Here is a 105,742-nt window from a genome sequence, read left to right on the forward strand (position 1 = left end):
TACATTTCAGGGGTAAATATTATACTTTTGGCTCTACAATATTTTACAAAATAATAATGTTATATTGGCTTTAAAATATTTTTCAAACTTTTATTTTTGCTTTGTAATAGTAGCCGAGTACTAAAACTCAGATCTGGTTGGAGCCATTCAATTTTACACATTTTAAACAAATCCATGAAACTCTGTACGTGCTCATTGGCGATCCGTCTTAGCTTCCCAGTGGACAAACTGTTGTCTTGTTTTGTACAAACCATCAGGTGTTCATGAAATGACACACTATGATCAAGGAAACTTTGTTCAAAATGTTGCTGACAGTAAACGCTTGACTGAGTTTCCTGCATAGTCTAGATTCTGCATGTGTTGACTTTAGTGATAAACAAGTATCTCATTTCATGTTAGAGGCTGAAAACAATGCTTCATTTCATTCACTGCTGGGAGTGATGAGGAACAAAAGTGGGTGAAACTGATTGCACTGGTTGTACTGTTGTCTTGTTTTGCTTTTATTTTGGTTTAAGTATATAACTTATCATGCTGGAACTGAAATTAATTGTTCAATGGATGTTAAATTGTTTTAATTATATTTATATGTTTAGAAGTTAATTGTGGTTCTTGGTATTTATATGAAGGTATTACATGTGTTGTTACAAGTACTACAGTACTGATGACTTCTAGTGTTTCAAACAATATCGTGACTCTGACATATGTTGTAAATACATTTGATGACACAGATACAAGTTGCCTACATCAAAATTTTATCTAAATAGTTCACAAGGTTTTTGAGAGATGACATCGAAACCTTAAAAAAGATAAAATTTTCCCTGGTCTCTCCTACTTGCAAGATTTGCTTCAGAGTATTTTCACATTGTGGCAGTTTAAGTAACATTTACTCAAGTACTGCACATTTTTGAGGGACTAAACATTTATCTGCATTAAATTTGCAAGAAAAATATTTTCACTTTGCTACTTTTTCCTGAAAGCTATAATTACTGACTTTGCAGAATAAGACTTATACTGTATAAAGCATGAATATGTTGCACTGTTAATGATGAAAGTGTGTTAAGTAGTTAGTGCTGTTCAAACATCATTTCATCAATAACAGGCCTAATAACATTAATTAAATCATAACTAAAAATAGTAGAATATTGCAACGCACATTTATTAGTCATTGCTATAGGATAAATCAAACTGTAGATATGAAAAATATGTTTTTATGTTTTTATTTACGGAGCACATCTCAAATGAATGTGTGGATAACATTGCTCTCCTCACCTTAATTGCAGTGATGCAGTCGATGGTGTTCGCTTTCTTCACGCAGGAGAAAGCGGGAGCTTTGGCTGCGAGGGCCACACATTTGTCATGTTCTTTGTCCGACTTGACGCACCACCTCACCCTGGTAGCGGGGGTCGCGAACACGATGGCTGCAAACGCACATAGATTAATAATAATGTTGAGCATTTGGTGATTGAAAATGTCTGTGCAAAAAAAATAACAGATGTCTTTACCGAAGCTCCCGAGCAGCGCCACAAGGAGGAGAGTCTGCATGTTGGCCGGCGGGTTGTCCAGGTCAGCAGAGTAGAGAGTCCTGCAGGCAGCTCGAGCTTTTATAGCAAACCTCTGAGTGAGCACGGAAAAAAAGTTTGCCCAGGTTTCCTAATGTGTGCGTGCGTGGGCGCGCGTGTGCATTAGTGTGCTGGTACACGGGATGGCAAGAAAACAGATTGCACACCCGACATTTCCACATACTGGAATGTCACAGACTCTGAAACTATTCAACCATTGTTTGAACTGTGTGAAATCATTCAGAGGACCAGAGAGATCAACATTTACTCAGTCTAAACGTAAATATGCCTGCTTTTATAGGCCAATTTGTACTCGAAGTTTAACTTATTTTATTAGTGGTATTTAATCAATATTAGAATATTTAAGTATTAATGCCACACTGTGAAAATACTTTATTAAAAGTAAAAGTCATGCATTAAAAATGTTACTTCAGGAAAAGTAAGTGACTATAATCAGGAAAATGCACTTAAAGTATGAAAAGACAATGCAGAAAAAGAACTCAAAATGGTATCAAGTAAATACAAAAAATATTATTATTATTATTATTTATTAAATGCTCATCAAAATACTTGCCAATATTTCTGTCAATCAATCATAATTGATTAATCAACAAATTGTTTCAGCTGTTCTTGTATAAACTGTTGGGTAGATTCATTTCTAACAAAACATCATTTTCTATCACGTTTTTTAATGCAAAAATCTTAATTAGTGAAGTAACTAAAGCTGTCAGATAGCTGCAGTAAAGGAAAATATATATGTCCCTCTGAATTATAATGGAGTAAAAGTACAAAGAGGCATGAAAAGAAAATACTTAAGTAAAGTACAAGTACCTCAAATTTGTATGTAAGTGCAATACTTGAGTAAATGCACACCATTACATTCCACCACTGTAATTCATTTTGCCCACTGTGGACAAAAAAGTGACTGATTGTTTGAAGATGAATTGATTGAAGCACTCAGAGTTCATCAGGAGATGGCATTATATTGAATTTCTGCTCTGAAAACTGTGAAATACGTGTTACTTTTCAATGCAGATCCACTCTGTTGCTCCGAGCAGCATTATGGAAGAAGTATTCTGATTAGTGAAAGTAGCAACAATTTGAAGAAAATACTTGGTATTTTGGTAAATGCAGTATTTTATGCAAAATGTATGGCAAGAACCAAAAATTAAGTATGTCAGCGAAAGTGTTATTATAGTATATATAATAAGTATATTATTATTATTACATAATATTACCAATGCTGTAACTGATAAGGTGTTTTAGTAGGTAAATTGGTGGGTTATCGAGCAGGAAGTGGGTGTACTCTCCAATTTATAGTTTGACTCTTTATTCCAGAAATTTCAAACTGGCTCCTTAAAAGGCTTCTTATCTTAAGTAAAAGAAAGAAAAAAGGAGGGAAGGAAAAGAAAGAGGCTAACATCTTTACAATATATTTTGGATCTTCCAGAGTTGGGACACCAAAGACCCCTTGTGATGGTAGATGGGAACAAAGAAGGAGGTGATATTGGTTTAATTTAGAAATCAACAGGAACCTTTGCTCTTGTGTTGGGCAACACTGACTCTGTCAACAAGACGAGTTTGTAGGTCGCAAGGCAGCTTTTCTGAGTAAAATGTTTTAATAATTGCAATTTTCCACAAGCTTTTGTCTTTTTCTTCTGATGGAAACAAATGTAAGCGGGTCATTCACCCTTCTGTGGAAGTGGAGGCATAATTTCTTACAAATATAGTATAGACAGACAGACAGACAGACAGACAGACAGATAGATAGATAGATAGATAGATAGACAGATAGACAGATAGACAGACAGACAGATTCCCATATAGTCTAGAAAGAAAATAGTCCCTACATGTAACTGCTCACAACAAAGTCTGTAGATTATTTAGAAAAATCGCATCATGATTTTTGGAAAGAGACATTGCTGTTCTCTCCAATGTAATTCCATTACATTGGAGAGAAGACAGCAAGTAGTATTAAAACAATGATAAATAGCTCTAAAGGTAAGATGAAAAATATTAATTTTGGATGTTTGGAGTGAACTGTCCCTTTAAGTCAACACCTTTAATGAGTTAGATTTCAAAAGAGATATTTTCTAAAGGGAAAACTATTCAGGTTTTTGTAAGATTACTGGTCAGCACTCTAAGAAATAGTTCAGGGGCTCTATCACCTCCACCTAATTAAATACACGGTTGCAGGATAAAAATTTCAATTTACTGAGTTACATTTGAATGTTCCTTAAAACTTGAACTTTCCTGTTGATGTTCATTTAAAAAATGAAACAAACAAAATTTTTTGGGCATAAATATTAGGACATTGATAAAAAAAGTTATTTTGCCTGTCCATAACAGCTATTTGAAATTAAAAGAAAAATAATTCTGATTTTAATTATTAATTTAATAGAATTTGAGGGATTTTAAACATAAGGTGACTATGGAATTGCAGAGATTTTATGTTTGCCTTCCAGATGGACGGTGTAAAAATGCTGCAATTACAACGGGTTTACAGTTGAATTACAACAGCTTAAAACTGCAAAATTTACAGGTTGTCCTGTAAAGTTGTTTATATCTTCATTGTTTTTTACATAATTATTCTGGCAACCACAGATGCCTTTTTCCCCCATTTTTTTTTACAGTGAAGCTGGTAAAAAGCATATGTTGATGGATATGCCTTATCAAGCTGTTGTTAACTGCACAATAAACATTATAGTTGTAATAATTCAAGATGTCCTCAGGTGCGGCTAGAAACAGAAGAAATATCTGATTTAAAGGCAGAAAAATCCTTCACCAGCCAAATCAAATTGTTTGAAAAGCGGGAAATCGGCATATTACACAACATTTTATTTGGACAGTTGAATGTTGATCAGGTGCCCATGAAGATGATGTTCCACAAGATGCCCTTTATGCTGAATCATTGCAGACTGCGTAACCCTGACCTCAGTCTCCACCTACAGTGACTAAATCACCATTTTTCCTGTCCCCTTAGATGAACCTGACAGAGTTTACGGAAACATTTTGCCACATTTTTGTATGACCTAAGTCATTTTATTGCCAAAGGCTCAGTGTACAAACCATCAGGTGTTCATGAAATGACACACAATGATCAAGGAAACTTTGTTCAAAATGTTGCTGACAGTAAACCTTTGACTGAGTTTCCTGCATAGTCTAGATTCTGCATGTGTTGACTTTAGTGATAAACAAGTATCTCATTTCATGTTAGAGGCTGAAAACAATACTTCATTTCATTCACTGCTGGGAGTGATGAGGAACAAAAGTGGGTGAAACTGATTGCACTGGTTGTACTGTGTTTTCCCGTAGCTCATCACATGACCGCTCTCCTGCTATTGCACCTGTTTCTGTTTACAGTCGTCAGTCTTTACTGCCCCTCAGCCAGCATTTACCTTTTCACCAGATTATCTGTGCATTTAATTTCTGCCCCAGTTTTCAACCTACCTTCCGGTGTGTTTGGGATCTTTTGCAGTGTTTGCCATGTGAGGAGTGGGGACAAGATTTACTTGAGTACTGTACTTAAGTACAGTTTTTGTGTATCTGTACTTTAGTTGAGTATTATTTTTTGGAAATGAAGTTAAGTTATTAATTTAGGTTTGGGTGCAGGAGCACACCTCTAATTACCTGTCTACATACTTAAAACCTGGTCAACCAATCCAATCTTGGTGTGATCCTTGCTGGTGAAATTACTTTCACTCCACTAAATTTTGGCTCTCGTTACTTGTTACATTTGATTTGAAGTCAGTAGATGATTTTTTTTTCTTTTCTAAAATACAGTGAAAAAAGAACATCCGCACACTCATGCAAAAATCATGTTATGATGCTAGCTTTCATCATAAACATGATTTTTGCATGGATTTGAGTGTGCAGATGTGTTTTTTTTTTTACTGTTGATAATGATTCAGCTCAAGCAACTCACCTAAGTCCAAATACAGGGTGTGCTGTGTTTTTCCAGGAGATGATCCTTTCTAAAATACAAAAGTCCTTAAACTGCTTGGTTTACCGTGCACAAACTTCTTTATGACCCACAAAAATCACCAGTCATATTCAACAAGTTTATCATTCTACAGGTTCTACCAGTCAGTCAGTGCATTCAGAAGAGATTTTAAAAAGTACTTTGAATACTAAAGTATGTTTATTAGTAATTAATCCAGTACTGTAATTCAAGTAATAATTTGATTTAGCAACTTTCACTCATATTAGAGTAATATTTCATGCAGAGTATTTATACTTTGACTCAAGTAATAGAGTTGTGTACTTTGTGCACCACTCAGTGTTGCCAGATTTGCAATGTTAGACTATCGTACCAGAGGCTCAAAATTATTGTACACTACTCACAATCATGAGAACGAATAGATTAAATTTATAACTTAAGTAAACAAGTAATCGACTTTTTAACACTAGCGCGACCACACAAGCACAAAATGGCGCTGTCAGCTGAGCGTTTACCAAAACAAATGACAGCATTGAGTGCTCGAAGAATGTGACGAGTCATCACGTTCAGGTCATGTTCATGTCATCATGTCCGACTCCAAACGCTGTTAGGAGATCATGTGAGAAGTGATGCCTAAACACAGATGTAGGGGCCAGCAAATTAGTTAAAATGAGACGTGTAAACTAAACTAAACTTATTTTAAGTGTCACAGTGGTTAAATTATCGTATATTACGGCAATTGGGGAATATTTGATCATAGATCGTACAGAGAGCAAAATTATCATTCAAATGCAATAATTATCAAATTTACACTGCCACCACTGCTTTTGTTTTTACTATAGGTTGCATATCACCACTCGTCTCACTCCATTGGCTGCCTGTCAACCTCAGAATTGATTTTAAGATGCTCTTCATTAACTTTTAAGACTCAACATTGTTTAGCCCCAAGTTACATAACTGAGCTTCTGACTCGCTACACTGTGGGTCATGATCCTCCGGTCTACCCTCACTAGTATTGCCGAGGTCAGGGCGGATAACTACAGGTGACCGGGCTTTTGCCATCACGGCCTCCTTTGGAATTCTTTGCCTGAGGAGATTAGGCCTGCTGGCAAATTACCTGTTTTGAAAGAAGTGAATAATAATAACTGAAAGATCTGGGTCGACATCTGCTTTCCTGTGCTGCGTTCAGATGCTTTTCACAAGCATTTAAACCTTTAAAATCTGAGCAGATGGGTTTGCTTTCTTTTGAAAACATGAAGAAAAGGCAACAAGCAAGAAATGGGTAAAATGTCAAAAGGACCTGAAAATTTGTCTTTAAAAAGAGGGATTAGAAGAGAGGTTTTTTTTTTTAAATGAGGAAAGAATGCTGCATGTATGATTATTATCAAACCTCTATTTATGATTATTCATCATTATCTATATGAAATTGTTAAATTGTTAAAATATATGTATGATATTATTTTTTTTTGTATTTTTTTCAGATCATTTCCTTTGTTGTTGTGGTTTTCTTTAATTGCTAATTTTTCAGTATTTTTTGGGGGGTAATTTCTTGTTTAGTCGCTTCTTCCCATGTTTCTGAAAGAAATCAAACCAATTTGCTAAAATTTCAAAGGGTTTAAAAAATCAGTGTTGTTATTCTATGTATTGTTCCTGATTACATGAGTAGGATTTGTGCTTGAGATACGTCAGTAACAGTAAACATTAATATTTGCTACTAATCAGTAACCACTAATATTTCTTTAAGATCAATATTATCTGAAGAATTTAGTAAACCAGGCTTCCTGACATACCTCTGGGACTCTTGTGACTGACTGCGCGTTTGCCAGTGATTACAGTCCACAAGGCCACCCTGACTGTGCTAAATCAGAGCGGATAAGCTTATTATCAATGATTATTCCCTGGAAACCTGCAGAGCAAGGGGTTAACAAGCGGTATAGGTTGGACATTGCAACATAGACTGTGTGAGCCTCGAGAGCATAAATAAAAAGTTATGCAATGTTGTTTTTTTTCATGGTGAGCTTTGCGTTTACAGCTCTGGTACATCGTATAAGCAAATGCCTGCAAATGTGCTGCTACATTTGAGAGGAAGGAGAAGGCTGTATTTAGCGCTTCCCTAAGATGTAAAAGTCAATTCTAAGTGCAGGAGTGAGTTGTGACATAATGCTGAGCTGCTGATGATTCATCTTCATGCCCACACATGAAGATGACACACTTGATCTGCATCTTTGAAAGGACTTTTTGAGAAAAACACATCTGGCTGGTTAATCACAAAATACAGACACGGCTGGTCCCAGATGTTGGTGATGTTAGGATGTTATTGACAGTGACAGGAATTGTGAGCTTTTGCAGTTGTGGAAAAAGTACTCAGATACTGTCCGAAAGTTAACCCTTTAAAACCTGGATTGACATCACTTGTCTTGTGCTGCGTTTATACACCTTTCACAAGCTATTTGACCCAAATTGGTTTGAGGTCCTTCAAAAAATTGGGGAAATAAAGGCAATGATCAAGCAATTAAAGGTGACAAAATTTACGTAAGCAATAGTTTTTAAAAATAGGGGAGGATTTTTAGAAGATGATCCCAAAAAAATCAATGAAAAAGAATGTCCAAAAATCATAATTTTTCAGCAGGGCTCATTTTCTAGGTTTTTATTTTCTTCATTTTTTTAGTTTATATTTAGGTAATTCTTGTAAATCTTGTATTTTTTCCCTTTTTTTAGTTAACTTTTAGGTCATGTTTTGGTCATGTTGCTTCTCAAAGAACTCAAAACAATTTTCTCAGGTTTCAAAGGGATAAAGTAAAAATCAGCATTTTTCAACCTGGAGCTTTTTTTTCCATGTTTTTGTGACTAATGGAAACTTAAAGAAATAAACAAGAGCACATTTGGAGTTTGTCAAAAGGTGTGTGGGACACTCACCAAAGCTGGTAAATTAGGTACTCTTGTCATTTAAGGCTAAAATGTACCTTTCTGGTCATTCTTTCATAAAGCCCGGCTCGGTGGGCAGTTCAGAGTAAAGTGGTCCTATGGACAGACACTCCAGTCCTCAGGGTTGTCTTTGGTGGGCAGCCCTTGCTTGGCAGGTTTGTCATGTTGCTGTATTCTCAACATTTTGTATCAGTGCAGTGTTTCCCAAACTTCTGCTCAAGTACTCCTCCTGCATGTTTTAGACCTCTCTGCTCCAACACAGCTGATCCAAATCTTCAAGCTGCTTGATAAGGAGCTGATCATTTAATGCAGCTGTTGCAGCAGAGAGACATCTAGAACTTGCAGGACATGCAGTACTCGAGGAGAGGTTTGGGAAACGCTGTATTTAGTTTTCTCAATCGCTTTGGCTCATTATCAGAGCTTCAGGTGCATTTGCCAAAATAGCCTATTTAGTTCACCACAACACCACAGTTCACCTGCAAAAGATCAAATCTCACGCAAAGCAGTCAACTCAGGCTTCAAAAATTATTTTCTCGTGGAAAAAAACAACGCACCCACAGTTTAAAGTTCCTCTGGCATTGTGTAAACACAGCCACTCAAAATAATTAACCAATTTTGACCATTTTATGAAGTTCGAGTTTGATTTTGAGTTTGATCATATTTTATTTGACGTTGCATCCTTCTTTCTTGTGTCCTTCATCCTTCATCCTTTCTGTTCTTGTGATTCAAATCTTCTATCTACAGATGCTTTATAAAGTGCCAGCTCCAGTCTTTGCATTATCAGAGGTACTCCGGTGATGCAGTCTTGCACATAAAGGGAGGACTAACAAGAAAAAGATGGATCAAAATTGATGTGGCAGAGGCCGAAATATCCTGATCAGAAACACTGGATCCCATATTTTCTGTGATGCTTTTGTGTCTTTTATTAGACCCTCTCCTCTTAAATGCCCTCTTTTTTCAAACTATATACCTCCAGTTTGTGATGCAGATTTCTGTAAAAAAAATTAAATAAAATAAATAATAAAACATTAGAAAGCTCCTCCAGAGCCACAGAAGACATGACACAACTCTATGACTCCTTATGACGAGTCAACTGGACTTTGTATGTAAAATCAGTGGAGTGCCCCTTTAAACTGGGCCCACACATGGTTCACCGATCACACATTAACTTCCATTGATTTCCTTCTGAGAACTAGCTGACTGATCTTTGGATGACTGGGGTCAACATCCCTCTGATGTAACAGACAAAACTTCAAACAAGGCGGTCATCAGGTCTGCCATCCAAGTTACCTCATTCACCTGGAAGGACTGATGGGTGAATTTAGGTTTTACGTGATAATAATGCAGTTTATTGCTAGAAAAATGTAACATTTAACCTTTGAAATCTGAGCAAACTGGCTTGATTTCTTTCAAAATCATCGGAAAAAGACAATAAGCAACTGAAGAAGAAATGATCCAAAAATTAGCAAAAAAAAAAGTTTAATAAACAGTCAAACAAAGAAACAAATAAATAAAAAAGGAAATCACCTGGGGAAAAAGTGTTTCAAAATTCTAAAATTCTGTAGCATAATTTTAAACATGAAATAGTTTTCCCCTGGATGTTTCCCTATCTTAGTAAAATTTTTCTAAATCTACTAATTTCTTACAATTTGTGGAACAATTCTAATGAAGTTGCTCATTGCCTTTTATCCCTTTGTTTCTGAAAGAAACTGCACCAATTTGTTCAGAGTTCGAAGGTCTAAATACTTGTGAAAGGCAGCTGAAAGCAGCACAAGAAAAGTGATGTCACTCCAGGTTTCAAAGGGTCAACATCAACATCCAAATTTTACAGGAAAATTAATTTTTTTAGCTTGTTGGTATTTCTCTGGCTGTATTTTGAAATGTTTTTATGACCTGAGAGCTCCAAAATCAGCAAAACATCAAAACAGGTTTCACTTTCCAAAGTAATGTTGATAGTTCACTGATTTAAAGATGACATTTTGACTTAGGAGATGGAATCATGTAAAAATAAAAAACCAACCTAAATATCTCTGTATCTGAGGCGGCTGATCAGGGCAAACGCAGCATTTCTGCTTTAAAAGATAAAGTGAAACAGGGTTCAGCAGTGCCCTTAGCCAGCACATATCCCCTCACCCTCCTTTTGTCCAAAAAATGAGGTAAAGGCATGCCCTTCACACACTGTAGTATCCACACAGTGAGGAGAGTGACACAGAGTCAGTGTCCTCATCTGTTTGTGCAGCTGCGAATCCTTTTCTTTCACCTCTGACCGTTGCCCCATACAGACACTGTTTGCATTATCAGCTGGGGCCCTCATTCAAAGGGGAATATGACAGAAAAAAAATGATTTTAGGATGCTAACCAATGAGTTGTTTATTTTTTATACAGTCTTATCAAGACTAAATGTGATATACAGTATGAATCACAGTGATATACTGTGAAAACTAGAGATAGGGAACTGAATTTGTTTCTAAATAATTTAGCACAATTTACATCTTCCTATTTTTTTCAATGTGGATTTTCAATATTTATCCTGTAATTAGGGGTTTAAGTCAGAAGCGCTGAAACACTAATGTTTTGGTGTTGATCAGTTATTATTGTTTCATTTCAGAGATGCTTTTGCAAATTCCAATGAGATAGTCGATCGCAGAAACACGGGAAATTGGAAGTTGTGTAGAAATGCTGCTTTAAAAAAAAAAATTATATATATATATATATATATATATATATATATATTTCCATAAAAATGCAATTTGACCTGATTGTGCCACTATAATTAAGGCCCAAAAATGCAATTTTGGCAAGGTCACGCTTCACCCACAATAGGGCGGACTGTCTTGGAATTGGACATACAAGTGTGTGGAGCGCTGACTGTAAAGTCGTGCACTCTGAAAGTAACAGCAAGATTTCGCCAAATTTAGCTCTAAAACATAATAAAAAAGAGGTGTGAATTTTTTATATGACTTTTTAATCACATTTTGAGCAATATTTACAAACTTTGTCAGATTTATTCTTTCCCAAGATAATGTCACTGTCAAATAAAAATGTTTAAAATTAAATCTAAATGTTAACGGGTTTTTTTGACAGTGACATTATCTTTAACATATTTTTCACAAAAGAGTAATTCTGAAAGTTTGAAAGTATTGCTCTAAATGTGATTAGAAGTTTCTTTGAAAAATTTAAGTTTTACCTTTTAAATTTAAAATTTACACCTCTTTTTAATGATGTTTTAGAGCTTAATGTGGAGAAATGTTACTTTTAGAGTGCACGACTTTACAATCGGAGCACCATACAATTGCAGCTCAACGCGCTCTACAAAAAAGCCTCAAGGTCCATGGAGGTCCAGACTGTGTTGGCTTGAACCCGAGGATGCGGCTTACTGCTATATCTAAATTATTAGCATCACTATCAATAGTCACATCTCAGCTTATATTCATCATATCTAAATAAACAGTTGAAAATGTTTAAATGGCCTGTGAACTTCTGTTATCAAAAATGTATTTGAACAGGTTCACGCTGATATTTTACCACATACAGTAGCTGGTTCTGATATTAGTAAACTGACAAGACAGCACACATCATCTCCTCTTTAAGGCCTGGAGTGCTTGGTTGAAAACAAAAAAATTATACACAGAAAATTTGAATTAAAAAAAAGGAAAACAGCTGTTCTCCAGGACCAACTGCAACAAACATTTTTGCTTATATTCAAAGGTTGTCACTGAGAACATCCTTAAGGAAGAGCAAGCCTGCTGATTCATGTACTTCTTGATAAAACATTTGCAAAGTCTCATTTTAATATTTTTAAACCTTCATTATTTACACTGGACAGCGGCCTTCTTCTTCACCATATTTGTTGTAGAAATGCTCCTATTCAGGGCACATTACTGCCACCACCTGTCCTCCCTGTAATACAGCCGTGAGCTCCTGCCATCGTCACTCCAGATCCTGTTGGCTTCAACTATGAAGTGTTTCTCTCATTTTTATGATGCTCTAGCTCATAACTAACAAGAAAATAAAAAAAATGTTGCTAAAAATGCCTTACTAAAACAATTTGATTCTTCATTAAGATTAAAGAGGCCAATTAAAAGTGAGCGTCTTTTCAGTCTCCTCTGAAAACACACCTTTATCAAAAAGCACATCCTCATTCTGTCGGAGCTGCTGTTTATTCTGTAAGTATCTTTTTGATTTTCATTTCTTGTTCCTCGTTATTTTTATCATTGACTCTTGATATTTTATCTAATTTTCCCCCTGAATTTTAGTTTATTTTACTGTTTTATTGTGTTAAGGTTTTTCGATTAATTATCATTGTTTTAAATGTCTTTGGTTTTTTTTGTATAGCAATTTGTGACTTTGTTTTGAAAGGTTCTACTAACTAATATTTATTATTATCATTACAAGGGGTGTTCCATATCATATTTGTCACAATAATACCAGAATAATTTTTAATATGATAAGAAAAAATCTTATGATATTGGCAATATTTTTGACTCTACATGTAAATTTAGAGTTTCAGTTATGGATTCAAGGGTGCTTTTTGTATTTAGCATCAGTTTGTTACTGTTGTTTAAAAACAAAAGAGTTGAGAGATCATTTTTGTTAAATTTTAACTGAGTATTTAAAGGCAAATTGTTACATTTGTGGCGGCACATATAACACTTATTTTGTTGCAATTGTATGCTCTTGAAATTAATAATATTTTTTTCAGTATTTTATCATATCATCAAGAATACTGTCAAGAAGAAATAACTCTGAAATATTGTGATACTATTTTAGGGCTTCACCGCCGATCTCTAAATATTAAGACACATTTACTTTCTAAGTTTTTGGAGTTGATTCTCAAGAGCTGCTGCTTTTCCCTTTTTATGATGCTTCTTCTATGTTTGTTTTGATTTTTTGGGGGGTGGGTGGGGGGTATAACCTTTGACATTTATCACATCATGCCCTCATTTCAAATGTGACAAAAGAGACCAAGCAGAATCTCTTGGTTTTGGTGATTATATTTCAACATCAGCATATTTTCTTGGCAGCATATAAAAAAGAAAGGAAACAATGACTACAGCTAAATATCAGTCTCTCTAAGCCATCTCTGTACAGTGTCGGTCCGACTGATGAGATGTACCACCCTTCATTCATTCCCTTCTGTATCAAAAGTTGAAATCCAAAAACAATCTACTAGTCTCTAATTTAACCAATAGAAACTGGAGTAAAAATGTGCGGCTCAATCCAAATCCTCTCAGATCTACACACGTGCCTCACAGATGTCCGACACATTTTTCTTGACTTGCAATTTCCGGACCTTTTCTCTTAGTGCCTTCCATATAATTACAATTGTTCAAACAATGACCGCGTGAGAGACCAAATCTGGGTCAAAATAAACAAGAATGAACCTCCCTTTACCTGTCCCCAGGTACGGAAAATAACAAGAAGAGCAAGAAAATAAACTCTGACATTTAACAATCCTTTCTGGGAGGTAAAAGTCTTTTTTGTACAAGTCCCTGGTGCCTCGTGCCTGATCCACTATTTGGGCTTTTTTTGAATCTGTTTATGATAGAATTAGAATATATATATGTGTATATATATATATATATATATATATATATATATATATATATATATATATATATGTGTATATATATTCTATCCTGATGAGCCTCAGAAAAAAAATGAAGCCTGCATCAGAAAAGAATAAATTGCATTATAAAATTAAAGAGTGCCAACATCTGTAACACCTTACTGGCCAATTGTAGAGCACTACAAAGGGATTAGGCTGTCAGTAGAGACGTCAGTATTCAGACTAATGGAGTGGCGGTGAAAGATGTCCATCCACTAAGAGTTGTCTTGGCAAAAACGGGGCCTAATTCCAAGAAGACAGAAGGTTATGGGATCGAGGCCGTCCCAGATCATTGGTGAAAGGGTGAGGTCTACCAGAGAGATACACAAGCAAAAAGTGAGTGTTTCTGACAAGGCTAGTTCCTCTCCTGCACAAATACAGTCTCCTGTGGACAAAGGCCTGCCTCCTGCAGCGTGATGTCATAGTCCAAGTGGGCCAGCTTCCTTCTGGGAAAGTTGGTGACAAGTTCGAAGCGTTCGTTCGGGTAACCTTTCGACTGGACGTGTCTTACCAGGGCCTTGACGAGAGAGAGAGAAAGATGATACCAGAGGTGAGACATTTTACTTAACAATCAAAATTCATGTGATTATTTTACTTAAAGCATTAGTTTGACATTTTGGGAAATGTGCTTATCCCCTTTGTTGCCATTAGCCTTTTCTGTGCTTTTTCAACCTGACTGGTGTTGTGTGATGACCAAGATAGGTTCTCAGTGATGGTAAATCTAAGGTAATTCACCTGCTCCACTGATGTAGACAGGGGTGTGTGTCTTCCCCTCCTTCTTTCTAAAACCAACAATCAGCTCCCTGGCTTTACTGGCGTTGAGCAGTAGGTTGAGCACTCTGCAAGATTGCTGATTTCCTCCCGGTATGAACTCTCATCGTTGTTTATAATACGGCCGATGATGGTGGTGTCGTCCGCATACTTCACAATAGAGTTCTCCTGATGTCTGGGAGACAGTCATGGGTGTAATTTGAGGGGGCTGAGCACACAGCCCTGGGGGGCTCCGGTGTTGAGCACTAATGTAGAGGAGGTGTGACTGCCAATACAAAGTCTCTGGGGTCTGCATGTGAGGGAGTCCAGTATCTAGTTGCAAAGTGTTGTACTGAAGCCCAGAGTGTTAAGTTTTCCAATCAGGTTCATGGGAGAGATCGTGTTGAATGCTGAGCTGAAGTCAACAAACAGCATCCTGATGTAGCTGTTCTTATTCTCCAGGTGAGTGAAGACTGAGTGAAGAGCAGAAGATATGGCGTCCTCTGTGGATCTGTTGGTTCTGAAAGCATACTAATGAGAGTCCAGGCTGGCAGGGATGTTGTCTTTGATGTGCTGGAGAACCAGTTTCTCAAAGCACTTCATCAGGATGGAGGTAAGAGCCACAGGGCGGTAGTTATTAAGACTAGATACAGCAGACTTTTTAGGTACAGCGATGATGATGGCTGTCTTGAGGCAGGAAAGAACAGAATCTTTTGAGAGTGAGAAAATAAAAATGTCAGTTATAACATCAACTAACTGATCAGCTGATGGGTTGGTTTTTTGCTCTCATAGTTCACTCACATAGTTTCATTTGACCATAGTGTTGGAGTGTAATAAACATACGATGCATTATTATTTATTAAACAAACTATCCAGCATTATATAAGAATTAAAAGCTCCATCTTAAACAAACTTTTGCTATTCATCGCTTTACTTGTGGCATTTTTTTTTAGTAGACCTACGTCTTCTATAGCTGCCAACAGCCTGCAAACATTCCCAGTTAGAGAAAGGTTGAAAATAAGGCAGGCCCCCAAAACACTACATCTGCTGCCCCTGGTAGTAATAATGAGAGCTCAGCACAAGCAACTGGATGAGACACGGAGTGATGCGTCCTGGTGTTTCTAAATAGTCCAAATAATCCAAAGTCTGACAGAACCTGGAGCTAAAACAAAGTAGTCTGTAGAAGTCTAAAGAAGTCACTTTCCACCGCTGAATATTTGTCTGTTTGTTCATTCAGACACTTTGATGCTGTGAGGAGAAGCTCCATCATGTTTGTCTGTCTCTCGCTGCACTGCGGTCAGACCATCAACTGTTTGATCAGTGATAATGAAACGCCGTGGAAGCACATGAGTATTTGACTCGGTTGTCAAATACTCAACTGTAATCTAGAGTCCAAGTCATTCACTGCATTACATGATTGTTAAACACTTCTGTTTTAGCGTGAGATTTGCCTCTCTGCCGTGAAACCGTGAGACAGAGCCCAACAGAGTCCAACATAGTGTGAGACACACACCGCAGATGCGTGAGGGTTGGCAACCCCAGTGAGGTAACGATTAACAGAATTTAAAAAAACAAAACAAAATAACCGACATAAGGAAGATTACGTCGGTTAGAGGTTCTGAATGTCGGTTTTGATTATTTTTCAATTAACTGCCCAGCCATATGATCAGCACGTTTTTAGTACACGGCCAGGTATATTATCTGAACGAGCAGCCTTATTTATGTTCACTCTCAGCAGGATTTTTCTTACATCTGCTGTGGTCACTGAGAGTGGCCTGTCCTCTGAAGGCGGAGTAGTCCTTACAGCTGAGTCTTTGTTGAGGACATCAAAGTGAGCATACAATGTGCTCAGCTCGTCCGGCAGCGTGGCCTCTCACATGATGGCGGGGGCTCCTGCTTTTGTAGCCTGTGACATTTTGTCTACCACATATCTTTAGTGCTGCTGCTGTTAAGGTCTCTCCCCAGTCTCAGCTAATGTCTCCTCTTTGCCTCCTTGATGCCAGCTCTCAGTCTTGCTCTGGCGGTGATGTAGGCCTCCTTCGCACCTGACGGAAAGCAAGCTTTTTTGGCTCTGAAAAGAGCCCTCACCTCATTCATCCAGGCCCTCTGGTTGGGGAATATTCTTATTGTCTTTGTGATCACCACATCATCCACACATTTGTTGGTATATGATGTCACTGAAGATGCATATTATTCAAGACTGATGTTTTTAACCTGAGTGGCAGTATCTCTGAACATTTGCCAGTCTGTGCACTCAAAACGATCCCATAGTGCTGATGTAGCTTCATCTGTCCACACTTCAACAGTTTTACCTGATGGTTTGATGCTTTTTATCAGCTGGCAATATGTCGGCAGAAGGAGCAGAGAAATATGATCTGACAGGTCAAAGTGAGGATGTTGGAGGGCTTTGTAGCCGGCAGGAATATTTGTGTACACATGATCCAGGATATTTCTTCCTCGGTTGGGGATCTGGACACGCTGGTGGAATTTTGGTAAGACAGATTTGTGTTTGTTTGATTAAAATCACCAGCTACAATGAGTCCTATGTGTCCTGTTGGTTCTGAACAAGGTCTGCCCATCGAGTGAAATAGCTTGATCCAGGATGTCAGGGGTTGACCATGTCCCTCTGAAGACGTGTGCAGAGCAGTTTATGATTTCCTGTTGCTGAGTCAGCCTCAATGACTCAGCATCCTTCCTCTGCGATATCCAGCATGTCTCCTTATTGTCCGAACCACCTCAATCCCACCCCTCTCTCTCCAGCTCTCCTCAACCTGCTCCCTACTTTGACGATCACAATATCCTCTGCACAAATCAGAATCCACTGAGACTCCTGCCTGATCTTATCCATTACCAATGGAAACAAGAAGGGGCTCGGAGCAGATCCTTCACATTATCCCACCTCCACCTTAAACCCATCTGTCACTCCTACCACACACCTCACCATTGTCACACTACCCTCATACACATCCTGCACTATTGTTTGCACATGTCTCTGTAGGGCTGGACGATATCACTTTAAAATAATATTGCAATATTTTAAGGCTATATTGCGATACACAATATATATTGCGGTATTTTAAATGTCCTTTAAAATAATGTTAACTACTAAAATAATATTGAATGAACTGCAGTTACGATAAAGTTAAATAAAGTAGCTACTGTCATATATAATAATAATAATATAATAAAGTTGAATACAATACTATTGTAATATTTCTTAAATAAGGCTATAAGAGAGTAAGACAATAAAATTCTTTTATCATGACATTTAAAATGTCTTGTTATAATTAAATAAGGACCTATAGTGATTTCATTTTGAAGGACCTGGCTCATCTCTTATTCTGTGCACTTGAAGCTTCTAGTCAACAATTGGATGTTAGTGTTACCTGAAACTTAAACAGATGCTGCACCACACTGGTGCTCTGTGGTCGCAAAATGTGACTAAATAGTGGCGTTCGGAGTGCTGCAAATATACATGCCTCACCTGCATACACTACCGTCACAACTACTCATTAAGTTCACTGTAAGCTGGAAACAAACTAACAGTTCTCCAGATAATACATAAATAGTAGTTGCTCCAAAATGTGAGTGGAGCCCTGCAGAAACCCTGCTCTATGTCTGCATGTGTTTGTATGAGAGGCAGAGAGTTGCAGGAGAGAGCAAGAGAACCAAAATGCAGGTGGCTTAAAAAAAAAAGTGACAATTTATAATCAATGATCGCGATAGTCATTTATTCTGTGAAAAGCCATGATACATTGAGTATATTGCATCGCCCATCCCTACCTCTCTGCTACTCCTGACTTCCAATACCAGATCTTGTCTCTGGGCACTCTGTCATATGTTTTTTAATCACCCTTGTTCCTTAAAATCGGTACCAGTATGCTTCTTTTCCTCTCTTCAGGTCTCCCCCTCACTTTCTTGCATGTGTTAAAAAATCTAGTTAAAAATTGCACTGCCATCTCTCCTAAACATCTCCATGCCTCCCCAGGTATGTTATCTGGGCCAACGGCCTTTCCACTCTTCATAATCTTCATAGCCGCCCTCACTTCACTGATTAATCCACTGCAATTCCTGATTCACTTTCAGGATAGATACATTTGAGTGAATGTGAAGCTGGAGTCAGCAGCCAGTTAGCTTAATTTTGCATAAAAACTGGATAAATGAGGAAAGAGCTGACCTTGCTCTGTCCAAAATCAATCTTTAAATCTGACTCGGCAACAAAGCAAAGAAGCATATTACCAAAAATGTTTGTTTTTTTTAAATATTGTTAGTGTGTTGTGTTCTCACCAAAAGTTTTGCTTGAGAAGACAAGGAAATTTGCTCTCTCTGTCCATCTGGGTAACGGAGCATCAACCTGGCTTTAGGACCTATGTGGAAAAAAACAAAAAACATGCTGGTAAATATCTCCCCATACCTTAACCATAATCATAACGGTTCCCAATGACACATTTATGTACCGTTGTCATCAGGACAGTCCAGGTGACAGGTTTTGGTGGAGCTAGTCTTAGAGGGTCCAGCACTTTCGGCCGCTGGAGGACAGTGGTTACCTCCAGAATCAGCGTCAGGCTGAGGATGACGAGCAGCCGAGGGCTCCAAATGATTCTTTTTGCTCTCCTCTTTCTTGTGACTGTGGTTGTTTTCTTTGTATGGAGACTTTCTATAAGAAGCAGTAGAGCTATCAGGATGCAGACGTTGCTGGGCCGCAGTGGCCGGAGGGAGCTGGGTGTGTTTGCTGGTAGAACTTTTCTCTTCGTGGGGTGCTGGCGTTTCGCTGTCTGAGCCATCGACAGAGATGGGACCTTCGCTGTCAGAGAAAGGCTCTGCGTCTGATTCGTCATCTGATCGAGGAGAATCGGGGGCTTCTGGAGCATTTGAGGACTCGTAGTGGGTCTCCTGTAGGGAGGCTCGGATCGCTGCCTCCAGCTGACTGTCTTCACTGGCATCAATAAGACTCTCCTAGAAAAGAAAACAAAGTGTGCAGCTGTAAAAAAAACACATCAAAGAGCTGGGCAGAGACAGACATCGGTAAATCTTTGTACACTAGCAGTGGCTGTGTATTAGTCAAAATTGGCAATAAAGTAACAATCTTTAGGGGTGACTAAAGATGCTTTTAAGGATAAGATGCATTCAAATTTTGCAAAATGTCCAAACTACCAAGCAGATGGAAATATTCACATTTCATGCAGAAACTATGGTATAATAAGTTCCCAAAAATGTTATCTTTTACATGTAATGCAGCCTTGAGGGCAAGGAAGAAAACAATGAAGTCCAACGGAGAGAGAAGTAGAGGAAAGCTCTTATTAGAGCGCTAAAAAGAGTTAGAATTAGAGGTGACACATGAGATGAGGGACCCACAGAGCGAGCTCGTTTGGCAGGGGGTGCGTGACAGGATGGCCCATCGAGCTGCCCATGCTCTGCCAGGAATCCAGTCGTCTGCTCCAGAAACGATGTCACGTCCAGCTGATTCCACTCCACCATTTTTTGACCTGAAGTGATCATGTTTTAAACAGCACAGGTCAGTAAGGAAATAAATTAAACATTTCAGAAGCAAAAACAGATGTGTTCAGATGCTCTGAGTTAGAGCTACTCTAAACAGCGAGGAAGAGACATCTGCTCACTGTAATGTAATATGCTGTTTAAATGGCTACACAATGGACAATGCAGTTCAGTTAACGTCATGGCTAAGTATATCCAGTGCATTGATCACTTAATCATACAAGCATCTTGAGCTCAGCCATGCACCATTATGCTTTTAAATTACTTCCAATGCTGTTGTGTTGTCCTCTAAATGGTATGTATGAAGGAGAGACCCCCAACAGCGTCAATAAAGATAGTGCTTAATCTAACAGTTTGAATCTTCATCCATGACATTGATGAATAAATCTAAATCAACATTCAGTTACTATGCAGCTATTTTCTGATTTTGCATTTCTATATTATTCTATTTGTAGAATTAGATTCCAGTGGCAACTGACTTGTGCGATACAAACATTTCAAATTTTGTTTCCCACGTTACAGCCTTGTGCTTTGCAGAATAAGTGAGTGTTTTCCAGACTGAACATCTGAACCTAATTGTTCGGATTTTGTGTTAAACCGCCCCCCAACAAAAGTAAACAATTTAATTTTGAAATTTTCCATTTCTGTCATAGCATAAAGTTGCGATAAGCCTAAGGATGCGATTATTATTCCATCATTATTTTATACTGTTATTGTATTAACTTGCTGCCTATAGGTATGTATGCTGACAAAACAGACTAGTTATATTAACTGAATACAGTCTTTTGTTTTTTTAACAAATTTAATATAATAAATCCCCTCATTCAAATTGAGGATTAACGATCAGCATAGATCAAGCATCGGAATGATTACGGCAGATAATGCTGCGACTAACTTCCCATGAACACTCACCTGTGCGGGGATCAAGGATGGAAATATAGGGAAACTTGTTCAGCTTATAGAACTGGATGTATCTTTGTCCCTCTTCACTGTCATGATACACCTGTAAAGAGAGAAAATGCACAACACAGACATGAAGTTCACAGCATATTAACCTCAACTGAGTATCATGAATGCAAATGTTAAGACTATGAGTGTTGGGCTTTAGGACAAAGTGAGATTTCATGTGCTGATTAAGGGACTTTTTTTTTTTTTTTTACAGCAGAACAAAAAGTGAGTACAACAGCATCTGTAGGCGGGCTTCCATTACAGATTTGTGCAAAACTTAAGTGATATTTTCAAATTTTCAAACTGCAAGATGACTACGTCTCCATTGAGTGATGTTGTGCGACTTCTCCTCTTGCGATAACACTCCACAAAGCATGGCGATGGTGGCTCAAAACATTAGCAGGTTTATTTCTATTGTAGCCACCGCACTAGCCATCATTATTTCCAATCCAAGGCGATGCAGGCGTGTTATGCGAGTGATAATGGAAAGGCAAGCCTCTTCAACGTGGGAGCGGACACGTATGAGGGATTTCTGGAAGGTGATAGTTCACGATTTCACAGAGGAATTGTGGATTCAAAACTTCTGCATGATCTGCTTAACTTTTGAAGAGTTATGTGATGCAATAGCACCTCTTGTAGCGCCTGCTGCATCAGGGATCCAGTTACTACTGACAAGAGCTGCCTATAAAAGCTATTTTAGAATAACTGGGAGTACTTTCAAAATTGACACATTTCCAAGAGTCATTTTTTATATTCATAATTTGCACAATTTGAGGGTTAATGGAAACCCACCTACTGTGTGCCTGAAACACTTTGGCCATACACAATTATTCACAACTTCACCTATCAATACTGCCAGTGGTCTTTGTTTTTGCATCACTGACAAAATGAATTTCTCACAGGAATAACAGCGTTCAACTCGACCTTTCCATCAAAAGAGTTAAGCAGCTGTACTCTTGCAAAGACGTCAATGCAGAGTTTGCACAAACACGAAAACATCACAGACCACTGATGACCCTGGGATTTGAAACGACATACCTGCCAGAATATGAAGTGCTCTCTGATGATGGTCTTCACTGCATCGTTACTCCAAACATCCCTGTTCAGGCACTGGCAGGCAAAGTCCTGAACATTTTGAATGTTGATCATCAGCCACTTGTTCTCTAGTTGTCCGCAGTCTTTTGCCTGGAAGCACAAGAGATGGACTTAGTTTGGGTGAGGACCAAAGAGGCATATGTGGTTAAGGATATACTATAAAGCAAATTCCAGACCTTAAGCCACATGTATCCAAGAGACACAGTACAGGGGGGGAAAAAAAATACATAGTGAGGCGAAACGCAAAACGAAAGTAAATCTGGGGTTTGCTTTTACTATCGGATTACTGGCGAGTGGATTTACAAAAACTAACAATCCTGCATAGTATACCTTTAACCCTCTATGGTACCTTGGTGACTGTAGGTAACATACCCATTTTTTGCTGTTTACACTCATACAACATATTATCAATTACACTGCAACACTTTAAAAAAAGGTCAGGGCCCTGAGGAAGCAAGCAGCACTATATCTAATGTAATATGACTCCCTGGAGGTCATTTTGAGTCCCTTTTTCAGCCCCATTAACTCTCGACAAAAATGGTATCTTGTTCTGTCATTTTAAAAACAAGGGAGAAAAAAATATATTAACAATAATAGGTGAGTAAAGTTTACGTTTTAATTGTTTAATGTAGTAAATTTGAAAATTAATTGACAGAAATTTTCTAAAATGCATATGTTGCCTTGAGACATTGTACCATTGTGGAATTCCACCATTACAGTTTTGTGTATTGTGTACTTCGGTTTATAGCATAACTCTCATCATAATTTCCTCTTTATCTCTACAAATTAACCCACATGTTTAATCATTTTGAATATTTTCCATACAGTATGGTATAAAATTTCAAGAAAAAAAGATTTCAACATTACTCCCTTTTTTTCATTTCTTACCATTATGGTACAATGTTGGTTTAGGATAATGCAACCAAAAGTGTACACCAAAAAAATATATATTTTTGGAACTGTCTTTAAATTATGTTTACTTATTCTATTTTATGAAAACAAAAAAAAAACATTACAAACACTTTATCACCAGCTGGCATCATAATGTGTACCACAGAGGGTTAAGCTGCAGCTTGATGGGAGACAAAAAACTAAATACACTAAGTAAACACAGTGTTTTAATGACAGCTTAGATTAAAAACAAAAAGAAGCAAACTAAATGTTCTGCATGTTGCTTCAACAGATCCACTCTCCGTTTTTTAATGTAAGCTGTCAATAAAATAGTGTCAATGCTAGTATCCTAGTGCTCTGACATCCTTTTGTTTCACGTGGATATACCCGGCACCAGCTGGCACCCAGAGGAGAAGTACGGCTGTGCACTGAATATTTTCAGCTCTTTTCTTTTCAAATAACCACTTGTTTCAAGAGTATGCCTTCACATGCATTTGACCACTATACCGGCTGATTTCATGAATACTGTTAGTGCATATTCATCCAGAGAGGAAGAATGCATGCTTTAAAAATGACAACCTGCCCTTCCGTACATGGCACACCAGGTTTCCCACCTGTGACCCACACAGTCACCATCTGAAACTTTGCTGAAAGTTCACACAGTGAATAAAGACGTGCGGTTTAAAATGTCCATTGATAGACTCCTCACCGTCTCAAAGCTGCCTTTGTGCATGAGCTCAATGGGGGGACGGAAAAGGTCTGCCAGGGTGCTCAGTTTCTTATCCACTGTTCCACCGTTACGCAGCTCCTGTTCCTGACGAACTAGGAAAAGAAAAAACATTCTTAGTCATTAGAGAAAGTAAAAAGGTCGGGACAGAGAGAAAAGTGACAGGCTGCTTTACCACATTCACTACCAACCAGATTCTTTAAAGCTCGCACAACTTGAATGTACTCACTTGTTTCTGTTTGGAAGTCTCGGAAACCATCAAATATTGATCGAGCAGGTCTTCTTCGCTTTGGCACTGCATGTGTAACATACACATCACATGTCACATTTAGCAGATGACTGCAACAACACAGCCAGTAAAAAGATTTGAGTTTGTCTGAAGTCGAATAAGAAGAGTGTAATACCTCCAAACAACGGTTCAGGTTCCACCAATATGTCCTGTTTCTGGGGAATGGGTGCTCGTACTTCACTGAGACACAAGGAAATATAAACAGTATTATTCTAAGAAGCAAAGCAATCTGGTATCACACAAATTTTAAAGATACACTCTCTTATTTTGCTGTACAACCAAGATGCAACACAAATCACAGCAGCAGCATCAATCTGAGCCCCTAAACTCTCGCTCCAGCTTACTGCCAACAACAACTCAAACTAGGAGAGAAATTATGGAGCACTATAAAAAAAAAATCAGAGAGTGCATCTTTAAGATAGCAAAGTGTAAAGACCTTATTTTACTTTTATTTGACACAAGTAAAAGTAGGAGTTTACTCTGAAGGGGGAGCTCTGCTGCTTGAAGCTGCTGAACTGGAGCTGGTGCTGGGCTCCTCTGCAATCCCGCCTCCGTCCAGAAACATGGTCACTGCCATCTCCAGGTTGTTGTTGCATGCTTCCAACATATGTTTTCCTACACTCTCTGTGGCTCCTAAAACAGTATCCGACAAAGGCATAGTGATGTTTAGAGAACATTATGGATAAAACTGTGATACACAGCTACATACATGTGAAAACTCACACTATCAGTGTTAGTCCTGAAATAGTTTATCATCAGTAAAATATCTGTTTTGAATTTTAATAACATATTAAAGGAAATATATAGCTTTTTGCATGTTGTAGGTTGGTTACTGCACACTTTACTTTTACAAAGCATCATCTTTTTTTTTTTAACTTGCATTTAAAAGGGGGACTTCATGTCATCTCACTGTGTTTTTAAAATTATCCATTTATTAATACCTATTGATTCTGAATATTTGAAGGCATTTAAATACCTGTTTTACCAGCACGCTTTCTCGCATTCTCTCATTGCTTATGTTTATTACAGTCATTCATTCTGCTGATCTCACTGTTGTCATGTTTTAGCCTTGTTAAATGTATCTTTTAATTAAAAAAAAACATTTAATGCCCTCAGTGTCAATGTTTTCTAAATATTGTGCCAAAATTAGAAATGTCAGTATTGTGACAATATGTATTACTGTGTTGTGACTACAGTACGATCAAATATATTTCATATTTTCAAAATAATATCAATATTTGAAAGGTTTTTTTAAGTGCTGACGCAAATAATTTTTAACATTATTCAAAAATATTTTATACAGATCCTGAAATTTGGTTATTAAAGAATTGTGACCAAGCTATATATTATTCATACACTTAAGTATATTTATATATTTGTCATTTTTGTGCTGCAATTTCTTGGTACTTATCGGCATATGTCTACAGCTATAATGCATCTGTAAATCTGTAGCCTGCAAAATATATAGTAACATTTAAGTGTGCCGCAAGGTAATACTGTTGGCATACTACATACAAAACATCAGTCATCATTTGATGTCCGCAGCTTCAGTCGTATATTGAAACTAATCTAATTGATTTGGTTGATATCTTTTCTAAACATGTAAAACAAACAAAACAAAATAACAGTAATTGAAATGAATGATAACCTATATAACAAACTTAATGAACCGATTCTCATAAAGAACAAACTGAAATCTTAAAAATCTGAAAAAGAGTAAGAGAAGAATAAATTTTCCACTACTCAGCAATTACTTCATGAACTTTATCTCTAACAACATTTAGAGTACCATACGCATTTTTTAACCTGTTTTCTACATATTACGTAAACAAACTGCTAACAAGTTTTTGGAAGTGTGATTACTTTCTTGTTGGGGGGCCTCTAGTATTTTTCATTCATGTTAATTTCTTGTGACAATGCATACTTACAATTTAAACAGGCTTTCCAATTCCAATGTGAACATCCTACAACAACAGTGTAACTTCATAAAGGCAGAGTTGCTGTTCCCTGTGCTGCATTACTAACAAGTCTTTGCAAGTTGACTGCAACACTGTACTGAAATGAATGAAAGCCAACTGTCTGAAGACAGAAAAAAAATGCATCCGGTTTAAACAAAGGCTTTGGGAAATAGTAAGCACATATGTTGCTCAACTACGCTACGTGATTTTGCAGGCTACAAACAGTCTGCAAATACGCCAGAATCTACTTTAAATGTCCAAAGATCATGAACCGACACAATAAGTAAAACTATGAAAATGCTCTGCATGTGAGATAACATTAGATGGGAGGGTTAACTTTATCTTACTAAGTGAACAGCACCGTTTGGCTGCACTGATCTCTCTGCGTGTACTGCGCATGTCTGTTTCACTTTCCAAGTCCAACAGCAGCCCTGGGTCTCCTCTCTTTTCCGTTAAATAACTTAAAACTGAAACACTGTCCATCGTGTTAAAGCACACATAAACTATTGAGGAACTCTGAACGAGTGGTCGGAGACAAACAGCGAGCTTATCGGAGTGTGGTTTGGCGTCAGAGTGAAGACTAACGTGCAGTAACACAACATGAAGCCTGGCTGGTGATGAAGAAGGGAAATGTTGCTCAGCCGACGTCCATTCCCCACTATCAAACAACATGCGATGGGAAAAAACGAGCAGAAAATCAGCTCCGGGCTAGCGGGATAGTGTCTGTAACGAGCACCACAAATACTATGTGATGTTTTGAAGTGGCCGTGGCGGATAATATTCAAATCGGATGGTTAAATGGTCCCTTTTCTGTGTCTTTCACATGAGTTAAGCAGATATCTGGCTGTGCTTTTTCCCTCTGCAAAGCATTGACAGCGTAGGGGCCAGGGGAAGACTTAACGTCCGTTTTCTTGTCCACGCGCTAATTTCGTGGTTTGTTTGACAAGGTAGCCATTCCTGTTGGATGACCAGAACCTACTTAATAGATTAAACGTAAAATAAAATGTTATTTTTACCTGTTATTGCTGTGAATTGTTGTATTAACCCATTCACCCCCGGAGCTGAGGTGTCTCCGAGCGCCGCCATCTTACCGCCACAAACAACAACATAAATGTGGCGCATGCGCTACGCCGTCCTTTTCCCTCCGCCTGGCGCGGCGCGGGCCCCCTACGTCACCAAGGGATTGTGCTGCATTCTGGGTTATGTAGTTCAGTGAACATGAATGGGGCGTTAGTGGCATATTTGTGAGTTATTTTTTTAAAGTTGTGGGTTTTTCATGTATTTGTACGCAGTTTCCGTATGCCTCCTTCAGTTTTCAAAGGAGCTCGACATGACTTTCAGAGCATTTGTGGTTCAGGGATTGTCTGCACACGGCTCTCAACATGGAGGTCGATGAGCCAGCAGCTAACAGATTACTGTACTAAGACTGGGACCAGAGTGTATACTACTACAGCAGTCACAGGGGGCATTTTACTGCAAAAGGAGTTAATTTACCTTTGATAATTTAACTACAACATACCGATAATACTTCTTACTTTTACCAAAGGAGGGTTTTGAATGCACATATTGGCTTGACCCTTTAAAATCTGGAGCAACATCTTGTGCGGCTTTCAGATGTCTTTTACAGGAACTTAAACCTTTGAATTTTGAGCATATTAGTACAATTTCTTTCAAAAACATAGGAAAGAGGCAAATAGCAACATGGTAAGAAATGCTCCACAAATTGCAAATGGAAAAGCTAGGAAAACTATATTTGCATTTATCATAATTACATATATAAAATTATGTTGCAGAGTTATTATATTTTCATGAACTTTTTCAAAGTTCCTTTCTTTGTTTTATTAAAATTGTCCTTAAAAAAAATCTTTACCCCCCCTAATTTTCGGGAAATCTTCTTGTACTGTTTCAATCAATCAATCACTACTGATTACTAATTTCATGCTAATTTTGGGGTCATTTCTTCTATAGTTGATTATTGCCTACTTCCCGTTTACTAAAAGAAATCAAACCAAATTGTTCGAATTTTTAAATGGTTAAGACAAGCCTCCTGGTCAAAACTGCATTGTCGCTAGTCAGAAAGTTAATTATAGATATCAGTAATTCACTCTTACGTATAGAAATTGTGTTTCAAGAAATCTAAAACTTAATCATTAATCATTAAAAAGTATAAGTGGCCATTCTAACATTTGATAGGTAGACTGGATATGTATTACAGATATCCGCAATTAAATTCTTCCTGGTCAAAATGAACATTTCAGATATAGACAAAGTAATAACAATTGTAGATATCTAAAATAGGCATTTTTCCCAGTAAGAATTAAATTGCAGATATCCAGAATGAACATTCTGAATATCTAAAATGATGTTGTGGATATCTAAACTTAAAAGCCCAATACACATGAATAGCAAAAGTGACAGAATTTGTCCAAAGAACAATGACGCAGTGAATATCTGAAATGACAATTGTGGATGGGAGAACTGTTGGGAGAGAGAGGGGGTGACATGAAGTTACAAAATTGAAATATTTTAGTCATGACAAATATTTAAATTAAAACTTCATACATTTTTTTCCTTAAGTAGTGTAATTTTATTGTTTGCATAATACATTCAGTTTGAAAACAGCATCAACCAAGTCCCGAACCTGAAGACTCAGTTCTAACAACAATCGGCTACGAGTAATCTGAACAATTTCTCATTCAGAGACCAATCAAGGTCAAGTAATCTTAATTACGGTATCTCACACAAATCTGCTGTGCTGCCTGGCATTAACAAAACAAAAAAAACTTTACAAAGGGAAGGTGTGATGGCACTGACTTTCTACATCATGAGATGTCCAAACTGTATTTACAAATACACAAAGTGACACTTGCAATCCCACTGGCCAATTTTAAAGTAATTATAGTTAAAGCTAATAGAAAATAACATTCATTTCAATAATGTATAATGTCCTTCAGTTTTGCTGATAGTCTGATAATGGGCTCAGAAATGCTCTACAGTCGACTTATGGTCAAAATCACTACAAATAATCTGATTTATGATGACTCCGTTCCTCTCAAAGAGAGCAAATTGTCATCTAAAGACACCTACAATAGAAACCAGCATATGGTGCTGTTATTTTCTTGCCTACAAAAGGGAGATAAAGTATTAACTCAGGCCTCTTTAACAGTTTGAGGGCGTACTTTGGACCCAGATAAAAGGAATTAGGTGATAATGGTCAGTATCTTATGTTGCACCGAAAGCACTTAGTTTAGCGCTCTCCATGTAAACTCAGCAGTGCATTGTAATCTGATGCGCCTGTGCTGCATCCAAATGTGACCTTTTAGTCCTGAGGTGGAAGGAAATTACCCTCATATAAAAGATGCATCACTTTTTAAATTGTAACCCGGGAGTAAATCAAGTGCATTCAAGCATTATATACAGAGGAGCATAAGAATCGGTCCCTCGGTGTTTGTTCGTATTAGTGCTTGATATAAGAAATCCTATGGCAAACATAAATACACAGGATTATCTATTTTTAAGCGACACTGAAGGCCAAATAAAAATATTACAGAATGTGTCACTGGAGTGTCTTTACACATCTGAAAATTTTAAACCTCAAAATATGTTTAAAAATTGTTAACAGCATTAAGTACGTTATCTTACATTAGTTAACAACACTTACATGAGACCAGTCCTGCCATTATTAAGTAAATTCATTTAAAAAAAAATCCACATTTAACTGTAATTAGATCAAATAAAATGTATCGACAGTTTTTACCAAAGTAAAAAGAGAACTAAAGCTGTAATCAGTGACGTACCACTGATTACAAAACCATCTTTATGGACACATTAAATTATTTTCACATTCTCATGAGCTTTTTTTTTTTTTAACTGCAGATGTCACTCCTATTAATCAGAAAATAAGCTGTAAAATATCTAGACAAGGCATAGACAAGGCTGCTGGACATCAGGATTTGCCCCTCATCAGTAATGATACCAGTTTATTAAAATTATTCAGCAGTTTCTGCTGTTTTCCTTAAAAAGACAGAAGTGAGCAGGTTCACTGAACTGACTGTAATCTGCATGGTGTCACTGTGGTGCCTGCCATTATTATGACAGCCAAAAATTACAAAGCCCCGTTAGTGCGAAAAATGTCCCATTGTACTGAAAGCCCATTTCTCCAACAGCCCATTATCCTAAAAACAAACACCTTTCGCTCTGAAGTCCTGTTTTTTCTGAAAATACACACTCCCTGCAGCTAGTTCCAGTTCCCAGCAGCATGTGAGCCACACTGATCACAAGTGTTTTGACAGACCCCTTGCGAGGTTTCTCAGTGGCGTTTCAGCCCCCAAACCCAGGTGTTTTTCACCAAGCTTTTATGCCACCAAGGGTGGGTGTTTAACCAAAGGATGATCTTTTCCTAACCATAATTAAGTGGTTTTTGTGCCTAAATCTAGCCACACAATCACCACAATAATGCATCTGTGGTTTTACAGAAATGTACAATGCAAACATTTTTTCTGGCTGTGAGTTTTCTCACTGCAGAAGGTATTTTTGAAGAAGCCTGGAGGGACTCCAGAGCAATGAGTGTTTGTTTAGGGGATAACAGGCTGTCGGAAAAATGGGCTTTTGGTAAACTGGGACCTTTTTTGGACCAACAGGGCTTCAGAATATTGGTCTGTCGCAACAATGTGCACATCTTCGTGTTAAGACGTTTCTGTGGCTGTTAAGTTTGGCATCTTATTCAGGACAGTTTTTAAATGTGGGAAAACCAAATGAGAAGCTATTCTGAAGATTAAGATACGTAAATTGTTTTTTATTACGGACTTTCCCTTCATATTTGATGTTCGGTTATTCTTTTACCCTCTGTGTACCCCGTGAGAACAGTCTCATCCTATCCAACCATAAGGAATAATAAAAATGCTTCAAATAGTAAGAATGCCACCCTCTCCACTCATATGATAGCAGTGCAACTTCAACAACGTGATAAATAAGACTGATATCTTATTTTCCTGACTGGCACTGAATGATTGAGGAAAGAGCCTCCATTCTGTATCCAACATGCAAAACAATAAAAGAAAAATAAGTGCAGAAGAAAAATGAGGAAATGGGTGCAGGGTACTTTTTTAAAATCCTTCACAGTTCATATCCAGCTTAATAAATACATAAGCTTCCACACAGTAGCATAGATCAAGGTGTGAATGAGTGCATACATGCATACATGTATGTTGAGTGAGAGATGGGTGAGAGTTTATGTTGGAATGTGTCTCTGTGTACGGAGTGACTATATGATCCAGTGGCGCCAATGTGTTTCAAAATGAAGTTTGTTCTGTGAGTTGGGCCGGCAGGGCGGTGAGGGAGAACACTGTGAAGTCGGCAGGTGAATTTTTACACTGCAGTTTAGAAGCGGATGAAGGTAGCGTCGATCTGGCGTACGCTGGGCAGCGCCAGCATGATCTTTCGCCGGTACTGTGGATCCTTCTGTAGAGGGTTTCTTTCAAGGTAGACCGTCTCCAGAGACTTGGCATTCTTCAACTCATCGAGATCTGACCAGTTATCTATCTGGTTATCATTCATCTGCAGAGAGATTGAAAGACAAATAAGCCAATAAGATGACAGACTTCGTTTTGCTCAGATAGTTCAGTCACAAACTTGGAGATTGTAGAGACAAATAAAAAAGAATTAACAAGACTTTACAAACTACTTAAGGTTTGTACACTAAAATGTAGTTTTAGACTGTGCTAAGGTTGTTTAAGATATCAATACTTCATTACATTTTTGATACGTGTTTAAAACAGTACAATCTTCATTAATAATACATTCAACAGTATGTTAAGTACCAAGGATATTAAAAAAAAAAAACAAGTTAAGAAAAAACAGATCTACGATCAGATTTTAAATCCCAAGGCTGCACAGATAAAACACCTGGGAAGGGTAACGCTTCTTAGCACAAATAGGGGGATTCAAGGTAAAGTGTTTCTGTTGAATTTGTATTTCAACTAAACAACGTAGTTTTTCAAATGGGAAAGAAACCTTGAAGCTTTTAAAAAGTCAGAAAACTTTACTTTTGCTGAAACAGGGAAGTAGAGTGCTGTATAACAGCAAAAGAGTCAGTCGGCAAACAGGAAACTGATGAATTAACATGCAAACTTTCCCTTTTCAGACTAAATAATTGTTGTTTTGAGGACCTGCACTGTCATATAGACACGTTCTTCAATCAATCTTGTGTTACTTTCAAAATCTAATAGAAATCTATCAATTGATTTTTTAAAGCTAAAAATAAACTTGAACTATGGTGTAGTTGTTCATCCATTTTTAAGTCTTAAATACTTTTTAGTAACCAATTTATACATATATATATATATATATATATATATATATATATATATATATATATATATCAAGGTATTATTTGCATTTTTATATGTCATAGCAGGATACATACAGGTCTAATTATTTAACTGATGATAGCTGACAGTCCAGGACTCTGCTATTTCCTGCTCGCTTTGGCATGACTGACACTTCATGAAACAGAGACATTGTTTGTGTTATTAGTTATATTTAGTTCATTGTTATTATTATTTTTTCTGCTTTGTCAATTTAAAATGTCTGCTGTATTGGTTTGGCTATAGTGGCCCTAAACAATTTGCATAATACAAAATAAAAAACACCATAAAATTATATTGTAGTTTAACTACACAAACTATTCATACCCAGAACTCCTGCAGGTCCGTCAGATGGCTGATGTTTTCAATTTTCTTTACTCGATTGGCTGCGATGTCCAGGGTTGTGAGCTTTTTCTGCGAGGGAAAACAAATAAGAGTTTGAATGTACTGAACTAACTTTGGTTTTAGTTTGCCCAAATATACATGATGGACAGTTCGGCACATTCAGCCCTTTCAGAAAAAGTTTGTCGAATTTCTGTAACTCACGTTGTTTTCCAAGCCCTCAATGACCTCAATGCCATTGTGGCTCAGATAGAGCTCTTTCAGGTTGACAAGATTCTGTAGACCCTCAATTTTAGTGATGCGGTTACTCTGCAATTAAAAGTACACAAAATTATTTACCAATATTTCCATAAATGCACCTCAATTTGACTCCCTTCACACAGTGCGTTGACAAAGACTTGTGAATTACCTGAATGCTTAAAACAGTCAGATTGTGTAAACCCTCCAGATTCTGAAGCTTAGTTATTTTATTGGTGCCAAGAAACAAACTTTGCAAAGATGACAGTGTATCCAGGTTCTCCATGACCTGTGAAAACAACAAAATGAGACACAAATAAACACAATGCAATGACTTCAGAAATATTTCACTAATGTCCAACAATTTAAAACATTTACACCATCATTTTAATAAATTATGTTTTTCTAAGTGTAGCACTGAAATAAATTTGAACAACATTTCTCGCTGCCTTAGACACCCTTTATGTCGTACCCGGATGCGATTAGAGCCCAGCTCCAACATGTCCAGGTTCGTGAGGTGTTCCAGGTTAGCAATGCTGCTAATTTTGTTGTGAAGCAGAAAAAGTTTCTTCAGCCGAGTCATCTGCTCCAAACCCTCCACCTTCCGCAGCAGATTGAAGGACACGTCGAGCTGCCTGTTGATCAGTCAAACAAGCATGCTCATCGTAATCAGTTATTTTTGAGATAATGCCCCAACAACCACTTGATACAAGTGTGTAGAAACTGGATTTTCCATAAATAACTTGACTTTTGTCCGTTTTTGTTTTGACTTACTCCATCTCTGTGAGGCAGTGCAGGTTCTCCAGCTTGCGGATCTGATTGTCATAAAGATCTAGTTCCCGCAGTGAGCTCAAACTGTCGAGGTTTTCTATCTTTTTGATGAGATTCTGTCGTAAGGAGAGTGTCTATATAAAGAGATACACAAAAGACAGCAATTAATGGAAACAATCAAAAGCTGTATTTTTATTTTAAACTTTAAACACATCTTCTTTTCTCTTAGAAATTATTAACAAAGAAAAAACAACACAAGGTTGCTACAAAAATTCTGTCTGGTTTCTCTTGCAAGGAAAAATAAAGGAATTACTCCAGATTTTGCAAAATGTGCTGCTACCATTACTTCACAATTCACTGATCACCATCCACCATTAACTAAACACTGAGGTTACTTACTTTAGCCTTCTGTAGCACCTCCAATCCTTCAATTTTTCCAATACGACAATGAACAAGATCAACATCCTAGAAAGACAACAGAGAGATTAGGAAGACATCCTTTCTAAATGTATAGTTAGAACATATTTTTTCACATATAACATTACGTTGCAATAAAGAACTTTGTCTCCACTCCCAGGTAGAGGTTTAAATCACAAGTAAACACAATATGATATAACATACTCTTCTACTATATCTTAACTGGGTTTGCAACGGTATGAGAAAGGAAAACAGGGTTTTTCATTTAGTTGAAAAAATGTTTTATCACTTTAACTGAAACGTGGAATCATTTTTTAAATGTTGTTATGTGTAAATATTCTCCCTTTTAAAAACAGCTAAAACGAAGTTAAGATTTTTCATCCACTTGCATTTTTTTTTTACTACTACAGATGACACTGTATGATAACCATTAATTATATACTGCTGCAACGCTAATCTTAACCTAACAAACTGCTGTTTGTGACTTCATTAATGCTCTGAGTGTCTTCCTCAAAGACAGCTAAAGGCTTTGTTTTTTTAATCATCCAACAAAATTGTCATTAGAGATAGACAATTTACTAAAAACCATTAACAGATCAAATTTGTGACAGTTGCCACAGCCAGACGGCAGCAGTGTTTTTAGACCATCCTTTCACCTCTTCCTCTGGATCCAAGGTTATGGTGTCCATGTCAACAGGAGACTCTTCTTTACCTTTAACAAGAGCAAGAATTAATCAGATAAACCACTATGGCCACTGCATCACTCTGTGTCGCACTCTTAATTATTCATGATGACACTGCATTACAGCTGACAGCCTGACTCATGTCCCCTTCTATGTGACTGTGCTGGAGATGTGATGATTTACTTGTGGCAGCAGGCTGATTGGGGTCCACGTCTCCATTGATACTCCTCCTTCTGGTCTCATCATCACCAGACTCCTCAGACTCACCCCTTCGGTCCACTACAGTCAGCAGAAGAGGAGCAGCTTAGTTTCACCACACAGACGCAGAGCTGTTATCTGATTGTGTATCAGTGACATATTTAACTGATGCACATGTAATGTGATGCAAAGGCTCGGCCCTGCTCCACCTCCACCCACTGAAGGAGTCAGGAACTGTCATGAGGAGCATCCAGCTTCTGTTTGACCACCAGAAACCATGACTTTTAACCAGATCATGTTTCAGCATACAATAAACAAGTGTAGCAATCACCTACTACTTAAATACATCGGTTAACTTGGGTTGCTGTGATTTTGATCACTTGTATTTCCAGTCTTAACAGATCAGAAACAACTAACATGCTAAGGTTAGCTTACTCATATTAGGGCCATCAGTACTAGCCATGTTAGCTGGCCGGGTAGCTGATTGAACCACAGCAGACAGGCTAACGAGCTGAAACTGGACACATGTTAAACATAAAATCCACTTTTAGGCTGTTGAAGTAGACAACGCAGCTATATAAACTAAAACAAGACGCTGACTAGCAGGACAATGTGAGTTAACGTTAGCTGAATAACGCTTGCTAACCAGGATTGTTGTTAGCCCGTTAGCTAGCAAGCCAAGAATGAAGGTGTGGTTAGAAACGAGGAAAACAAACCGGCGGATGTTCCCCGATAAAATTTGACACATTTGTCTAAATAAATGCCGGTTCACAAAGATTATACAACCATGACACGGCTATATCTTTGTATTTCGGCTCACCTTCCATCTCCTGAAGCTCTCCAACAGACCGGGAGGCCATGTTTCCTGTAAACAGTCCTGACAACCGCTCAGCCAATCAGGAGCAGAGACGTCATACCGCCGTCAGGCACGAGGGGGCGCTGATGTCACACACTGAGCCCTGCTGAAAACACGCGCTGTGAAACGTACTGACACTGATGAGCTGTCATAGTTTTAATAATTGTAACATCACTTTTGATTATATCCACAAATATATAGTTGGCTATTATTAGTATACAAGTAACAAATATATATATATCTTTTTAAATGGGGAAATTATATATCCACAAGCAAAAAATTTAAGGTTTACACCCGTCTTTCAGTCTTTTCTTGATTGGATTTAATTCAACACTTTGCAGTTTTTTTTTTTTAGATTATTACAAAAACTTATCTGGTGAATGTGAAAATGTATTATGTTGTTACTGTCCTGTCCTGTTACTGTTACATGTCCTTTTTTGCTTTTAAATAATACTTTAAATATTTGTATTGGTTTATGTATTGACATTATGTTTATTTATTATTTCTTCTGTGTAGAATGTTATTTTTTTAGTGATCTCATGTATGTTTGTGTTCTTGATTGTCTGACTTGTTTTGTACATATTTTTTGTTAAATAAAGCTGGGGAAAAAAGCTGTGTTATAATAACAGAGGACACCGATTTATATTTCACACTTGAAATTTAAACATAAAGAAGCAAAAATAAAATAAAACAAAACAAAATAAAAAGCTGTGTAAAATTTTGAAATTAACTTCTTTGACTTTGTTAGGAATATGACATTTGTAAGGTAAAAGCCATGTTCTTTTCCACTTAATCACTTCCAAATGTGAGTTCTAAAAAAAATAAAAAACACAATTCACAACCAATGGAGATGTTTCCCTCACATAAACATAATTGATACAATCTAATAAAATAAATAATAAAAATAAAATCTATCCAGTAAATTCTAAAATTTCCAGGTATGCAGAGGTTGAAAACTCCTGTTCCTTCTGCAGGCAGGCTGATAGAACTTTAATCCATTTATTTTTCAGTGTAAAATAATAATGAATTTTTGGTCTAATTTAAGTTTTCATGTTTTTAATAACTTTAACATCACTCATGATTTTACACTTAAAGATGTAGCAGTGTTGAGCGGAGTAAAGCACACATAGGCCCAGTTAAAAGTCCCAGTGCTGCTGTATTGTATATCTGCACTCGCTGAATGCCTCTCGGCCAATCAAACTACTTAGTTGAAATTGTTTAATCAGCAGTTTATATGCCAAACCTGTCAAATAGAATGGATTTTAACAATTTGTGACAAAAAATTGAGAGAAATACATCTAGTGAGTGCATAAAAATAGATCTTTCAATGTGAAAATTGGGAGCAAAAATAACAGTGTTACCTATTAGGGGCACTGGCAAAACAGTTGGGATCAGTTAGAATATGTCAGTATAAGTTGTAATACTTAACAATAATAAGATGTCCTAATCTCTGTCTATAACAGCATCATTGTGTGTTGAAACAACTAAGTGTCTTTGAAATGTAATAGTTTACTGATTACTACTTACCCTGTTAATTTAATAAGTTACATAGCTATTTTAATTACTTCATTAAAGTAATGAAACATATTACATTTGATTAATTTTGGAGGAGGAGGGCATTCCTGTACGACAAAAAGATGTAAAGCAACAGAATGGATGTTTTATTTAACATATAAACTGTGTACTAAAAATATTTGTTTTCATATGTAACCCATTTTAATCACCAACATTTAGATTCATAAGTGTCATTTAATTACATTTTTTTTTCTCAGTAACTGTAACTAATAACAATTACATTTATTTGTAATTTCATTACTGTAACCTACTCCCAAAACTGGTGTTTAATTAAACCAACACAGACAGTGTGGGTCTTTCTGGAGTTGTCTCCCCTTTAACCCAGTTTATCAAGACTTTATTACTATGCATGTTTTTATCTCTAAGTCTATTGCTGACTATATAACTGGACACATAGACTCATATAAGCATGATGGCAGTCTGTTTTAAATTATTTTTGGATCCTTACAGTGTTTTCTTGATATCACACTGCAGTAAATTTCCACACATAAACCACACGTGCACCCTGCATGCGTCATATTGAGTCTGTTTACCAAATAAATGCGAGACAACTAAGTAAAAATTGAGCTGCAGTGTTTTTGGGGGCCAAAGCTGCAGGTTACTGTATCTTGATCTTGGTTTATTAGGAGGAGGAGGAGGGGGAGATGGGATGTGACACCGCCTTGCGTTGATGACGCTTGCCATCGGGCGACATTTGGACAGCCTATGTAACCCATATACCGAGCAACAAATGGTGCGTGTGTGCCGAAGACCTGATGCTGGAGTTAGGAAGATGTTTCCGCCGGCTGAGTGGCATTAATGATCCACTGCAGAGGCTGCTGCACGGGCACAAACCGCGCGCTATCATCTGTTGATCGGATTGGAGACAATTAAGCGCATTATCATGAGCCGCCGCGGTCCGACTTACAGGTAGGTACCGCGAGAGAGAGGATCATTACAGGCGCATGAGCATCGTTAGAGCCGTGAAGGTGCAAAGAAAGGGCACGCAGCTCTTGGCATGTTTATCCGATGCAGGTACGGAGCTATTGGTATGCAGATGGAGACTTCAGAGGTTGCCAGGAGACCCGCTGCTGCATCCGCGCCTCTCGTGCGTTATTTTCCCCATAATTGCAGGCTACAGGCCTGCACCCATCAATGGCGGGGTGATGTGTTATTCAGCCGTCAGCGTGTCGCTTCTGTTGCTTGAATTTCTAGAGAAAAAAACAAGTCATCACACGAGCACTGCAGCTCCCTCCATCCAGATCCAAGATGTTTGGCTGCAGTTAAACTGGCTGAACTCGATCCCACTTGTTGGTCCTATAAGTCACCTCAGCGGCTGTGTGCATGTCAGACGATCATCCTGCTGGACGTGTTCGTGTCAAAAAGGCACACATCTGTCTGCCTCTGCAGGGGGTGGACAAAATAATCCAAACAATTAATGAAAAAGGGGACTTTATCAAGCAACTCGATCACACTTGCAAACGCTGCTGCTGCACATGTTGTTATTAGGGTGAATGCCAATAGCAGCATTTGTCAGCTGGCAATCAGCATGTTGACGTTTTTAAAAGCAAAACATTATACAATTAACTGCTCCAGGGAGGCCAAATCATGTGCAGGTGTACTGGTTTAAAAAAAGAAAAAGAAAAAGGGGCAAATATCAGGGAAACAATTATTCTTCTATAAATAATTTAGTCTATAAAGGTTAGGAAATACTGATTTTTTGTGATGTCTGCAAATGTCTTTGTTCAATCAACAGTGAAAAACACAAAAATATTCAATATAAAATGATAGATACCACAAAAATCTCTACAGCTGAAACCAGTGCATTAATCAGTTTGGATGCAGCAATTGACAGTATAATCCTCAACAGAGCTTATTTAATTAAAAATACCACAGATGATATGTGAAGGCATTCCTGAAGCTGAGTGCTGCAGCACAATGTCTCCTGATGGAGCTCTAAAATCAAGTTTAGTACCAGTTTCATATTTAGTGTTCTGTTTTTTTACACTCTGCACCAGTGGTGAAGTATCCTTTATTTAAGTCAAAGTACTACTACCACATTGTTAACATATACTAATACAAGTAAATGCTCTATTTTGAAATGCTACTTAAATAAGAGTATGTAAGTATAATATAATTATTTTTCTCGAGCGACTTAAGAACACACAAAAATAAATAAAAAGTTAAAAATTACCAGAAAATAAGCAAAAAAGAATAGTAAAAAATTAAAACAAAAAATTGGTCTTAAAAAGTTTTTAAAAATTTAAATATATATGTTCAGTTTTTCTGTTACATGATTTTAAACAAATAGTTATAGTGATTATAAGTATAGTTTATTGGCCATCTTTCCATAGTTTTTTTGATGACTTTGTCACAATTCTCCCCCCTTTTTTTAAACTAATTTTTAGGTCATTTTCTTCATCACCTTTCACCAATTTCTTGCAATTTACGGGACATTGATCATTACCTTTCCCCCACGTTTTTGAAAGAAACCAAACCAATTTGCTCATGCTTCAAAGGGTTGAATAGCCTGTTAAAGGCATCTAGATGCAGCACAAGAAACTGTTGAGCCAGGTTTCAAAGGGTTAATCATTTAGTTGTGAAAAAATGTTGATCAGTGTTTCCCAAAATCCACCGTGACGTTCTCAAATGTCTTGTTTTGTCCACAAATCAAAGATATTTGGTTTACTGTCATAGACGAATAAAGAAACCAGAAAATTATCATATTTGTGACACTGGAAATTTTACTTTTTCTTTCTGTATGACTTGAAATGTTTATATTAATTAACAGAAATAATACACCAATTCAGTGTACAAATACAACTTAAATCTAACCCCATCCTCCGCTATAACCCCAAGAACATGAGGGACAAGCAACAAATCAATACTTCATTAATGTGGCTTCATTAAAAAGAAAATATATAGAAAAATAAACAAATACAGAGAAATTGCACTTTTTGCTAAAACATCTCCTGGTTTTCCGTCATTGCTTGTTGCAGCAGGGCTGTTAACGGCAGTGGCCGATGCAAAAATGCAAATGGCCCTATCCAGAGCCAGTGTTTGGTTTGTCCTTTCTGGGCTACTGCAGAAAGATAGCGGTGCAACATGATAATATCCGCAGACGAGGACCCGCCGCCTATTTAGATATACACGTCTCACTGTAAAGTAACGAAATCACAACAATTCTTATTTTTAGGTGATTAAACACTAAAGAAATTATACTATATTTCACTTTTTACCAATATATCCTGCTACATCTTACAGACCGGACCTTAAACGACTCAAACCAGTTATTAAAATAGTTGTTGATTAAATGTTTGTCTGTTGACTAAAACAGATTACTGCATCAGCAGCTCAATGAAGACCATTAAACCAGATGACGGGGATGTGACCTACATACTTTTTATAGCGGAGGTTCGCGACCTCTGCATTGGGTAACCAGGAGAGGAAAGAGGAAAACATTGTTACATTACACATCTTTGTACACATTTTTTTTACTTTTCTCAAATTTTTCCTAGTTTCTTCCCCAAACCTTTATCTAAGAGTAAATCAAACATGACTTTGTTTTTAGGAACTGTATTTTTATTTCGTTTTTTTAAGACTAAGACAATAGGTTTTTTTTAATATCAAGACCCTCCCCAGTGCTAAAAATATTTTTCCTTGAGCCTTCATGAGTGGCTGGAGAAAATGCACGACCCTCCCACGACCATAAATAACCATATTTCACAGTTTCTGGCTATGATAAATGGTGTTATTTTGGAGGTGTTTTTTTTTTTTTTAGAAATCATATATTTAAAACCCACTTTTGGGGCTCTGAAATTATAAATGTCTCTCCCATAAGCCAAATAAAAAACAAAATCAGCAGTGCTTAAAAAAAATGCCTCACCCGTTTTTGTTCACCCCCTCTATCATCAGTGAATAGAGTAACGGTTCTCAACTGGTGGGTCAGGGTCCTAAAGTGGGTCACAGGTCCATTCTGAATGGGCTGCAAGTGACTTGTGAATGTGTCAAGTTCGTAAAAAAAACTTAATTTTGAAGTATAGTGAATTTCCATCACAGAGCTTTTATTTTGAAGTGCAGTGTCTGTTGATTCTTGCAAAACCTTTTATGTCTTTGTGTTCTTAGCCGACGTGTTGTTTACATCTTGTAAAATAAAATTTAATAGCCGGTAATTTATCGAATGTGTGGACCTTGAAATAATGACTGAGTGACTGGACCAGTTGGAAACCACTGTCCCAGAGGACACGAACTTAAGAGGTTGGGGAGGGAAGCTTTTATACAGTGTGTAAGGTGATGACAAACGCTGCTAACTGGCATATGACCCCCATGTAACCCACAGCACCTCAGAGTAAAAGCTGATTTCCATAAGGTGTGTCTATTTTGTCAACATGATTTAAGAGGTGCCGAAATCCATGTGCGTGAGACTCAGGAGGGGAGCTGAGCAGAGTGCCACATGTCCAACATGTGGCGTGTTTATCAGTATTGAGCATGAATGACGTCCGCAGCGCTCTCAGGTGTGTTTTTTTGCAGCAGAAGCTCGCCTCAGAGGAGAGTTGCAGAGCTGTAAGAGCTGTTTGCACCAACATATCGCTGCCTTCCAGTTCCCTGCCCGTCTTTGTGCCTCTGACACACATTTACTGTCATTTCTGACTTTAACGTAAGCCTCTAACCACTTCTTCTTTCTTAGCTGCTTTGGGAGCCAATCTGCTTAAAGATATCTGTCAACTCACACATGTGCTCAGAGCTGTGTTTGCTGCTCCTTCAGACACTCACCTGCCCTGAAAAACATCACATTCCTACTAGATGTAGGTGACCCACTACATCTACTGGACATATGTGTGTTTGTTTTAGACGTGTAGTAAAGTTAGGTAGCAATATCACTTTTAATAGGGATCAGCAGCTTTGGGGTGAGCAGGCCTGGCTGGAGCTGCTTACTGGAGCTGGTCACACGCCATATGTTTGCCCCCGACGCGTGGTCACCGCTGCCCTCAGCTGTCTCACCTCCCTCAATCCCAACCATTCTAACCGGTTTCACCGGCTTACTGTGGCTTTAGCATCTGTGCAGTAAATGTAGGGCATAGCTGTTTGCTTGTCTGCCCGGTGGTTTAAACCAGTAAACCCAAGCTGTGACTTTTATTTGTGCTGGTTCTCTGCGCTGTGACACCATCTCTGCATGTTCACGATGAGGGTGAGATCCAGGAGCAGAGAGAGAAGGGAGAGACAAAGAGAGGAAGAGGTAGGTTTTTTTAAAAGCACTTTAGATCTCTGTTTGGGAGGACGCATTTATTTTGGCGAGGAAGCCGCAGCCGTGTGTTTATCCTGTGATTCATATTTGATTTTGAGCTTTTCATTGAGATGCTATTAGAATGTTTTTCACAGTGTAAATATTGACAAAGTAAACATTTCCTTTTTTGTGGAGATAAGCTGACAAGTGCTGGATGTGACACACAGATGTGGAAAAAACAGAGCTTTCGCTGCTTTCATTCATTTGGTGCAACACAAAAATGTAATCTGTCTTGCAGGTGAAATTCGAGGAGAGTGAAATGATTCCAAAGTCAGGAAAATCTCCGGCAGACTCGAGGAAAGGTGTTGGCATCCAGGAGTTTGCAGCGCTTGCCAGATCCTCCTTGAATGGTAATAACTTTGCTTTTTTTAAAAGTCTTTTTTTTTTCAATGATTAAACATCAAACACAAGAGGCCCTTCAATCTATTGACCTTTGCTGGCAGGAAAAAAATATTTTACTCTTTTGGATCAAGGATGCTGATCCAACAAAAAAGTCATGGATAATTCTATCGCTGCATGCTTTTTACAAAGTTTCGGACCCTTTGTTAACCCTTTACAATCCGGATGGACACCAGCTTTGTTGTGCTACGTTAAGACGCCTTTCAAAAGCACTGAAACCTCAAAATGGTTTGAGTTGAAAACACGGCAAAAAGGCAATATGCAACTTGGCAAGTAATGTCAGGAAAATTGAAAAAAATATATGTAAAGGTGACAAGAAAGTGACATGAAAATTAGCTGTGAGGATGGAATTTATGTTATGATGATGTCAAAAAGAAAGAGGAAAAATGTTGAGAAAACGCTTATAAAAAATGCTTATAATTCTTATAATAATATGTTTCATATTATTGTAGAGAATGTGTGTGTGTGTGTGTGTGTGTGTGTGTGTGTGTGTGTGTGTGTTGGGTTTGTTTTTTTTTTTTTTAACTTTCTTAAGGTAATTTCCTTGTCCTTTTTTTAATATTACTGTTTTTGCTTATTTCCAGATGATTTCGATTTTCTCATTTTTTACTAATTTCTTGCTCATTATTTGGGCCATTTCTTGTGAATTTGCTCATTGCCTTCTTTCTGTGTTTTTGAAAGAAATCGAGACAATTTGCTCAGGTTTCAAAGGGTTAAAGAACATTGGGACTATGCTGTCATCTTATATTCATCCATATTAAATCAGCTTAGGCAGCCTCTGTAAGTGTCCTGCAAATCAGTTTTCATGCGACCTTGCTATCTGTTTATTTATTTGCTGCCTCTATGTTGTAGATATAATTCCCTTTTTTTTTTATATGAGCTGCTCATTTTATTTTGTCATGTCATATCCAAGCTGTTTTGTTCTGTGTTGTATATTTAAAAAAGTGTAATAAATATATATAAATATATTTTTTTTTAAAGAAAAAGATTAAATGTCTTGAGTTACATCTTCAGAGTCTGACCTTTGACCTCTCTGTGTGCAGGTATCTCTCAGGCAGTGAGGGATCATGTGACGAAGCCCACCTCCCTGGCTCAGGGTCGGGTCGCTCACCTCATTGAGTGGAAAGGTTGGCCCAAACCTACAGACCCCCCGCCAGCCGCACACTTCAGCTCCTACTGCCGTCTGACGGAGGGGGAGAAGGAGGCCCGGTTTGCTGCAGGTAGAGATAAACAATATATGATTTTATCATGAGTTGCATTGAAAAACACAACAGAAATTTCCATAATCGGGATAATCGGGATAATCGTGAATATCGTTTCTTGCTGGACCACCAACAATAAATGCCAAAAGGGGCTCCATACACACCAACCTCAAAAAACGCAAACATTAAGGGACGGCATATTACTTTACCATTGTTACATGCTTTGTGTTTTTTCAAAATTACGGCAATTTTCACAAGAATTGTACAGTTTCAGCTTGTTGAATAAATGCAGTCTCTTTTCAAAAATAAACACAGGTAAAAAGCTTTGTGTTTAGAGTTACTTTCTTATGATGTATGCCCACTATACGCCTGATTCGATGCACAAAGCTTGCTGGGATTCTTGTGACGTCCACCAGGCTAAAAAAAATATTTGTATCTTTTCAAAAAGGGTCCAGTCATTGCAGTGTGTTTAGCGCCATTTTACCATATTTTGATGATCAGCAGGATAATATTGCTATTATTTTGACCAGGATAACTGTGACATGAGGTTTTCATGTCGCCCCATGCCTATAGCTGCAGGTATTCAGATCTGTGAACTTTAGATGAGTTTTGCGGCCAGCTTTTACTGACTAACTAGCTGGTATCTGTTTGAGTGTGCACGTGCGTCCTCTTACTTAGCTCGGTTTAACTGCAGCGTCACCTCCTGGCAGGCTCCCACCTTCTGTCATGCACCTAATCCCCTAAAACTCCTGTATGTCAGTGGTCCGCTCCGCCCACTGCGCTGTCTCTTGGGTGACGGCTTGACTTGGCAGCAGATGGTGGCCTATTAGACACTCTCCCACAACACTTCACTGCCCACCAATGGTACAGCAGCTCCTGTTGTTCAGCTGTGACTCATCCTCTCTGGCATCGGTGACATCGACGTGGTTTGATCGAGAGAGAGAGGGGGGCACACAGTGACTGTACATCATAAAGTCTTTTTTATCTGCACGCTCTGATAAACGTTCTGAAAAAAGGACACTTTTTGACACTTAGCTGAAAAAAATCAATTTATTGTTATAGTAACTTTTGCAAAACATTTTCCTAATATCAAATATTATTATTTGGGGGGGGTCTTCTTTGCTCTCTATGATTGCAAACTGAATATTTTTGCATTTTGGACTGGTGGTCAGACAAACGAGCAAGATGTAACATTGGGCTACAGGAAACTGTGTTAGGTGTTTTTCCACAATTTTCTGATACTTGATTGACAATCAGTGGCGCAGGTTTTATTTCAATAATGGTGGGGACACATGTTTCAGGGTCCTCCACCAGCAAAATATTGAGCACCAAACACTTAATTACCAATATTCTGGTGACTTTTTATGCTTCAGTTTGCATCAATTTATGGTGTAAATGTCTCTCAATCTGTCAAAGTAAAAATAAATCAATAAATAAAATTAAATAATAAAAATAAAAAAATGTAAAAGTACTCCAAAGTTAATAAATAACTGATTGAAATAAAATAATTTTTTAAAAATTATTTTAAAGTAAAAGGTCCCCTGCTATGTACATGTTTTTTTTATTGGGGGAATGAATGTAGCCTGTTCCTAAAACAGATTGAAATAATAAAAAACACATTTTACAAACAAAAATGTAAAAAGAACAAAAACAAAACAAAACAAAACAAAACAAAACAAACAAAACAAAGGAAAACAAAAAACAAAACAAAAAACAAAACAAAACAAAACAAAACAAAACAAAACAAAACAAAACAAAACAAAACAAAACAAAACAAAACAAAACAAAACAAAACAAAACAAAACAAAACAAAACAAAACAAAACAAAACAAAACAAAACAAACACAACCCGGCTTAATGGAAACAAATGAACTCCCAAAAGAGAGATAGAAGACAGGGTTGACGTTCTGACAAAAACACCTGAGCAATCACATTTCTCTGGTTTCACTCTGTCAAATACATTAAATGAGTGATTCATCTCTGCTCTAATGAGTCACACAACAAATACTGTATAAGCTATCAGGAGATTATTAGCAAAATGTCAAAGCAGAAGAAAAAACACATTTAGCAGTTATTGTTTTTTCTTTCCTGTAGATTTGTTTTTGTTATTATTAGAAATGTTTAAATCTTTAAGTTCTAATAAAACATATAGAGTTGCTCCAATATTAGAATCAGAAATACCTCCAATCCTGCCTATAATGCTGGATCAAATATTAGTACAATATAATTTATTAATGAACTTTAATATCCACCAAAGTCAATAATGTCATATACAAGATCAAAGTACTCTGTTCATTTTCTTTAAAGACCCCCAGCACACTGTGGTTTAGAAACTAGTTTAAATGGCCTCCATCTTTGTTTTTTTTCTTTAAATTAGCTTATTGTTTCTGAAATAGGTTAGTAGTACACAGCTGTTATTTATTTATTTATTTATTTATTTTACCCAATGCTATTGTATCAGTACTAGATATCGATTGATATGAAAGTTCAGGTATCAGAATCTGTATCAGGAAGGAAAAAATGGTACATACCAGTATATATTTTTAAAAATCACTCTTTGGTTTAACTGGAACAAAAGAATCAAACAAAAGATTCACCCATTAAATGCTAACTTTACAACATTTTGATCTAACAGAGATCTTCGTCAGGCATTTTCAAATCATCATCGCAAAGCAGAACAATGAAAAGACACAAACACATTCATCTCTCAGGTGTTCGTCATCAGCTTGATTGTCAGTCTCCATGATCAGAAACCATAAACAACAAAAGCAATACGATACAAGGAAAAACTGAACACCACATAAAAAGTTATATCAAATTCATATCACAAATTATTAAAAAAAACTTATAACAAAAACATACAATCTAGAAAAATGCATGGAAAAAGTAGAAACAAATTAGAAGAAAGGAAAAAGTCATGAATTACCCTACCACAAAGGTTTTAGATACTGGCAAGTTCAGTCGAGCAATAAGCCAGATTTTGTGTTGGGACCTTTAAGAGGAGAAAAAAATAAACCTTTTGGAAAGACAATCAAATTCACAAAGTTGTGAAACCACTGCATTCATTGATTGGACTCGTCTCTCTATAGGAGTGGCTGAACAGTTTGCCATCGCTGAGGCTAAGCTGCGTGCCTGGGCGTCTATAGATGACGATGAGGAGGAAGACTCCAACGATGAGGACTCAAACGTCAACGGACAGACTCAAATCTTCTCCAGTCAGGGCTCAGGTATCCACCGCCGCCTCCTTTTTGTCCATTTCATCACCCATCGTCTCCATTTCTGCATCCTCGCTTACAGAGCGCCTCATCTTCCCATCCCCCTCCCTGATTATCCATCCATCTCCAGGTGTTCTGATTTTTTGCTCCTCCCTCAGACGCCGCCACATCCAGTCCTATCACCGAAGCGCCGTGCCAGCCTGAGGTTGAAGCCGGCGAGGCCCCGCCCTCCGACAGTCACCTTGGCTCCAGCAGCAGCAGCCTGCTCTGTGGAAGGCCTTCATCTCACAGTGACCCACATTCATCCCAGACCAATTCACCTACTTTACCCAGCGACTGCTTGAGTCCCTTCCTGGAGGAGGAGGAGGAGGAGGAGGAGGAGGAAGAAGAGAGGCTGGATGGTCACGAGGAGCAGCCGCCTCTATTGCAGGAGCAGCGCAGTGAGGTCTGCGTCCACCACAAGCCTGAGTGGAGGCCTCGGGCCAGGAGCAGCAGGTTTGACTCCTGCTACTCCACCTCTCACTCTGAGTCGCCTGGAGAGGAGGACGAGGAGGACGAGGAAGAGGAAGGCAGCGTGTTTCACGATTTTCGAATGTGGCATTCCAGCCGGAGAAGCTTCTTCTCCGACCGGGCTTCTTCTGGAGTGGCGTCCTTCGATGAAGAGGAGGAGAGGGATGAAGTCGAGGAGAAGAAAGAGTATTTGATGTGATGTGTTGTCCATCTTTATGTCTCTTTGGGTCCGTGTTGATTCTGGATATGACATCATCTATTCTGCTTTCACTCTTAAAGGGACAGTTCACCTTAAAATAAAACCATTTTTCGTCTTCCCTGTAGCTCTATTTATCAATCTAGATGGTTTTAGTGCAAGCTGCAGAGTGTTGGAGATATCAGCCGAGGAGATTTCGCGATCTCGATGATGGAACAAGGAAAAAAAAGGGGAAACTAAACAGCAATGTCTCGTTCTAGAAACCATGATTCCCTTACTCAAGATAACCCACAGGGCTTGCCATTAGCAGTTTCATGTAGGATTTATTTTCTTTCAATCGAACTACGCCCACCAATCGTATCTAGATTGATAAATCATTTTTTTTTTGCCTCTACAGGCAAGAGGAAAACAATTTGATTTTGGGGTGAAGTGTCCCTTTAACCTCTCTTCACCTCACCCTCCGATCATCTCCACTCGCTGCCTTCTGTCTCTCATCCTCCAGGCCTTCCATGTACTGATCTCGCTCCACCGTTTATCGCTGCTGTAAACAGTATATATATATATATTGATTGAAGAGTTCAACCAGAATGTAAAGCTGTTGTTCAAACTCAGTTTTGTACATTTCTGTGAAGAGTCATGTGTTGCATTGGTTTTCTATGGATATTTTGTAGTGTTGTTTTCTCTGGGTCATGCAGTGTCATGTGGGTCGGGCTATGTTTGATACTGAATGTCTGAATGTCCTGCATATATATAAATATGACTTTTTTTGAAAGAAGATTTTTGTCTTTTTTCCCCTCTATACAGTCAGCACAGTTTCAAGATCAGTGTCACCAATTCACTGTCTGAACAAATGTCTCCCTTATAAGTTATAATGTTGAGTAATTGCCAGAAAATGTTTTTTTTTAGAACATTGTTGTGTCACAGTATAGTTGACCTTTGACCTTTTGAATATAAAATGTCAAACCTTCATCATTATATTCGATATGACATTTATGTGAAATGCTGTCACAATTTGTGAATGAATTCTTGAGTTATGTTTTGTGAGGTCACAGTGACCTTGACCTTTGACCACCAAATTCTAATCAGTTCATTGTTCGGTCTAAGTGGATGCTGATGCTAAAATTTGAAGTAATTCCCTCAAGATGTTTTTTAGATATCACATTCACAAGAAATGAGACAGACACAAGGTCACAGTGACCTTGACCTTTGATCACCAAATCTTAATCAGTTCATTCTTATGACGGGCTGGGGGGGTAGTAAAAAAAAAAACAACCCAAAAACGAACAAGAAAACCACTCCAAAAGAGGTTTTTGGGGGGGTTTAAATTATTATAGTTACAAATATAGTTTTCTGGACAATTTTTTCCTATTAATTTATTTTTGCATGATATTCTAACAATCCTAAACTTTAGGGAATTTCCATGTCACTGTTAACTAATCTTTTCCAATTTGTGGGACATTTCCCCCATGTTTCTGAAAGAAATCAAACCAGTTTGCTCAGGTTTCAGAGGCTGAAACAGCTTGTGAAATTCATCTGAACGCAGCACAAAAAAACTGAAATCCAGGATTTAAGGAAACTCCCTCAAGGTCTTGAGATATTGCATTCAAATGAATGAGACGAAGACTGAATCAGTTCAACGCTGAGTCCAAGTGAAGGTTTGTACCAAATTTGAAGAAATGTCCCTAAGGCGTTCTTGAAATATCACGTTCACAAGAATGGGACTGACAACATAAAAAAAACACATAATGAAAACATTAAAAGGCATAAAAAACACAAACTGAACACACGAGGAAGAAACACAACTTCTCTTTTAAAGGTGTTTTATAATTTAATCATTCACTCATGTACAAAAACAATTTCATGTCCTCTGAAAAATAACGATGGCTGTTGGATTTCAAATGCATAATTCTCCTATGTACAAAAGCATGTACGTAGATCTCTCCGTGTATGTTCATATGTACAAAGCATATACAGGCCAGTTGCCATATAAAGGGAGATACTACAGACTTATTGCTTAACTAGATACGCTGCAAATTAGCTTAGACACTCTCTACATTAAACTCCTTATCTTATATGGCGAGCACTACTTCACATTCTATATGCAAACTAAAAGTCAAGACGTTAATAAATCGTTGCACAAATGTTTACGCAGACAAAAAATGAGCTGGTGTGCTGCGATGACGTCACATAAGATTGAAACATGGCTCAAAAATTGCTGCATGAAGCTAAAAATACTTACATCCATGTGATGTTCGTAACAAGGACTCACACACACACTTTTGCTCTACAACAGTTTGTGGGTTATCACTGTGCTTAGTTACATTTCTCAACATTGCATTGGAGGCCAGGCTGGATTAAATGTACTTTCATAAAGATACGTGGAACATATCACGGTGTTAATATCTACAGGCCGCATACACATGTGCGTATAAGTGTGTGTGTATGTGTGTGTGTGTGTGTGTGTGTGTGTTTGTGCGCTCTGTACAACAGCCGGTTTCTTCCTCTCACTCAGAGCTCAAGTGTTGTTCCTTTATCATGCTAGAAACACGTTAAACACGCAATAAAAGTCACGTAGCACAGAATGTCGAGGCAGTTCAAGACTGACAGTTGCCCTTATTGAATCAGCCCCTTAAAAGCCAAACAAGGCTACATGTGCAGTAAATTATACTCATGGTAATTACAATGTGCTTCACCATTATTCGGAGCCCTGTGCTAAGCTCTGTGGACCTTTGGAACTGAAGCTGCCTTCGAACAGTAGATCTCAGAGGATTTAGAGATTTCGGGGGCTGATGTGGACACCAATGATTGGTAGTAAAAAGAAAAAAACAAAACAAAGAAACAATAATGCCTTGTTAACGATGAAGTCTGGACAAACTAATGGCGCGGTTGCTGTTAAACCACCTTTTACTCCATTATTACTGTAAATTTATTGCATATCAGCCAACATATGCCCAACAACATTGTATCTTAAAGGTGTACTATGCAGGACTTTCCTTAAAGAAAAAAAAAGACTTATTCAAACTTATGACCCACTACAAGAGTATTTTTCGCCTTCTCAGCGCGAGACTCTGCCCTGGCTGGGACTTTTTAAAAAGATAGCAACCAGGCGCCAGACTATGAGCAGCAGGCATCCAAGAGGAAGGTACGAAAATTACGAGACCGCACAAAAAATACATAAAAAGTAAAAAATAAATAAAGCAAGGCGAAACAGCAAGCGTAGTGAATCTGGGGTTGGCCTTAACTTGATGGAAGCAAATAAGAGACACATGTATTTTAAATTTAAACACCACTGAATTCAGAGTATGAAAATATTTTATTTTGAAAACCATGTATCCAAATGTATTTTTTTTTTTCTGAATTTACCTTTTTGAAATTTGAATGTGAAATTTCTTGAATGGCAATCTCAAAATGTGAATTTGAACATTATCATTGTTGTTTTGTTGCTATTTTTCAAGAATTGAGATCCAATATGAGAATAATAATTTTGAAGAAATAAAGAAATTCAAACAGAAAATCAGTCACATTTGATTGGTCCTAATGCCTAATCCTGTCCTGGATAGCCCACGTGTTACTATTTGAAATCTCTGACCAATCAAATTTGGAGCAACCTAAATATATTTCAAAGAGGGGCGGCACAGTGGGCAGCACTGTTAGATGATCTCTCCGTGTCAGTGTGGGTTTTGTCCAGGTTCTCCGGCTTCTCCGGTGGCCGGGTTAAATGACGACTCTAAATTACCTGTAGGTGTGGATGTGAGGGCTCTATAGCTGTGTTTGAAACCGCTCACTCACTCATTTGGAAATACATGACCGCGTTGCATTGTGGTATATGGGAGTAAAATGTAGGGTACATCATATTGTTGCATTGTGGGTATTTCACAGTGCACTATACTGTATAGTGAATGAAATAAACTGTTGAGAATCCAAACACTTTTACAAAATGACAAAAACACTTTATGGTGCACGATTTCCGTGATAGGGAACGGTTTTGAACACAGCTTATGTGTCAGCCCTGAAATAGGCGACGCGTCCATGTTGTAACCCGCCTCGTCCAAAGTCAGCTGGGACGGGCTCCAGTCCCCTGTGGACCCTGAACAGGACACAGATAATGTATCAAAGAATTGAATGGATTCAGAATAAGTAAATTCAGATGCATGGTTTTCAAATTAAAACATTTCAGTGCTATGAATTCAGTGGTGTTTACATCTCGGTGTTAAATATTCAGTGACTGTTGAGGTTTAAATATTTACTTCACTTATTTGCTCCCGTAGCACTAACCCTAACCCTTGCTGACAATACTATTCACAAATAGTAACCAGCTATTCCTGCATGGTACACCTTTAATATTTTTAGCCATTAACTCTGGCCCTCTGAAGTATTAGACCCGTGCTAATAATAGGTAGTAGTTTGAATTCATACCATCATGTGCTCATGAGAATAATTTTCTTTGTTCTTCTGTGCTTTCGTCGACATCATATGCTCCTTTATTGCCCTCTCTCCGTTATTTGTAGGTGACTTTTTTTCTCTACTTGTAATGAAACTGAAATAATGTTTACTGGATGTTATTTTGGCACAAAGTCCCAAATTATGTTTAAGAGTCTGGACCAGATATGAGCATAGCAAGGAAAGTTTCAAAAAGTCTCTCTCTCTCTCAAATACACACACACACACACACACACACACACACACACACACACACACACACACACAAACTTGAAAGATACAGCTGGTAATTTTCTATATTTTCTTACTGTCAACAATCCAAACTAAGTCTTTCTCTTTGGGTACGTGATATTTATTGAAATGGTAACTGAAATGTCTTTTCACCAAAACCTTACAATTTAATATTGAACTGAAACTGAAACCTAAACATATGAACGTGTTTATTTCTGCAGTAAAGTTGAGCATTTTAACATAATATATATATATATATATATATATATATATATATATATATATATATATATATATATATATATGTGTGTGTGTGTAGTTATGCTCCCTTTAAAAAGACTTCAGTGTGTGAAACCATCGGGAACAAAGAAAGACACAAACCCGTTGTTGGTTTGGCCTTTTCATGGAGTTTGTTGACAGTAAAACAAAATATCAAATCAAACCAGCTTTATCTTTTAAAACAGGCATTTACAGAGTTTGAAACACAAAAATGAACCGACTCATTCACTCTCACTCGCTCACTCACGCCACAACAACGTTAGAAACACGGGTATCTAGGCTGGACTCGGAGGTGAGAGTGACCTCTACAAATGTAAGAAACGTCAACATTCACGAGGCGACGGTATGGATCCCCTCTGATCATTCTGATTGATCCTCAGTGTGGGCGGGGCCACCCTCTCCCTCAGGTTCTGATTGGTCCTTGTTCAGACACGGACTCCCCTGTTCTTGCTCCGAGGCGTCCGGCTCGGGAGTGTGGCTGGGGGGGTCATAGTCACAGGCCAGCTCTGATTCCTCAGTGTGGGAGGGGCTGCAGTCAAAGGTAAACTCTGATTGGTCCTCGGTGAACGACGGGCTCTCCTGGAGCACCAACTCCGACGACTGACTCGAGACGTCCCCGGGGCATGTTTCAAACTGTAAATTTGTTTGGTCCGAGAAGTTGACGGGGATCTCTTTGTACGGGAGATCTGGCTGTTCCTCCACATCTGGAGGGTTGGGTTCCCGTGGCAACGAGAGCCCCCTGTGGCGGATGCACAGCTTGTGTAGCTCTGTTACTTCGGATACGGTTGTGCTGTTCCCACTGTCTCGGAAACTGGCCAAAGGAGGGCGCACTTTCACTCCAGTCACTGTCACGGAGCCCTCAATGGCCTTACGCAGCTGGAGACACAGAGCCACAGCCGGCACGACAACAAGAGCGAAAGAGGTGAAGAAAACAGAAGGTAAAAAGTAAAAAAAGGTAATCATTGTGTGATTAATGCATTAATGATCAAATACAAAGGCGTTTCCTAAACCTCTCTTCAAGTACCACTTGTCCTGAATGATACCTCCTCTCTAGATCTTTTATTTCACGTGAAGCGTGCACTTTCTGTGGGCCTGACAGCAGCAACAAAAATGTCAGCTCTCGGTTAGCAGCCTCCTCATGCTCTCTTTCGGAATCTTTGGCTTCAGTCTTTTTTGGATAAAACATATATGAGGATGTCAGCAGCAAAAATACGTAATGCTGAACAGTCAACCATCTGTGCCTGAGCCTCCCTTATTGACAAAGTGAAAGATCTTATGTGCACAACCACTGGGTCATAGACCTTATACGTCTGTTGTTATCTTATTTTTCAAATGTTTTATTGTTATTTTGGCTTTTCACGAGTTTGATATTTTTCTTTTCCCTTTTTTATTTATTATATCTAAATATTATATACATTTTTTAAATTATATATATATATATATATATATATATTTTTTTATATAAAACTGAATGCAATTTTTTTTCTATGTCTCACTTTTCACCCCAATAATCTATTTTCTGTATTAGTGTGTTTGTTGGTTGTTTCCATGTTAAACAATAAAAATTTGATGACAAAAAAATTAAGTACCACACAAAGTACCACTCGGCATGGTGTAGACGTCTCCCTGCTCCAACACAGCTGATTCAAATGATCAGCTCGTTATGAACTCCTGCAGCTGCTTGATAACGAGCTGATCATTGAATTCAGCTGTTACAGCAGAGAGCGATCTAAAATATGCAGCACAAATGGTCAGAGTTCCTGCAGCTTAAGACAAGTTAAATTTAAGACTTTTGAATGACACTCAAATAAATTTAAAACCAATTTTACAATAATGAAGATTTAAGAAAAAAACAAAACATAAACCCACATCAATCACTTAGGGTTAGGAACAATTTTGTCAAAATGTTTATTCAATAAACATTTTGACGACATTGTTCCTTGTTGTAAGATCAACATTTGGACAAAATAATTTTTTTTTTTAAGTTCAAAAGTTGGACGATTTTTTTTTTAAGTGCTGAAAACAAAACTGAAAACCTGCTACATGATTTCGATTTAACAACGCGATGTCATTAAAAAAACAAGATAAAATTCTATTTTTTTGAATCAAATTTAAGACTTCTGACCTAAATGCCATTTAAGACTTTTTATAGATCCAGTGGGACCTGAGGAGAGGTTTGGAAAACGCTGATACACAGGATATGAACAGTTGAAGGAAACACATGCACACCTCTTTGAGAGAAACCACTCCAACCAGACGTCCCATGCTGGTCACATAGGCGTGATCCAGACCCAGCAGAGAGAAGATAGTGTGAGTCTGTGGAGGACAAGAGATGGGTCATGGCCTGGATACGGACTCAGAGGGGGGCATCATTTGCATTTTAGATCAAGGTTATAGAAATGATTATATGGAACAGACAACATAGTTTTGCCTGTTAGAAAAATTAAAATGTTTAAATGATCCACTTGTAACAGGACTAAATGAGGTAACTGCTAAATACACTTTATGAAATAAAAAAAAACAGTGGTGAAATAAAAGCTTTCAGGACATTTATTTTTTAATATTCATATCAAATGATGAAGAAAACAGGCTACTGTGGTATAAAGGTCGATGTTATATCGGGGATTTTGTTTAAACCTTATGCAGAGATGTTTGCTCCACCAGCTGGAAGGGAGCGGGATCAATCTTGCAGTTCTTGAAATCCACCGGCTCGTCGAGCTGCTGCTCCTCCCACTCTGCTATCTGCAACGAGACGGGTGACAACACACTGAAACCTCTCAACTTTTGAGCTGTAAAACTCATTTTTGTGCTTTTTTTGATAGTGTGGGTCTCACATCTGATGGGGTCATGCAGTCCTCCACTTCAGTAGAGTCCTAAAAGTCAAAATGGAGTCAGATCTACATTGTCGCTGTTTGTACACACACAAAGTAAGATTCACACAGTTGTGTACACTAAATAGTGTACAAACACATACACGTAACACAGCAATCTGATGGGTGATTTGTTTGTTGGTGTCAGTGTAGTGTGTGAAATGCAGAAGTGTAACCCAATAATAACTTACAGGAAGAGTTTCAGAGGTAAAGGTGAGAGAAACATTTGGTTTATGGGTGAAACAGTGAACCCAGCACCCAAAAAACTATACTGACAACACCAATAACACCATTAACTGTGACAAATGAAACACAAAACAAATCCTCCAAAACACACGATGACAACACCACACGCAGAACGAGCACTAACAGAGTGAGAGCTGATGAAACATTTTAACGCTGATGTTGAAAACATGATGAAATTGTTACTTCTTAAAATAAATAAAATAAAAAAATGCCCCATCTCTTTCACACACACTTTCTCTTGCTCTCTCTGCAAAGCCACTCTAATGCTTTGACTGGTGCACCATAAATATTTTGGTCCAGCACTCACTACGTGTGTGTCGCAAGGCAACGGTTACTAAGCAACAGTCTCTAGGCGGCAGACAATCTTACCGCCATGGAGATCCTCACTCGTTTGGGCTTGGGCTTTCTTTTTTCAGGAGGAGCCGGCCCAGCCGGGCTCTTCCAGCCGGGGAGAGAAGGCATCAACACAACATTAACACAGCATCAGCGAAACTGGACAGTTTTACCCGCAACACTGGATCCCAGTCTGACTTCTACTGGGAGAGGTCCCGAGATGTGAGCACAATGTTGCTGAAAGGGTATAATTACTACACCAAAGATGAAGGCGAGGGCACAAAATCTGTACATGAAACCCCAATGTTAATGCAACATTGGATACACTGCCAGAAAAAAAGGTATTTGAACAGCGTACATTTTAACATTTTTTTTTCTAGCACTTTGTGTCATTTTGCTTTTCCTGCTTGTGTATTGTGAATGCTGCTATGTGTGTTTTTTGTGTGTATTTTTTTTGTAGTTTGAACATGCTGCTCTTAACTAATTGTCCCTGGTGGGATAAAGTTGTTAAAGAAAGTTAAAGATTATGGAAGATCCAGTAATTGTTTACCTGCAAGTTGAACTTTTTTTGTTTCATGCACCACTGAGCAACTTTGATAGGAATGACTGGCCTCTAACACTGTATCCAGTTTTCTTTATACATCCATGGCTACAGTTCTTTCAAGAACAGACGAAGAATAAGAGAGCGAAGATGATGCATTGTAGTAAACTCAAAAATTTCAAGCATCGGAAATGTAACTTTTAGGTTTTTTTTCACAGAAACAGCGCCGTGCCAAATAGCTATCTGTTAGCAAATGACACGTACAATGTAGCATTATTAACGGACGCAACTATGTTGTGGCGATTATTGCTGATGACTCAAGGAAGAGCAATGTCAAGTGTGAGGTTTTTAGATATAAGGCCAAGCAAACAGGCACATTTTTAATGGCCACTGCACTATTTGATAAAATGTAACAGATGTTTTAAGTTAAGAAACGTCTGTGGGGCAACATCAAAAAGTCAAACTGGAGTGCTGTCCGGTCTTCTCCAAGATGCTAACACGTAGGATGTTCAAAGACGTTTGACTGGCAGTGAATGTGTGTAGTGACTCACAGAAGTTTTAAAACAAAACGCCACAGCATGAGATCACACAGGAAAACCCTGCTGCCTGTGGGTGGATCCTGCCCGTCAGCAGGAGGAGGAGGAGGAGGAGGAGGAGGAGGAGGACGGCATACGCGTGGACTCAGAGAGAGCACACACACCCACGTATACGATGTCACATTCATACAGTACACTTGCACCCACGGATACATTGTATCTGTCTTTCTTTCTCACCTCTAGCAGCTCCTGGTCTTGGTCGGCACAGGAGAGGGTCTGAGAGCCTCAGAGAGAGGAAAAAAATAATCTGTTTTTAACCCTTTGAAACCTGGATTGCCATCAGTTTTTTTGGCTACGTTTTCACAAGCATTTTAACCTTGAAAACCTGAACAAACTGGTTTGATTTCTCTTGAAAATGTGGGCATAAAGGAAACGAGCAATAAAAGATGTCCTACAAATTGCAAGAAATTAGGAAAAGCTGACAGAAAATGAACTGAAAATAATAAAAAAATACAGTAACGGTAAAAGAAAGAGAAAACTTTATAAGAAAAAAAATTTTAAAGGAAAAATGTGAAGGAAACTAACTATAAATATATATTTGCTATTATTTATATTAACATTTATAGCACCTTTTTAGGTCATTTTCTTGTTTTCATTTATTTATTTAACCATTGTATTTTTGCTTATTTTCAGGTAATTTTCTTGTAACTTTTTAAGTAATTTCTTGCTAATTTGAGGCAATTTCTTGTTAATCATTGTCTTCCTCCCATGTTTTTCAAAGAAATCAAGCCAATTTTCCCAAATGCCAATTTGATAAATGATTATTTTCAATCTGATTAGTTTCAATTCTCAGTATCGCATGTCAGTGTTCCTATGTGTCTTAATATGTATGTTTGCAGCGATGTAAAGTACATACTATTTGGCGTCTCTGTGTCGCTGATGGCGGACACAGTTTTCAAGGCAGACTTCAGAGGAAGTTGAACATTGGAAACCACCGGGCTGAAGGAGGAAGACTCCTCTGTGGAGATCTACATGGAAAATATATTAACAGAGGAAGCCAGACACAAGCATGCATGCACGCACACACAAACACACACACACACACACACACACACACACACACACACACACACACACACACACACACACAGCCACAGAAAAGACATATACGAGCACATGCACATAAACAAACAAACAGCACAGGTAAGGGCACAGACGACAGAGACACAGAAGACACGTGTTAATGTGAATGTAGAAATAAAGGACATTCATACAGTTAACAGTAAACACTTACCACGACAGCTGTCCACAAACTCCATCTGTGCCTTTACCTACTGCTACATGCTTCACACATGCTGATCCACTTTTACTCTACCGCTACAACCCAACCCAAGCCAGACTTGGCCCCAGCCCAGCCCTGGCGCCCCCGGACGCCTCACACCTGTTGGGTGCTCACCAGGAAGCGGACCGCTTGGCGAGCGCTGGTGTTGGTCGAGGCGTTGATGTGGGTGTGGGAGCAGGGGGAGCTGGGAGTGCTGTCGGTGGTCAGGCTGGGCAGGTGATCGTGGGTGCCGTTGTCCTGTGCCAGCTGGCGGAGGTACTCGAGCCTCCGCTGGTGGCCCAGCTGAAGGGAGAGCAGCGACTGAAGCTGCAGGCGCTCTATGGAGCCCAGCAGGATCATGGAGTCTGAAGGACGAGGAAGAAAAAGGTGACAGGGAATTTTAAGAAGGAGAATGATATAAATGTCAGTCCCTCCACAATTTTGTACGCTGCTTTTGTGATTTTTGTGGAATAAAATGCCTGATTTCATAGTAGTAGTATGCCCTCTTTCTTTGTTATTTTGCTTTGTTGTGTTTTGGGAAACCTTCCGTAAAACCTTGGCCAAGGGACTATAGATAAAAAATAGCCTATAAATTGTGTATTCATAAATTTACACTGTCCCTTTTCAAATAAACTAAACTTAAACACACATAGAGAGGGGAGCGGATCAATACACTGCAGGCAGCACTACTGAAGAGATATTTTACCTGTTTTAAATATTCAAATTTGTGGTAAAATTGCAATGATTGGACAAAATTGCAAGGTCTCGCAGAATTCATGGGGTTTGGCTGAATTTGCATGAATTGTTGTGATTGTAACATTGAGACTGAAATGTGGCAGACAAAGCTCACAGACGTAACGGGGATTTGTTGTATGCCTGCACGACCCCTCCATCACGGCCTCAGTGAGCTGTTCAGACAAAACTTATGTAGTCTAACGCAACAGCACAGCAATATATCCTGACTTCATGAAGGTTGTAAATTCCTCTAAAACACCTATCCGAGGCTAAAGTTAACTGAATCAGAATCAGTGATAGTGCTTCTCTAATTCAGTTTCAACTCACTGCAATACTTTTTTTTGTCTCTGCCTGAATATGTTCTTGAAATGGTGCTACAGGTGACTAGAACTGGAACTTATTAGCTGGAAAACACAAGATTTATTTTATTTTTTTTCCAAATTCTTACCGCTGGACTCAACCAGGGCCAGTGTTTTGAGATGACCAGTCAGCAGCATCTCCTGCAGATCCCGATAGCAAGAGTTAAGAGTGATGAAGCGCACGTCCCTGACCATGATGTCCTCCACACGGATATTATACTTCCTGAAACATGGAAGAGCAGAGGAAGTGATGAGAAGGTGGAGCAGAGAGATGTGGATACAACAAAGGGAAGGAAATGAAAGGTAAGGGGAGGGGAGATACGAAACAAAAGAAGGCACAGAATCACTTGGAATAAAGAGTAAAAATGTAAGGGACAGCGCCATCCTGAAGACTCACTCGTGATGCCCCATGCCCAGCTCAGGCAGATAAGGGAGTTTCTTGATGCGTATGATGGAGTCGTACAGTGATGGTTGGAGCGACTGGGCCACGGCATTGGCCAGGATCACAGCGATCATCACAGGCAGGATGTGGGAGATCTGACCAGTCAGCTCAAACACTATGACTGCTGTGGATACAGTGTGGGTGACTGCTCCAGACAACGCTGCAGCACCTGTGTAGGAGGGAATTAAAGAAAAATCTTTTTCTGTCTTGTCTCTTTAAAATCCATTCATACAATTTAATAGAGGAGATCAGGCATCTCTTTTTTTAATCAGGATTAAACATTAGACTGTGTAAGATGTGATGTTGAATGTGTGAGCTATCTGTGTGTTATCAATCAGAGAAGATTTTCTAGCAAGACAGCAAATCCAAATCAGATTTTCTGCAGGATGTCATGCTAATTCATAACATTTAGCTCCATCCTGTCACGCTAACCAGTGAGCCACGACCACGGCAATTTTGTATGGAACGATTTTCTATTTTACTTTGGTCCAAAATGTGATTCAATTTAAGTGGAATCAGTTTTCATCAGTCATATTCTATAACCGGTAAGAAGTGACAGAAACGGCTGCAGCTGTGCAGCGGGGATGACTTCAATAACAAAGCAGAGAGGAAAAGTGAAAAGTGGCCTGGAAATTAGTTATCAAGGCAGATTAGATACAAAATGGTGAATTTAGTGCAAAACGAGAATAACCGCCTCTGAATTTTTTGCCTCCCCAAACCACTCAAGTTGCAGTTAGTTTTCATCTGAGTATGAAAATGTGGGCGCTTCACACACATTTTCCCACAGCAACACAGGAGATCTCAGCAATCAGTACAGTTTCAAGGTGGACAACAAAAATAAGTGTCATCGATTCAGTATCTGGCCAGATGTCTCCCTTTCTGTTCATGAGATATAACGTTGAGTAACAGCCAAAAAAGTGTTTTTGCGGAACATTATGATGTCACTTTGAAATTGACCTTAAATATAATATATTATTAGATATAAAATATAATCACTTTATCATTATATCCTGTTAGACACGTGTGAAATTTTGTCATAATTATTAAAAAAAATATTAATTTATGACCAAAAACATGTTTGTGAGGTCACAATGACCTCACTGACCTTGACCGTATACCATCAAATTCTTGTTCTTAAATCCAATTGGACGTTTGTGCCAAATTTGAAGAAACTCCCACAAGGCCTTGAGATACTGCACTTAACGTAAATGAGACAGATGCTAGGTCACAGTGACTTTGACCTTTGACCTCTAAAATCTAATCAATCCATCGTTGAGTCCAAGTGAACGTTTGTGCCAAACTAGGCAGCGCTCATCATATATACAGTACATCGAGATTCTGTAACTGTATTGCTTATTTCTTGCCTCAAATGTTTTCAGAAACATGTTTAATATTACCATTTAATTGTAACGTGATCTGGCCGGCCGCCATTGTTTCACACGGACGATTCCACGTGACGTCAGACGTGCTGCACTCTGGCTGATGTAAGTTTTCTACCTTTTGAGCAAGAATACACCTTTTTTTTCAGTTTTCTCTCGTCATGTAGCAATTCCAAAAGTATTTGTGTCTTCCTACTGCAGAGATGGCCTAGTTTTATGTGCAGGCTTTCTATATATCAGTGAAATACTTCTTAAAGTCCAAATGGACGTCTGAGCCAAATGTGGACAAATTCCCTCAAGGCGTTTTCGAGGTTTCGTGTTCACAAGAACCGGATGAACGGAGAACCTGAAAACATAATGCCTCCTACTTGCTATCACAGGCGCAAAGGTATAAAAAACAGAACTCACCAACCACAGCATAACCGCCGGGAACTATGGGATACACGCTGCCGTCAGCATGTATGCCATCAGGAAACATGGCTGCCATGATCTCTCCAACAAGTCTGCCAAATGCTGCACCTGTCCGTCACACACAGATAGAGGAAGTTATTTAAAGAGGTTCTTTATTACCACTGCAGCAGAAACGTCAGAAAACACAAAAGATTTGATTCACCGATAAGAAAAACTGGCATGAAGGCTCCGCAGGGAACAGGCATGGTGGTGGCCACGGCGGACATCCAGAACTGAGACAGAGAGACAAATGTGAGACGAATCGTCAAGTCATCAAATTTTACAACTTTGTCTCGACACATGTCGCAGGCCTACCTTCATGATGATGAAGAGGATGAGTGTGATGAAGACGTTGACCTGTGGATGTTTCCAGGCGTGGTGGTGGCTGATGTAGTCAAATTCCTCCGCCACGCCCTGGCGGCACCACGTGCGGTTGTCGAAAAGTGCGACCAGAGACTCATGCTGCGTCAGCTGGCGGGGTGATATGAGAGAAAGGTTAGCTGAATGTTTGTTTGTTATTCCACCAGACTTGACAGACGTGTGTAAGAGGCCAGAGACGTTAGCAGTAAAGGCCGTGTTGACATATACAGTACGTACCTGGAGATCGCTGCTGCATTTTATACAACTGGTATTTTAATTGTTTTATTGTTGAATAGTTTGTTTTCAGAACATCCCATGACTCCCCTAATGATAACAATAATGATCCACTTCAATCATCCTGGTAAATAAAGTGTACTGAAAGTGTACTGAATGGAATGAAAGTTTTTTTTTTGTAATATGCGCACTGCAAACTCAATTTTAAGTTCCATTTTGAGAGTTATTGAATTTTAAATGATGACAAAAATAATAATAAAATAAGAGTAAGATAATTCTGAGTATCCTGCTCCTTAATAGAGTCTTAATAGAATCTCATGCTTTACAATATCACAACCTCAGATCACAAATGGACTACAAACAGAAACCAGAAAACTTCCAAACAGTGGCGTGTCAAATCATAGCATCCACAATAATATTGGTATTATTTTTAATGTGATAAGAACAATTCATACTGTGACAAAAGCAACAATATGTTGGAGGAATAATAGCAGCGCATACAGGCCCAGGTAAAGAGAAAACAACTCAGTTATACACACACACACACACACACACACACACACACACACACACACACACACACACACACACACATTTATGGATTGAAGACAATGTTTTGTATTTGTTAAAGTAGATGTGTAATTTTTGATAGATTTTATTTTGTTGTAATATTTATATTTTATACAGAATCTGAATCTCACTATGAGTAACTGTTGTTTTTTACAAACTAATGAACTGAGAGATTATTTTCCGCAGTTTTTACTGAATATTTGAGGGCGAACTCTATTTATGTTGACAAATATAAACTTATAACACTTGTTTTATACATATACATTGTATGGTCTTAAAGTTAACAACAAAATAATTTCAGTATTTCTGTCACATCGTCGAGAATATCTATCACAAAAATACCCTGAAATATTGTGATCTTATTTTACAGACATATCGTCCATACCTACTTCCGATACAGAAAATCTTGTCCTGTAGCCTAAAAATTCTGCGTACATATGCAGATATCTGTTGATAGAGATTACCTGCTTTATAATACAATTTCACTTGTTTCAAATATTGTCTAGAAACAAGTGAAACTTTCTTAATGCCAGTGCAGCCGCTTGTCTTATTCTGTTTCGTGTCAGTATTCTTTCAATAAATGAGCGCCACTGTCTGAAAACTGCACAGGGCAAATAAAAGTTATTCTCTAAACTCAGACAGACAGATGTTTTGAACATGTTTTGACAGTCTGAAAGTCACACAATGAATCTAAATGGCTTGGATCATTGTGCATTGCGACAGGTGCACAGGCAACACCAGCACAAAAAGCATGTGCTCTGCATCTCTAAAAAAAGCTTGAACTACATTTCACTTTATTGTGTCTATTGTCAAATGTTTGCAGTGGCAGAACAATGTGTCTGGAGTATCTGCCTAATCTGAACCAGAGGCTTCTTTCTTTGTTTTATTTTTGCACAAATACTGCAGTGTTGCATCAGCCAATTTTTGTATTTCGCAACTTTAAATATTCATCAACTGAGTTGAAAAGAATAGAAAATGATAAGACTGTGTTAATAAGTGTCAATTTTCAGTTGCAATTATTAAAAAAGGTATTTAATTTCTCTTTGTCTTTATAACAGGAAACATGGGAGCTATTGAACACTTTATGATATCATGTTAAAAGGAGCACAAAATGACCCTCAACCTGACACCAACTCTCACTTCATTTAAAATTAACATCAATCACCCAACAACAGTCGAGGCTTTCATGCTGTCAGAGGAGCGTGAAAGTATTTTCTCACCTGTCCGGCCATGAACTGCCCGAAGCCCGGAGGGAACGTGAGAGTGGAGACCAGCAGGGTGACAAGTGCGGGATACACCAGGCGCCTGACAGGAAGAGATGGACTGCGGGGTCATTAATGGGTGTGCTTGTCACACTGTGTGTGCATACTTGATTTCTGGGTGGTGAGAAACTATAAATAGCTCCCTGTGATGTGTGAAACTGACCCAATTCATACAAGGACTTTACCTACATTCCCCTATATTACATTAACACTGACGCCTGAGACTCCAAAGCCAATTTTAAACACAAGTTTAGGGGGATGTGAGCAGGACTTTGATTCTTCTTGGATTTATTTACAGTTTAGTGGCTTTTCTAGATGTGTCTCGATATTTATTTTAAGAGCTCTCTATGATATTCAGAGCATTAACATAGCAGCAAACAACTATTCGCTATGTAAAGATATGGTGACGTAATCGCCTCGTGAGCAAAGAATACAGTCATGCTGCTTCTGTGTGTGCCGTAATCCGAGCTTCTCTGTCTTTTGTTGTGGTAGATGTCCGGCCACTGGCTAGCTAACCACCACCGCTATGCACTGTGCTCATACGATGATTACAACTAATATTGGGATGACGTTGTCGCAGAAGCAGTTTTGTCTGTAAGTACATTTCATTTTAACAGTTTTAAGCCTGTTTCTTTGCTAATGAAAATAAGTATTAGCATCATCACTGTTAGCCATAGCAGTAAATGCATGGTGCTAGCCAAGCTACCACCTAGCATTAGGTTAGCATAGGGTTATCTTCAAATAAGATCTTGTCCAAATATCGTCACTTCCGGCTCCAAAAACAAAAGATGTCAACAGCCAAAATGCAGAACTCAAGGCTTCAAAACACAAGTCCACAAACCAGTGGGAGACATCATAGCTGCTATTATGTCCATTACTTTATACAGTCTATGGCATTCTTGCTGCTGGTTAAGCCATCTCCATGTTGAGAGCTGTGCGCAGACAACCTCTGACTACGCTCTGAACATCATAGAGAGCTCCTTTAAAGGAGTAATACAATATTTAGGAAATATGTTTATTTGTTTTCTAGCAAAATGTTAGATAAGAAGACTGATACTCTCATATTTGTCCGTTAGCCAGTTAGCTTAGCACAAAGACAGGATACAGGGGATAACAGCGAGCCATTTTCTCTCCCAAAGTGACAAAAGTCACCTACCAGAACCTCTAAAGCTCAAAGGTATTTGTTTATCTTGTACTGGCTATTTTCACAAAAAACAAAGTGTAACAATGACAAGTTGAGCCAAGCTAGCGGTCTCCCCCTATTTCTCATCTTTATGCTAAGCTAAGCTAACACTCTGTTGGAAGTGGCCTCCCACTTAATGTACAGACAGAAAGTGATATCCATCCTCTTATTTTACTCTCCTCAAATAAGTGAATAAAGGCCTTCCTCAAAATGTTGATCCCCGAAAGTTGGTCTGGCTGAAAGCTCGCTAATTAAATAGGATTTTTATACTGAATTGAGTGTGCTGATGCAATGTTTCCTTCAGTTTGATCAACAAAAGTGTTTAAGCTGTGTAACATCAGAAATCAGATACTCACTTCCTCAGCAAGAACTTGTTGATCATCTTCTGTTTCCTCATGCACTCCACAATCAGGCGGTTCAGGTACACAAACAGAGCACCACCAAAACCACAGGCAATCCTACGGACACACAAAGACACACCGGTTTGGTAGAACATCTCAGGACAAAACAAAGCAATCTCACTGCTGCTAAAAAACAATTTAACTGCGCCTGGTTAGGTCACTTCTCTTGGGTTCTTTGACAAGAAACCAACTTCTGTTACTTTTTCATTTTTCACCATTAAAACATTCTGGCATCAAACAAATCAAATTTGTAATGTGACCATGTCGATACAGCTTCTACTTTCAATGAAAAGAGTAAAAAGTTAATTTCATGCCCGATTCTTCGGATACAAATCAACCTTCAGACTCTCAGTAGGAATGTGACCAGGACAAGATTACATAGAGACTCTGATCTCTTAGGTGCCAAACTGCTCTGGGATCAGGGGTTTAATGTGGCGTCAGTACAGAGAAACACACTCACCCGAGGATGGCGAACGCTGGGAGCTCCTGAAGGTCAAACGGGAAGTCAAGACGGAAACGGGTCTTAAAGAGAGCAGTGATGGTCTCTGGGGAGAAAAGGGATTGTTGTCACTCTGTGTACACTGCACAGCAATATGTCCATTTGTTACAGATGCTAATGCAAGAGGTATTCAGTAAATTATTATTTTTAAGTTACCTAATATTTTGAGCTTTTTGAATACAATATCAGAAAAAAAGGTTAATAAAAATCCCACCTCCAATGTATACGCATTTTTAGGACAATTAAAAGATTGATTTAAGACATTTTAATGCCAATTCAGGCTTGAATTTGAGACTGATGGACTCAGTGCCTTTTAAGACTTTTTAAAGATCCACGGGAACCCTGTAATATTGACCACTGCCCCATTAAAGTGATTAGTAATGTAAAGCATAATATAACTCAAATGACATTCCCTAACTTTTTTCAGGAGATCATTTTGAGACATTGTTTATTTTCAATACAGACAGCTAGGGAAAAAACGCACACCAGAGCAAAACCACAAAGACAAACAGATACACAAATACAAAAAACAGTTATTAAAAATGAGCAATAAGGTCATAAACAAATTGTTTGTCCCTTACCTTCCTCCTGGTTCCACACTGCCAGCACTCTGAATATGAAGGCACTGAAGGTGGCAGCAAAGAAGCCCCTCCAGTAGTTCCTCACCGCAAAAAATGTTGAAGTGACCTCAATACTGAACAGCACCCCTGCAATGTACAAACAAACATAAACAGACACTTCAATAAAATAAAATAAAATTCAATAAAATTCAATAAAATGGTTCAAACAGCCAATATAGAAAATGGCCAAAATAGAAATTTGAACATCCACATTTCCATGACAAGTTTGCATCTCAATCTTTTCCTTTTGTATTGCATATTACGCAAATTTTTTATTCACTCATTTGTAGTGTGTAACAGACAGTTATATTGGTCTACTTGTATTGTGATGTTTGTGCTGCCCTCTCAGGTCACTCTTGCAAAAGAAATTTAATCTGTATTTGGTTAAATTAAGGTTTTGTACTTAACATGCAGATGTAGATCATATGATACAATTTGAAAGCTGCAGAATGGCTACTGAGTGCAACTTTTGTTTTTTTTATCCGTTAGGATTCATCATTTTAAAAAAACGGGATAACACATACAGGGATCAGAAACTGTGTCTCAACTCCAGTTGTTGCTTACTTATACCTGCTTTTTTGAGTGCATAAGTGTGTTCACACGCTGCCTCCGAGGCTGACAAATTAGGCCAATGCGTTGGTGCCAAAAACTGCAGTTGTTTGAGTGGCCACTTGAGGCTGGATCCAAAACAGAGTAAATCCCAGTAGACCCCTTTGTTAAAATGCCCAACTTTAGAGCAGAAATAAGCATGTTTACAGCCTGGTTTGGTCTCTACAGCTAACTAACAACTGTAGGGGAGGTCAGCAAGGTGTCACTGCACTCAGACACGCTCAGATCCACCCCTTGCTCTTCCACAGCTCCAACTTCTCATCCAAACAATGTCCCTTCCACCTCCAAAAAAACCAAGATAGTGACAGCCAAGAAGCCAAACTCAAGACTCAAATGGTAGTCCACCTAACAGTGGGTGACATCATGGTAGCTATGCCCATTATTTATACAGCCTGTGGTTTTTACTGCTGTATTTTCTGTTGTAGAACAAGCTCTGTTAACCACAGACCTTATTTCGGGCATCTAACCAAAAACTAATTCAGAAATCCCAATGACCTCAGGACGAGGGAACCAAAAGAGCAAAAATGCTAACTCATTACGGGGTTTTAGGACTCATTACTGAAGCACTCTATTAAGAACAACAACAAGAGGAACAAGACCAAGAACAAGAAGAACAAGAATAAGAGCAAGAAGAAAAAATGAGAACAAAAAAAGAAGAAGAAAAACAAGAAAGACAAGGAGAGGAACAAATAGAATAGGAAGAACAGGAAGAAGAAAAACAATAAGGAGAGAAATAAGACAAAGAAGAAGGAGAACATGAAAAAAACGAGGAGGAAAAGAAGGGCGAGAACCAGAATGAGAAGAACAAGAAAAAAAATCCAAGAAAGAGGAAGAACAAGAATCACAAGAAGAAGATATCTAATGTTGTGATTGTCATTTCTGTTAAGTGCAAGAAAGTCATGTTCAGTTTGGGACAACACAACACTGTGTACTGACGGTAGTTTTTGATTTGAAACACAAAATTGGATCAGAGGGCACATTTTGACATGACAGTGACTCTAAAGGAAAGCCCCTGAGAACAATGTGAAACATCGTCTTTGAGAACAGTCGCTGAATCAAAACATGTTAGACGTATGGACTGACCAAGATTGGCAACCACTCTCCTGCTAGTGGGACACATATTCTCTTTATCTTATTAGCTGCTGTAATTATCTACCATAATTAGATACCATTCAATCAGAGGCTGCAGCCATGTTGTCTTACCTCCAATAGGGGCAGCGAAGCAGCAGCCCACACCCACCGCACAGGCAGCCGATAGCATCTCCGTGTTCCTCAGCTCGTTCTGTCCGACAAGAGTCAGATATACACACAGGTAGACACACACACACAGCCATGCATTCAAGCAAATACACACACACACATTCAAATCCCAACAGGTGTACGCGTGCGTGCCACAAACACACAACAAATGCATTTCTCGTGAAAAATCAAAGTCACCAACTGTTCACAAATGCAACAGTTTTACTGTGAAGCTGCCGCTGTATCTTTTCACATTCGAAGAGATTACACAAACGGATGATGGGAAATGGGAGGCCATAATTGAAAACCCAGGATTGAGTGTTGGAATCGTGGGAATGAGATGTTTGTATAGAAGCAAAGACGGCACAGATCGATGCCTCGCTGCGACGGTTCACTGAACAGCATCAAACAGCGCAGACAAATGGAAAAGCATCAATCTATTTCAGCTTCTGAAATGGACAGCATGGATTATTAATGTTGATGAAATTGCCAATAAAGAAACTATCTGGCTCGTGCATTTCATACCTTGCTCCCCTCAAAGGGTTCTTCCTTTAGCAGTGAAAGTGGGAAAAGAAAGACAGAAATATGTGTGAGAGCGATCGGTGCGAGTGTTAGAGGTTACCTTTCATTTCTGCTCCTGGAGGACGTCCAACTTATTATCCAAACCACACAAAATCAAACAAGCGGCGAATGAGCTTCAGCAAACACAGTCTTGATTCAGCAGCGAACTGAATTAACATTTTCCCAGACTGATTACGTTTAATGGCTGCACAGTCGACCCCCTGGACTATTTCAGGCTTTCTAACTGTGCTGACTTGAGGTTTTCTTCCTCCTCATCACTGCAGTCTATCTTGCTCCGTACTGATGGAGAGTGATGTTGGTGCTGCTGGAACATGAAGGAGGAGCACAGCACACTGAAGTCCAGGGTGCGGCCTCACATGAGTGAAGGTGAGAGTATGTCCTGAGGATTGGCAGAAAGTCAAGGAAACATCAAAGACTTTTTAAAGAATAACCAGGACTGTGTGTGTGTGTGTGTGTGTGTGTGCTTTTCTTGCCGCTTCAAACTATTGAAGACCAAAGGGAAAGACACAAAGATCAAGAAAAATCCTCCCATGTGGGTAAATGTTGCTCATCCTCATTTCTTCAAAGCGACTATTTAGCTACAAAAAGTGAAAGGATTAAAGGAAGAACCCATCCTGCAATACTTTAAATCTGTTTTTAAAAATCACAGTAACTGGCTCTACATAAAAGAGATGTCATGTTGAAATATTTCCACTCCAAAGTCATCATTCTGACTGAAAAAAAATGTTTTCAACTACTTAAATCATCAGTGTTAAAAGCATATCGATCATTTAAGGGTCGAGCCGGGATTGTGTGCACACGGCTCTCAACATGGAGGCGGCTAAGCTGCCGATTATTAGTTAACTGTGCTAACAATGCAAACAGTGCTGACAGAGTCAACAGTATTATCTGGGGGTACACCTGAAGGAGGGCGCTATGCTTACACAACGACATCATTCAACCACCATGGGTTGGGACGGTGTTATCAGCAGGAATTAGCTAATCAGTAGGAAATGCATGTGGCTCTTGATGGGCGACCATGGTTCTATTCAACGTTTCTGCCTCTTAAAAGAAAGTTTTTCCATGTCTCTGTCGCAGAGTGCTTGGTCATTAGGTTAATAGCTGCGTTTCTGTAAATTAAAGACAATGGTCTATACCTGCTCTGTATGAAGGGTATCCAGAAATAACTTTTGATATGTATAAACTAGAATTTCTGCCTCACAGTTGTATGCCTCCGCACACCAGTCAAGTTGTTCTTATAGCGGATGCTTCACACATCTTAGAAAGGTGGGCATCAAAGATCAGTGTCAGGTATTCGGTATGCGACCAAATGTCACCCCTTCTGTTCCTGAGTTATGGCATTTACTAAAGACTAGAAAATGTTTTTGGGGTACATTATGATGTAAAGTTGGATATATAATGTCATCCATTCTTCCTTAGTGAGAAATTTTGTCATAATCAGCATATTTGTTCTTGAGTTACGGCCACAGACATGTTCTGTAAGGTCACACGGACATTAACTTTTGACCTTCAAACACCTAATTCCTCTGGCCATGGCAATCGCTGGCGCAGAGGCGAAATAAATTAATCTTAGTTGACACATGGCTGGACAATCTACCACAACAAAGAACAGAGAAGCTTAGATTACAACACACACAGAGAAAGTGTCACGTCGCCTCGGGACGCTAAGAATGACTATTTATTTATTTAACGATTTTTTTTTACTTAATTAAAGGTACATGTTCCACCTTAGTTAAAATATGGAGGCGTTTTATGAAATTACTAGAAGGGGAGAAGGCTACAGAAGTCTACTTGTCTTAATGCTTTGATGACAACATAATTATATATATTTTCATTTGCTGTTTCTTCTGGACCAGCAATAATTGTATAGGTAGCATTTTCATACCCTGATTATTTATTTTAGATCTTAAAATCACTCAATGTGATGTTCTGTCATAGCATTTTTATCAAGATGATACCTTTCAATGAATGTTCTGTATTGTACCATACTTGTTTTCAGTTTTTGTTTTTGCTGTACTACATGCAGTGTAAAAAGTCAAACAAAAATACTTGTTTAAAAAAAAACATTTCTTTTACTTTAATATCTAAGAGAGCACATTTAGTTGGTAAATGTTTCAGTTAGAGATAAAATCTGTAAAAGTCCTTCAAGGTTCAGTAACTCATTTATGCATCAGTGAGCCTGTAAATCTGCATTTCTTTCTTAAATATGGTTACTGTCCTTACCATGTAAATCCCTCCGAATAGAGTAGCCATGACTTTGCTCAGGAGAGCAGCGCACAGACTGGCAACGTGAACGAAGGGGCCCTGAAAGGGAGGATGGAGAGAGATAAGGATGTTAGTAGACAGGATGTGACTGAAAGCACATTTTAGCAGAGCATGCTGCATTCAGGTTCACGGTCAATATTCAAAAACCTCGCACGATTACAGCCTGCTCAGATTCAAATTTATAACCCTCCAAATGGGGAATGCAAGTATTATTAGCAGTAAATCCCTTTTTTAATTTTCGCAGGCATGACTTTAATGAGACCAGAAGAAGCAAGATTATTATATCCTCCCCGACAGGAAACTTCAAAAACTGTCAAGCAATCTGTCATGTGTAATTTCTGCAGCCGAGAAGAGTAATGGGAAGAGGTGAAGAAAAAAGTAAACCCTCAACCTCCTTCCCCAGAGGCATCCCGCTTCCCAGAGCACAGGTCAGACCGATGACTTTGGCCACAAACGTCTTGAACGTCAGGTACTCCTTCAGGACCACCCCCCTCAGTATCGTCTTCATCTCAGGAATACCCGAACCTGGGGCACGAAAGAGAGGTCAGGTGGGATGATGAAGTGGGGAGAAAAGATGAGTTGAAAGAAAGCAATTACAGAGAGAGGGATGAGGGGAAGAAAAAAGAGCGAGGGAGCTGATTGATATTCATATAGTTTTCTGTATGCACATCTCATCAGAGGTTTACTGTACGGATCTCCTGCAGATGTGACCACTAAGACACATACAGTACAGTGTGTGTCCTTGGAAGACTTACGCTGCATCATAGAGCCAATAACATTATCCAAATACAGAAATACGTCCAAGACTTAGAGATACGAATACACATGTTTATGCATGACTTATTTAAATGCATATAACCGTGTGTGTGTGTCTTACCCACAGCCTGAGGCGCCAGTATCTGTGTGAATCCTGCTGAGAAAGTGATGAGCACTACAGGGTAGGTGACCCAGGCGATGTACTGCAGAAGCATGTTACTGTCCAGTCCACCGTACATCCACTTCTGTGCTGCACACACACACACACACACACACACACACACACACACACACACACACACACACACACACACACACACACACACACACACACACACACACACACACACACACACACACAACTTCATCTCAGTATTATGCAGTAGAAAACAGTTTCTCATCAACCGCATTTATTCATCCGATTCCTCTGCTCCTCGATGCCCTTTGACCTCCCGTCTCTGCCTCATTCATGAATTTTACTTTACCTAAAGCAGCTTGCAGTGTTCCCACATCTCAAAAATGCAGCACAGTTAAATAGTTGTAATGGGGCATAGCACGGTATGAAAACTTTCATCATCCAACGTGTTAAATCACACTGTCACATTATTTTTCTCTTATTTGAATACATTGGATTCAAACTCAATTCAAACATAAATCCAGCTTGTTGGCATACATGGAGGGAGACACAGAACACAGGGAGAAAGTTAAGAAATGTACAAAATGGTTAAAAAAATGTTGCACATCAGCGCATATTGGAGCCCTGTTGCATCAGCTGCTACAGAAAATAAATGTGACATTAGATAAAAAATGTTACTGTTAGGACCTGTCAAGCTCCCTGAGTCATTCGTTTTTCCTCCCTGTGTTTTCTGTTTTATTTTGGTAACCATTTTTGACTTTTTTTTTCTGTGTGACTGTTGACTGTGGGACCTGAGCCTGATTTAAGACCCTAAAATTTTATCCACATTTGAGAGTCTGCTTTTTTTTCCAGGTTGTGCATGCCAGTTACATAATATGAAAGGTTATCCTCAGAAGATAACCGTAACAATTGATTTTATAACACAAAACAAATTCTGTGATTTTTCCAAAACTTTGCAAGGGGTGGGAAAGCGGGGGCGTGCTTCTGCCACTCAATTTTTGGCAGGTATACACGCTATTCACAAGCTATTTGAGATAAGAATGCCAGGAGAAGAATATTTTATTTATTTGGAGTAACATAAGTTTTTTTTTAAATCATAGTTTAATATTTGCTATGTTTTACTATAAAGTATGAAATGTGCTACACAAATAAAATTAACTAAAAATCTGTACATCATTTTGAAAAAAACATGATGCCTCTGTGGAGCTTACATCCTGTTTTGTGTGTAATTGATTTCCAGTTGTATTCATTAGTCTGAGACCATAAAACAACATAAATTGCTTCATGCTGATTTCAGCTGGGTGTAGCACTATTGCCCAAGCATAATTTCCCCCAGGGACGATAAAGCACATCTTATCTCACAGAATGAATGTTGAGCTGATACATCTGTAACAATTGAATCTATGTTTTAACAATTAAGCTGCTCTAAAAGCAATTTAAACATCCTAGCAATGAATACTTTCTTCAATACTCTTATTTACTCTTAAATACTATTAGGCGATCAAGAACATTTACTAAATTATATTACATTTTTATTGGAAGCAGCATAGTAGGTCAAACAAAATGGTTATCCTGACTATTATCTGAATTATACAAAGTTGAAGGGTTTTTTTTTTTGTAAATAGAAGATTTGAGAAAACATATGAGGCTGGAGCCTCAGAGGCTCCACCTCGCTCCACCTCTGGCTTAGGCTGGTGGTTCACAACCTAAAGAAAACCCCTCTTCAAAGGGTCATGAGACAAATCTAAGGCGTCGTCAGATGATGTATTGAGTAGGAGAGATGAAAAAAAAAGTTTTGCTACACAACCTTGGGTTATTTTTTTTTATGTGTGTGATTATTTTTGGACTTCAAATTGTTATTAAAATGAATTGATATGTAACAATACATTGTTTTTAATAAGCTTGTAATGTTTTTTGTACAATGAATAAATAATAAATAGAAATATTAAAATGAAAAATAAGAATAAGAATAAGAATTAAAAAAATAACAGTTGCTGCCAAAAGAAGCGTAGTGAAAGGTCAGTCAGGAAGACTCTTTTTATGCTTATTTCATTCACAAATTTCTCTGCTCCTCTCCGGCTCCCACTCTATCGGCAGACATAGATGTGACCCGAAAGTAATCCAGCCAGATTTTGCCACAATCTCCCTTAGCCAATCATAGCTCTGCTGTCAAATTTTACAACCAATCTCTTCTCCGCTGCCGTCAGTTGTCTTTGCAGGACAAACAGACGTGACCTCCTCATTCACCTCCAGTCTGCAGCTCATCCATGCTCAGTCCTGCTCCTCATCACACCATCCTCGTCCTTCAGCCGCTCTCCACCTCCACTGCTAGAGTGTCTAGACTCCATCAGGGGAATATTCCTAAAATAACCACGTCATCTCTACCAACTAAATATAATAAAACTGCAGCTGTGTAAAAAATACATTTTCCTCGAGTACAAGTGTAAACTGTCAGCTGTTATACCTGCTCATATACTCATGGATATACATTCAACCTTCAAAAAAAATACACAGCTATGATTCTCTGTTGTTATTTTCATTATTTACAGATATTTTATTGATGCAAGAGAGAGGGACTAAATCTACTACTTATCTGTATAGGAGCGTGCTGTTTTGTCTTTGAACTCAGGATTTTCTTTGTCGTTAAATTAGTTTGGACGCCTGGAGAATTAATTCAAGTGTCAGTGTTAAGATGATGAATTGGATTCTTTGTGCGAGTAAAAATCATATTTATTGATCCTTTAAATATTAATGAAAGCCACTTTGTTAGCTATCTCCAGATATGTATAACTCTGCGGCAGATTGACAGTCAATTTGTATTAATATTTTAAAATGTACCTTCACACCTGACAAGGCCTTTTAGCTGTTTGCTGTAAAGCTTGGCTCCCTGTGGATTTAATACTTTCAAAGAAAATCCCTTCATTCATTGCCCATGTATCCATCTGTCTTCTTAGCTCTTCCCTCTCTCTTTCTGGCTCTCTGTCTCTTTCCTACCTTCTTGGCAGAAGGCGATGGCGTAGTCCATGACCCAGCTGACCAGAGCCATAAGCAGCCCCAGCAGAATGAGGAAGATCCAGTCCTCCCCCACCCGCGAGATCAGGAACTTCTGGCAGCGAGACGCACACACTGAGGGAACGGAGACAGAAGGACAAAGAGGAAAAGCAAAAGTAAAATCTCTGAAATCAATCCTGAAGGTGTGAAAAGAGACTGAAGAAAGAGTTTTATTAGTGTGAGACCGAAGAGAACCAACTGTGTCTGTGAGAAGAAAGAAGCGAATATGTCGTGACGGGAGAGGAGATGAATGGATGGATCCAGGCCAGGGAAAGCAACAAAAGCAATTCAAAGTGCTTTATGTACTTAAATGCATTAAATAAATTCTTATTTGTTTGTTTCCTTGTTCTTCATTCTGTGTGATTTTGATTATTCTATTGTTTTTTTTTATTGTTTTACTCTATGTGCTTTAGGCTGTTTGCCTTTGTTTCTATTCTCTGTGCTTTGATTGCTTGTTTAGATCGATTTTATCAGTTGTTTCTTGTGCTCACCTGTGTAAGCTGTAAAGCACTTTGGGTTGCCTTTATGTATGAAATCTATATAAATAAATTTGCCTTGCCTTCCTTTGCATATTGGACCCTGGGGCTACATTTAGTTTGGACTCAGTTCACAGACCAACAACCAGATTAGAGTTTTTTTGTGGTAAAATGCAGTCAGAAATGTATTTTGTTTCTGAACTACTGAGAGATTTAAAGACAAAATGTAGCAAATTACGGTCTACGGTTCTACTCTGGTGACATCATTGTGACAGATTTTGGGAGGCTATACCTGAGGAAAAAACAATACTTTAGTCTAATTTAGTAGAAACACAAGTGTCAACAGGGGTTTATCAATATTAATCTTCTGACAAATAAAGAAATGGAGAAAAATGAACTACTGTTCTCAAGCTGTGTGAATAAAGGATCCAATTTCAAATGAAAAACTAAAGATGAATGATGAATTACAAAGACAGTGAGTACAGTGGACGGACAGATATAATCTATTTACCCGGCGCGAGTGAGCAGTGACAAAATAATAACAAACTAAAGAAGCTTATTATGTGGTGAATATGCTGAGAGTGAGGGCATCGCTTTATCTTCATCCGCCTCAAATATGAAGAATACAGACAAAACAAAGCTGGGTCACGGTTATAAATTCTGCCATTACATTATAATCTATAACTCCGAGCTGGGTCAGCTAAAAGAAGCATCACTGGACTCATTTCTTCCCTCTTGTCTGCGGACACTGCCAAAGCCTGGAATTCACTTCAACATCCAGAGCATTCATAGATGTGCCCGTCCCCAGAGACGCACAAAATGTGCTACTAACACATTTACCAGATCTATATTTCTTAAAAATTGTTTTTTTTTTTTACTGTCCTGCTTGGAAGTTATATAGTGACATTTGGCACATAGAAAACTGTCGGGTTTTAGGAGAAACAACGAGAGCAACAGATGTGATGATGACGGTAAAACAGGGTGAGGGGAAAGAGATAAATAAACAGAGAGAGACACAGAAGACAGTGATCAGTCAGTATTACTGTCCATACAAAGAATAAAAACACCAATGACTTGACGCTATGAGTATTGTCTTCCTAACCTTGGAGGTTATTAATTTGTGTCCTTCATTACATCATTCTTCCAAAAATATTAACTAGACCACATCACTGTTGTATGTCTTCACACACCGGTGAACTCATGTCTGTAAAAAACAGATGCTTCACACACATTTTTAATCCAGCAGCAAAGATCTTTACAATCAGCTAATTCAAAGTGGACACCCAAGGTTAGGGTCACCAGTTCAGTATCTGACCAGTTGTCTCTTGTTCTGTTCCTGAACTATGATGATGAGTAATGGCCAGAAACGTTGTTTCTGCAGAACATTATGATGTCACAGTGAAGGTGACCTTTGACCTTTCAGATATAAAATGTCATTATTCATCAATATATCACATTAGAGACTTGTGATATATAGAGATTTTTCCTAATTAGCACATGAATTCACAATTCACATTTTATGGCAAAAAAAAAGTTTTGTGAGGTCACAATGACCTTGACCTTTGACCTTCAACTACTAAATTCTAATCGGTTCATTTTTTTACCTCAATTTGATGTTTGTATCAACTTTGAGGAAACTCCCTCCAGACATTCTCGAGATATCGCGTTCACGAGAATGAGATGGATGCGAGGTCACAATGACCTTTGACCTTCAAAATCTAATCAGGTCAGAGATATCACGTTCACAAAAATCAAATGGAAAACCTAATTTTTGCAGCCACAAAAAAATATAATATTGATACTGATGAAACTTATCCTTTAAGGCTGAAATGAGTTTCAAATTTAAACTTCTGCATCTCAGCATTTTGCTCAAGAAAAGTTTAAAAAAAGCTTTAAAAATTAAAATGAATGGCACCAAATTGTTTCTAAAAATCAAATAAACATATAACATGTGACAAAAATCACTCAGACACATTGTTATCCCCCTAATCCTTTACTTAACTCTCATAGTTGTACTTTTCTTTACATTTGTCAGATGTGTGTCTGATAAAAGGCCTCACTGAACAGGCCTGAGGGTACATCCCTGTCTGTGTGTCAACTGTGTTTGTCCATATTGTTACTGTGTGTCACTCTACAGTTTGTATGATGTCGCCCATGTGGATATTGTATGCTGCTGAATTTGCTGTACGTGTACAGTTCTTGGAAAAATAATCTCCCCTTAGGGACAATAAAGTCTAATTTTATGCTGCTTGTACAATGTTTATAATTATAGTTAAAAAAAAGAAAGGTGCTGCTTTATGTTCACGAACATTTCTTGTTTGAAGGACATTGCTCCTGAACAGATATAATAAACGATAAACTAGAATAAAAGCCAGACATTGCGACAGACTTTCTATTGCAGGATTCAGGTCACGGGGGGGATACTGAGGCTCCCGAGGGAGGTGGGGCGCAACTGTGTGTGCATGACGGGACGAGCTGCCCGGCAGCCAGGCCACCTGCTGGATGGTGAGCTGCCAACAGACAACGTACACACGCAAACCCACTACACAGACGACTCACACCACAGAGAAACAATACAAGATAAATCTATCTGTTCAGATTAAACTGCCATGTTCTTCACTGGATCTATATTTTTTATTTCACAGTTCATTGGACATTCCCATGTGAACGAAGCTGCAGCTTCTCCTTCTTTGTTCCTGTGTCTCTCACACACTTCTCGACTGGCACCTGCACATACTTCCGTACTTGGCTCGCGCTCACATCCGCAGGCTCAGCGGCGATCACAGATGTCTTCTCCTGATCCCGTTATAAAAATCACCCCCAACGCCAGACATTTTCTCCACCTCTGCTAGTTCTGCATTGCATCACCTGAAGCCAACAAGCTGTAATCAGGAATAATACCTAGAAACACGGGATATTTCTCACCTACAGTGAGTTTATTCAAACTAAATGCATAACACGGGACATAATACATATCATGATGCTGATCCTGGGAGCAGATCTAAGTACCGTCAGCTATAACACCCCAGAAAGATTCACTCTATGAGTCAATGTAAGCGCAGTGAGGCAGTGCATGTTTTTAGCTCGCCATCACGACCGCAAGCAGAGCCCTTGGCTGCATGTGTAGGCTGCCTTGTTTAAAAGCTGCGGCTCCAGTTACTGATCTCAACCGAGGCACACACACACTCGTAAGTCCATCACCCACAGAGATGATGTTCCCACACAGATACATGAGCGGCGGAAAACACTAAAACTCCCACTTTCACCCAATCTGAAGGTTCTCTCCTCACACATTATTTAACGGGACAACAGCAGAACACGTCCAGCCTGAGCGTCTATCTAAAGACAGGTCTAAAAATACAAACACAGCTTGATCTATGAGCACACGGCGCACAGACAGCGAGCACACAAATCACTCAGGCTGGCTCCTGATCTGAGAGTGATTGTTTTAAATGGCGTCTATTACAGCGAGTGAGCGAGGCAAGGCTGATATAGTGTAGCGTTCACCTATGGTGCAATGTATCAAGCTTTAATCAGATCACTAGTCACAAGGGCAAAGAGGCAGAAACGGAGCCAAGAAAACAGCCATGTTGGCTCACTTGTGCAAACACGTGTGAAAACAAACTGCTGTTCTCTGTGCTTTCCTTTTCTCACTTCTACTGAGCTATATCCATCTTTCTTTCCATCCATTATAGGCCTATATATATATATACACACACACTCACTATGTCCCTTAAAAGAAGGAAAACAAAGGGGCTTTTTTAACTTTTTTTTTAAACAAATATTTTATTATTATAATTTATTTTATATTTATTTTATAATTTAAATTTTTTTTAATTATCATTTAATTCATTTATTGCCAAATAAATTGATTGATCATTTGCTCAATTAGAGAGGTTTTTAACGTCTTAAACTGTGGATCCCAAAAAACAGAATTGAGACAGCTTTAACTACATTTCCCATATTTGGAGATTCACAGTTAGATTTTGGGCTTACATTTGAGTCTGTTTTGTTTTCATTTTGCTAACTGGCAATTTAAAGTATGGGATTAGCTGTTTCTTTTTGCAACGAATGAATGGATGTACAGACAACTATTACTCGCTCACTTTGATACTGAAGAAAACTTAAAAATGTGATAATCCTCAAGCAAGTTCTGGAGTTATAAAGAGCCACTTTTCAATTACTTTTAAGGCGATTTTACAGTTTAAACCCAAAGATCTTCAGTGTACTATCACAGAAGATGAAGAAAACCACAAAGTTCTCACATTCAAAAAGCTTAATTTGGCTTTTTTGCTACAAAAAGACAAAAACGCCTTTTTTAAAATAATAACAGACAAATCACTAGCGTCTATCCACTAATCGACTAATTGAAAACACTTTTCAGTTCTTACCAAAATCACACACCCAACATATTTTCTCATTCTCTTCTATCTCTTCAGGCTGATAATTTGGGTTTTATTAAAATTAAGTCTCATCCACCACATCAATACAATGCAGATGAGAAGAGTGTCATTTGTGGAGCTCACAGTGCAGAGAAAATAAGTGTCTTTCAAGAACAGTGTCCTTGTTACTGTGGATTATCCCCAGATGTCAGTGTGAACAGTTTTTACAGGGACCACTTCTACAGCAGAAAGTAGTTCTAATGTTTCAATTTGGGTGAATTGACCCTTAAAGCAATGCTTTGCTGCTACGTTGACTTACAAAGAATAAAATCCTCTTAATTTTACAAACCTGCATAAATGAAGGTTAAATAAAGTACAAATAAACACACACACACACACACACACACACACACACACACACACACACACACACACACACACACACACACACACACACCGAACAGAGTCAGTCAGGATCCATCAATCCTTTATTGTGAAGTACATCAGTCTGAAGAGGAGCTCTCTCTGCTGCCACTCCCTTATCTGCAGTCATCTGGGGAGACTAGACATAAAATAATCTGACAGTTCAGATCAGAGTTATGCTCACACAAACAAAAAAACAAACACACACACACACACACACACACACACACACACACACACACACACACACACACACACACACACACACACACACACACACAGGAAAGCTAACATCTCTCAACACACGCACGCAAATGTGTGCATGGTGGGCCACTGGCAGCCAGCAGAGGGGGCTGTCTTTGTCTGACATTGAGACAGCTCTTGTTGGCTGGAGGTCATTGCTCAGATCAGTCACATTTAATCGTGTTCACATCCTCCCCTGCTCCCTCGTGTCAGGTAGCCGCTCTGCTGTACTTTAAGACGTCAGTGTTTTCACACAACTTTCACACATGCCACACACACACACACACACGCGCACGCACGCACGCACGCACACGCACACACACACACACACACACACGCACGCACGCACGCACACGCACACACACGCACTTCAGATCCACTTTGTTTATGAGCACTGAACGTTGCTTTGGTCTGACCTTCATGATATGACCATTAAACTACCTGCACACTTTGTCCCTGCAAAAGATTTAGGGCTTGTTGCATTATCATCACTTACAGTGGCACTTTGCACAGGGGTCCTTCTCATACTCCAGCAGATCTGCAGCACGACTGCGAACACTGGTGTTCCTCCGCAGTCCTCCGCCATCCCGCACTCCTCCATCCCGTAGGCGGGCCGCTTCCTCCTTGGCATACACACCCAGCTCCTGGGTGTACCGCCCATACATCTGTGTGCATGAAAAGACAGAAAAAGACAGCTTTTATACAGGTGGTACGTGTGGGAGGCACTGAAAGAAATGTCATAATAGTGTTGGGTCACAGTAAAGATAGTCAGTTTGTGTAAACACATGAAGGTTCAAACTCAGAGTAAACAGGGCCAGGTGTCGGAAGATTCGCCGCCTGCAGCTCACAGCTTTTCTCCAGAAAAAAAAATCCACTTCACTTTGACTCAACAGTCGAGTAATGACCTCTTTTCAGACAGATGAGCAGACAATAAGCTCCACCTGTCAGCTACCAGCTGATTAACTCTGCAGGGCTGCCACACAATTGACTCCGAACGATGAGAGGTGGAGTTCTCAGCGAACGACACATAATCAATCATGTATAAAGCCTGCGTCGGAGCCATAGGGGTTGTTGCAATTTTGGCCAGTGTGCAGTTACTAATACCATAATGGAGCTTTTTAAGTATCTGTTTGGTGTGGTGGTGGTTTTTGTTTTGGCTTGTGATGTTACTGCCCAGCATCACTGGACGCTGCCTCTGCAGAAACACCAACCGTCTCCTCCTTTTCAGCAGCCTCAGCAACAGTCGCATGTCTCTCCACCTGCTGCTCCCTTTGATAAGTGCCAGGTGGAGCAGAGCAACAAGATCCAGTGTGGGACTGCAGATATCACCGCTGAGCAGTGTGAAAACATTAACTGCTGCTTTGATGGCTGGCAGTGCTACTATGGGAAAGCGGGTACCTGAGCTCTTTAGAGTGGTTTCTAGTGCCTCTCAAACAAATGCTACATGTTGAGTGTAACATATCTGCTGCAACTGAGGGCCTCATCCATGCTTTTTTTTCTTTTTTCCTCCTCCTCACAGTGACTGTGCAGTGTACCAGGGATGGCCAGTTTGTGGTGGTTGTGGCTAAAGAGACCACTTTGCCCAACATCGATGTGGAGTCAGTCAGCCTGCTGGAAACAAACGATCCCTCCTGTGATCCTGCAGCTGTCACCTCTGCTTTTGCCATCTTTCAGTTCCCTGTGACTGCATGTGGTACTACACTCAAGGAGGTCGGTGCAGTCTTTGCTTCAGCTGATATGTGAGAATATCGGCATCAAGAGAGATTGGTTTTAAAATGAAATATTGGAACATGCTTATTTTTGCCGCTATCACAAAGTGATATTTTTACAGAAGTGAACATGTACAAAACATCAATCCTAAATTGATGCATTATTTTGCAAAATTAATGAACACTAAATGCATTGTATTTTATGTCTCCATCTGCTGGTGGACCATCATGTTAAGAGTATGTATAATATAACAGAAGTGACTTGATGGTCACTACAATAAGGTGGGGATAAAAGAGGATATACCAGTTAAAGAGTTGTTATATATTGGATATTGGCAAAAACAAAATTCTAAATCATGCATCCCTAATGTGAGAAGTTAAACATGGTTAAAGTCTGCCACTACATTTTCCATGTTATAAAATATCAAAGATTCAGTTGCAATGATGTAAACCAGAGAAATCTGCAAATGCTCACACTTGCTAAGCTTGAAACAGTGTCTGTTTTTCCTTCAGAAAAGACATTTTTCTTAATCTCTCTGTTCATCATGCAGGAAGAGGGTTATGTGGTGTACGAGAACCACATGTCCTCCTCATATGAAGTGGGAGTTGGACCCAGAGGATCAATCACCAGGGACAGCCATTTTGAGTGAGTTTGTGTAAAATCGATCTCCCTTATTGGTTTTTGTGGCCCAGCTGAGCTTTCCTGAGATGTAAAGCCATCTGCTCTCTCCCAACAGGTTATTGTTTCAGTGCAGGTATTCTGGCACAGCTGTGGAGGCTCTCGTCTTGGAGGTGAATGCTGTTCCTCCTCCTGTGCCGGTGGCTGCTGCTGGACCCCTCAGAGTGGAGCTTAAACTGGGCAACGGGCAGTGTCACTCAAAGGGATGTGTGGAGGGTGAGTGGCCCACAAGAGCCTTAAAACAAAGCCAGCTACTGCAGAATTTGACACATACTGACACTGTTTCATTACAGAGCAGGTAGCGTACAGCTCCTTCTACACTCCAGCGGACTACCCCGTCACTAAAGTGCTGAGGGAACCAATCTATGTTGAAGTGCACATCCTGGAGAGGTCTGACCCAAACATCATCCTGAACCTGGAGCACTGCTGGGCCACCTCTGCCCCCGATCCTGACAGCCTGCCGCAGTGGGACCTCCTGGTTGATGGGTATGTTAGAGAGCATTTTAAAAGAAAACTTCAAATCAAAATACTTTTCCTCTTACTTGCAGTGCTTTTTTAATTAGTCTAAATTATTTTTGGTGTTGCTTTAGTTTGCTGACTGTCAGAGGTAACAGCTGTATAGATGTCTGCCTTCTCTCCAATATAATTGAACTAGATGGCACTATATTTGAAAAATTCAACAGCAAAGTCTCTTTACAGAAATCACAACCTGGTTACTTATGATAATCCAGACCTTGGTATGAGCAGTTTCATGTAGGAACTACTGTCTTTCTATGGAGCTACCCCAACCTATTGTATCACTGTGCAGTGAAGAGGAAGTGTGCAACTACATATGGACAAGAGGCTCGTGACAGTGCCAGATGTTAACATTACTGGCATCCTCAAGCTGGGCTTTAACACTAACTCAGTTGTAGTAGGTGAGCTAGTAGTAGCTGTGTGCTTCCTACTGCAAAGTGATATTGTTGGCAGTTGTAGTTCCTACAAAAAACTGCTCACTCCCATGTCCGTGGATTATTTTGAGTAACTGGGTCATGATTTCTTCGGACACTGTTGTTTTTTTTAAATGTGTACTTTTGGTGCTTTGAGTGCCATCTAGTTCCATTACATTTAAGAGAAGGCAGATGTATCTCCAACACTCAGCAGCAATCCAGTCTGATAAATAGCTCTACAGGTAAGAGGAGAATTTGTTGGATTTGGGGGTAACATGGCTGTGTAAGAACTGTTTAAACTTTAAGCAATTTTGTACTCTGAAATGAGCTCTTATTGGCTCCAGGTGTCCCTACCATGATGACCGTTATCTAACCACAGTGGCGCCTGTGGATGGCTCCTCTGGGCTACAGTACCCAACGCACTACAAACGTTTCATCGTTAAAATGTTCACGTTTGTGGATAAAAACACCTATTCTCCCCAGCAAGACACGGTACAGTTATTCATGACACAATTATATATGTAACTTAAGCTGCATGTAACATAGTTTTACTTGACTAAATATGCAACTTGCAAACTTTTTCAGGTGTTCATCCATTGTGCTACGGAAGTGTGCTATCCCAGCAGCACAAACTCCTGTGATCAGCCATGCCACCGGCAACGTGAGTGGCTCGACTCTTTTAAATATAGTTGTGACTAACAATTTTTATCCTTTCAGTTTTCAGTCTAATATAATGGCTGACGATCCAGAATAACTAACCCATGTCATGAAATTCAGTGTTTCTGCTATCAGCTTCATTAAGCCACAGCAGTCTGCTGAAAAGCTGTTGTACCAAATCCCCGACCTTAAAGTTTCATGGGCTGTAAAATCAATTACAGGATGAGGAATCTTGCATATCTGCAGACACCCTCAACTGATACTGAGAGTTAAAGTTGCATCTTGAACTTGACAAATGTTAAAGTAACGGCTGCACTTTGACCTTTTCTCTTCGCAGGAAGAGCTTTGGCTGCAGTGAGGAAAGTTTCCTCTAGTCAGAGGGCTCTGGTCTCAAGTGGAGAAGTGATCCTCACTGATCAGAGAACATCGAACACTAAATCGAAAAGATGATGGTCCACTGGCAGCCAGAACTGGTCATGACTTTTAATAAAAGCTTGTTACAGCGCATGCTTGCAACTGGGGCTTGTTTGAATTGCAATTTGAAGGTCACTCACTATACACTTTTCTGCTGAGGTAGATTTTGTGCAGAGCGGTGTAGTCACATCACGTAATGCAACACCTCCTCCTGATTTATGCTGAGAAATCACAGGGTTTCATTACAACTGAATACTTTGCAAGTCTAAATCTAACAAATGAATAATGAGAAATTCGTTTCAGCTATGAAATTGTGGCTGACGGTGAGATTATAATCCTACAGAAGGTTTGCTCAAGGGGAAAAAAAACAGTGATTAGCTGTGCATACCACCAGAACCACAAAACTGATCTTTCTGCAACCCTTATAGAGTAACACTGAAAACACACCAAGTGGCAGTAATGTGTGGCCTGCTGTGACCTGAAAAGCTATGGCCAAATTAAAAACTGGTGGGGGAAAACGGCTAGAAATACCCGGCTTATCTAGTTTTGGTGGAGTGGTCTTGAATGGTCTCACAGGCACTCTATCAGAGAGAAAATATGAGATTCTCAAAGCTGTTTTTGTTTTGAATGCTTAACTGCAACTTGTTTTACTGCTATTAACTAGACACACTAAGAACATCAGTCTTTGCTGCCGATGTCTCGCTAAAAACAGCTGGTGGTCTCAAAGTGATCTGCATCTTTGCAGCCGTGCTGTACAAGTCAAAGTCCCCTCCCACCTCCTGATGACGGTCAGAACTACATCACAAAACGTTCGTGTCATACAAATAAACTACAAATGCAACATCGTTTGCAGAATCGCAAAACAGCGCCATTTTTTTTTTTGCTGGTGACTGGGCTGCTTTTTAGCCTGCCACAGACACATTAAGATGAGCATCACGATTCCTTCAGGCTCACTGCTTGTCTCCTTCCTGTTCTCCCCCTCTCACTCTTTATTTTTTGATAACAGTCCCTCTAGGTTTCTCTGTATGCTACAACTTGCAACATCTCTCCTCCACTGCTCTATGCACCACCTCCCTTTTTGTCCCACTCCAACCCGTCCACCCCCTCCTCTCATTGAGATGGGCATCACGACTCCTCCAGACTCGCTCTTTCTGCTCGCATGCTCAGGAGGTGCAGAGGGAGAGTAGAGCAGCCGTATACATTCGGTCTGACTGACGAACAGAGAGAAGGCCCGTGCTGCCATGGATGCTCATCTCCATCCACATTAACCTCCAACCTGCTGAGGAGCATTTAAGCAAAACGTAGCTATACATCATATTCAGACAGCTGCACAGCCTCATGTATAAGCTAGCAAATTCCAAAGGAATCTGCCAATAGCTGCCAGCTGACAAACACTAACTGCTGTTGTGTGGACATACATAAACATGTCAGCTGAGCACAATGTAAACACACTGGCACTGGTTAAAAATGCTGTCAATTAAAGCAATCTGGTGGATACAGAGCAGTTTGCATGCACGTGTAGCATGCTAAATAATGGAGGAATTAAGCAAATGAGTCACAGAGTGAAACCAATACCCTTCAGCTCTTTATTTTGTTCATTGTATTTGAACAAATTACCACCCTTGTGAGTAAGAGACTCCAGATCTCGTCTACTTTTAATCCTAAATGAAAATAATAGGAAAATTATATTTTAAATTTTTGTTTTTAGGTCTTCTGTCTTTGGAGCTATTTATTAAAGTGGATTCTGTTTGTTCTTAAAGCTGCACTGACAAAAAAAAAAAAAATTAAATTAAGTATTTAGTATTCAGCTTTACGAGGCTTTTAATGCAAAGACAACACAACCTTCACACCACAATGGTCAGCATAATTAAGACTCAGAAAGGCATTCAGATGTGCAACATCATCATTTTGTAATTTCTAAAGATTATTATATATTCACATTATTTTTGGCTTTTTGCCTTTACTAGAAAGCAACAAAGGTCCCCAGCGGGAACCAGAGCGGTGATGTCGCAGTAGAAGGAACAGTTCATGTCATTATCAAAAATACATATTTTTCCTCTTACCTTTAGTGCTGTTCCTCAGTCAAGGTTGTTTTGGTGTGAGTTGCCGAGTGTTGGAGATAGCTGCCATAGAGATGTCTGCCTTCTCTCCAATATAATGGAACTAGATAGAACTCGGCTTGTGGTGCTCAAAGTGCAAAAAAAATACATTTGAAAAACTTAACAGCAATGTCTCTTTTCAGAAATTATGACACAGTTGATTAGCATACACCAGAGACCTTGTTGTGAACAGTTTCATGCAGGAATTATGTTCTTTCCCACCAAACTACACTTGTCAACTGTATTACCATGAAGAAGGAAGTATGCATCTACTCATGGACGACAGGCTTGTGACAACGTAAGATTTAAACATTGTTAGCGTCCTCCTCGGCTGAGCTGTAATGTTCAGTGGTCCGAGGTGAGGTAGCAGATGCATGCTTGTTTCCCTTTGCGTAGTGATATAATTGGCAGGTGTAGTTTAGTAGAAAGAAATTGTTCCTACATGAAACTGCTCACAACAAGGTCTATGTATAATCTTGAATTACTGGGTCATGATTTCTGGAAAGAGATATTGCTGTAGAGTTTTTTAAATATGTGTTGGTTTGGGTTTTTTTGGCACTTTGCTCAAACCAAAAACAATCTAGATTTATAAATGGCACAACAGGGAAGAAGAAAACTATGTATTTTTGATTTGGGGGTGAACTGTCCCTTTAAATATTTGATACACAAAAAAAAACAGTCGGTGTCGAAGTGGAAAAAATTATCCACACAGAATCTGAAAACTCCTAAAATGATGACTGTTTGGAGGGCTATATTGATTCTTCATCAAAAGAGAATCCATATGGCTGTTAGTATTTCATAAATTAAATGACCCACATCTGTCAACTTCTAAAGAGCTTGACCAACAAAGTGCATGGAGAAAAAGTGACTGATACTTGTTGCTTTTCCTGGTTGGTGTACATTTTTATCATCACTATACTGGGAAATTAAAATCTATTCACGGCAACTTTCTTATTGAATCTTGTGTGAACAAATTTTCATGCGCCCACACACAGAGTATAGACATAAACCCACCACCAGCACCAGACAAACACCCACTGGGAGTTTAAACGGGGCCTGTTAGTGATACTTTCTTTGGCCTGTGCGAAAGCAATCACTGGCCATCTGGAGCACGGCCCCCTGGGAGAGCAGCAGGTGGGACCCTGTGGGTTAAATGAGCTGTTATCTGCAACCAGTTCACCTCCCACGTGACCAACTTCTGTATCTACATTAGTCAGTTTACCTCCCACATCACAACACTCTACACCAGTTTAACTCCTGCCTCCCACAGCTTGTTATTGACTGGTTTGTTATCGACCGTAATGCCGACCAAGAGTAGAGTTTGGTGCAAAACGATTCACCACAAAAAAATAGGTGTAAAAACTTAATCCAATGCAACTAATACAGACAATCAAGGACCAAAAATCCAGAAAAATCCCAATTTAGCCAAAAAGGGGAAGAGGCTAGAGTGGAGTTGAGGAGCAGCAGCTATCAAGGCTGACTGTGACAGGCTGAGACATCTGTCAATCAACCAGTCAAACATGGCTCACATCATAATTCTCTGCCCTGGTATCTCCTTAATCAAACAACAATCCTTCTTGTTGCTACATAGAAACAAATGAGGAGAGGTAAAAACAACTATTAAGACCAAAACTGCTTGTAGGAAAAAAATATACTGACTTTGCATCCGGTGAGAAACTGCAGCCTCAGACTGTTTCACAGCAGCTTTACCACACAGAGGAGCTGCTTTTGTTCAGTCCAGATATTCTGGGAATACAGGGCGATGACCGTCAAAAATATGCATTGATACTGTGAATACGGTCTATAGTAACGCTTTAAATATCTCACAAAAAACATTCCCCACATTACAGGTGTAAGAGATATTTAAAATAAGGATGTGTGTATGTAGATTAGGAGTTAAATGGTTACTGGCTCCACAATAAATCCCTCTAAAATTCCTTATGGTTTGTATTATTGTTTCAAATTTTAATTATCATTAAAAGTGTGTTTGATTACTGCCCTTTGACTCGCAGTAACAGACACATGGCTGTGTGGTTCCATCTTTAATGTTTTTCAGTTTTTCCATTATATTTAACTAGTGAACAATGCACCCTTATTACTGCCAGCTATCTACACCAAATACACAAGTTCGCCTACTAGATGAAAACTTGTCAGTATAACATAAAGAGCCCCACATGGCCACCAATTTTGTACTGCATCAGACCTCCCACTTTACTGCTACATTACTCATCTGCCACCGTTCTCAGTCAGACCATGTGCAAGCCTAGCCGTAGGGGGATAATGAAACAATGGTCCTCCGGACACAAATGTTTAACAATTTCTATTATATTCCTTCTGGAACAAGTCCAGTTGTGTTTAGAAGCTTTAATTAGTGATTCTTCATTGGAGAAAATGTCACAATACTCTGTGACACTCATTCCCTGGCTGCAGAGATGCCAGGATGCATAAGAGCCGCAAAAAGTTGCCAATCAGATGCTCTGCTTTTTTGTGTCGGGGCACTAAAATGGAGCGAGAGAGGGTGAATACCGAAGCTAAGCACAGACAGTATGTGGAAAATAAAATGCTTTTCAAAAATTAAAGCAGAATCACTCTAGTAGAAACCCACAATGCAAGTATGAACTTATAAAAGGGGTACTGTATATTGGTCCCCTTTAACTAAGACATACATTTACCTGCATCTCAACAGGATTTACAGCACAGGAACATTTAAAGCCAACAATACAATAAGTAAAATTAAAATTACCTGTAGCTCAGTGACAAAGGATTTACAGCACAGGTACATTTATTGAAAACAGGGTTCCTAAAGCTTAGGGCAAATTCAAATTTTATACTTTTTAAGACTTTTTAATGCCACTCGAGATGACATCTAAGACCAGTTTTACAAAAACCAAAACTTAAAAAAGGAAGACATGAACCATGAACCTGCATTTTTTACATAGAGTTAAGAAAAATTTTGCCCAGATTTTTGGACCGGTGAAAAGGCTAGATCTGGTTAGAACTGGGAAATATCTAGCATTTATTGGTGATTTTTAATACTGATTTGGTGTCTCACTCTGTATGTGTGATTATTCTATTGCTTAAATACCAGAGTTTAAGAGTTTAAGAGTTTAAGATGAGGGATTTTTTTTTCAAAAAAGAAAGAAAGAAAAGATGTTATCAATTATTTTGAGATTTTACAGTGAAATGTCAGAAAAAGAATTCATAAAATCCTACCTCAAATGTTGTTGCATTTTTAAGACTTTTGAAAAATTGATTAAAAACATTACCAATTAAGGCCTTATTTTAATATAAATGAATTCAATGCCTTTTAAGTACTTTAAGGATTTATGAAAACTCTGTGAAAGCCAACAGCACATTAACAAAAAAACACCTCTTTCAACCCCAAAAAAAGAGACGTTCTTTTGGGGCTCTGTTATTGACATGAACGATTAAGCCCTTTGATGACGGGATTAATGTAAAGTGATAACGACTTCAAGCAGAAGCTCTGGTTTAGGGGTTCCTTGAGTACTTGGGCCCTTGTGTCTGGACCTGTTTGGTCCGCTTGGTAATCCACCCTTGAGCCTAGCACAACAGATGAGATAAAAAGTTCTTCATCATTCAGCTATTTCAAAGGCACTGCAGGATAATTTATTCATTGTGAGGAGACAGCAAGGACAAATATTTGACACTTTAATGATGAAGGCTTGAACGTCTAAAACTCTCATCCTTGCTGCTTTTTATTAATAAATATTCATTAGACCATTTTAATCTCCTTTTCTTTTTGTAATGTATGTGAGAGTGACGGGACCGATCACTGCGGAGAGAAAGATGGATGTTTCAGACCCTTCAACTCCTTCATACTGTCGTGGCAGTGTGATTACTTTAACACGAGCTGAGTGTGTATTGATGAGGCCAGGGGAATAACGGGAGGACTAAAGCGCTCGGGCTAATCTGAGCCACAAAGCCTCCAGGGACGAAAGTGAAAATTGAATTAGATGAGGAAGTGACAAATTTGACTCATCCTGAAGTCTACATTTACATTAATATAGGTAGCGGAGGCTGTTTTTAGAATAGTTACCTGTGAGTCAGAGCTCACACATGCAAACACAAACACACACACACACACACACACACACACACACACACACACACACACACACACACACAAGTAAACATGAAAAACCTTGATGCTGTTGAGCAGCCCCTCCTAGCACACCCAGACAAGTGAAAATACACCAACACACTCTGATCATATTAGTAGAAAGCAGCACAAAAGATGGGGGAGGGTTGGGGGGTGATGTCAGGGAGACTGAAGGATCAAACTGGGCGAGTGACATCTTGTCAGAGAAAGACTTGGGGGGTGGGGGTCTGGTTGGCTTTGCGTACATCATGACACTCATCCACAGAGACTACATTTGCAACAGGTTTTGAAAATGAGTGTTGCGGCGAGTCAGAACAGAGACATAAACGCACTGAAGGTCTGTCTACTCAGAGCTCAAAATACCACATGCATATGCAATGTAGCGCACGTACAATTTCAGCAGCACACGTAATTCTCAGCTAAGCACCTGTGCACATAACTTGGTGCTGAAATTATACTGTGTACGGCTGCAAACTGTCATGCACCGACTGTGAGGCTCATGTAACTGACACTTTTCACACACTCTCATGCCACACGTCTATTTTCTACACAGTGAATACATATTTATTAGGGGTCGACTAATATTGGTTTTTCAGGACCAACACTGATATCGATAATTAGTAGTTAATGAGACCGATAACTGATATTTGTAACCGATATGCATTTACAATAAAAATTTCAATCTCTCAATATTTACAATTTGAAATATAATAAACTCTTACAAAAAACTTTAAGAGCTTTTAGCAAATATTTAATCAAAACTGAAACTTTAAACATCATATACAGCAAGTTCACAGCAACTTTTTTGAAATATAAAGTCAAGTGAAAATTTAAACGGAAAATGGATAAGATTCCTGATGTTTTACAAAGTAAAACTTCCTCCCATGCTGACACTTTCTTTGCAATTTATAATTAATTAATTTTATCTGTGATCGCAACATGAAAAGAGGACACAGCAATGCAACAGCAGCACTGTGTAAAATCTGGCCAAGCCAGCCACTGATTGGAGTTTAAAGCTCGTCTATTCCTTCCGTTACGGACAGATTCGTAGACTGATAAAAAGAGTGAAGAAAGACGCGCATTGCAGCAACAATTTATTACACAGCACATCTAGTAAGTCCAACTATGATAGTTAAACGTTTCCATGTTTGGTTACTATGACCATGTACAATCTGAAGTGGTTTTAATTGGACATTACTATTCAGGGAAAATTAGTTCAAATGATATTTAACACATAAAAATGCCCTCATTAATAAACTCGTATAAATAAAATGAAGAACTCCTACTCATATTTGAACTATCATAAGAAAGACAATATGGCACTAATGGATGTTAGATATTAGGCAAAATACACCAAATGGTGCATTAAAAAGATATTTTGGGACAGATAAAAAACAAAGTGTTGCAAGTAATTCAAAGACTGGTGTTGGTGTTGTGAACACAAACCATGCACACACCTTCTTTCCTGTGGTGGAATCTACATTTTAAGGAGTTAGATTTTGAATACTGTAATCTTAAATACTAGAGCACAATTTGGAGGTATGTCAGTATTTCCATTCAATACTGCTATTTATTTCTATGCTCCATTACATTTGAATATGCAGCGCTTTATTTTAACAGTGCCTCTCGGACACTGATGGCAGCATCTTCCATCAGGTGGAATTTGGGTCAACAGTTTATTGCTGAAGGTCATGAAGACATTGAACCACAAACTCTGAGATTAATAGAGGGCCTGCTCTACATGCTGAGTCACATATATTAAGACTTTCCTAATTTAAGAAGAAACTATGAACTTTTTACTCTATTACTTTTATTTTCTCCGGTGTCAACCTTTTGCATTGTATCTCAGAAGGGATCAGAAGTTAAGGTCTGGGTAACAAAACTACTTTCTTTTTGTCATGAAAAGACTGCAGATGTCACTAAAAACACTTGGCTTTGAGTGGCACAAACACAACAATCAATACTGTAATTCGTTGGTCTCGAACAAAGTTCACCTGCGTCAAACACCTGCACAACTTGTTGGACCCATCTCCCTCCCCTTCCACTCACACTAAGCAAACTTTTGCCCCCTTTAAACTACGTCTGTTGCTTTTTGTCGAACAAGAACAACAATGGGCTTACATTGAAGTTTGTGGAAAGCCCAGTGTGTCTCACACAGATACTAAAGAAACACTGCCCCAAGCCGTGTATTTTAACAACCTTGGGACTGAGATCATGCTGCAAGAGAAGGCAAATATCTCTACGTCCAATATCTCCTGCACTCTGCAACTCACAAAATAATCTAGACTGAAAACAAGTACGAGGAAAATACGTATTTTGAGTTTAAGGTGAACTTTCCCTTTAAGTAAAGGATCTCAATAATTCATCGTACTACATATTCATTTTGGGTAATTTACAAATGCTTATTGGCCCTAAATTCTCTGAGGGGTTTTAAGACAGAGTGTACAAGTATCTTGTATCTTGGCAGATTGCTTTTCGGTTTGCAAGTACATCCTGAACAGTACAATGAGCAGGGTGTATTTTAACAGTCAAATAAATTGAGATGGATTTGTTCTGTCTGCAGTGTCTGCAGTGGCTCGTTCAGTGGCGTGCAGGTAACAGCACTATTCGGAAGTGACAGGAGCTGAAATGGACTCAAGCCAGCTTCTGTGTGGGAGAACGTACAGAATGCTGACTATGAGGAACTAGACCCCCCTGAAGAGACAGCGCTTTTATGTGTGTGTGTGTGTGTGTGTGTGTGTGTGCAACAGTGACAGAGGGAGAGATGCTGAGATACAACAGAGCCGTTCATGACAAGAAAATCAAATTCAAAATATCTGCGTTTTCTTCATAAAGCTTCTCCTTTTAGCTGCACCAAATGGTTATGAGATGTACAGTAACATTGTTTAATTGTACAAAACACAGAAATCCTTAAAAGCGATGGAAGTAAACTGCAAACAGCATGATTGTATTTACCAACCCAACTGGTCTGTGACACTTTACACCAAACAATACAAAAGAGAGGAGAGGCAACAGATCTCACAGTCCAGTTCTTTGTGGACAGAGTGCTAGCTCACTGCTGTTCAGGAGACAATCATGTCCGCATGCTGCACTGTGCAATAGAACAGTATGCAAATATATAGGTATGTGGAGTCTTACTGTGCATGCAAATGTATCCATCCCATATTTTGTAGCTGCAGAAAAAATAATAGATACATTTGGGCCAACTGGCTGCCAACACTTTGTCCCAGTGAGACAGAAGTGTGCTCCTCTTCTGCACCACTATATGCGTATGCATAAATCTTTGTTGCAGTAGCTTTAAATATTCATCAATCGCAGACATATGGAAAAAGATGAGAACTGGATCTTCTCAGCTTTGTCTTGACAGCCATTAGAGCTCAGAAACAAACACATGCACATGCATTGTGTGCTGTGCATCGTTTTTGTGGTGCTGCAGTGCCCTGTGGCAGGGAGCAGGGGGAGAGGTGAGGTGTGCCGGCTTTTCCACTTCAGGTGGATCATGACTTTGATCCTTGCAGCAGCCAAATCCCCCCTGCTGCTAGAAGGACGTGAACATGCCGTCTATAACATCTGCTCTGACTGAGACTTACCACACGCTCATTTAAGCACGTATGTGTGGTCAGGTAAACAGTGCAGGTCCACCTCCACACACACACACGCACACACACACACACACACACACACACACACACACACACACAAACTAAATGCACATGCAGAACCTATGGAGCAAAACTTGCCCACGCTTCTAAAAAAGAGCAAACACATGCACATGTGCGAACCCAATGACACATCCAGACCTCCCACACCTCTGAAAAAAGTAAAAAGAGAAGAATCCAGATTGACTGCTGCAACACTTCGAAACAAAGTCATCACAACACTGTCTGTCCCTTTTCTTTTCATTCTGACCTGCGTCTTCTTCAATTTTACCTTCTCCGTCCCTCCATCCCACGAGACACCGGGACGGCAGACAGCCACTGCTGGCTGTCCCAGCATGCACTGCACCTGACGGCAGTTGTAGAACCCAGTGACCCATGCACTAGACCCTGGTCGCTTTCCAAGTGTCAGCCGCTGCACAAAGGATCTCTGTTGCATCTCGGCACAGGACCACAAAAATAACAGCTTGCTGCTTAAAATAAAGAGCTGCTCCACACAGCTTTTTTCATGAATATCTTAACAGCTATAAATAGCCTGTTTATTCTCTGTTTTACTATTCCCTCTGGATAATGAGTTCAGAGGTTAGTGGGGATGCTTTCTAGGAAATTTCCAAGAAATCTGTTTGGTGCAGTGGCTGAAAACACAGCATCGGTGCTGCTGAACACGATATATGAATGGATATCATTAACATATCAAATAATTGTTTTTTTTCACACAGGGAAATGTAATCATGGCCAATTTAAATGTACTTATATCCATTATTCAGCTGTTCAGCTCATTTATGTGGGAAGTTTATGATACTCACCACATTTTATCTTAATGGATTGTCACAGCAATGCCCATTGATTGTAAAACTCAACTCAACCAACAGGAGCCATAAATTAAAGGGCTATTTTTGTTCCAGTGCCTTTGTAGACGCTACAGTCAATCAGCTGCTGATTCTAAAAAAAGATTATAAGCAAGAAATGTCTAAATACTGGAGGGGAATGGAATTGTTTAGTACAGTAGCTGTGAATGAGATGACATTTCTGTGCTGCTTCCTTGTGGAGAAGTTTATCAGACAGATCTCTATGCTCTCTATCTGCTTCATGTCATCCGCTCAGCCCTGCTATACAGCACCAGCGCTTCTGCGCTGCCAAAAACTCAAGCAACCGCATGACTGAAAATCCTCTGAATCTTGCTGATGGCAAACAATAAAACACAGAGGATCCTTTTGTCAACATCTGAATCCAATTTTAGGCTGCAGCAACACAGGCAATAAACTCTGTGAGCCATCACTTATCTGATTTGAATTTGTGTTTAATATCTATCTCTGCGTATCATTCCTTTTTCTAAGAGGGAAAACACACGTGCTTTGTTTTACCAGAGGGGAGATATATGATGAATAGTGCTGCCACTCTACACTTTAAAGTATTGGCACACAAGCTGCACAATCACTCACATGTGCAAAATCACACACATGCGTTATTTTGGGGGTAATGGACTGGTATGCAGGGAGTGAATGATAAAGCCATTGATCTGAGTGTGATGGTCAGAGGAGAGCGAGGGGGCCAGACGGCACGTTCCAATCCTCAGAGACTCCGACTGCCATTTTACATTACTATTGATCTTTGCACTGAGATACACAGCACAACATCGATCTTCAAACCAACAAAGAGCAGAAAAGGACACCTCTGTACCACTTGGGCCCAATACTGCTGCACGAAGACAGACTGACCGACACACTGTGCACATGTGAAAACACAAGAAAGAAGAGAGGAAGGGAAGATGGGAGATAACTGCAGCCACAGACTCACAAATTAGGATGGAAGGACACTTTAATCCACTGGTTTGCCTGACTGCCAGCCTATCTGTCTGTCCCTTTATCTGAATATAGATATCCCTGTGTGGAGTGCTCCAGGGCATCACTGTCAGTCCTGCAATGACATGAGTGGGGAAAACTGGTGCATGAGGCAATTAATATTCAGAAACACTCCACTTTTTGGTTCATAAGTAGAAGGGGCCGCTCTAGCAAACAGGAAGGGCTGACAGAGGGATACATAAGGGGGCACGAGGGGGGACAAGATCTGCAGGAGAAAAGAGGAGAGATAAGGAAGACAGAGGGACGTGAGGAAAATACATTAGAGCTCAATAAGCAGGGTGAGGCTCTAATCTTATATTTCAAGGATATTAACATCTTAATCATGACCCATTAGGCCACACATAAAGCAATCAGAGATAGCCCTACATGCATTTCTTCGGGCTGAACAAATTAATCTGACATGGTTTAGTGAAATCTAAATTGATAAGAATGAATTATTAAGGCGGGCCAGGCTGAGAGTGAGAGTGATGCAACACCTGTGGATCAAGGTACATGAATGAAAAGCAGCAAAGCAGCAACTAAGGGAGGAAAAGCAGACTAGAAGGCAATGAAACCAGCTATTAAGCACTATTATTTTATATTTTTATACAGTAATACTCCATAAGAGGCTGCACACACTCTCCTCTCATACTCGTGCAGGACACAGTTGAGCAACCGGCAGCTGTGTCTCTATCCTCCGGGCAAAACCGGCATCCATGACACCCCCACATGCCTGACACGATTGCAAACATCATCTATGACCTCATCCGAAACTCACCAAAGTTTGCTGATACTGAAGCGTCCGGTTTTCGGCCTTGTCCTTCACCATTGCCGCAATATCCTCATTAAGACCCCCAAATCCGAGACACTCTCAGGAGTTGCAAGTCCGCGCGCTAATTAATCTGCGTTGGAGGACTGCGTGCCATCACATGTGCAGCGTGTAACAGGTTTCTCATCATGAGCCCTCCCGCATGATGCAAAGCGCCGACGCCGCCGCCACCGAGATGCGCGCGTGTGTTTGTGTGTGCGCGTGTGAGCCAGATGAGAGTATAGCTGGCTGTCGCCTCGCAGCAGCGCTGGTGCGGTTTGACTGCAAAACACCGCCTCCCTCCTCCACTCCACTGTGCTACTGTCTCTCTCCGGAGTTGCTGGATTTGATGATGTTTTTGTGCTTTTGTGTGGAGGCGTGTGCAGGTGCAGGTGTAATAAAAGACTGTTTGGATAAATGATGATGTGCATGGTATGTGCGTGGTATTTCTGCGCTGTCCTTTGCTCCCGATTTGAGTCATCACTGGATTAATCAAGTGTGATGAGTAATACACAAGGGTGAGGCTCGTGTTGGGCGGATGTATGGCTCTGTCAATGTCAGAATGACATCTTTACGACAGCCTTATAATGGGCCGTCCCTTTCGTTAAGTGACTAAAGAAGGGTGGCTTAGCACTCATTATAGTAGCCATGCCCTTTTACCTCATCTTTGTACCTCTCTGTCATGTAGTATAAGTAGTTTCAGCAGTTTGGCTCGACTATTTTGTACAGTTTAGAATCTCTGGATATCATTTCAGATAAAATTTTAGATGCTTTTCCATTAACATTCTCTGTTTAAAAAAAACCAAAAACCCCGTTTGAGATCAACTTAAAGGGGCCCTCACTTTCATAAAGACTGAGGTCCCAAAAACAGTAAATTAAATAAAGAATGGTCGATACAGTCAATAACAGCAAGTCTGGACTTCTGAGTTCCAAGTTTGGGTCAAGGACACTTGGGGTACAAACACAGACTGTACATAAAGATGGATGACACTGCCCCTCCCCCCTTACCCTTGCTACGCATAAGTGCTGTTAAAATATCCGAGACAGAGGCGATGCCATCTTGCGATGTTGTCATTGAGAGCCTGATTCTGCGCAGTAGCTCTGCAGTGGAGGAGTTCCTGCCAAAACACCCATCCAACTAATCACAAGCAGCTTCATTCATTCAAATTTTAAAGATATTTTTTGGGACATTTTTGTGTTTAATTGATAGGACAGCACAAATGTGAAAGGGTGAAAGGGGGGTGGGGGTGGGGGGGGTGACAGGTAGCAAAGGGCCGAGGCCGGAATCAAACCCCCTGTGGCGAGGACACAGCCTCTATACATGGGGGGCCAGCTCTATCCACTGAGCCACCAGGTGCCCCGGGAGCGGGCTATATGACCTATTCTGCAGAGAGACACCAGGTGGCGATCAAGATTGAAATTGTTTTGCACAAAAAAAAGAATTACCAGTCTGTAACTATTGAAACAATCTGTAATAAAAGACCATAAAAAATGTTTTCTACATGCAAACATGCTTGTATACTGGCAGCCATACATTTGAGTGTAACCAAAGGTTCTGTCAGGCTGAGTGCACCCAAAGAGCACCTCAGCCGACACCGTCCCTTTATTTCTAGCAATGTCTATGGTAACCCTCTAACATTACAGCTCCCATGGGGTCAGAGTATGTCCCAGCCTCCTTTGCACAGCCTTGGTATGGGCCAAGCTTAAGCCCCCAGGAACAACACCAAGCTTTGAAGCCAATTTTACTATGTGGCCAAATGTAGAATTACAATGCCCAGTTCTGTCACGTGATGCCATGAGGCTCAAAAAAACTTTGGCCCCACAGACTTACATTGTGAAAGAGACATCTGTAAAGTAAGTAGATAAATGTTTTTGAGCATCACAACCTCCACTTTCTGGATTTGATCCCCTCGGGCTGATAACGTAAGACTAAAAGTGTCACATGAATAAATAATTTTACCCTCAATGCACAGGGTCCTCCCCAATAAAGTCCTGCAAAATACAGGTGGTAATTTGTCTATTTTGTCTGGCACATGCAGAGGATGGATTATAAATATCTTAAAATAAAATCAAGTTAAAATAATTTAATTGAATGTTTTATCTTTTTAATCGTGTTAATAACTCACCTGTTAACATTTTAATAAGGCCCAAAGTTACGCATATTTAAGGGCTGGCCTTTTTTATACTAAAACTTTTATCAAACTTTTAACAAGAAAATTAGAAGCAAAATGAGACAAGTCTTCCCTTTGCTAGCAATAGTTTACATTTACATTTTAAACCAACTTAACCATGTGGGAAGAAGGCAATGAGCAACAAAAGAAGAAATTACCCCAAAATTTGCAAGAAATGAGTAAAAACTAAAAGAAACTTTTAAGAAAATTTGTAAATAAATAAATAAATAAATAAAACAAAAACACAAATTTAGAAAAAAATCTTAAAAAACAACAACAATAAAATAAAATTTGTAATTATGACAATTATACATTTTTTTCCTAGATTTTAAAAACATATTTTTCTAAATCTACAAATTTCTTGCAGTTTGTAGCACATCTCTTATCAAGTTACTCATTGCCTTTTCCCATGTGTGAAAGAAATGGCACAAGCTTGTTCAGGTTTTTAAAGGTTTAAATACCTGAGACAGGCATCTGAAAGCAGCACAAGAAAAGTGACGTCTCTACAGGTTTTGAAGGGTGAACAACTATGGGAGATTTTGGTCAGACGGCACCATCATCATCATCAAAACACCCAAATGAGGGAACATCATTTAGGAAAATGGTTTTCTGAAAGGGGCCAGAGACCTGAATCAATGCAAAGCAGCATTGAAGCTGTTCTCATAGTGATCCAACAACTTACTTAAGACAAATTATGTTGGGATTAATGGATTGTCTGATATCCACATGTATTTCACACAGGAGAACCGCAGCCTTCGACTACTGGCTGCCAAACAGCCCCACAAGGAGCATTTAACAGTGAAGTGCTGTGCTCATGGGCACCACAACAGTCACTGCTGATTCTCATATGCCATAAAACTGCCTTGTGTGTTAGTGTGTGTGTGTGTGTGCTTGCAGAAGCACTTCTCAGGAGATACTGTATTCAACACTGAACGCTCACACATGAAGGATTGTTACGCTCTCAGATCACTTCCTCTCCTCAGATGACACATGTATTACAATGCTGTGAGCTCATTGGTCTGGGCTCTCACCAAAGGCTTTTCGGAGGTGCTACTCACTGGCAGCACAATCTATTGCACTGAAAGATGTGGAGCCAAGTGAGACTCGCACCTGAAAGATAACCACTGTTCCAAAGATTCACTGCTGCTTTGTCGGCAGCCAGACATCCGTCATGCTTGCCAACATGCCCTTTAGTTGGATGGGAAATCCAGGAAGTTCACTTTTTAAGGAGTTCAGAACTTTCTCAGGCCAAAACAAATAAGCTTTCCTCAACCATTCCCAGCATTGTTTTAAAATTCCACCATCCAAACAGCAAGGTCCCTAAGGAATTCAAGCTCTAAATAGATGGCATTACTTTAAACAATTTCACTTGTCACAGGCCAGCGTGCATTTGAATTTCAGACTCTGTGATCCTTTACAGGTTAAAAGACTTAACTCCTCTGGGAGTCAGTGCCTTTGACTGGCTGACACATAAAACAGTCCTGCACAACACTGCAGCTGATTGGCTGTTGGCAAGGCAACCAGTTCAAAGCGTTGGACCACCAGAATGAACCACGGCCTATGGGACCACTGAGTGATGGGAGGGATTTCACCCAAACACACACACACACACACACACACACACACGTCATTCACAAATCTCATTATTCATGCACTTCAGGTTTACACGCACCTTGCGCCTACAACTTGTCCTCACATCATCTCTCTCCCGTTGTAGCTGAGGGTCACTGACTTCATTTTATCAGGGAGCTGGCAGCCACAGACAGGCAGGGGTGCTGTGGCCCGGCAGCGGAGGAACTGGGTGCTCTGCAGCCCCGAGCACCAGCACACTGACCCACATCTCTCCATCTCTGCAGGATGCTTTAGAAATGTAAACCACCCACCTCTGTGTGGAGGTTTGGTACCAAAATACAAGAGTTGCATGTATCCTGTCCGGTGTGACAGTGAAAACAAAGATCAGTGGCTGCCCTGTATTACAAGAGCTCAACGACCACATGATGAGAAAAGAAAATGGTCACAGCTCACCTCATTAGAAACTGGTTTAAAACAATAAGGTTGTAATTAAAATTAAGTGAAGGCTTGATTTAGTTTGCTCTAATTCTAAATTCATGTTTCCTCACTATAGGCAAAGCTTTGTCTTAAATTTACAGACTTCAGAGGAACAATCTCAATTTCTTACCTTTCATCATCATCATTATTATCATGGGACTGAAAATAACAGTAAAAATATAATTTAATCTTATATATGTGGCAGGGATGTGGACATTTTCTCACACATATACTTTACTGCAATTCATCTACAGCATAGTACAAGGACCTTGAGCCCTTGGTGCGCAACATTATGATGTACAACCACCTGTGCCCCTTTTGCATGGCAAGTTTCTCAATTGTCAGTGATTCCCGTTGGCTTCAGCTGCCAGATAATACTCGAAACTATCAGAAATAACCACAAAAGGTCACCAGAACACCCGCAAATACAACACAACCCAATCAGACCTTCAATTACCATTTGCCCTTGAGCCAGATATGGACAAAGTTCAGGACACTCTCATGGATAAGACAGTTTAAAGAAAAAAAAGAGACTGTAATCCATCTTGTCAGGACGCAGCATACTTACGGTTTCCCCTGAGCCTGCTTTCCTCCTCTTGTTTTCTTCTCTCCTCCTAGGGCTACGAATTCAAAACCGTCAGCTGTGTCCCTCCATTACGCCTTGGCGGAACAATGACTGAAATAAAGGGGCACACAGCTACAGGTTGCAACGCACGCTTAATCGATGATGTGATCGGGGCAGAGGATGACTCCCGGGGAATCACACTTCACTCCACCAGAGGGAAATCAAGGCAGATCCAAGAAACCGGCCCGTTGCTGATGCGCAATCCATACAGCACCGCGCCAAAGTTGTCAACACGGCGCGTAATTACCGGTTTTGCGCACAGCAGAGCAGGCAGCTGTTGGCTGGCTTTGGAGACCAGGAGCGACAAACAGCCGGCCGCGTGAGTGCGCGGCTGCATGGGATTGAGAGGCAAAGAAACTCTGTGATAAGATGCTACAATCTCCTCATCGGCTCCAGTTGAGGTGGGAGGGAGACAGCGGGGTACCGGGTGTCGTGTCCGTGATGCAATGCGGGTACCGTCAGTGCCATGGCCCGCAGTTTTCTCCTCGTGTGCTGAAATCCAGGCGCTCCGGTCATTATCTGCGGAGCCGTGGCGCACATTCGTCTTAATTAACGGCGGTCGGGATTGTCTGCAGAGATACCAAGTGGCTTGAGGGGAGAAAAAGAAAGCATGTGTTAAGTGTTCATGCTCTCCCTCTCTCTCTCTCTGCTCTGCCCCCCCTTTGTAGCCTATGTGCACACACACTCCTGGGATCTAATATTAGACGCCATCCATGCGTCTTAATAAACAGCTTGGGCGCAAATAGAACAGGGCAGGGGCTCAGTCAATGTCCAGGCTGAGGTGATGGGGTTGAGCACGTGTGGTCTGAAATGAGGATAGATGGTGCATTCCCCCATTTTCTCTTACCCGTGCTTCTGACAGCTATTCCTCAAGCCCCCCCACATGGCAATTGAATTGGAGCGTCACCGCGTCTTCCAGCTGCGCCCCCCAGGCATTACAACCCGATGGACGATTGCATGTGTCCGGGTGAAGACCGCTTGTTCAATTTAGCTCCTGGGTGATAGATACAGCTGGTAAGGCTGTTAAACGATCCTTGGAGGGATAATCACGTTGGTAGTTATTTCACCTTGTCCTGCCTGCATGGACCTCAGGCTTGTAAGACTACAGGAAGCAGCTTAGTCAATATCTTAGTGTTTATAATGCAAAACAAGTTATAAAATAAAAATCTCTGCAGTTTGCACCCTTTGTAAGCTTCTGTGAACCTAAATGTGAAAAGTCTGTCTTGCTGATACATTAGCCTTTTACTTGGGACTGTGAGTTTCTAAAATAAAAAAAAACACTTTTTTCCAAGTCATTTGTTATTTGCAGTTAAAGAGAGGGTTAGGATTTTTTAAGGTAGGGTTGCATGTTGTACTTATCCAATATCAGTGTATTACATACAGTAGATATCAGTCAGCATGCCCTCAGTTTGGAGGAGCAGGCTGGAGTCAGACAGAATTTAAGCAATGTGGATGAGGGTTAGCAACAACACATACTTTAACCATCTAAAGAGTCCCAATTAAAATGAATTAATATCAGTTTAAGTGTTCACTATATTGACAGTATTTTTAGTGCTTTACCTTTCTGTTAGACAGCTTGTCTCGATAAAGAAAGCTGTTAACAGCTTCAGTTCCCCATCTATGCTGTCGTCAAACCCACCACACCAGACTTCATTGACAAAAACAGTCATTTTAGCCCGCTGACTGAAGCTGCTAGTCTAGAGTTGCTTTGATCAGTTAGTTAGTTTGTCTTATTGTGTGACTTTGGTGAATCCAAATTAACCCTTTTAAATGCCAAAGCTCCACTATAACACAAACAAAATAACTGTTTGAGGCAGCAGTAGTCCCCCAGCTCCTCATGTTAAATCAACGTTTTCCTCAATGGAGTCTGGCTTTGAAGAGAGCGATTTAACAGCCTCATTTTTCAGTTGGAAATCACTATCAGACAGTAAGGTGAAGCAGTGGAAACACTCAGTTTAGTGTATACTAAACTGGTATTGATATTTTTAGGTGGCTAGAACCTATTTTGTTGCTGACCCCTCCATAGCATAAGATTGCTTAGCCTCCGTGTTGAACTCTAGTCTGCTTCTCCAAACTGGGGACATGCCACCTGACATATACTGTATGTAATATAGTCA

The 105,742-nt window shown here is 39.3% G+C and overlaps 6 protein-coding genes across 8 annotated transcripts in view; 2 read left to right on the top strand and 4 right to left on the bottom strand.

Annotated features, from left to right (window-relative positions):
• Window positions 1-1,632, bottom strand: part of tfa (transferrin-a) — a 9,432-nt gene extending 7,800 nt beyond the window's left edge. Inside the window, exons 1-2 of the mRNA XM_042497003.2 lie at window positions 1,503-1,632; window positions 1,270-1,418 (exon numbers count right to left, since the gene is read on the bottom strand). Of these exons, the coding sequence (XP_042352937.2) occupies window positions 1,270-1,418; window positions 1,503-1,542 (189 nt within the window). The 5' untranslated portion in view covers window positions 1,543-1,632. The remainder of the gene's footprint in view (window positions 1-1,269; window positions 1,419-1,502) is intronic.
• Window positions 1,633-13,402: 11,770 nt separating this feature from the next.
• Window positions 13,403-27,342, bottom strand: ubxn7 (UBX domain protein 7). The gene is made up of 11 exons (XM_088085493.1): window positions 27,203-27,342; window positions 24,708-24,861; window positions 24,344-24,408; window positions 24,169-24,234; window positions 23,922-24,034; window positions 22,265-22,411; window positions 21,191-21,281; window positions 20,138-20,268; window positions 19,240-19,738; window positions 19,070-19,149; window positions 13,403-14,549 (listed from the first exon to the last, which is right to left on the bottom strand). The coding sequence occupies exons 1-11, from the start codon at window positions 27,306-27,308 to the stop codon at window positions 14,388-14,390; spliced, it is 1,614 nt and encodes a 537-aa protein (XP_087941619.1). The 5' UTR covers window positions 27,309-27,342; the 3' UTR covers window positions 13,403-14,387.
• Window positions 27,343-28,749: 1,407 nt separating this feature from the next.
• ppp1r7 (protein phosphatase 1, regulatory (inhibitor) subunit 7) lies at window positions 28,750-36,129 on the bottom strand. Its single transcript, XM_042498284.2, has 10 exons — window positions 36,020-36,129; window positions 35,185-35,280; window positions 34,975-35,030; window positions 34,301-34,366; window positions 33,905-34,035; window positions 33,603-33,765; window positions 33,303-33,419; window positions 33,098-33,202; window positions 32,879-32,965; window positions 28,750-31,742 (listed from the first exon to the last, which is right to left on the bottom strand). The coding sequence occupies exons 1-10, from the start codon at window positions 36,057-36,059 to the stop codon at window positions 31,566-31,568; spliced, it is 1,038 nt and encodes a 345-aa protein (XP_042354218.2). The 5' UTR covers window positions 36,060-36,129; the 3' UTR covers window positions 28,750-31,565.
• Window positions 36,130-38,192: 2,063 nt separating this feature from the next.
• fam131aa (family with sequence similarity 131 member Aa) lies at window positions 38,193-49,231 on the top strand. 2 transcript variants are annotated; one of them, XM_042496981.2, is made up of 5 exons: window positions 38,193-38,539; window positions 43,132-43,243; window positions 44,336-44,512; window positions 47,584-47,721; window positions 47,868-49,230. In XM_042496981.2, exons 2-5 carry the CDS (start codon window positions 43,153-43,155, stop codon window positions 48,416-48,418), a joined length of 957 nt encoding a protein of 318 aa, XP_042352915.1. In that variant the 5' UTR covers window positions 38,193-38,539; window positions 43,132-43,152; the 3' UTR covers window positions 48,419-49,230. The 2 variants fall into 2 exon arrangements, with proteins under 2 accessions (XP_042352915.1, XP_087941817.1); XM_088085691.1 differs by lacking the exon at window positions 38,193-38,539 and adding an exon at window positions 42,658-42,845 and having other exon boundaries at window positions 47,868-49,231.
• Window positions 49,232-53,364: 4,133 nt separating this feature from the next.
• On the bottom strand, window positions 53,365-99,060 carry clcn2a (chloride channel, voltage-sensitive 2a). 2 transcript variants are annotated; one of them, XM_042496982.2, is made up of 25 exons: window positions 98,751-99,060; window positions 82,365-82,533; window positions 76,288-76,419; window positions 73,279-73,407; window positions 72,793-72,926; window positions 72,360-72,440; window positions 70,080-70,103; window positions 69,519-69,597; window positions 67,668-67,793; window positions 67,048-67,132; window positions 66,543-66,644; window positions 64,962-65,064; window positions 62,893-63,048; window positions 62,741-62,810; window positions 62,536-62,646; window positions 60,704-60,917; window positions 60,396-60,529; window positions 59,333-59,577; window positions 58,808-58,919; window positions 58,129-58,175; window positions 56,851-56,919; window positions 56,200-56,238; window positions 56,003-56,107; window positions 55,595-55,681; window positions 53,365-54,241 (listed from the first exon to the last, which is right to left on the bottom strand). In XM_042496982.2, the coding sequence occupies exons 1-25, from the start codon at window positions 98,799-98,801 to the stop codon at window positions 53,726-53,728; spliced, it is 3,120 nt and encodes a 1,039-aa protein (XP_042352916.1). In that variant the 5' UTR covers window positions 98,802-99,060; the 3' UTR covers window positions 53,365-53,725. The 2 variants fall into 2 exon arrangements, with proteins under 2 accessions (XP_042352916.1, XP_087941621.1); XM_088085495.1 differs by lacking the exons at window positions 82,365-82,533; window positions 98,751-99,060 and having other exon boundaries at window positions 73,279-73,402; window positions 76,288-76,375.
• LOC121950891 (zona pellucida sperm-binding protein 4-like) lies at window positions 82,925-86,358 on the top strand. Its single transcript, XM_042496980.2, has 8 exons — window positions 82,925-83,262; window positions 83,388-83,578; window positions 84,129-84,223; window positions 84,315-84,472; window positions 84,550-84,742; window positions 85,530-85,677; window positions 85,771-85,846; window positions 86,180-86,358. Exons 1-8 carry the CDS (start codon window positions 82,977-82,979, stop codon window positions 86,290-86,292), a joined length of 1,260 nt encoding a protein of 419 aa, XP_042352914.2. The 5' UTR covers window positions 82,925-82,976; the 3' UTR covers window positions 86,293-86,358.
• Window positions 99,061-105,742: the final 6,682 nt, after the last annotated feature.

The sequence above is a fragment of the Plectropomus leopardus genome, chromosome 12 (assembly GCF_026936395.1).
Source record: "Plectropomus leopardus strain MGB_pleo_1.0 chromosome 12, ASM2693639v1, whole genome shotgun sequence".
Taxonomy (NCBI): Eukaryota; Metazoa; Chordata; class Actinopteri; order Perciformes; family Serranidae; genus Plectropomus; species Plectropomus leopardus.

Coding starts and splice junctions, on each gene's coding strand:
- ubxn7 (XM_088085493.1), bottom strand. CDS start 27,308: ATGCGCCACATTTATGTTGTTGTTTGTGGCGGTAAGATGGCGGCGCTC. Junction 24,235..24,343: donor ACCTGAACCGTTGTTTGGAG/GTATTACACTCT, acceptor TTACACATGCAG/TGCCAAAGCGAAGAAGACCT. Junction 24,035..24,168: donor AGACTTCCAAACAGAAACAA/GTGAGTACATTC, acceptor TTCTTTTCCTAG/TTCGTCAGGAACAGGAGCTG.
- ppp1r7 (XM_042498284.2), bottom strand. CDS start 36,059: ATGGCCTCCCGGTCTGTTGGAGAGCTTCAGGAGATGGAAG. Junction 34,036..34,300: donor AGGTGCTACAGAAGGCTAAA/GTAAGTAACCTC, acceptor CTCTTTATATAG/ACACTCTCCTTACGACAGAA. Junction 32,966..33,097: donor TTGAGGGCTTGGAAAACAAC/GTGAGTTACAGA, acceptor TTTCCCTCGCAG/AAAAAGCTCACAACCCTGGA.
- fam131aa (XM_088085691.1), top strand. CDS start 42,783: ATGTTCACGATGAGGGTGAGATCCAGGAGCAGAGAGAGAAGGGAGAGA. Junction 42,846..43,131: donor AGAGACAAAGAGAGGAAGAG/GTAGGTTTTTTT, acceptor TCTGTCTTGCAG/GTGAAATTCGAGGAGAGTGA. Junction 47,722..47,867: donor CTTCTCCAGTCAGGGCTCAG/GTATCCACCGCC, acceptor CTCCTCCCTCAG/ACGCCGCCACATCCAGTCCT.
- LOC121950891 (XM_042496980.2), top strand. CDS start 82,977: ATGGAGCTTTTTAAGTATCTGTTTGGTGTGGTGGTGGTTTTTGTTTTG. Junction 83,579..84,128: donor GTGGTACTACACTCAAGGAG/GTCGGTGCAGTC, acceptor TTCATCATGCAG/GAAGAGGGTTATGTGGTGTA. Junction 84,743..85,529: donor TGGGACCTCCTGGTTGATGG/GTATGTTAGAGA, acceptor TATTGGCTCCAG/GTGTCCCTACCATGATGACC.
- clcn2a (XM_042496982.2), bottom strand. CDS start 98,801: ATGGTGAAGGACAAGGCCGAAAACCGGACGCTTCAGTATCAGCAAACT. Junction 62,811..62,892: donor TCCTCTTCATCATCATGAAG/GTAGGCCTGCGA, acceptor TCTCTGTCTCAG/TTCTGGATGTCCGCCGTGGC. Junction 58,920..59,332: donor TCCTGGTGAGCACCCAACAG/GTGTGAGGCGTC, acceptor TTTTCCATGTAG/ATCTCCACAGAGGAGTCTTC.